Below are 123,703 nucleotides of genomic sequence, written 5' to 3'. Positions count from 1 at the left end.
AGCCCCGGCCAATTGTATGGTTGCCAACTTTCTAATTCCAGAAAACCAAACATCCTTGTCCTGCCCACTGCCCTGCCCCTTCCTGAGGCCTGGCCCCCCTGCTCACTCCATCCCTCTTCCCTCCATTGCTTGCTCTCCCCCGCCCTCGCTCTCATGCTCATTTTCACTGCAAGGCCCTAACAGGCAATATTTATTGTTTTGACAGATGTATTATGCTAATTTCAGGTTTTATTTGTTACAGGATGCTAGAGCTGGCAGTGAAATAGTCAAAAAGGGTAATTTAAAAAAAATGAAATTTCACAAAGGTTTTCATTATTCTTTCCATTAAAGGCCCACCCCTGAAGCCCAAATACAAATCCATAGAGCACAACCACAGAAATGCACACCTGTCCATATCCCTATATAAATAAATCTGTAGAAACTGACGCCCACACCTACATGCAGATACACACATGTATTCATGTACTGACACATATACTTCCATAGAGTAGTACATAACCCAATTATAATTATTGTTTAATGCCTAGAGACCCCACCTAAGATCAGGGCTCCAGGGTGATAGATGCTGGACATACACATAAAAAGAGAGTCTGCGAGGAAGAGTTTATAATGTAGCTAGACAAAGGTGGGGAGAAATGTATGATACATTGGCTCTTCTGCAATTACTAGTCAACAACCATCACCACTTTTTAAGAAATAATACATTTATCTAGAGATCCCCTCTCTTTTAAAAACTTGTTATGAAATGAATACACATATTTTATGTCATTAATTTTTTTGTGTGCGAGCCACGAAAAGGAATTAAAGTCAAAGAGTTAGACTACAAATTGTATTCACACAGGTATATACACATGCGGCAATACACACACACCCCTACACAAAGACATACAGTCTCTTACATACAATGCATGCATGCACACACTTTCCAACACAGACACACCCAGTCGGGAAGGGAGGAGGGGAAAAGATGTGGGGGGGCGTGGAGGAGAGAGGATGAGGAGGGAAAGATGTCAAGGACGAGAGCAGGGTGGGAGTGAGAGGGGGCAGTGAAGGACAGAGGAGGGAGCATGGGGGGTATGTGGGGTGGCTGGGGAGGCAGAAGGCTACAGGTGCATGAGGATGTGGGGGTGTGACACTGTATGGAATCTGGGGGACATGAGGATATTATGAATATTAATATTGTAAAATTGTAATGTGTTATGCCAGATATGCCATGTAAGGTATTTGCAAAAATGTTATAACTTGCCAGATATGATCATCTCATTTATGTGTTTGTATCCCCTTTGTTTGATGAGTTATAGCTGTGTATGTATGTCTGTATTTCAAAATTGTGCTATGCTTCTGGGTGTCATCCCCAGACAGGTCAGCTCTACCTAGCCTACTTGATGGCCCATTAAGGACCATCAGCTATACAACTGACCCATTGAGAGAAGGCAGATACATCTACCTCATGACTCAGCAAGGCATGCAGGGGCATGTCTATGGACAGAACTCTAAGGCCTCCAAGCCATGTGCTGGGCAGCTTTTTGTTTGAAACAAAGGAAGCACAGGCCGCATGGCAAAAGACTATAAAAGGCAGCTGCATCGTCTCCATTTTGTCTTCAATCCTGCTTCTTACCTCTGGAGGAACTTTGCTACAAACTGAAGTTCTGAACAATGTACTGAATGACCCATCCAAGCTGTGGATGTACTCCAGAGACTTGACTTAAGCCAGCAGTTTATTCCATCACTGCTACAAGCCTGAACCATGAACTTTGCCATTACTGTAATTGATTCCTTTAACCAATTTTAACTCTCACCTTTCCTTCTATAAATAAACCTTTAGATTGTAGTTAATAAGAATTGGTGGTAGCGTGTATTTGGGTAAGATCTGAAACATTCGTTAACCTGGGAGGTAACGTGTCCGATCCTTTGGGATTGGTAGGACCTTTTCTTTTATATGATGAAATAAAATTTACAAAAATGTTCATCATATTTGACGTTGTTACCTGGATGGAGCCTGAGGCTGGATCACTTTAAGGGAACTGTGTCGTTTGGACGTCTGAGTAACCAGTAAAGTAATAAAGAAGCTGTTTTATGCTGGCCTGGTGAATCTAGGTATTAGAATATCCACCAGCTTTTGGGGGTTTGGCTGCCCGATCACAGGGGGGCACAGGGGTGTACAGGGACATAATGGGAATGCAGCAGTGTATGGAGATGAATGGGGTGCAGGGCTGTGGGGGGTGAGGGACATGGAGGTGGCAGCTCTGGGAGGCAGAGAGGATGGGTGAGAGCAGTGATGAGCTGCCAAATTTTTAACAACGGGTTCCCTCCTCCCTCCAAAATTTTAACAACGGGTTCCCTCCTTCCTCCCCCCTCCGGGGGGGGGGGTTGTGCCCCATCCAACCCCTCATGTTCCTTGACACACACACTCCGAGACCCCTGACCCATCCCCCCCTTCCCTGTCCCCTGACTGCCCCTTGCCGCTCCACCCAACCCCTCCTCTCATTCTCAATGGCCCCCCAGAACCCATGTGGTCGACACAGTGGAGAATATCTTAATATCTCACCAATGAAAAACTATTTTTGTCTTGAAAAACATTTCAGATGTTTTTAGTATCCAACAACAGATATTATCTGCAGGAAAAATAATGGTATGCACACTAAGTATATATGCCACATTTCTGACAAGTTAGTAGGCCACATCAAAAGAAATAATCAACATAAATAATCAAAAGGGAAAAATCACATTATCAAAAACTAGAAACAGCCATCCAGGGGAAAATTAATTTAGATAACTAAACTCAGTTACTGCCGATATAAATCAGAACAATCATAAAATTGTAGGACCCAGCCCATTGTGCTGTCAGCCAGCTCCCTCGCACTTCATCTATTCTTCTCATCAGGACCATATTAAGAATAAAAAAACTAAATGAAAACCAAATGACCTAAACATAATCTAACTCTTGACCTAGCATTCAGAACTGTATTGTATTTCTTTTACATCCTAGTTTTACACAGCAGAGATTATTAACTACTTCGCCTTGTATCAGAGGGATAGCCGTGTTTGCTGCTTTTACAGATCCAGACTAAGAGTCCTGTGGCACCTTATAGACTAACAGACGTATTGGAGCATGAGCTTTTGTGGGTGACAAAGTGGGTATTCACCCACGAAAGCTCATGCTTCAATACGTCTGTTAGGGCTTGGCTACACTTACAAGTTGCAGCGCTGGGAGTTACAGCGCTGGTCATGCAGCTGTGGAAGGGCCAGCGCTGGAGTGTGGCCACACTGACAGCTACCAGCGCTGCAGTGTGGCCACACTTGCAGCACTTTCCAGCGCTGTATTGAGAGGTGCATTGTGGGCAGCTATCCCACAGAGCACCTCGTCCCGTTTTGGCGCCGTTTTGGCGCTGAGTATTGTGGGAAGGGGAAGGAAGTGTGCGGGTCATTCCGCTTCCTGTTTGCCAGCGCCCCGTGGTGCATCACTTCACATCCCAGCATTCACTCTTTCCAGCAGCGTTTGGCGCCATTGTGAGTGTCTTTCTGTTACTCTCTGTGTGAATCGCGATTTCTGTGGCAAATGGAGCCCGATCTGCTGAGGACTCTGCTGATGAGTGTCACCAGCACAACACGTTTGGCAGTCCAGCTATTCCTTCAGCTCCAAAGTGACAGTGAGGAGTCCGACGATGATATCAATATGGATTTGCCTGCCGCGTGTGACACTAAAGTGCTTGCGGCATTTACGGAAATGCTCAGCACCGTTGAACGCCGCTTTTGGGCTCGGGAAACAAGCACTGAGTGGTGGGATCACATCGTCATGGAAGTCTGGGATGACGAGCAGTGGCTGCAGAACTTTCGTATGAGAAAAGCCACTTTCATGGGACTGTGTGCTGAGCTCGCCCCCACTCTGCGGCGCAAGGACACAAGATTGAGAGCTGCCCTGACGGTGGAAAAGCGAGTGGCTATTGCAATCTGGAAGCTGGCAACTCCAGACAGCTACCGGTCGGTCGGGAACCAGTTTGGTGTGGGAAAGTCGACCGTGGGAATCGTTTTGATGCAAGTTTGCAAGGCAATTAATCGCATCCTGCTAAGAAAGACCGTGACTCTGGGGAGCGTGCAGGACATTGTGGATGGCTTTGCACACATGGGTTTCCCTAACTGTGGAGGGGCGATAGATGGGACGCATATTCCTATTCTGGCCCCCCCCCACCTGGCATCAGAGTACGTTAATCGTAAGGGGTATTTCTCTATGGTTCTCCAGGCGCTTGTGGATCACCGCGGGCGTTTCATTGACATTTACACAGGCTGGCCTGGAAAGGTGCATGATGCACGCATCTTTCGGAACAGTGGCCTGTTCAGGAAGATGCAGGCAGGGACTTTTTTCCCAGACAGGAAGATCACAGTAGGGGATGTCGAAATGCCCACTGTGATCCTTGGAGACCCCGCGTACCCGTTACTGCCTTGGCTCATGAAACCCTATACAGGGAAGCTTGACAGGAGCAAGGACCGGTTCAACTACAGGCTGAGCCGGTGCAGAATGACTGTGGAGTGTGCTTTTGGGCGTTTAAAAGCCCGCTGGCGTTGCTTGTATGGGAAGCTAGACTTGGGGGAAAGCAGCATCCCCGCGGTTATATGCGCTTGCTGTACCCTCCATAATATTTGTGAAGGGAAGGGTGAAACATTCAGTGAGGCATGGACCACCGAGGTTCAAGTCCTGGAGGCTGAATATGCACAGCCAGAGAGCAGGGCTAATAGAGAGGCCCAGCACAGGGCTACAAGGATTAGGGATGCCTTGAGGGAAGAATTTGAGGCTGAAAGCCAACAATAATGTTTGCTGCCTTGCATGGGAGTGAATTGCACTGCTTACACTGTTATTCTATTATCCATAATAATAATATGATTTGTAGTGCCTCTTTCTTTACTGGGCTAAGGTATCTTTCACTATCTGCTATAATAAAGACTGTTTTCAAAGCCAAGAATTGTTTTATTGAAAAGAAAAAAACTTCCTTGACAGACAGACAGACACACAACATTTCATGAACACAAGAGGGCAGGGGTGTGGGTTGGTGAACTGTACAGTCACAAGTTTGCATATGCCCTGTCTGGATTGCTGTTTAATGAATCCTGCACTTCAGGGTTCATATACTGCATGGTGATGGGGGTTGAATGCAGAGGGTAAGGGTGGTGGTAGGTATCAGGGCTGGTTGGGGAACATACAGGTGTTGGAGGCAGCTGGTGGTGGTAAGAACCTGGATGCTGGGGAAAGGTGGTTTGAGCTGACATTGGGGCACAAGGCACAAAGGACGGGGCGGGTGGGGGAGTAGCACGGTAGTGCTCTGCTTGCATGGCAACGAGTGACTCTATAGACTCCGCTTGGCGCTCCAGGATGCTTAGCAGCCGCTCCGTGGTTTTCCTCTTGGCCACTGCATTTCTCTTGCGTGTCCTGCTTTCTTTCTCTCGCCAATCCTTCAAGTCCTTACTCTCTCGAGCAGACTGATTAAGAACAGTTTTCAGCATGTCTTCTTTGCTCTTTCGGGGATTTTTTCTCAAATTTTGAAGCCTCTGTGATGTTGAACATCTGGGCAGTCCAGTAGTCAAGGTCACTGTAGAAACAGAAATGACAACATTTAACACGGGCAGCATTGTATCCACTATCTCCAGACATGAATTGTTACACTGAGGGAGTGAGTTCTTATTTAAGCATTCTTTTACCCACACGCATAACACTACAGAAGCCACGACATGGTGAGTGAGCAGTGCTTATATGGGGAGAAGTGGGGCTTGGGTGTAAGAGGGGAGCTGGTTGCTTCGGGTAATCTGGAGTGCTAGAGGGGTTGAGTGAAATGAAGATGCAGATGCAGGGGTGATCTTATCTCCCTATCTCTTCACTAAAGAGTCTCCCAACATTTTTCACAGGACTTAATCCTGGAAGATGTTTCCCTACTGCGAGTCACTAGGGAACAGCGGGGGGCTCTTTTAGAGCAATGTGGATTCTGCCCGGGACCCTATGCGGCTTGCCTGTGTTCAGAAATGGTCCCCCCACCACTGGCAGAAGAGTGGCGCGGACGCGTCACCGTCACTGGGACAAGGGACACAGTGGCTCTGCCTATAAACCTGCGCAGGCATATTGCCCACGCTCTGGATGAAGCTTTTGCTGAGATAACTGAGGCAGATTACCGCGACGTGATAGACCACATCAACGGGCTATTCCACATCTAGAGGCTGGCATGCATGCATCCATAACCCCCCCTCCTCTCCAGAAACATTTCACCCAGAAAATAAAAGCCGCTTACCGGTAACACGCTCCTCTGCTTGTCCTTCTGCAACTGCTGGCTGCTGCGATTGGGTGCTTTCCTCCTGGCTTGAGAAGAGCTCCTGGCTGCATGCCTCCAGGGAATCTGCGGTTTCTTCCCCCATGCCAGGAGCTTCACTCGCGGTTTCCTCCCCCCCCCACGCCTCCGCCTCCGCCGCCTCCTCCGCCTCCTCCTCCTGTCCCCCAGCCTGCTCAGAAGTGTCCATCGTTATCCTGGGATTGGCAGTGGGGTCACCCCCAAGTATCTCATCCATCTCCCTGTAAAAATGGCAGGTCGTGGGAGCAGCTCCGGATCATCGATTCCCCTCTCGGGCTTTGTAATAGGCACTCCGCAGCTCTTTAATTTTCACCCTGCATTGTACTGCGTCCCGATCATGGCCCCGATCCAGCATGGCCCTTGATATCTGCTCAAAGATATCGTAATTCCTACGGCCGGAGCGCAGCTGTGCCTGAACAGATGCCTCACCCCAAACACTGATGAGGTCCTGCAATTCACCAGTGCTCCATGCTGGGGCTCGTTTGCCGCGTGGAGGCATGGTCACCTGTAACTGATTAAAACTGATTGCACTCCACACCTGGCTGCAGCAAACAGGAAGGAGATTTTTAAATTTCCCGGGGCATTTACAGGGCGGGTCACCTGAGGCAAGAGCAGTAGAGTGCAAACTGATGTGCAGAGTGGCTGAACAGGAATTCTGGGATAACTACTTATTCCCTGGAGGACAGGTAAAGCGCTGGTGAGTGTCCACACCTGCTGGGCAGCGCTGGATCACCAGCGCTGCACTCCTTATACCCCTGCCGGGATGGGTTTTCAGCCAGCGCTGCAACCAGGGAGTTGCAGCGCTGGTTGTGCCCTGCAAGTGTGGACGGGGTGTTGTTGCAGCGCTGGAAAGCCTCCACCAGCGCTGCAACTTGTAAGTGTAGCCAAGCCCTTAGTCTATAAAGTGCCACAGGACTCTTTGCTACTTTGCCTTGTGATTTCCTAGCTGCTTTTAATTTGTCAAGAGACTGAGGGACCTGAAGGATGTTTATTCCAGGCTGTTTTAATCTTCCCTCATTTTTTTAAGCTTCCAGTGCAGTTTGAACATATTTTTAAAAAAGAATTTAACAAAAGATAACTTTGTGAAATATCTCTTGAACCTCTCTAGAATGATGCAGAATGATTCACTTGAATTACAAGGCGAAAACCTGTGCTGCTGTCCAAAAAAATTATGAAAAGAAGGGAAAGTCCATGTTTCATAAGTGCTTTTTTGGGAAATGACAGGCACTGAGCAACAAGTGACGTACTCAAATACGAGAGCTAAAGCAGAAGCATTTCAAACCTACAAAATGACTCAGACTCAAGTCATTTTAGTATGTCCAGGTTTTTCAATCCTTTCCTGTCATGTTTTCTCAGAACACCTTTCCTAACTTAAAAACATACATTCTTAACCTACACTGAAGGGGAGCTTTAACATCATGTTTAAAAAGTTTAAAACATCAAGCAGTTGATAGTATTCTGTCCACATAGTGTCAAAGTTACAGAATATACAGACATAATGCCAAATCCAGACCTAACTAAAAGTGATAGTGGTTTTCTGATCTGTGAAACACACTCACAGGTCTGCAGATCCAAAACTATGCAGAGTAAAGATTAGTCTACCATTCACTGTGTCCCTTTAAACAACACATGTCTTGCGAAGCCACATAGAACAGGGGAGAAGGGAGAATTCATGCGCTTCTCATTCTGGGGACCTTCAATTTCAAATCTGCAGCAGCAGCTACATTGTGACAAGTCAGTTCATATCTAGTCAAGAGTAACTCTGCTCAGCAATGAAGATTTTGTTCCTTCTATATCTAAAATACATTTCTAAAGCATGCATAAAGCTATCAAGCTACAAAACATTTGTTCCTATTCAATCATTTGTTTCATTCCCCCCCCCCAACTTCAATCCACACAGGAGTCCTTCTGACAATTATCAACTGTGATAAGGAACATTCCAAACAGATAGTAACTTTTTGGTGCTAAAGAACAATTGAGACTCGGTCATTCTTGCCTCACTTGTTTCTGGGCCAATGTAGATACATCCCACCAACACAGAAAGAGAGATGTCAATGCTGACAGCTGTTGTATCTTTTACAGACAGAAAACCTCTATAAAGCCCCAATCCTACCAACAGTTACGCACATGCTATATGTTTGCAACAGCATCAGGGCCATGGTTTCCCAGCTGAGAGTTCCCAGTTAGCAAACTAAGGCCCGGTGTGAAGAGAGGCAGAAACCGGGAAGTAAACTCAGGCTTCCTACTTGCAGAACAGGATGTACCACTAATGGGCTTGCTACCAGACTTCTTAAAATATTATTTTATTTACACAGTTACCTTGAGGAGAGCTTTGTAAAAAAACAAAACAAAAAAACTATATATATTATCAGTTGTGTGTTAACAGCCCAATTGACTACTTAACCCAACAGCAGTTTCCCATTTGGTACTTCTGTGATAAGATGCTCTGAAGTTCACAACTACTGTAATTAGAGGTTGCTTTATTCACCATTTCACTATCAACATAGACACAGTTGTTGGGTTGGGGAGGGAGTAATTCTAGAGGTTATTGTTTACAGGTCTCATGAAGTAGCCCCTAATTCCAACAAAAGCAACCCTTAAATAGTACCAAAATAAATCCCTAGCTCACAATAGCCAATCATATGAATATATATTTCAGCACCAAACCCCACCCCTCAATGTACTCTCTATATTGTAACATTTTCTTGGCTCAATCATGTAGCAGCGAAAGTAAGATTTGAGACTACAGCATAATGTTAATCTATAGCACAGAGCTGTCAAGATGTGGATGTATGCATTAAAAATACAAAGAAAAAAATACAGCTCATGTGCAAATTAATTTTTAATACCTGTATTTTCTCTCTTCCCCTAACCAGCTGTTTTTCTAAATATTAACATGTGCATAAACCATCAATTTGCAGCATTCCCTTCCATACACAAGAAAAGTTAGAGAAAAAAAAAGGAGAGATCCATTCCTGGTAAACTCATTTTGGTGCAGTCTGATAACATGGAATCACCCAAGCAAATTTTAATAAAATGCATTTGGAAAACAGATCATCAATGTCAAGTTTCAGCACTTAGCAAATATCAGGTCTGTATTTTCAAACGGGCAGCCTGATTCTCACCATGTACACGCACCCCTCAGTACCCCCACACCGCGCACCCCGGTATGCCAAGTGCGCCCCTACCCCCGCGCACCGGGGCGCTGGGACAATCTGTACAGTGAGAGCCCCGGACCCAAACTCTACCCCCTGTATCTGATGGAAACCGCGCCACGCCCCCACCCCGCGCCCCGCCGCAGGCCGAGTCTCCCCGCTCGGTACCTGGCTGAGGAACTGCGGAGCCGCGGGGCCGAGCAGCGCCAGGACGAGGAGGAGCAGCAGGAGCCCGCCAGGCCCCAGCGCAGCCTCCATCTTGGGTCCCGGGAATTAGATGGCACAAGTGAGACACCCCCGTGGGGGGGGGGGCCCGGGCAGGGTCGCGGCCGGGAACGCGGGGCCGGGAACGCGGGGGGGGGACGCGGCCAGGGAGGGTCGGGCGGGGACCCGGGGAGGGTGCGGCCGGAGCCGGGCGGCCGGGGAGGGGTTCGGGGGGAGTCGGGGACGCGGGGCCGGGGAGGGTCGCGGCCGGGGACGGGGGACGCGGGGCCGTGCCGCAGCCGGTGAGGGTCGGGTGGGGACCCGGGGACGGGGGGGGGCCGGGCAGGGTCGCGGCCGGGAATGCGGGGGGGACGGGACCCGGGGACGGGGGGGGGCCGGGTGGCCAGGCAGGGTCGCGGCCGGGGAGGCGGGGACGGGCCGCGGCCAGGGACCGGCTGGGGCACACGCCCCCCTTAGTTTCCTACCTGAGCTCTGTCTTCCTGGGCCTTCTCAGCCCTCCCAGGCTTCCCGCGGGAACAGCTGATTCGCGGGAAGCCTGGGGGAGGAGAAGCAAGGAGGAGCTTCATGGCAGGAGGTGGAGGCAGAATTCGCAACGGTTCACGCGAACCGTTTGCTAAAATTAGACGCCGGACAGAGAACTTTAGCATCCGGTTCGCTGTCCGGCGTCTAATTTTAGCAAACGGTTCGCGCGAACCATTGCGAACCGTCTGCAGCTCACCCCTGGGTGAGAGAGCGCTGTAAGGGGTGCTAGGATGGGTAGGTGGTGATGGGGGAGGGATGCAGCAAGGGGGATGGGGATGCTGGGGGGTTGGGATGGGGAGGAATGCAGCAAGGGGGATGTGGGGGGGTTGGGATAGGGAGGGATGCAGTGAAGGGGATGGGGATGCAGGGGGGTTGGGATGTGGAGGGATGCAGTGAGGGGGTATGGGGGTGCAGCCCCATTCCCAGCACTCGGAGACAGGGATATATACCTCCAACTTCTGGGTGCCTGCAATGGGGCGACAGAATGCAGTTTGCCACAGGGCATATGCCACAGCTCGAGCCCAGCCACAGGAAGAGCGCAAGGAGAAGAGGGCCAGCAGCAGCAGGAGAGGCATGTGCCATGACCCCTCAACAGCCACCTGCTGTGCGTGCTAGTTAATCCTCTGCCCTGCCCCAGCCAATGGGAGCTGCTCCTGTAGGTGGGGGGTGTTGTCAGACGTCACTGGTGTGGTGCTCTGCTCTATTCACTGTTGATAACAGTCAGCTGCGTGTGTGTGTGTTCCCTCAGTGTGCTGCCCTGGCTCTGCGCAGATAGCTGGCACAGCAGACCCTGAGAGAACCCCCAATGACCACAGACTCCAATAAGGTACGAAGGCACCCGGCCAGGATTATTGTCAAACGAAGCACAGTAATAGTTTTCAGCAGACTCTACAGGACGTACTATGAATATGTGCCCCTGACAATGGACCGGCTGAGTCAGTGGCGGGACTCTCCACTGCCCCCTAGGCTGGACAAAGACAACTCCTCGGGTGAATTCTTATACAAACAAGTTACACATCACTCCTGACGTATTGAGGTGCAAACCCTCTATGTAGCAAGATACAACCCCTCTGCGCTGAAAGGTGCCGTCTCTCACCTTGTACATGTTGGTTCGAACAAAACAACGCTATCCATCATATTACCCTTTTGCCCATCTTTAGGATGGGTCAGCCTGTTCCTTGTTATCTGTGCGGAATGTGCAAGTATCCGAGTGTTCTGGTACCTTTTAGGTATGTGTATTTTTGCAACATCATCTCTTTCCTTGCCAGCTTCTGTGAGCAGGGCCTGCCTCTGGCCCCTTTCCATTGGCTGCCCCAAGCACCTGCTTCCTGCACTGGTGCCTGGAGCCAGCCCTGGCCCCAGCACCCTCTTTACTCTTGCCTCAGCCTGCAAATCCCAGCAGCTAGGCAAGAGTTCTTTCTAGCTCCCCTGGTCCCTGCTAGTAGCACTGTTCTGTCCAGGGAGCTAGCTTTTTTCTTCCTGCCAGGCACCCAGTCCTCCCTTCTTAAGCTCCAGGAGATAACTGACTGGGCTCTCTCTGCAGATCTTCTTTTATGGGCCTGCCATGCCCTGCTTGGCTGCTCGACCCAGACCTTCTTTAATTGGCTGCCTCCTGCACAGCCTCCCTAGGGCTCTAATAACCCCTTAGAGGCCAGTGTGTGGCCAATGCCCCATCACAGTGCACATTTACCAAAGAATATTACAATTAGGGAATGCTCTATACAGCACATACAGTATGGGAATAAACAGGTAAAGAGATGACTAAATACTTAATTCATGCAACTTCTGAAATATCTGTATGAATGTATAAAATTACTTTGCATATCTAAAAATCCGCTACAATGCTGGTCCTGTAGAGCTGCCCAAATTCACAAAACAGGAATATACTAATAACCACTCCAAGATGAGGCATTGAAATAAAATGACAATACTGTACATTCTACACTCTACATTCTACAGCCATACTTAACTCCCTTGTTGGTACATAAATGAGGGATTAAACTGATTTGAAGTAGTTACTCTGTATTTGCATGCATTGCTGGGAGTAACACATATACTTCAGGTTTCCTGACACTTACCATTATAAGATCCTGTTTCTAGTTGCTTATAACTTTGCCAAACTTTAATTATTTGGGCTGAAATTTTCCTTGCTGGGTATCTGCCTCAGGCTGGGGTGGGGACAGTGTTATTTCAGCACAAATCATTTTTTAGATTAGGATAGAAATATGTTACAACCATTCACTTGAGAAGCTTGAATGCCTCCATACTTTGGAGCAGGGGCTTGAATTTTAGCAAAGGGTTGACCTGGTGTTAGGGATGTCTGTCCTCATGAAAATCTGCCCAATGTTAGCCAAGTTACAAGCCTTTTAAAATCTTGGATTGCACAGGCTCCATAAAGCCATCTTAGAATTTGGCAACTAAATTGAAGTTTCCATTTGCACTGAGCATGCTCCAGCCCTGGGTAGCAGGGGCTGAGGCGCACTTTCCTTGCCCTCAGAGGCAGCTTAAGATTTATTGGGGCCCAGGCTACAAATAACATTGCCCCCCTGCACACACACACTGTCAACATGGGGCCCCACCCCCTGCTCCTCCCCTTTCCCCCCATGGCCCTCCCTCCTCCCTGACCAGAAGTTGGGCTGTGGTAAGAGCTACCCAGGGAGCTCAGGCTGCTGTGGGGAGCCCTGGCCCCTCCACCTGTCCTGGATGGCACACTCTGGGGGGCAGGGACATGGTCTGGGGGCTGCTCTCAGGCACCCCAGCTCCTAGCCCAGGGCAGGTGGAGGGTCTGGGGCTCCCCACAGCTGCCCAGGCTCCCAGGGCAGCGCTTACTACAGTCTAGGGTGACAATAGGCCAGGACAGTCCCCTTTTTAAGCCCTGCCCCAGACATCCCGACTTGTTTGGCAAAACTGGGCATTTGTCCATCATCAGTTGGCACGAGCAAATGAACAAATGCCCAGTTTTGCCAAAAAGGGACTCAGGATGGGGACAGCTCCATGCAGGAGGGAGGGGCAGGTAGAGGGGAGAGGGGCTCAGGGGGCCCCTAGAAAGAAAGGTCTGTTTACAAGTACAGGGAGCAAAGGAGCAATGTGTATATATTTAAAAGAGGGGAAAATTTGGCTGTCTACAAGGCCCATTCAAATAGGGACGGAATGAATCTGAGTGAGGGTGAGAGGGGAGAAGAGAAAAGCCTAGATAGCTTATAATGTACTGGGCTGGCTGGAAAAGTCTTTAAAAAAACAGCTCTGGAGGAAAACCAGCAATTTATTGAAGACAACAAAGGAACCGTGTACAGTTGCCAGGGCTGGCCTTACCATGAGGCAAACTGAGGAGGCCATCTCAGGTGCCAGACTGGGTGGGGGGCGCCACTAGGACCCAGAGTGTAGAAAATTGCGTCTGCTGCCGGTGCACATGTATTCTCTCTGCTCTAGATGCACAGAGATGGTGGAGTGCTGTGCTGGAGGAAGGAGGGCACAGGAGACATAGGCAGGCAGGCGAAAAGGTGAGAGGGAAGAACAGAAAGCAGCAGGAGCTGCAGGGAGAGAGAGGAGGAGGAGCCTCTTATGTACCTCTCTAGCACCCCCAGGAGCCTGGACTGATTAATACCAGCTTCTCCAGGAGCTTCCTATTTCCTGCTGCTTCCCTGAACCCACTTGAGGAGAACAGGCAGTCAACTGAAGTAGTAGGAGCCAGTTAGGTCTTCACTCAGGCCCTGCTACCAGCCTGCTTATTTGTCCCTTCAACTGAGTGGTGAGAGCCACTACAGCTGGCACAGAACAGCAGTCATGAGTGAAAGAAGAAAACGCCCTTCTGGGGCAGCATTCAGGAAAAAAAAGCAAGCAAAGGAAGCTTGTCTATCTAAGCAGGAAGGAGCTCTCCTGAGATACATAGACACAAATGTTTATGGTGAGCCTTCCGACCCCAGTGAAGATGTGAGTGGTGAGGAGATGCCTGATCTTCCAGTTAGTCAGACTGAAGGTGACCTGGCAGCTACTGCAGCATCCATATCTCCATCTCAAATGGATGTAACCATGCACATTCCTGAAGAAGTATCAGAGGGGTAGCCGTGTTAGTCTGGTTCTGTAGAAGCAGCAAAGAATCCTGTGGCACCTTATAGACTAACAGACGTTTTGCAGCATGAGCTTTCGTGGGTGAATACCCACTTCTTCGGATGCAAGACTTGCATCCGAAGAAGTGGGTATTCACCCACGAAAGCTCATGCTGCAAAACGTCTGTTAGTCTATAAGGTGCCACAGGATTCTTTGCTGCTATTCCTGAAGAAAAGTGTAGATCAGAGAAGAGTGTGGTGGAGGCGCAAGAAACAGCTGCTGCTGAGTTTAGTTCCTTAAGTCTAGATGATCCAGGACTGTGAACCCACTTGAGCAGTAGCCTGAGGGATTTCCTTGTACTGCATTGGCCACAGCAAGTGAAAAACTTAATGTTCCCCAAAGACAATTAAAACAGAAGTTTCCATCCAACACATTACTGGCGTGAAATCCCCAATGGTGACAAAGTGGAGAGGCTATGGCTTATGGACTCAAAAACCCAGAATGCTGCATACTCTTTTTGTTGCAAACTCTTCCAGTCTAATGTTCCAGCCACATTGGGTTCTATAGGAACAAAGGACTGGAAATACCTGGCTAGAAATCTGGCATGCCATGAGAAAGCAGCAAATAACCAGAGAGCATTCCATAGCTGGAAAGAGCTTGAGATGAGACTAAGGTTAAAGGCCACCATAGATGACCAGCATCAAGAGAAGATTGCATCAGAGTCTCTTTACTGGCAAAATGTTCTGAAAAGGCTCATTGTCATTGTGAGAATGCTTGCTACCCAAAACCTAGCACTGCGTGGCACTTCAGATCAGCTGTATGTGCCATACAATGGAAACTTCCTTAAAATCGTGGAACTGATGGCTGAGTTTGATGCTGTACTCCAGGAGCATCTAAGAGGAGTGACATGGGTCTGGGAGCAGAAGTGATGCAGGGCAAGGCACCACCAGGAGAAGGGATAATGGGACAACTAGAATGAAACAAATGTCAAGTGCAATTTAAAACTATGATGACTTTTAATAACCTGTAACAAGAAGTTTGACCAATTTTCTTCAAACACTGCAGAAAAATTCTTCCTTGCCTTCGTAGAAAATCCAGCAATTTTCAGGACAAATGAATTTTCTAAGACAAACTATAGGTAGATGGCTAAAAAGCATAAAATAGGGTTTTTACAGTGGAACCTGGTGGCAAACTACAGTAAAACAAAGAAGACAGCCAGTTCTTTGAGAGGGAAGAACTTAACAGAAAAACACTGAGTTGCTCATGGACCAAAAGATTTGGCTGTGTGGGTGGGAAGGTGATTGTTCGCAGCTGATTCTTTCAGTAACAAGTGTCAAAGTTAAAATTACAAGCAGTGTGTTCTTGAAAAGCCATCTTCCTCCTGTTTACAGGATCCGAGCAGGGACCATTCCATCACCTAGCATGACATCCTGTATAGCACAGATGATTACATTTTACCATTACTCCAGAATTGAACCCAATAGCCTGTGTTTGGCTAAAGCATAACTTCCAGAAAGACACCCCATCTTGATATGAAGATATCACACTATGGCAGCAGTTCTCAAACTTTAGCAACTCAAGGACCCCCATTTTAATTTTAAAATGTTCATGGACACCCAAGCTGTCTTCTAATTTTCCATGGGGGTGCTCAACCCCTGCTCAGCCCCAGGCTCTGCCCTCACTCCACCCCTTCCCCCAAGGCCCCATCCCCATCCCTGCTCCTCCCTCTCCTTCCCAGTGCCTCCTGCATGCCATGGAACAGTTGTTGAGTGGGGTGCAGAAGGTGCTAGGAGGGAGGGGAAGGAGTTGATCAGTGGAGCTGGTGGCCCTGGACATGACTCACAGACCTCCTGGGGTACCCTCGCAAACCCCTGTTTGAGTACCACTGCGCTATGGAGAACCCATCACTTCCCCTGGTGTTTTGTTCCAATGGTTGATCACCCTCACTGTTAAAACACATGTGCCTTATTTCTAATTTTAATTTGTCTGGCTTCAGCTTCTAGCCCTTGGTTCTTGTTCTGCCTTTCTCTGCTAGATTGATGAGCCCTTTAGTAGTTGGTATGTTCTGAAGATACTTATACACTGATAGTCACCTCTCAGTCTGCCCTTTGATAAGCTAAACAGATCATGCTCTTCAAGTCATTCCCCTTATAAATTTTCTGCATTTCATAGCAATCAATATAAATGTGAAGTTATTTGCTTCCCCCTTTATCACCTGTATATTGCTTTTTTTTAAATTTCTAATTGCTGCCTTCACTTCACCACAGAAGCAGGATGGGTTTTTAACCAAACCTGTCCTCTTCCTTGATTTTGGGATAGTAGCTTTTTGGTCATCACATACTCTCTTCTTCCAGGGTCCCCACTTTCATTCGCATTTCTAAGGTTTCCCTCCTAACCAATTATACTCAATTTTCATCAGTGTTGGGAAATTAACCCTTTTGAAGCACCAAGTACATAACTTGCTAGGAGTGTATTTTATTCGGCCATGATCACTGGTCCCTAAGCACTCATCAGCTTCCAGTCCAGTGATGAATTTATCTTTATCAGTCAGAATGATGTCCAAAACAATTAACAAAATTATTGCTCCTGATGTGAGGTAAATTACCATCTATAATTTTTAGAAACCCTAATGATGATTTACTAGTGGCTGCAAGAGAGCTTTAAGCATTTGTCTCCCAAACTGAAGTCCACACATTATAGACAGGTGCTTATGGAATAACTGATCCTGTTCTCTGGTTTGATTCAGTGATCTGTAACAGACCCCTGCCAGCACCCCCCATCTGGGCTGTGTTAATTAGTACATTGATCCATATGCATTCAAGAGTTCGTGGTTTGGAGTTATCAATAACTTTAAAACAGGTAATGGTGTTTAATGTAGAGTGCCATGCTCCCTACCTTTTCTAAACAGTTTATAACTCGTGATTTTAGCATGCAAATCACCCCCCTAGATTTCAGTAATACCAATTATATCAGATTTCTTCTTGCTTGGCAGCCAGACACCTTAGCACTATAAGCAATTGATAGTTTTCCTTTTTTCACTTCGTCACATTGGTTCAATTTGTTCACAATACACAGAGTTTGAGCGTGTACCTTCTTAGCACCCCACCCCCCCTTGTTAGTTTAATACCTTCCTAGCTACTGCAGCTAGTCTCCAACTAAGCAAGTTAGCTCATCTACCTGTGACATGCAGGCCAGCCCATTCACCTACCCCCCCAATCTTACTGTAGCCCCATGCTCCACAAAACTTTCAGCTTCACCCCAGTTGAGCAGCCAATGGTTCACCTCCACTACTTTGTTTTTTCTTCTTTCACTTGTGTGACTGGAAGGATCACCATAATTTCTTTTTTTTCCCCATCTGGACTCATACATTGTCATTATTTGCAACAAGCTGGGTGATGTATTGTCTTTTAGTGAACCAACTTCAGGACCTGAAGAAGAGCTCTGTGTAAGTTCCAAAGCTTGTCTCTCTCAAACAGAAGTTGGGCCAATAAGAGATAGTACTTTACCAATCTTGTCTCTCTAATATTCTGGGACCAACATGGCTACAACAACACTGCAAACATTATCATTATTTAACACTTTGAAACATACATCCGTGAATGGAGGGTCGCTTTTTGCCCAAACCATTTCCTGCAGTACTAAAGTCTCAGTCTTCTTACTTCAGATGTTACTCACGTTCAAGTCGTCAGGGCTCTTTTCAAATGATCAAGGATCCAAACCATCTGGTATTAAATCAGAGCAGGTATAATAAGTTTGAGGAGTCTGTCTGACATCTAATCAAACTCTAAGACATCTAGAAAGGAGACAGAGCTCACAAAAGACTTTGGCTAAGCTTTGGGAGTTTTATCATTCTAGATCCTTAATGGCAGAGTAGGTGGTGGTTTACTAACCTAAGTGTCTTTAAGTCCTCAACCTGCATAATCTGTTCACAATATTGTATGTGGGCTATTTTATGTATGTAATTTTATTGGGAGTGGTATTGTTTCTGACTGAAAAATCTAAGGGCAAAGTACAGCAGATATCCATTGTCTACACCATATGCAGAGCTGCACCTGTCACTAGAGAATGCCATTCATGGAACAAATGCAGATTATTCAGAGACTTGCAGGGAGTTTCCAAGAGGAGAAATCTGAGCACATCCCCTTCAGAATAGGCTTACTCCGTTTTAAGTTGTTCATCCAAAATCTTGGATCCCAAACACAGGCCTATAGAATAATTAACACCCCATTTTATATTTGTTTTCCTCCAAATGTATAACTGAAAACAATCAAGTTTAAATCATATTTATATTTACAATGCAGGAAGCAGAACAATTTCAGAGAAATGTTTTTATAACATGCTGGGAAGTGTTACTACATGGTTACTCAGACCTATATGCACAAGGTATATATTACAACTCTTTTGAAAGCCGGTTATACATCAAGTCTTTAAAATTTTTTGAAATCATAAGTTCCCATCTCAACAATATTAAAACTGCTAAAGCCACCAACCACTTCAAACAGAGAGTGATCCAAGAATATCTGCACCTATTATGAAAGGGCAAATCTACTCTCCTCGGTGCAACTGATACAACACAAGCCTTCCTGATCAGAGTTTGCAGGGCTCTGCAGGGCACACCACCTTGCAAAGTGAGATTGAGGTTCCAGGAGACAGCTTTCATGTCTGGGTTCATCCTCAAGGTAGTCAGGAGATGTCTCTCTGCTGCCTCCAACAGGAGATATGCATTGTCAGTAGGATGCCTAGGATCGAGTGGCTAGCACAGCATTCATCTGTGAACCAGCTACCTTCTGAGGAGTAGTCTGCATACAAAGCTGGGTAAAAAAAAGGCACTTTATAACGTAGGGTTAAATTTCTAAAAGAAGGCAAGAAACCAAAAACTGACATTTAATTCAATTAGCCCGACCCATTTAATGGACATTTTCCCCAATGCCTGATTGGAATGGATGCTGTTCCCATGACGATCTCTAGAAACAAAAAGGGTGTAAACCTGGAGTGTCAAGAACTCTCCTCAGAGCTCATCTATTCCTACCTCCTACCTACAGAACCGGTTTGGCAGACTAGAATATGGGGAAGACAACAGGCCCCATAAAGAAATTAGGATGCTATTGCCCATGGTCATATTCTTGATGGGTAGTGGAGAAAGGTTCCATCACCAAGAAAAGAGCAAACAGTATGTAAAGCATTTCCATGCATTAGAGCTGGTGTCTTTTCTGTGTCACCACTCCTGCCAAACTAAAAGCTTCCACTTCCACTGAAGCCAATGTATCCTGCTCCCTCCCAGCCCCAGAAATACATTCTATTACATACAACTTTTCTTTCTTTACTTGCAAACAGACGGACTGCATGGAAAGAAACAATTGATGCAGACAGCAAAGTGCATCATCCTATCCTAGATTCTGGAAAGGTGGAAGAATACTTTGGGTTAAAAACACATATTGGCTTGTATGAGGATCAGGAGAGAAACAAATATAAGAAGGTAGAACTGCAAAAATCAAACTAAACCAAACTGGAAGAGGCAAAAATCTTTTGTTCAATTGGGAAAGGGGCTCTTAACTGCAGATATGAATGAGTCTGAAATATATAATTAACACAAGTATACACCATTCTAGAACCATAAACTAAGATTTCTGTTTCCTTTAGAGGTGCCTTATGTAAGTAGAACTATCTGAACACAGAAAGCAGGTTGTTGTTTGAGACTAATATCACTGAATCAAATAAAAATCACTGGAGTAAGTGAAAAAAGGCTCTTGGCAATAAAGCTTTACCACAAACAGAACTGCTGCAGCATGTGTGTGATGCCAAGAAAGGCGAACCTCCTAAAAGAGGGACTCTTCTGCAGCAAGAGAAATCAGGGTTAAAGAGCCCAGTTTCACTCTTGTGACAGAAAATGCAATTCCAAGGAAGCTAGGTCACAGTGCAAGTTATCTTGTGCGTAAATAAGTGTGCGAGATTCAGCTTCACCTCAGTTCTGGTTTCTTAGATTCTGTGTTTAGACCCCTACCACCAGACTGACTATGTAAAAAACCAAATGCCATATGGCTTTCCTCAGGAATGTACAGAAAATTCACTTTAATCCACATCCATCTAGTACAAGGTTACAACTCAACAGCTTTCCTAATGCTGGGTCCATTTAATACTTTTTAGGTCAACTCCATCCTGCACCATTTCCCACAGTGGACTGTAAATAGAAAAAAAAAATTAGATGTCAGCTGGTATGCCAAGGATAATGGTATCACTAACAATCAACCACAAATAAGATGCTTCTGTATCTGTTCAAGGAATCTGACAAGCAATAAAAAAAATTTCCCTCCTGGGGGAGGAAGGGCAGGTCTCCCGCCCTCCTGCTCTTCCTCGGTCTCGATTTCCCCTGCTCTCTCCTGGCTCCAGGCCCTTGTGTCTCACTCAGCAGCAGGAGAGATTGTTATTTTGGCATAGGGGTTCCGTTCAAGTAATATTTCTTCTCTATTTTCTCTAGTATCCTTCAGGTGATAGCAACCCACTTGGGTGCCAGAGGAGGCCCAGTATTAACCCTGGTATTTACCCAGAGAACTGGGAAGGTAACTTTTTGCATGGATTTTCACCCATTTTTGAATTTCTGTAAAACACTCCAATTCCCACAATTTTAAACATAAGGAAAACCAGAAATCAAGGGCCTTACACATTCCACAAAAGCTTAGCGGAAATGTGCAGTAATTCATTGTCTTTTAAGCTCAGTAAGGAAGTGGCTCACCTCATCTCCCTCAGCCTTTTGACATGCTGTATGCACTTCTGCACTGTGTAATCTACTTCTTCTTCTGTAGTGAAACGACCAATGCCAAACCTAAAACAAAGCAAAGTAGTACTGTGTAGGTGCTAACATAGTGCACACATGGGAAGGTAGGACAGGAGAACAGAGTCTGCTCCGAGCGTAGGAGAGGAAACAATTTGGAAAAGACAGCAAGGGTCATATCACTGACCTTATGGATGAGTGAGCCAAGTCTTCATCAGTCCCAATTGCTCGTAACACATAGGATGGCTCCAGAGAGGCAGATGTGCAAGCACTGAGGAAAAGGGCAAGAAAGAATTTTGCCCTTTTTTCACATACAGCTCTTATACTAATGACGTTTAACATTCTGTACTAGCAGTAATTTCTACTGAAGAATATCTGATTTCTAGACTCTAAGCATCACCATAAGTCTCCATGGCTCTCTACAAAACACATAATTACCCCAGGTCCCTGGGGGGGGAGAGTCAGTGAAAACAAGACGGCGCAGGCAAGTAATCAGGAACTGTGGCAAGACCGGGGATTCCAGAAACAGCAGAAGAGAAGGATGGGCAGAGGGGAAGCAGTAGCTGGGAACAAGGTTAGTGAGACAGCAGTTTGAGGAAAGAGAAGAGTGCAAATATGCATGTGGAGACCTCCACTCTGACAAAGAAATCAGCTGGAGAGGATTGCAGTGGCACCACCAGGGCAGGCGGAAATGGCTCCTTCACAGGGAGAAATCTGGCTGCTAGTTAGTTCCAGCAGCAGGCAGTGCTCCACTCTGGCTCCCAGCCATAGAGATGACAAACCAGTATTCTGCCCTGTCAATAAAGGATGAGGAATCCCCCGCAAAAGTGAAGGAGACCAAGGCTGCAAGGATCGCAGCCACCACTCCCAAGAGGCATCGAAGGATGATGATGGTCAGGGGGACAGAGGTATCCATCTGCTGGCCTGACCTGGCATCCTGGGAGGTGTGCTGCCTGCCAGGGGCCTGTACCTGAGACATTACAGAGGGATTGCTGAGGATCATAGATTATTAGGGTTGGAAGGGACCTCAGGAGATCATCTAGTCCAACCCCCTGCTCAAAGCAGGACCAATCCCCAAATTGCCCCCTTGAGGATTGAACTCACAACCCTGGGTTTAGCAGGCCGATGCTCAAACCACTGAGCTATCCCTCCCTGAGAAAACACAAAACTGGAAGGGACCTTGAAAGGTCACTGAGTCCAGCCCCCTGCTTTCACTAGCAGGACCAAGTACTGATTTTGCCCGAGATCCCTAAGTGGCCCTCTCAAGGATTGAACTCATAACCCTGGGTTTAGCAGGCCAATGCTCAAACCACTGAGCTACCCTTCCCCCCCAGCCCTCTGATTACTAACCCCAGCTGCTTGTCCATGTGGGCACTAACAATACTGCCAGGTCTGACCCAGAGCAGATCCAGAGTGATTACAGGGCTCTGGAAGGGAGGGTGAAGGATATTGGGGCACAGGTGTTGTTCTCATCTATCCTTCTGGTCAAGGGCAGAGGCCTGAGCAGAGACAGACACGTTCTGGAGGTAAATACATGGCTGAGCGGATGGTGTCACCAGGAAGGCTTTGGCTTCCTCAAGCATGGGATCCTGATCTGAGAAGGACTGCTGAGCACAGATGGGGTCCACCTATCCAGGAAGGGGAAGGGTATCTTCAGATACAGACCGGCTAGCCTGGTAGATGGGCTTTAAACTAGATTTGACAGGGTCAGGAGACAAAAGCCCATGGGTAAGTCCAGAACATGGAGATGTGGGTGAAGGGCTGGAATCTGGGGGAAACATGGACAATCAGAGGAGCAAAGGACAGATAAAAAGATATATTGAGGAGAAATCTAATGAACATCTGAGATGTCTGTATCCTAATGCAAGAAATATGGAGAATAAACTGGACTATAGAAATACTACTGAATACTCACTATTATGACATAACTGGCATCAGAGACTTGGTGGGATAATTCCCATGACTGGAATGCTGGTATAGAAGGGTTCAGCTTGTTCAGGAAGGACAGGCAGAGAAAAGGGGGAGGTGGTGTTGCCTTGTATATACAAGATGTATATGTTTGCACTGAGGTTGAGATAGAAGTGGGAGGCAGACCTGTTAAATGCCTGGGTAAGGATAAAAGGCATAAAAAAGCCAAGGGTGATGTCATTGTGTCTGTCTACAACAGACCACCAAACCAGGAAGAAGAGGTGGCTGAGGCTTTTTATAAAAAACTAACAAAATCATCCAGAACACAGGACTTGGTGGTGATGGTGGACCAGACATATGTTGGGAAAATAATACAGCAGGGCACAGATTATCCAACAAGTTCATGGAATGCAATGGAGACCACCTTTAATTACAGAAGGTGGAAAAAATGAGAAGGGGAGGGGCTATTCTCGATTTGATTCTGACAAATGAGGAGGAACTAGATGAGAATTTGAAGGTGAAAGGCAAGTTGGGTGAAAGTCATCACAAAATGACAGAGTTCACGATTCTAAGGAATGGTAGGAAAGAAAACAGCACAATAAAAAGACAATGGATTTCTCGAAAGTAGACCAGCAAACTCAGAGAAGTGGTAAATAAGATCCCCTGGGAAGCAAGTCTAAGGGGAAAAGTTCAGGAGAGTTGGCAGTTTTTAAAAAAAGACTTTAATAAGGGCACAAGAGCAAACTATCTCAATGGGTAGGAAAGATGGGAAGTGAGGCAAGAGTCACACAACAAGCAGAAAGGTCAAATTACAAAGGACAAATATAAAAACGCAACACAAGCATGTAGGGACAAAATTAGAAAGACCAAGGCACAAAACTAGCTTATAGAAAGTGTAACAACGCATTTTACAAATAACTGAGAAGCAAGAGGAAGATCAAGGACAGGGTAGGCCTGTTACTCAATGAGGGGGAAAGACAACAACAGAAAATGCAGCAATGGCCAAAGTTAAATGCCTGTTTTTGTTTGTTTTAAAAAAATATAGCAGTGATTGGACCACTAAGCTAGTGAACATCAGTGTAAATGGGGTAGGATTTGAGGCTAAAATAGGAAGAGAACAACTTAAGAATTACTTAGACAAGTTACAGGTCTTCAGGTCAGGAGGGCCTGATGAAATACATACTAGAATACTTAAGGAACTGGCTGAAGAGACCTCCAAGAATTAGTGATTATCTTTGAGAACTTGTGGAGGATGGGAGAGATACCAGAGGACAGGAAGATGGCACTGTATTTGCCTATCTATAAAAAGGGGAATAAGGACAACCCGGGGAATTACAGACCAGTCATCTTAACTTTGGTATCTGAACTGATAATTGATTATTTGCTCCAACAATCACTATGTAAGCACCTAGAAGAAAATAAAGTAACAACAGTCAACATGGATTTTTCAAGAACAAATCATGTCAAACCCACCTAACGTCCTTCTTTGACAGCGTTACAAGCCTTGTGGATAGGGTGGAAGTGTAGACTTTAGTAAGGCTTTTGACCCTGCCTCACATGACCGTCTCAGAAACAAACTAGAGAAATATGGCCTAGATGAACCTATTATAAGGTGGGTGCATAACTGGCTGGAAAACCATACTCAGAGTCGATATCAACTGAGCTGGAAGGATATACTGAGTGGTGTCCTACAGGAAACTGTCCTGAGTCCGGTTCTATTGAATATCTTCAACAGTACACTTGCCTGTGGATGATACCAATCTGGGATGGGTTATGAGTGCTTTAGAGGACAGGATTAGAATTCAGAATCTTGAAAATCTGGAGAAATTGTCTGAATTAAATAGGATGAAATTCAATATGGACAAATGCAAAATACTCCACTTAGGAAGGAATAATCAATCGCACAAATACAAAATGGGAAATGACTGCCTAGGAAGGCGTACTGCAGAAAAGGATCTGGAGTTATAGCGGATCACAAAGTAAATGAGTCAACAATGTAATACTGTTGCAAAGAAAGCAAACATAATTCTGGGATGTATTACTAGGAGTGCTGTAAGCAAGATAGGAGAACTAATTCTTCCACTCTGCTCAGCATTGATAAGGCTTCAACCGGAGTACTGTGTCCAGCTCTGGGGACCAGGAAAGATATAGACAAACTGGAGAAAGTCCAGAGGAGAGCAACAAAAAATAATTAAAGGTCTAGAAAAAATGACATATGAGGAAAGATTGAAAAAACTGGGTTTGTTTAGTCTGGAGAAGAGAAGACTGGGGGAGGGGAGGCATGATAAGTCTTTAAGAACAAGAAAGGGTATTATAAACAGGCAGGGCCAGCTCCAGGGTTTTTGCTGCCCCAAGCAGCCAAAAAAAAAAAAAAAGCCACGGTCGCGATCAGCTCTACCGTCACCGCTCCATCTTTGGTGGCTGGTCCTTCCCTCCGACAGGGAGTGAGGGACCCGCCGCCGAATTGTCGGACGTGCTGCCCCAAAAACCTGCTTGCTGGGCTGATGCCTGGAGCCAGTCCTGTAAACAGGAGGGTGTTAAATTATTCTCCTTAACCACTTTGGAGAGGACAAGTAGTAATAAGCTTAAATTGCAGCAAGGGAGATTTTAGGATAGATATTAGGAAAAACTTCCTGTCAGGTTAGTTAAGCACTGGAAGAAATTAACTAAGGAGGTTGCTGTATTTCTGTCATTGGAGGCTTCTAAGATCAGGTTAGATAAACACCTATCAGGGATGGCCTCGATAATACTTAGTCCTGCCTCAGTGCAGGGCACTGGACTAGAGGACCTCTCGAGGCCCCTTCCACTCCTATGATTCTATAACCCTGCTCTCCTTGTGTTAGGCCAGATGTTGCCAACTGTGAGAGACAGAAAGAGGCAGATGCAAAATGAAGATTTAGGAGAACAGAGTGGGAGTAGAAAAGGAAGAGCAGATCAGGACAGAGGATGGCAATGCACCAAGGGACACATTTCTATAAACCAAAGATCAAACATGGCTTTGAAAACCACCTTTTGACCCCTTAAGTACCAAGAGAATCTGAAAAGTGACAAATGTAAAGGCCTGGAATCCTGAGTGAGACTATAGTCAGCACTGCTGCAGCTTACAACACAAAGGACATCAAAAGCAGGTAAGTATCATTACCCCCATTTTACAGAGGGGAAACCTGAGGCACAGAAAAGGAAGCTATTTCTAAGTACTAACAAAGCAAAATCTAAGTACTGAAAAGGATTCTAATATAGTAAAAATGGTCCATGTTTTTCTTAAAATAAAAAAAAAAGGGAGGGGGGGAAGAAGAGAACCCAAATTCACATGAAGTTAGTGGTCCTTCAAGGGAGGGAAGGACTCCTAGAGTTAGCCACTGCTAGATATTGTACAGGCAGCTCTGTGGCTAACCTGCAGCCCCTGGATACAGCCAACACACCTCTCCCGTAAAGCTACAACACACCCAGTACGGGCAGAGCAGGGGTTCAAGTGAACAAGTTCCCACGCTGATCACCTGCTCAGTAGTTTTGCAACATGCACAAATGGAAAGATGTGGACTAAGATGACAGCTCTAACTGCAGGGCCTCTTGACAGGGCTGTATTTAGTTTCAGCTGGATTCGGAAAGTCTTTTCCTTTCAAACTGCTCTGCTTACTAGAACCAACACATTTCTGGCTGATAAATTTCCAGCTCAGACCATTACTCTGAAAAGTAAAGTAAAAATGGCACCTTTGTATTCTTCAGACTTGCGCTCCATGTGTATCAGTATCAGATCTGCTGATGTTAGTGATAAAAAGATTTTACTACTGTCAGCCCTGCAGAGTCAACAGAGCTCTGAGAAAGTGCACTGGATTCTCTTACTGCTTGTGCATCAAACACAGGAATTGTTAACTACTTTCCTTAGTGGGGTTGCATATGTACCCCTACAATGGTCAAATTATGCTCACCATTATTCCTGTGAAATTCTACTGAAGGCCATGAGGTTACACAGGCGAAACTGAGGACAGCATTTTGCTGGAGAATCATCATTACCAGAGGTGATGCATACGAAGAAAAAGAAAAAAAAAAAAGAGTCCAGCTTGACTCTCAGATTCCAGGTTGAGTCTGCAAGGCTGGCAGTTAGAAAATTCCACTTTTACTTGTAAACAGAACAGATCTGATGTGGTGACCCAAGGAGCCATTTTTAGAGGTCCCATCTCACAGTACAGCTGCTTTTCAGACTGACAGAGTGAATAAAGGGCATAGAGGTGCCTACTCCCAGATGTGTGATTCCATCAGCAGACAGCATTCCCTCTCAAGAGTGCTTTAGCAAAAGCTTCCTCTTCTGCCCCAATTTTCCACACTTTACCTTCCTGAAGACAGAGCCACATCTTTCAGAGCCATCAGCAGACTCTCTCCTTCCACATACGCAAAAGATAAATTGATGCAGCCTGCATAGTTTAAAAAAATAGTATCAGTTGAACTCCAGGGAAAGTCCTAACCCACATCACAGGAGGGCGCCATTCTACTGTACCATGTTGAGCCAAGTTCCACTGGGCTCCCTGCATGCAGACTCAGGTTCAAGGCAGGGCAGGCAGAGGTCAGAGGGCCTGTAGGACTGGCCATCAAGGCTGCGGAGTCCCTCAGGATTTCTCTTCCCTTGCCTCTGGATAGCGACTGTCTAATTCCTATTTCAGTCACTTGGCCTGAGTCCTGGAACAGGCTATAGACCAAAGGGAAGCAGTCCAGGGACTCTGCAGTTCACTGGAACTAAACCCCATCATTCCTGAAGTGCACTGACATTCCTGCGGCAGCTGCTGGGTTTATATTAACTAGGAGTTTTTACTGAATTAATAACTAAATAACAAAGTCTGTGCCCCCGGTTATTCATTCTGGTACTAAATCCAACACAGACTTCAGCTTTGGCATTTAAACTTTTTTTTTAATCCCCAAATTGTCAAACTGTCTCGGTCTTTTATACTGACAGGGTGTAATTGCACAGGGGAAGCTGTTACAAGAGAACAAAATGCTTCCATAAAAGCATCAGGGGCAACAAGATGTCTGGCAAAGCCAGAGGGATCACCAGAGCTAATCTGACCTCTTGTAGATCACAGGCCACCAAAACCACCCCCACACTAAACCAACAACAAAAATGAGACCAAAGTATGCCCACCTATAGAAACCTAGACTACTGTGTGCCACAGGCAGAGAACAGGAGGGACTGAGGTGCCTCAGTGCCTGAGGCCCCTCCAAAGGCAGGCATTAAGTGAGATATACTCAGATAATCCTGACACATGACCCGCACCCACATGTTGCAGAGGAAGGTGAAAAAAATCCAAGCGACAGCCGGTCTGACCAGGGACAAATTCCTTCCTGACCCCACATATGGCAATGAGTTAGACCCTGAGCACGTGAGCAAAAACCAGCCAGCCAAGGACCAGAGAGACAGAACAGGGTCATGGCTTCACTAACCACTCACAAAGCAATCAGTCACCCCATCCCATATCACCACCACTGCATCTAGACAACTAGCCAGATGTGTCTGTTAAAATGAGCAGCAGTGAAAGTTTCAATCTTTCCTTTTAAGGTTCTATTATTAGGGCTGAGCATCAACACATCATTGAGATGAGTGGGGCAGTTCGTAGCTCTCAGACATACAGCATGAGGCTGCCTGCAATCTTAGGAAGTCATCACTGTATTGGTTCACATTAAGGGACCTTCTAGAACGTTTTCATCTCAACCAGATGGGTTAAAAACTTCTATTTACAAAATAACAGAAAAAGCAGAGTTTGCAGGAAGGGGTGGATTCTGTAACCAGAGAAATACGAGATTCTGCTAATACCTGGATAGTGATGCTCTGGGTCTCCATTCATAACCACATCTGGAATTTCAGTCATTATTTTTGTAATGAGTCGGTCCGCCAATACAGAGATTCGCTTATAGTCATACTAACAAAAGAAAGCGAGAGAGAGATCAGTCTAATAAATGGCTGATGGGTTCAACTCTCCCTCCTTTTCCAACCACACACAATTACCAGCCTGGGCATGGACATCAGTACTTGGACTATGGCAAGACAGACAAAGACTTATTTTTTAAAAGCCTCATCTCTGGTACCCCTTTTAAAACAACTCTTTGAGTTAGTAGTTTGGTATTTGCCAGCTCAGCCTGCTGCCCAAAACAAACCAAATAATCAGTTAAGAAAACTTTACCCATAAGAACTATCCAGTGACCTTTCAAATAAACACAAAAGGTTTGAGTTTCAATATTAGAACTCTTTAAATAATGGTTAAAGTGAGAGTAGTTTGCAGTATGACAGAGCGCTCCTGTTTTGCTATGGTCACAAATGCCCATTGCATAATGGAGATGTCCGCTTCACTATGGCAGCTAGGGGGCTATCCACACTGAGTTATGTGCACCCAGTTCTCTTTCTGAAGACATGCCTTCTGGATTCAGTAATAAGAGAATTGCTGATTGTCTAGAAACTACAGTATGACTGGAAGGACCATGGCCCCCCAAGGCATATCCCTTGCAATTTCAGAAAACTGACCATGTGGGATATATGCAAAGATGATTTCCTCTGCCCTTCAACTTCACCATAATTAACTGTGATAGGATGGCAATGGCCCTTTAATAGAAAAGAGATCAGTGCACTTGACTCATCAGCTGCCTCCTAATTGGGTTTATGCACTGGCACCTGGGGCACACCAAGATTCAGTTCAAGCAGGTGAGAGCTGACATAGCTACGAGGCTGTAGGTGGCTCCTGGGAGAAGGCTGAAGAGCAGCAGTGGGGTTTGCCTGCTGATCTTCCCCAAGTCAGAAAGCTGAAGCTGAAGGCCAGAGAGGGCAGAAGGCAGGGGAGCAGTGGGGCTTTACTTGTGAAGTCTCCATACTGGAGAGAACGATAGCTGAGGGCCAGCAGGAGTGAGGGATGACCTCCCAACAGACAGGCTCTTGGGGATCCCCCTGGGAAAATCAGGGCTGCAGTCCATCTGGAAGGGCTGGGGTGGCTGTCCTGGTTAAAGGGCAGGAGAGGCCCAGAGAAGAGCCTGGGTGTGGTAGAAGATGCTGGAGAATGGTATGTGCTATGTTGATGGATTAGAGGATATGAGATACTTAGGACTACATGCATGGAGGTGATAAATGGACTACGTTTGGGGACTTTTTTTCAAGGGCTATTTTGTACTATGCTTATAATAAACTCACCCCAAGCAGGGTATTAGTGAGTCAAGAAAATGTCCTGTGGAGTTCTGGGGACTCTGAAGAAGGGAAACAGGCACATCTATCATGCCGCGCTGCAGGACGGCGCTCTAGGCAGGGCTTTGTTATGATATCAACCCACCCAAAATTTCTTACATGTGTTCCTCTGACAAGCATGTGGGTAATCTAACAAGCTGTTGGTCAGGTAAAACAATCTGAAAACTATTAAGTGTTTAATTTTTGAAAAGTATTCCTAGGTTTTTTTTAGAATGTCTACCACAAAAATGGCTTGGCACAGAAACTCCAAAATTAGTCTACCTTGTTGTCCTCACTGAGGACTGGGCCTTTTGATTATTTCTGGAAAATGTGACTGATTGATTACAGAGTTAGAGAATTTAGATTGCAGTGACAGACAACCCTATTATAGACAGTTGTATACTATGGATTTTCCTTCCAGACCTTGGAGAATTTTACTGACTCTCTCAAGTTCTCTGGCAATGACTCACACAGGGTTTATAAGCTTTGAAGAAGCAGATCCTTCCACCAGATGTGGATAGCATGAGCCGCCTATTGGTTATTTTGAACCAGAGATGTACACTGGGAGGAGGGCGGAGAACTCTGGTTCTGGCAAAGCCTATCTGCACCACAGGCAGACCTCTCAAGCACTCCGCATTAGGTGGATCCCTCTGCATTCAGGGCAGATAGCTTCTGCTGTTCTACTTCAATCACAAACTTTGCACTTTTTGGGCCCCTCTTCCCCTACCACTCGCCAATCCCTCCCGTAAAGGAGCAGAGGGACCTTGGAGGGAGGGACCAGGTGGTGCAGAAGCTAACTGTTTTTGATGGAGCAGAGTGGAGTCTATACGTGTCCCCCAGGAAGAGGAAGGAATGAAGCAGGGCCTGAGCTGCCATGCTCTTCACAGGCAGAACAAAGGATTGGGGGCTACTCCATGCCCACCTCCCCTCTTGCAAAAATATCAGTTCAAGCTGCTCTTGGGTCTCTCCCTCAGAGGCCCCTCTCTGCTCCTTGAAATGGGGTGAACCAAAGCAGCAGCAGCTAGGAGTGTTCTGGATACCAGAAGGGCACCACCAGCAGCAAAGGAGCCAGCAAAGGTAGAGCCCAAGATACATTTCATTTCATTTAGTGGAGGACAGCATTACTTTGTGCCGGGGGGCAGTCTTAGCTTACTGGGGAAAACCCCCTCCAGGGAGAAGGGCAAGCGTTCCCCCGAGGGGCCAGAGCAGGGAGTAATTCCACATTTCAGTCATTTGCCCCACACTTGAGTGGCATGTACTGTACATTGGCAGGCTTGACTATTGAGAGGTTTGACTGCAAGTTCTGGTAGGCACGCCCTGGGCGTGTAGTGATTATACATTCTGCAGAACTAGGAAGAGCAATCAGAGCTGAGACTGCAGAACATACAATTCTGCAGGAGTGTGGCCTCCAACAGAGCTTCCATAGACTATACAGCTCAGATGACTAATCGTTGCCTGGCTGGAATGGGCTTGGGCTCCATGGACAGATTTCCTGCGACTATGTTATATGTTCATATAAATCCACTTGGCCTATATTAAAAAAAAAACCTCTGGGTTATTTTGTCTGCAACACTGCAGACAATAGATTGAAACTAGTCTAAAGCAGAAGTGGTTTCAAGATCACCTTCCAATCCCCCAGAAATGTCTGCAGGGAAGACTTCAAGGGGCTCACTCAAATCTACATCAGGAGAATCACTTTAATCTTCAGTCTCAACAGTGAGAATCGGAATCCAGCCTGCCAATCTTGCAGGTGTATATGCTGGAAAAGGACTTCTTTGGAGTGAAATGTGGTCCCATTAAAGGGGCCAATGGAAAGATTAATTGCAGCCCATGCATGATGGGCAGGAAAGAATCTAAGAACACGTCATGTACTATTATATAGGAACATGAGACAGAATTGATCTCCATATACCTCCATCTCTTGTTGAGACACTTCACACGCTGCCCCAAGGCCAACTGCTAAAGGTGTAGGCACAGTCCCAGATCGCATTCCTCTCTCCTGGCCTCCCCCACTCTGTAAGGGTTCCAACCTCACCCGGGGCCGACGGCGAATATAGATGGCACCAACCCCTTGAAAACAAACAAAGAAGCTGGGCATGTTCAGGACATATATACTTTTGAAATTACCACAAAGGATACCAGCACTGAAAGAGACCACCTCCTTCTCCTTCAAGAACTGCTCATCTGGATCCCTGTCGGGGATGGGGGGGAGGGGAGAGAGAGAGAGAAAGAAGCACCCACAGGTGTATGAACTCAGAATCTTCCAGAAACCAGTGTGCACTGAAGCTATTCCTCCCCCGGACAACTGTCCCCTCCTACATGTTTCTGAGTGTCTGAGAGGGAGAGGTCTCAACCTCTCCCCAGTTTGCTTTGGCAACAAAAGGTTCAGTGTGCTCAGAGCACAACGTCCTCAGTGCTACCCTAATCATTTCCCTACTTTTGGATGTTACTGCCTGTATATAGTTAACCAGAAGTATTTTGTTGCCAATGCTGTTGTGGGTACAGTCTGCTTGGGCTGCTTCCCCAAAAGTGGTCTTGCTAGACTGATTTGTGTGTGTAGGTTTTCTTACTTCCTTAGCTCCATCATCCAATCCTTTCCGTCCCCAGAGGCAGAACTCTCCTTGATTCTGCAGGCCAGGACTCCTTCCAGAGAGTCTCTCACTTTCTGGTTTTGGGGGCAGCTCATCAGATGAACTGCACTGCAAGGAACTAATTTGACAGTTTTGAAAGACACTTTTGCACCTCGAACCATCCTTCCCTCATTGAATAAACTTCTAGCCTCACACAGGGGAGACTGGTGCATTTCCCACCATTGTGTTTCCATGGCACCAAACATTGCCACCAAAAGCATGGCGGTAGTAACAATTTTTCCTCAGACTCAGCGGCATACACATCTGCCATCTGATTGGTTCTATCTGTTTATTGAAAGTACTTGTCCAGCCTCCAATGCTGTAGTGTCTGAACACCTTACAATCTTTAACATATTTATCCTTCAAACACCCTGAGAGGTGGGGCAGTGTTATCTGCATTTTACAGATGAGGAGCTACGCACAGAAAGGTTAAATGCCCTGCCCAAGGTCAACTATTACCTCTCCTACCTTGTGTTTCTATCTTTTATTGCACCAACTTCAAGCTACACAGAGCTGAAGACCTTGGTCCAATAAAAGATATTACCTCATCCCCTTTGTCTCGCTAATATCCTGGGACCAACACAGCTACAACAACTCTGTGTTGCTTGAAGTTACACAGGAAGGCCATTGCTGAGCAAGGAACAGAATCTAAGCCCTGGCCCAATCTTTTTCTGAACAGACCACATTTGCCCCACAATGTTTCTTCAGTCCTCAGGAAATCATGTTCATCAAAAGGCAATGTCTTGGCAGACTTCTTGAGCAGAGTTTACAATCAACAGAATGAGTGGCCACTCAAAGATTCAACTTTGAGGGGCCCAGTATCAGCAGTCACTTTTTCTTCTGGACTGGGGTCAGGAGTCCTATGTACATTTACAGAGTTAGGCAGGATGGGATGGGTCCAGGATGCTGCTGGTAGCCTGGGTAGTTTTCGTTTTCTGACCCTCCTGGGACTGCGGTCAGAATCACAAGTCCTGGACCCCAATCAATCAGGTCTCTTCTTTCAGGATTGGTGATATTCTCCACCCAAATCTAAATGTTCTCTGGCTAACAGCTTGGCTTCTGGACTTCTGGGATCACTATAACAATCTGCTAATGTTTAAAAGATGCTACTGGAAAGCAGGAAGCCTTTAGATCAGACAGACCTACTCACTAATAAAAAGGAAGACATTCTCTACGTGGGCAACTCATGAGGGAGTAGATCTGATATGGTCCTCCATCGCTTTTGTTTTGGAGCGTACCTGAAGAAAATTCAGACTATTTGAAGTGTATGTGGCTACATCTCATCTCTCTTCCCACCCCTACATGCACAAATTGACACAGTCTTCATTCCCCTTACAATACCCAAATTTCTGAAAGACTTCCCCCATATATTTCCTCCAGCACACACACAACCTCTGCTATGGGATCAGCATCTTGTTCTCATAAAGTTTGTGGGACCATTGTACAAATATTTTCAAAACTGTTGTCTGTACTATCTCTCTGAAGACAGCATTCCTCATAACACCAGCCAGAGCTAGCAAGATACAGATTTGATAGCAGATCCTCCCTACACCACGTTCCATAAGGATAAAATAGTCCTGCACTCTAACCCCAAATTCCCATCTAAAATGGTCTCTGGTTTCTGTTCAAACAGGCTATTAGCCCATCTGAATTTTTCCTCAAGCTTTTCATTCATACCCAGGGAGGTCAGGCTCCACCCTGTAGCCATCCAGAGGCTCAAATTATACATTAGAAGCAAGAGGAAGACTAAGGACAAGGTAGGTCCATTGCTCAATGAGGGGTGAAAATGGCAGATGTGCTAAATGCCTTTTTGGTTTCAGTTTTCCCTAAAAAGGTTAGTAGCAATTGGACATCTAACCTAGTGAATGCCTGTGAAAGAGAGGCAGGATCAGAGGCTAAATAGGGAAAGGACAAGTTAAAAATTATTGACAAGTTAGATGTCTTCAAGTCACTAGGACCAGATGAAATCCATCCTAGAATACTCAAGGAGCTGACTGAGGAGATACCGGAGCCATTGGACATTCTATTAAAAAAGTCACGAGAGATGGAAGAGATTTCAGAGGACTAGAAAAGGCCAAATAAAGTGCCCATCTCTAAAAAGGAGAACAAGGACAACCCAGGGAACTACAGACCAGTCAGCTTAACTTCTGTATCTGGCAAGATTATGGAGCAAATAATTAAGCAATCAATTTGCAAACACCTAGAAGATAATAAGGTGATAAGTAACAGTGAGCATGGATTTGTCAAGAACAAACTGTGTTAAAGCAACCTAACAGCTTTCTTTGATGTGTTAACAAGCTTTGTGGATGGGGGACGGGGAGGGTGGAGCAGTAGATGTGGTATATTTTGACTTTAAGGCTTTTGATACAGTCTCACATGACCTTCTCATAAACAAACTAGGGAAATACAACATAGATGGAGCTACTCTAAGGTGGGTGCATAACTGGTTGAAAAACTGTTCACAGTCTAGCTGGAAGGGCATATCAAATGGGGTCCTGCAGGGCTCAGTTCTGGGTCTGATTCTGTTCAATATCTCAATCAATGATTTAGATAATGGCATAGAGAGTATACCTATAAAGTTGGTGGATACCACCAAGCTGGGAAGGGTTGCAAGTGCTTTGGAGGATACGATTAATATTCAAAATGATCTGGAGAAATGGTCTGAAGTAAATAGGATCAAGTTCAATAAGGACAAATGCAAAATACTCCATGTAGGAAGGAACAGTCAGTTGCATACTGTCGCAATGCACCTTCCCAGTCTCCCCAGCCTCTGCTGCTTTTAGCCCTGGTGAGACTGGCTTGGGTAATGCGGTCCCCCCCTTGGGACACAGGGGAAGTCTGCTCCCCGTATCTCCACCAGTCCTGTTTAGAGTATTTTTACTCCCTTGTGGGAGAGAGTACTGCCTCTCCTCCCGGTGAGGCTCGCTGTCTTGCTGCTCCAACACTCCTGGCAGCAGGGCTCCTTCTCTCTCTGTTCTCCCCCCGTCCTTCCTCCCAGGGAAGGGTTTAAAAAGGTCTCAGTCAGCCCTAAGTTGGAATCAGCTGATTCTAATTAACCTCAGCTGATTCTAACTGCTACCTTGGTAACCCTTTCTCAGCTGAACCTGATTGACCTGTAGTTGCCTCCCAGTTGATAAGGAGGAGGACCTTTTAACCCTCTGGGACTGATTCCTACCCCTCCCTTGCAGCTGTCTGTCCTGAGTTTATCACATATCCCACCCACCCCCGCTCAACACTACAGAGTTGGGCTACTTGGGTCGGCAAAAGGCCATCCGCGTTGCCATGCTTGATTCCGGACCTATGTTGTACTCTGAAGTGGAAGGGTTGTAGTGACAGGAACCACCTTGTCACTCTCGCATTTCTCTCTTTGTTTTGGTGCATCCACTTCAGAGGGGCATGGTCCGTGACAAGGGTAAACCTCCGTCCGAGTAGGTAGTAGCGAAGGCTTTCTACGGCCCACTTTACGGCCAGGCATTCCTTCTCTATTACGGCATATTTACGTTCCCTGGGCAGGAGTTTCCTACTGAGGAACAGGACTGGGTGTTCTTCCGCTCCAACCATTTGTGAAAGAACCGCTCCCAACCCAACCTCAGAGGCATCCGTTTGCAAGATAAACTCTTCCTCCCAGTCTGGAGCTACCAGCACTGGGTCGGTGCAGAGGGCGGTCTGCAGATCTGCAAAAGCCTCCTCAGCCATGCTAGACCATCTTACTATGGTCTTTCACATCTTACACGGGCTTTCGTTAGGTCTGTTAGCGGGCATGCCCTGGTGGCGAAGTGGGGGATGAATCGCCTGTAGTACCCCACCATGCCCAGGAATGCTCTGACCTGTTTCTTCCAGACTGGTCGGGGCCAATTCTGTATTGACTCTAACTTGTTGAGTTGGGGCTTCACCACGCCTCTCCCCACTATATACCCAAGATATTTGGCTTCTGCTAGCCCAATTGCGCATTTGGAGGGATTTGCAGTCAGCCCCGCCTTCCTCAAGGTGTCCAGGACTGCTTCCACCTTCCCCAAGTGCGTCTCCCAATCTGGACTACGTATAATGACGTCATCAAGATAGGTGGCTGCATACTTGCCATGTGGACGCAACAGTTTGTCCATGAGCCGTTGGAAAGTTGCAGGAGCCCCATGTAAACCAAAAGGGAGGACAGTGTATTGATACAGTCCCTCTGGTGTTGAAAAGGCCATCTTCTCTTTGTCGGCCTTGGCCAAGGGAATTTGCCAATAACCCTTAGTCAGGTCAAGGGTGGACAAAAATCGTGCTTTCCCCAGTCGGTCAATTAACTCATCTATCCGGGGTATAGGGTACGCATCAAATTGGGACACCTCGTTCAGTTTCCGGAAGTCATTGCAAAACCTCATACTGCCATCCGGTTTAGGTACTAGGACCACGGGGCTTGACCATTGGCTATGAGACTCTTCAATGACCCCTGACTTCAACATTTTCCTGACTTCTGTCTTGATCTCTTCTTTTTTCGCCTCCGGGATCCAGTATGGCTTGACATTCACCTTCACTCCAGGCTCTGTGAGGATGTGATGGTGAACCTCAGTAGTCCTGCCTGGCTTTTCTGAGAACACGTCCTGGTTGCGTTTGATCATGTTGATCACCTCAGTTCGTTGGTCAGGGGTCAATTCTGGGGATATTCCCACTTGGCCAGGCGGGTTGCTCTCGGGAGGAGGTGACCCTAGAGTGACCACATGAGCTTCTCTGTCTTGCCAAGGTTACAACAGGTTTATATGATAGATTTGTTCCAGCTTCCGGCATCCAGGCTGTCGGACCTTGTAATCGACCTCTCCAATGGCTTCTATTATCTCGTATGGCCCCTGCCATCTGGCCAGGAGCTTGCTCTCTGCTGTGGGCACCAGCACCATTACCCGATCTCCCACCTGGAATTTTCGGATCGTCGCTTGGCGATTGTAGTATGTTGTTTGGGCCCCTTGTGCCCTCTCCATGTGTTCCCGCACTATGGGGGTGACTTGGGCTATCCTGTCTTTCATCTGCTACACATGCTCAATGAGGTTTCTCCCTGGGTTCAGCTGTTCTTCCCAACTTTCTTTGGCAATGTCCAGTATGCCGCGGGGGTGGCGACCATATAACAGTTCGAATGAGGAAAACCCAGTTGAAGTCTGAGGCACCTCCCTTATCGCAAACTTTAGGTACGGTAGCAGGGTGTCCCAGTTCTTCCCATCCCGGCTCACCACCTTTCGTATCATGTTCTATTAAAACACTCGACGAGGCCATCGGTCTGCGGATGATAGACTGATGTCCTTAGGGTCCGTATGTGGAGCATGGCACATAGATCCTTCATTAATTTAGGCACAAAAGGGGTTCCTTGATCTGTCAGGATCTCTTTGGGTATTCCCACTCTAGCAAAAATTTGGATTAATTCTTTAGCTATGGTCTTGGACGTAGGGGAATGGCCTCAGGGTATCGGGTGGCATAATCTAGCACCACCAGTATGTGCTGATGGCCTCGGGCTGATTTTTCTAGCGACCCTACTAGGTCCATAGCTATTCGCTCAAAAGGGACTTCAATAATCGGCAGAGGTACCAAAGGTGCCCTTAAGCGTGGTCGGGGCCCATGTAATTGGCATTCCGGACAGGAGGCACAATATCGTCAGACCGCCGCATATATATATAAATGGAAGGATAAACACAATTGCATCTGAGACTAAGGTTTACGATTTCAAAAGGGCTAACTTTACTAAATTAAGGCGACTAGTTAGGGAAGTGGATTGGACTAACATATTTAGGGATCTAAAGGCGGAAGACGCCTGGGATTATTTCAGGTTGAAGTTGCAGGAGCTGTCAGAGGCCTGTATCCCGAGAAAGGGAAAACGGTCCTTAGGTAGTAGTTTTAGACCGAGCTGGATGAGCAAGCGTCTCAGAGGGGTGATTAAGAAAAAACAGAAAGCGTACAAGGAGTGGAAGATGGGAAACCTACCTTATTGAGGTCAGAGGGTGTAGGGATGCAGTGAGAAAGGCCAAAAGCCGGGTAGAGATGGACCTTGCGAAGGGAATTAAAATTAATAGTAAAAGGTTTTTTAGCCATATAAACAGGAAGAAAACCAAGAAAGAAGAAGTGGGACCGCTTAAAACTGTAAATGGAGTGGAGATCAAGGATAAGCTAGGCATGGCACAATATCTAAACGAATATTTTGCCTCGGTCTTTAATGAGGCTAATGAAGGGCTTAGGAATAGTGGCAGAGTGACTGATGGGAATGAAGGTGCGGGGTTGGAAATTACAGTATCCGAGGTAGAAGCCAAACTTGAACAGCTTAACGGTAGTAAATCAGGCGGCCCGGATAATCTTCATCCTAGAATATTAAAGGAATTGGCGAGTGAAATTGCAAGCCCGTCAGCGATAATTTTTAACGAATCTCTAAACTCGGGGGTTGTACCGTTTGACTGGAGATTAGCTAATATAGTTCCTATTTTCAAGAAGGGGAAAAAAAGTGACCCGGGTAACTACAGGCCTGTTAGTTTAACATCTGTAGTATGTAAAGTCATGGAAAAAATATTAAAGGAGAGAGTAGTTACGGACCTTGAGGTCAATGGCAATTGGGACAAATTACAACATGGTTTTACGAAAGGTAGATCGTGCCAAACCAACCTGATCTCCTTCTTTGAGAAAGTAACAGATTTTTTAGACAAGGGAAATGCGGTGGATCTAATATATCTTGATTTCAGTAAGGCGTTTGATACGGTACCACATGAAGAATTACTGGTTAAATTGGAAAAGATGGGGATCGAAATGAAAATCCAGAGGTGGATAAGGAACTGGTTAAAGGGGAGACTGCAGCGGGTCGTATTGAAAGGTGATCTGTCGGGTTGGAGGGAGGTTACCAGTGGAGTTCCTCAAGGTTCGGTTTTGGGTCCAATCTTATTCAATCTATTTATCACTGATCTTGGAACCAAAAGTAGGAGTGGGCTGATAAAGTTTGCGGATGACACGAAGTTGGGAGGTATTGCCAATTCGGAGAAGGATCGGGATATCCTCCAGGGAGATTTGGATGACCTTGTAAACTGGAGTATTAGTAATAGGATGAAATTCAATAGTGAGAAGTGTAAGGTTATGCATTTAGGGATGACTAACAGGAATTTTAGTTATAAGCTGGGGACGCACCAGTTGGAAGTAACGGAAGAGGAGAAGGACCTCGGAGTCCTGGTTGATCGCAGGATGACTATGAATCGGCAATGTGATGTGGCCGTTAAAAAAGCTAATGCGGTTTTGGGATGCATTAGGCGAGGTATTTCTAGTAGAGATAAGGAGGTGCTAGTCCCGTTATACAAGGCGTTGGTGAGACCTCATTTGGAGTACTGTGTGCAGTTTTGGTCTCCCATGTTTAAGAAGGATGAATTCAAACTGGAATGGGTACAAAGAAGGGCCACTAGAATGATCCGAGGAATCATTCTATGCCTGTCGTATGAAAGGAGACTTGAGGAGCTCGGTTTGTTTTCCTTAACCAAAAGAAGGTTGAGAGGAGATATGATCGCTCTCTTTAAATATATCAGAGGGATAAATACCAGGGAGGGAGAGGAATTATTTCAGCTCAGTACTAATGTGGACACGAGAACAAATGGATATAAATTGGCAGTCAGGAAGTTTAGGCTTGAAATTAGACGTAGGTTTCTAACCATCAGGGGAGTGAAATTCTGGAACAGCCTACCGAGGGAAACAGTGGGGGCGAAGGACCTCTCTGGCTTTAAGATTAAGCTTGATAAGTTTATGGAGGGAATGGTTTGACAGGAGAACGTGATTTAGTCAATAGGTCAATAATGTGCGACCACTGGTAATTAGTACTGAGGGTCAATGTTGGGATATTGAAAGTCTTTTTCCTGAGTGTCTGGCTGGAGAGTCTTGCCCGCATGCTCGGGGTTCAGCTGATCGCCATATTTGGGGTCGGGAAGGAATTTTCCTCCAGGGTAGATTGGCGGTGGCCCTGGAGGTTTTTCGCCTTCCTCCGCAGCATGGGGCAGGGGTCGCTTGCTGGAGGATTATCTGCTACTTGAAGTCTTTAAATCAGGATTTGGGGACTTCAACAGCTGAGTCAAGGGAGAGAATTATTTCAGGAGTGGGTGGGTCAGCTTTTGTGGCCTGCATCTTGCGGGAGGTCAGACTAGATGATCATAATGGTCCCTTCTGATCTGAAGTTCTATGATTCTATGATATTCCAGGCCAAAAAAACCTCTGCAGAATTCGATCCAGAGTTTTATCTACCCCTAGATGTCCCCCGAACAGATGGCTGTGGGCTAGCTCCATCACACCCCTCTGATGTTTCTGTGGTACTAGGAGCTGTTCCACGACTTGCTCTTGAATACGGACTACTCTGTATAGATCCTTCTTGATCATATAATATGGCCCTGGGCCCTTGGCTCTTCCTTCCACAGGGACCCCATTCACCTCAAGTACTACTTTGCGAATATTATTATACACTGGATCATTGGCCTGATCCTGTCCAAAATTCTCTAGTGAAGGTCCAATTTGCCCAAACTCAGGGGGTTCTATTTCCCCCTCCCCCTCAAGGGAGGTCCCTGGGGAACTGGGCCCGGCTGCTGGCTCACCGACCTCCTGCCTAGTCCCCTTGTCAGTCGGGCCAACTCTTTCCCCTACGAGTATAGGCTTCTGGTTCTGGGTCAAGATTCTCATTCCCCTCCTCTTATCTGCCCTCCTTTCTCGATGAGTCTTCCTGGTCTTCCCAGGGGCAAGAATAAATCCTGGGCAAATTCATGGAAGGTCGGGAGGTTGCTAACTATCGAGGCCATCCCATTGCTCTCTGGGTTGTTATCTTCTTCTGACTCCCCTCCAGGAAGTAGACTGCCAAAACCCTGGGAAGTCTCGTCCTATGAGGACTGGGTAGGGGAGTTTCGGGACCACCCCCATGGTCACCTTAGTGGGGTTTCCCAGGACCTCTATTTTTACTGGGATGGTTGGGTAGTAATTGACATCCCCATGGACATAGGATATTCCTGTGCGCTTGGCCCAGGATAGTTGATCATACTTTCCCGAGACCAACGTGACTGCACTTCCTGAGTCTACTAACACGGTGGTCTTTATACCATTCATTTTAACTGGCCTAGTATATCTATGAGGGACCATCGCTACCCCTACTAGATTTATCAGGTCACTTGGCTCTTCTAGATTTCCCAGGTCGCATTGCATGGGCTCCTCTAGGTTTTGGCATTGGGCAGCTATATGCCCTATCTCTCCACAGGAATAACATCAGTACCCTGCTCAGGGCTGCCTCCTATTTTTCGGGCTGTGAGGCCTTACCCCCCCGAGTCTTTCTCTCCCAGTCCCCAAGTCCCTCCGAGTACTCTGGCCGCTCTTCGGCCTCCTTCCTCCCCTCCATAGTCGGCCCGGAGCTACGGCAACTCGGACCCTTGGTACATAGACTTGCCTCCTAATCTGGCACCTCCCTTCCCCGGTGGTATGAGAAAGTTCCTGCACTGCTAGATGTCTCCCTATGAGGGAAACTAGCTCATCATAGGAGGAGGGATCATTTTGACTGACCCATCCTCGTATGTCCGGCGGTAGCCCTCTCATGTACCTGTCCACAACTATGGTTTCCACGACTTCCTCCGGCCGGTGGGTCTCGGGGCGCAGCCACTTCCTGGCTAGATGGATCAGGTCAAACAGCTGGGACCTCGGGGCTTTGTTGACTCGGTATTTCCACTCATGGAACCGCTGTGCCCTTATAGCTGTTGTCACGCCAGACCTCGCCAGGATCTCCGCCTTTAGCTGGGAGTAATCGGAAGCTGCTTCTGTTGTCATATCAAAATATCCTTTCTGTGTCTCCCCACATAGAAAAGGAGCCAGGATACTGGCCCACTGGTCTTGGGGCCAGGCCTCCCGCCGGGCCGTTCTCTCAAACGCAAGGAGATATGCCTCCACGTCATCATCCATCGTCATCTTCTGTAAGTAGTGGCTTGCCCGCAGGGGCCGAGTCCCATGGGGGACGTGCGTTAGGGTGGTCAGGGCCTTTAGCTGGTTCACCACCTCATGCAGGGTGGCTTGATCCTGAGCAGCCTGGCTCATCAGTAGTTGATTTGTTGGCTGCTGTATTCGCACTGCCTCCTGCTGGGTAGCTATCTGCACCCTGGTAGCTTCTTGTTGGGCTGCAGTGGCCTGCACCAATGCCTTCACTACATCCTCCATTAAGTCTCATTCAGCATCCCACTCCTAACACCATGTGTGGCAAGGCACCTTCCCAGTCTCCCCAGCCTCTGCTGCTTTTAGCCCTGGTGAGACTGGCTTGGGTAATGCGGTCCCCCCCTTGGGACACAGGGGAAGTCTGCTCCCCGTATCTCCACCAGTCCTGTTTAGAGTATTTTTACTCCCTTGTGGGAGAGAGTACTGCCTCTCCTCCCGGTGAGGCTTGCTGTCTTGCTGCTCCAACACTCCTGGCAGCAGGGCTCCTTCTCTCTCTGTTCTCCCCCCGTCCTTCCTCCCAGGGAAGGGTTTAAAAAGGTCTCAGTCAGCCCTAAGTTGGAATCAGCTGATTCTAATTAACCTCAGGTAGCTCCCCCTCAGCTGATTCTAACTGCTACCTTGGTAACCCTTTCTCAGCTGAACCTGATTGACCTGTAGTTGCCTCCCAGTTGATAAGGAGGAGGGCCTTTTAACCCTCTGGGACTGATTCCTACCCCTCCCTTGCAGCTGTCTGTCCTGAGTTTATCACAATACATACAAAATGGGAAATGACTGCCTAGAAAGGAGTACTGCAGGAAGAGATTGGGGGTCATAGTGGACCACAAACTAAATATGAGGCAACAGTGTAGCAAAAAAAGCAAACATTCTGGAATGTATTAGCAGGAGTCTTGTAAGCAAGACACAAGAAGGAATTCTGCACTACTCTGAGTTAATTAGGTCTCAATGGGAGTATTGTGTCAGTTCTGGGTGCCACATTTCAGGAAAGATGTGGACAAATTGGAGAAAGTCCAGAGAAGAGCAACGAAAATGATTAAAGGTCTAGAAAACATGATCTATGGGGGAAGATTGAAAAAAATTGGGTTTGTTTAATCTGGAGAAGAGAAGACTGGGGGGAACACGATAATAGTCTTCAAGTACATAAAAGATTGTTACAAGGAGGAGTGAGAAAAATTGTTCTTCTTAACCTCTGCTTCTTTCCTATCCTCCATAGGCTTAAATTGCAGCAAGAGCAGCTTAGATGGGACATTAAGAAAAACTTCCTGTCAGGGTGGTTAAGCACTGGAATAAACTGCCTAGGGAAGTTGTGGAATTTCCATCATTGGGGATTTTGAAGAGCAAGTTAGACGAACACCTGTCCAGGATGGTCTAGATAATACTTAGTCCTGCCATGATTGCAGGGGACTGGACTAGGTAACCTCTTGAGGTCCCTTCCCATCCTACAATTGCATGGTCTCTATTCCTGGACTATGCAAGGCCAGTATTTTAGAGTTCTACATGCACTTACACACAGCTTTACTCCTTTAAATTTGCCTTCTAGATTGCTCTCCTGAATTGGGTGTTCCATCCTGTAATCACTTTTCACCAATGCTCCTCAGCTTCACCTTTTGGAGGGTCAATACAGCTTGTTCCACTCCAAAGAGTGGCGATCCATATGGACAATTGCCAAAGGAGAAAAATTAAGACACGGTTCTCAGAGATGATCACCTTCTACAGTCCCTCCCTATCTCAGGGATTTGAGTTAAGGATTTCTAAATCAGTGGAAGGAATGACATACTTGTGTTCTCTTGGATTGCTGACACTGGCCCTATCACACTGTGACTTTACAGCAACACTGTCAACATCAGAGCTACTTCATACCTATCTGAAGTCTCCTTCTAAGCCACTCAAGTGGGGCCACTGGCTGCAAACCTAAATTTGTGTGTCTGACCTTCTCCCGCAAATCCATTCACCCCCTAAAATCCTTCTTCCCCAAATCCATTCACCCCCTGGGGGAGAAGTAGTAAGGTGTTCAGAAATAGAGCATGTATTAGTGGAGGAAGCTGTGGAATAGCAACAAAATATGTCCTGTGAAACAAGTGGAGGGGTAGAACCTGAACTAGACCCCTCCCAGGGCAACAGTGATGAAGCAAAGCATTTTGAGTCTCCAGGGGGCTCCAGTTACCCTAGAGTTCTCAGTCAACACAACACAGCCCTGTCTGGACTTTCACCCCATGTGGAACGTGAGCAGCTAACACTACAGGAGCCTTGCAGCCTGCCCACATGCTTGATGGTGGGCAGGCACGAACCAAATGCTCACTGCAGATTTGGCAGCAAAGCCTGAATGGGCCCTTCATGACATGTCTGTCTGTCAGAGGAATTCACTTTCTACAGCCCAAGTAATGCTAAGATCACTAGAACAGTAGGGTTGGAGAAAACTGTTTCTGCTTTGTTTTTACTTTGGGCACTTTGTGTTTAGTTAGTTCCACTGTTTACCCTGTATACTCAGACAGCCTCCCATTTCCTCGCATTTGTGTGAGGGAAGAGAACCATTTTAATAAATAGGAAAATATGATTGTCAGAGCACAAGAACTGACAATGTGATTATGGGAAAGGTGTAGCACCAGACTTTTAATTCTGCCTAGCTGTTGAGTGAGTCACTACTATCAGTTAAGAGAGCACTCTGAAGCGATGCTGTGCACTGATGGAACCTGTTTGCTTCCCAACAGCAGAAAGAGAGTATGGATTAAGGCTGTGGCAGAAAGGAGACACACAGGCCTTAGCACTCATGTGATCTGTCAGAGACTTCATGCTAGTCACAGGGCCCTTTGGAAAATTTTGCCTCTTTTGCATTAAAAAAAGAGAAAGAGAAAAAAAATACTAGACTATATAATCCAAGTATGCTATGACTGGTTAAATGATTACTGAAAAACTCTATTCATTCAAGAAGAGTATGACGGGTTTATAAATTATCTGAACAATTCACAGAATGCATGCTGAAACAAAGTGACCCCAAGACAAGCTTGGAAACATCAATCCCTTAGAAAAACAATCAATCAATACCTTTTGGACCATAGATTTTATGGCCACTGATGCTCATTAGGTCAATTTTCATATCATTGACATCCATGGGGATTTTACCAACTGCCTGCGCAGCATCGGTGTGGAAGAAAACTTTACGAGAGCTGCAGATCTGACCTGGGATAAGAACACCACAACAGCAAGAAACAAGACAGTTAGTTACTTATCTCATTAAATGCATTAATGTACCTGAAAAGTGTCACCTTGGACAGGAGCAGTTTTGTGAGGAAAAGAGAGAAGAAAGGAGTACTCTTAGATTGTTCTAATTTTTTAGTTAATTGTCTATGGACTGTTTTGAAGCTATTCCAGCTGACACTTACCCAAGCTTAGTTGTACATGGCTCAAGGCTAGAACTAGCTGAAATTTAGAAGCAACAGAAAAGCTACAAGTTGCTTCCTTATCATAGAAGTTAGAGACAAAAATGTCATCTTGTCAAATGCAGGACTTCTCCCCTATGGAACTACAGCGCATGGCTGAGTTTACTCTTTTGTCTTAATGGATGGGGGTGTCTATCACTTCCTTGGGAAAGTCTACTCACAACCTGGTAGATTTGCCTTTGGAAGTTCTCCTGGTAGTCCACCTAGATTTTCCACTTCTTAATTCCCTTTTATCTTAAGAATATCTCATTTATCAGGCTAATATAATTCCTCTCCTTCATCGGTGTTCATACTCACCAAGTATGTGTATGTTTATGATCCATTCCCCACTGTGTTGTCACATAGCCAACTTCTGCAAATTTAGCTTTTAATCTTTACTCAAAAAACAGAAGCAATATTCTCAGTTCCCACCTCACTGTGGTTGCTCCTCTCTGAACTTTCTTCAGACTGACAGTAACTTTCTGGTGCCCAGAAGTGAGCAATATTCCAATTGCAGCTGCACCATATCCGCAGGGAGAGAAACTATTACCACCCTATGACATGATGGGCCTCCGGGCAGAGAGACCAACAGTGACCCTTTTTTCCCTGCCAGATCATTGTAAACTCTCATTTGATCCGCAGCTGATTCATTTCTAGGTCTCATTTTGCACTACTGTTCCCTAGGATTCTCCAAACACACAATGTGTGTATTTCAGATTGTGAACAAGTAGTAATTTTGGCTGCCAATTGCAAAGCTTTGCTTTAAATTGCAAAAGCCAGGTAGGAGCAGAAAACAGTGCACCTCACTCTCATTATAAGGCTACATGACTGTAACAACTCCCCGTTAAAAATATCAGATGCAGTTTTAGTTTACATTTTTAAGCAATTTAAGAACATATTGTTTGAGACAGCAAAACCATCATCAAAACAGTCTCAGACAAGACAGGCCAATGGATTGCTTCTGATCCTTCAAAACAATGTAGCTTCCTTAGGGCCCAGTTTCATTACACCTGATATTACACCAATATGCCTTTTTAGTACTATTAGCCAAGGTATATTTCATATATATATTGCACACATTATTGACATGTATTACACATCAGATCAACCCCCCACCCCAACACCCTGCAAAGCTAAATACAGCATCTGGCATTAGTGAATATAAACCCTATCAAAATCAAGATACATGAGTGTTCTAACCTGGTACTAAGTTGGGAGTGCCTTCATGGCCCAACTGGTTTGAAATACTGTGTTCAAAAGCAAGAGATAAGGGATACACTGTGGTACCAAAAAAATAAGTTAAAAGCTAATTGATTGGTGAATTTTAGCCTTGGGTGACATACAAAGTGGTTTTAACTTGTAAACAAGTAACTATAAATACAGCTAGTTTGTGGGGCATATTTTGGAGAGCATACCTTCTATATAAGGTCATTTGGCATGCTGTGAGAATCAGCTTCCCAGAATGATCAGTAATGTAGTGACTCTTTTTCTTGTAGTGTTAGCCAATTTTATTGCTAAAACTGGATAAGTTTGGTTATTTGGTCTCCTGAACATTTTTCATAATGAACCACATGTGTAGTTGTATATATAAAGCAGCAGATACCGTTTTTCAAGTCAGAGTCATTTATATTAGGTTGCTGGAAGCCAGTGCCTACTTACCAATGTCACTAATTGGCTGCTTTACTCCTATTTCATTATTCACAGTCATTATGGACACCAAGCTTGTGTCTGGTTGGAGTGCATCCTCCAGTTCCTGGTGAAAACATTGAAAAGACACAGATGTAGTGCCCGACGTAACTAAAAGTACAAGCAAAAGCCACCTACAGTTTAGTGTTGGGGTGCTGTTAAAATTGACTAAACCCCAAGGCCTAAAAACCAGAGAACCTAAAATATTTTAACAGGAAAAACACTGATAAGATTTGGCTATCCAAAAGTACAAAGTTTTTGGACTTTGGGTAAAATAAAAACCCTGACAAATCTGTGTTTACAGAGGATAAGAAATGTTGACATTGAACTAAAGTATCACATAGTGTGCTTTCTAAAATTCCCCTTTTAACAGAGAGGATAATATACTATGCTAAACACATACTGATTTAACATTGAAATGAAGGATTGTAAATAAATAAAATAAGATTCACTGTTAGCTATATATTTAATAAACTGTAATTATGTATAGAGAGGAAGTATTAGATAAGGCAATACACAGGCCAAGGCTTTGCCTGGCACGAGGGTATTTTTTATTAATTTCTCTTTTATATAATTTGCTCATTTGTTTAAAATGACACTGTTGGCAAGATAAGTAATGTGTCATGCTGGAAGATGTAAGTAAGAGGTAAGAACATGCACTGATAAACAAAAATTCCCTTTTTCTGGGACCGAGAGCAACACGATCCCAAAACTGCAAATTCATCAAGAAAATTATAGACATTAGGTGATTAATGCTTGCACCTGAATATGTATGGGTTATGTACAATTCAATGGAATGCGGATTGGAGGAAAATTATGTAATGGAGCATGTGAAAACATATCAGAATACATGAAAAAATGGATCTACGGCTGGAGAAACGCCATATCAGAAACTGATGAACGAAACAGAAGGACCAGACCAAGAGATATGGGGAGGTAATGACCACCCCAGAAGGAGGAGGGACTTTTTGGTGCCCCCAAATGTGTAACTTTGGCCCATTTAACTATTCCATGTATGTCCAGACACAATGAGTATTGACAATAATTCTGTCTGAAATTGTATTAAAATAAAGGCAAAACTGATTAAGCCTCAATTGGGAGGATGTGTGACTTCATTTCCAATTGTACAGACCCATCACTCAGCTTCAGTTTTGATAGCAAATTACATTCAGTTAAGAAAAAGTTCCTGTAGTTCTTTGGCACTACAAGTGAAAATGATGGAGGTGTTGGTATAAATCCTGATTCAATTAACTGACAGACGTTCTAAAAGGAGACAGAGAAGGCTCAGGCAGAATAACACCAATCACCAACTAGCAGATCTATCAGTTAAAAAAGAACCCATTTCCACAATTAGTAGTAATACTAGTTATACATAAATAAAAGCAGCATGACTGTTTAATTTCTATATAATTTAATATCCACATGAACAACAATGTATGACTAGGTCACAGCCATTAAATCTTTGCTACGCTTGTCATGGTTACATTCATGCCAGCTTGTTTCTAGTGTCTTTTATTAATTTTAAAAAAAATTATATTATATAACATGTCTAAAGAAATGGCAAGTCCTCCAAATTCAAGAAAATTATTGCAATACACAAGGAAGGAGGAGAAAGGGGGAAAGGAAAATTACTGTTAGAGTCATCTGAGAGCAGGAGTAACAATTATGCATTACATGCAAAAGAACATGAAAGTCATCACTCATTATTATTATATTATTATAATTGGAGATATACCAATCTCCTAGAACTGGAAGGGACCTTGAAAGGTCATTGAGTCCAGCCCCCTGCCTTCACTAGCAGGACCAATTTTTGCCCCAGATCCCTAAGTGGCCCCCTCAAGGATTGAACTCACAACCCTGGGTTTAGCAGGCCAATGCTCAAACCACTGAGCTATCCCTCCCCGCCCCTGCCCCCCAAAAGCTCAAAGCTGGGTATCTGGCCCAGAGGTAAAGCTGCCAGCCGTGTGTAGCAGAATATACCCCAAATAAAAATGGGTATCTGGTGGCCCAAAACCCAAGCATTGCAGCCTGAGGCTGGGAGGGATGAATTCATAGATTAATAAATTTTTAAGGCCAGAAGAAACCATTCATATCATCTAGTCTGATGTCCTGCACTGCACAGGCCACAGAATTTCATCAATAATTCATACATCAAGGCCAACTGCACCCCACTGTATGCCATTTACTTAGGTGTTGTGTAAGATGGGAAACGGCCTGATTGGAGTGTGTACAACTGAATGGGAGGTGGTGGGTGGTGGGACACAAAGCCCAGCATAGATGCTTATCATTCAGGCTCAGAGGGGGAAACCTAGGAGAACCAACACAAAAGCGTTAATTGCCTGTACTGATGCTGTGGAGGGGAACCATCGTTATAAAGCAGCAGCAGCCATACAAGCCAAGAGTCCATTAGAAGAGGATTTTAGGCGGTTCATACAAACAAAAGAACAGCCCTACTGGTCAGACCAATGATCCATCTAGCCCAGTATCATGTCTTCCAACAGTGACTTGTGCCAGATGCTTCAGAAGGAATGAACAGAACAGGGCAATTTATAGAGTGATTCATTCCCTGTCGTCCAGTCCCAGCTTCTGGCACTCAGAGGTTTAGGGACATCCAGAGCATGGGGTTGCATCCATGAACATCCCGGCTAATAACCATTGACGGACCTATCCTCCATGAACTTATCTCATTCTTTTTTTAATCCAGTTGTGCTTTTGGTCTTCACAACATCCCCAGCTATGAGTTCCACAGTTTGACAGTGCGCTGTGTAAAGAGTAATTCCTTTTGTTTGTTTTAAATCTGCTGTCTATTAATTTCATCAGGTGATCGCTGGTTCTGGTGTTATGTGAAGGAGTAAATAATACTTCCTTATTCACTGTTTCCACACCATTCATGATTGTATAGATCTCTATCATATCCCCACTTAGCTGTCTCTTTTCTAAATTGAACAGTCTGTCTTTTTAATCTCTCCTCATATAAAGCTCCTCATACCCCTAAATAACGTTGTTACCTTTCTCTGTATTTTTTCCAATTTTTTTAGCCTCTCTAATCTCCTCAAGCATTTCGCAGCTAGTCACCATCCTGGTCAGGAGTATATTCCTACTGCTATACTCTTAGTATTCAAGCACGGAATGTCTGTCTATAGAGAGTCTATGTTACGGTTTGATTCATTTAATATTTTTACTATATTTGACTCTGTGCTTTCTTTCACCTGTAGTGCCACTCCTCCACCAGCATAACCTACTTGGTCATTCCTGTATATTTTGTACCCTGGTATTTTGTTCAAAAGAGATAAACAAAACAATTTGTGACTAGACTCCCAGATGCTTTGTCAGCTTCAGGATAAAGGCAAGGAAGCAAGACTTTACCGAAAAGAAGTTGGGGGGGGGGAGGGGGAGAGGAGAGGGAGGCATGCATCAACTCCTAGCAGAGTCAAGTGGAATTCTAATACCACATAAGAGATTAGTTTGGACACAGGTTCAAGAAAATCCTTGGTGTGACAACCTCCAAGATGAGGGAACCATATCTGTCTAAACCCAATGGAGAGTATCTGAGGTTTGCTCAAGACCTGGGCAAAAAAGAGAATTAAAACCAAAAGAGAAAAGACCAAAACAAGCACCGAAGGGTGAGCTCTCTCTCTCAAACTCCTGGCAGCTTCCTTGTTACTTGAGCAATAACACAGCAAAAGAACAGAACCTTGAGAGGAAAGAATGATGTATGTGAAAGGTAGAAACTCCTTCATGCTGTTAGAAAAAAAGGAACCAATACTGCGCGCACGCACGCGCACACACACACACACTTTCAATACATGAAGAATATTAGAGGGCAACTGAGCCATATTGTGTTAGCATGGGTTAAAATTGCAACTTCTGAATTCCTCTGGTACCACAAAAGCAGCAAAGAATCCTGTGGCATCTTATAGACTAACAGACATTTTGCAGCATGAGCTTTCATGGGTGAATACATCTGAAGAAGTGAGTATTCACCCATGAAAGCTCATGCTGCAAAACGTCTGTTAGTCTATAAGGTGCCACAGGATTCTTTGCTGCTTTTACAGAACCAGACTAACACGGCTACCCCTCTGATATCTGGTACCACAGTAAGCATTCAGTGTTGTACCCTGCTTCATCCTAAACCCTCTGTTATTGCATCAACATAACTTTTATGCTGCCACCATGGCTTATGTTATCAGTAACATTGTGTCAATTGAACTCTTATGACAATACTCAAACATTACTATTTTAAACCTTAATAACCATTCATACAAAACATGTTGCTATTTTAACATTTTCATAACTACTCAAAGCAAAGAGCCACATGCATTTCATTTCAGACTGCTCACTAGAGCAGTGTTTAACATTTGTTTTGGATTTCTTTTAAACACTGGAAATGTTTTGATCACATGGTCCTTTTCTGAAAGTTATAGCTAACATTAGGGGTTTTTTTCCCCTTCAAAATTCCCTAAAAATTTCAAGCAATTCATAAACTACAATAAGCATCTCAAATTCATCCTTTAAATCAAAGAAAAAGATTTATAGAATGTTTCCTTTCCAATTAAAACGAAAATCTATTGTGGGACTACCATTCCACCACAATGTCACTCTATCATCTGTCTTTTAATGACAGTCATTCTCTTACTCCAGAAGTCCATAATTAAAGAAATAAATCAAAAAGGCAGAGAAACAGTTTTCTCCAAAGTGCACCCTGCTCTTAAAAACTTGGCTGGTATGATTTCCATTCTTTTGCCTTTTCATAATTAGGAACAGATCATCAATAAAATTGTTTTTAGGGTAACAGCAATGCTTCAGCAAAAGTGATGCTGAGGCCTCTAAAGTGATAGTGCTATGTGGAGAATTTGTACATGTTTGCTAACAAGCAACTTACCTTTAAATCTACGAGCCCATTTCTTTTAACAGGCAAGTATGTGACACGAAAGCCTTCAGCCTCCAGATAACGGCAAGAGTCCAGCACACACTTGTGTTCTGTCTGAGTTGTAATTATATGCTTCTTTCTGGATTTATAGAATCTTGCAACACCCTGGTGTTCACATTAAATGAAAAATAAAACTACTGTGAAATTGCTTAAAAGATAGCGATTTATATAAATTCAAAGGGGCAGGACATCAAGCAAAAGGAAGTTTCTCCCAGGGTCACTCAGCGTGGCAGTGACTAAAAGAGCTATTGGGAGAAAGTCTCTTATGAACAGGGCCCTACCAAATTCGCAGTCCATTCTGGTCAATTTCACAGTCATAGGATTTTAAAAATAATACATTTCATGATTTCAGATATTTAAATCTGAAATTTCAGCGTTGTAATTGTAGGGGTCCTGACCATAAAAGGAGTTGGGGGGAGGGGAGGGCGGTGTCACAAGGTTATTGTAGGAGCAGTTGCAGTATTGCTATCCTTACTTCTGTGCTGCTGGTAGCAGCGGCTCTGCCTTCAGAGCTGGGTGGCCGGAGAGCTGTGGCTGCTGGCCAGGAGTCCAGCTCCGAAGGCAGAGCTGCTGCCAGCAGCAACGTAGAAGTAAGGATGGCATGGTATGGTATTGCCACCTTTACTTCTGTGCTGCTGCCTGCATTGCTGGGCCCTCAGTCAGCGGCCACCACCCTCCGGCCACCCAGCTCTGAAGGCAGAGCCGCTGCCAGCAGCAGCACAGAAGTAAGGAGGACATGGTATGATATTGCCACCCTTACTTCTGCGCACACCCCCTTTTCGGTCAGGACCACCAGTTTGAAAAACACTGGTCTCCCCCATTAAATCTGTATTGTGTGCTTTTACCCCATACTAAAGACCAGATTTCACGGCCCATGAAAAATGCATCATGACCATGAATTTGGTAGGGCTCTACTCATGAAGAGAATTATCCACAACACTCCAGTAAATTTTACTTATTGGTTTATTATATGCAAATCAACATTCAATCTGAAGAGGGAGTGAGGAGATAACCCAACATCCCAGGCCCTTCTGAGACAATCACTATCCTTTCCTAATTATTTACTCAATTATAATCTACAAAGATTACTTGCATTAAATTAGACTATTTGGTTATTTACAACTGCTTCCAAAAATATATAGCTTTGAATTCTGAAAGTATTTATTAAGAGAGGATTCATAATTTTCTGCTTCTTTGGAGGGAGATAACATAGAATGAAAAATCTTCCAAATATTAACAAGGAAAAGGATCAAAAACTTTGGAAAATGATTGATGATCAAGATTTCAGTTACATGAGCACAAAACTTCATCTGGGACAAATGGATTTTTAATCCCTATGTGCATATATCAAAAACAGTTTAAACTAATTTTCCTCAAGCTTGAAGGGAAAAAAAGGTCACCTTTGCTTTAACACCAAGGATGGAAAATTTCAGGCCCAAAGGAATTTGCTGGAACAGCTAGGTTAATTGTGGGGGATTTCAATACAATTCAAAGATGTCTTCATTTTAAGGAATAGGCGAAGTATTGCACCTGCTCCAAACCATGGGTCATGGCCAGCCTGCTCCCGCCCACCAAGCCAGCACTAGCCCACCACTCCCTCCAGGTATACTGTGGCATGGCAGTCCATTCCTTCATGGAACAAGTTGGTCAAACTAGGACTGTAACAAAACAAAAATTCCAAGCCTTCCACTAAAATCACTGTCAATTTATTAACCGTTCACAGAGTCACAGATGGATCATTGGCAGCCTGACAACAGGACTTAAACCCCAAACCATTACAGATTTCAAAGTAATTTAGTATATATCAGCCATTTACCTTAATTGCTAAATTATTTGATTCTGTCGCACCACTGGTAAAAATAATCTCTCTAGGATCTGCTCCAATTAATGATGCAACTTGCTGTTTAAAAAGAAATAAAAATGATTTGCTATTTTAAAACATGAAAATTGAGTTCATCACACACTGAGAATATGTACAGCATCTCCCAGACCATCTCCTATACCCAAATACTAGCCCAACCTGGACAGGATTACAGATACTGTCTTTAGAAATGGCATTACACACATGTACTTCCTCTTTTAACGTGGAGGAGGATTTGCATAGGTCATTTGCATGCAATACTACTACTTGTTGTGAACATAAACCCTTCTGAAGGGATGGGAAAACAAAATATGCAACTAATATTCAGTGTATTCAATATATCCCATATGCTAATTTCAGGGCATCCCTCTCCCCCCTGCTTACCCTATGTCCACAGAGCAGGGGGACACACAACAGGGCTCAGGACAGTGGAGCATGCTGGCAGCAGCTGCTGTCTTAACTTGCTGATCTACTTAAAAAGGCAATGTACTTAGAATGGGGTCAGCGTACTTAAAGGGGCAACGCGAAACACACACACACACACACACACACACCTCTCTCTCTCCCTCTGTGTGTGTGTCTGCCTTTCTGTCTCCCCTCCCTCCATTTGTGCTGCCTTGTAGAGTGTGTGGCTATATTAACAACGTGTTAACCCTTGAGGGCTCAGTCCATTTAGCAGTAAGGCATTCCCTGGGAAATATCCCACCCTCTGACTTCACCATCTCAACCAAGCTTCACAATCATTGCTGTGTACAGTATTAAATTGTTTGTTTAAAACTTATACTGTGTGTGTATATCTATATATATATCTATATCTAGTCTTTTGTCTGGGGGAAAAAAATTTCTCTGGAACTTAACCCCTCCATTTACATTAATTCTTATGGGGAAATTGGATTCGCTTAACATCATTTCGCTTAAAGTCGCATTTTTCAGGTACATAACTACAACTTTAAGTGAGGAGTTACTGTATGTATTTTGTTTTGAGTTTGCCAAAATACATAACATAGTAAACTCCTAAGTTGCTAGAGATCAAGTTGCCAAGTCTCACCTCCTAGGAACTAAACCAGAATTATGGGGGTTGAGAGGTTATTTTTATGTTTTAAGCAACCAGTTTATGAACAGGAAAAGTTATTTAAGTTCTGTGGTGGGGCTGAAAAGCCTCACCTGCCTGGCTCGCTCCATAGCAGACTCACTCTCCCAGCCATAGGCATGAGTCCTGGAATGTGGGTTGCCATAGTAGTGCATTAGATAAGGGAGCATGCTGTCCAAAACTCTGGGGTCCTAGAAGACAAGAGACACTTTTTTAAAAGCAGAGAAAAACATTTTGTTTTTCCTTCCTTTTTTCCCCCTGCAATACTTATGCTCTGCTTTATCCCAGACCAGCAGCCAGCTTATTCCAAACTACTGTGGATGCAAAAATATTTTACATACACTCTGTATTAACCTATCTGGTGACTGGCAAACATTTGCTAATAACATCTTGCAACAACGTCCAATGCAATCTTACAAGTCAAACCTTGAACTAAATCAGAAATCTGTCTCATAAGAACCAGGGACGGCTCTAGACATTTCACCGCCCCAAGCACGGCGGCATGCCGCGGGGGGCGCTCTGCCGGTCGCCGGTCCCGCGGACCTCCCGCAGGTGTGCCTGCGGACAGTCTGCTGGTCCCGCGGCTCCACCGAAGCTGCGGGACCAGCGGACCCTCCACAGGCACGCCTGCGGGAGGTCCACCGGAGCCGCGGGACCAGCGGACCCTCCGCAGGCATGCCGCCGAAGGCGGCCTGCCTGCCGCCTTCCCGGCGACCGGCAGAGCGCCCCCCGCGGCATGCCGCCCCAACCACGCGCTTGGCGTGCTGGGGCCTGGAGCCGCCCCTGATAAGAACAAGGACTTTCTACGCAAAAGAAACACAAAACCCCTTCACGGTCACAGGAAATGATGTAAAACAGAATTTTGAAGTTTTACATTTTATCCAAGACGACCCTTCATCATTTCAGAATCTATTTAATTCAAATGACATGTCAAGACCGTACTTGATAATAGTCACCACCTCAAGGTACATTTATTGTACATTTCCCCCAGGAATATAAAGAGATTTCTAATTATTAAACCTCACAATATATAAGTGTTGATGAAAGGCATTCTGGTCGTAATAAAATGAGTGGAGTGGAGAAGATGAGACTTCTGGAGAAAGACCTGCTTCTCAACTGTTACTAAAGTACAAGGTCAGAATTTTAGTTGCAGACCATCGTTAAAGTTAGTTTGGTGAACCACTGAATGGAGCTGCTTATCAGCACAGTGACCACAACAAAGATGGTGAGTGCCTTACACTGGGTAAACAACTAGACTTTCTTTTAAGCACAAATAAGGCAGTCTCTTCTCAATCCCTCCATGTTTTCAATGTTCTTTGGGAAGACTGCAGTGAGAAGGAGTGGGTGCTGGGGAAAGCCAAGATGTAATTGGGCATGAGATTATGTACACTATGAGAACAAGAAGCTTGAGTTTGATGTGGTAAGAGAAGGAAGCTAATAGATAGATTTAATATGGGAAGGAACGACACATCTAGAACAAATAAGGAAGAGTAGATATTGGGCTTCATTACAAGCTGATCATTCTTCTGGCAAATACAGCTCTTCTCATAGTTACCCATGAGCACTCTGATTTGCTAATTGAAGTCTGCATTCCCCATCATTAAGGTTAAGATTTTGTCACAGTTATTTTTAGTAAAAGTCATAGACAGGTTGCTAGCAATAAACAAAAAAATTCACGGAAGCCCATAACCTGTCAGTCACTTTTCCTAAAAATAATAGGGGTGAGGAGCTGATGGGGGATGACTGAAGCTTGATGGGTGGGAGATGAGAGGCCAAGCCCTGCTGTGGTGGGAGGGGTCTGCATCTGCCCCCGGCCCCGAGCTTCGGCCCAGGGATGAGGCGGACAATGTCACGGAGATCTTTGGAAGTCATAGAATCCATGATATCTTATCCTTACTCATTATGCACATACCCCATCTGGTTACAACTACAGGGTTCATTCTAGGGCACTAGTGTATGTTCACATCATTTTACCAACCAGAGGAGTAGTTGCCTGGACATCCATATACAACGGCCGGAGCATGGATTCTTCACCAAGGCCTTTTTCTAGAGGGGGAAAAAAATACACTACAGTGATAGCTGCCCAGCAAGCACAAGGGACAAGTAAGGACACAATGCGAAGGAGAGGAGAAAGGCAAAACTTTCCAACAACAAGAGCTGACAGTGGTGCAGGAGAAGAAATCAGGGAACCCACAGTGAGCATGGAACCTTTCTAATGAGAACATGCACCACACTGGACACTCCAAAGGAGAACCAGTCACGACCTGCACTGCAAGGATAGGGGGAAAAGGCACCCCTGCATTCTGGCAAGTGGCCTTTCCAGCCAGCCGAGAGGAGCAGGCCGCATGTCGAACAAGAAAAGAAACATCAGGAGGACTGAATCTTTAACACCCTTTTCTATCTAGGGCCGCTATCACTGCTGTGTCTGACAATCCAGTCACAACACTCGGGGGGGGGGGGGGGCAGAATCATAGAATCTCAGGGTTGGAAGGGACCTCAGGAGATCATCTAGTCCAACCCCCAAATAATCCCCGTGTTACAGGTGACAATTGAGGCACAGAGAGACTTGCCCAGGGGCGCTCCAGGTGTCTGGGGGGGGAGCGGGGAACTGAGGCCAGGTTAGCACTATACCCAATGGGCTCCCCTCTCATCCCCGCCCCTCTCCCGTGCCCACCAGCCACAGCAGTCCGGGCAACCCCCCGCTCCCCGCGACGGCTCGGCGCCTTTACCGCCGCCCCTGAGCCCCTCGGGCTCCCCCACGCGCGGACACTCCCCACTCACTCTCCTGGCGCCGGGCCGCCTCCGAAAGCCGCCGGGCCGGCGGCCCCCCGAGCCCACGGGCCCCCCGCAGCGCCGCCGCCCTCCTCAGCAGCAGCAACATCCCCGCGAGAGCCAGGCCCGGAAACAGCCCCTCTCCTGTCACGCCGACCCGCGTGGCGTCATCTCAGCGCGCCGGAAGTGACGGAGGACTGGAGCGTGCTGGCCGGAGGTGAGGAGCGAGGTGAGGGCTCCCCCAGCGCCCCCAAGAGCGGGCTGGGCTGGGCTGGGCTGGGCTGGGGCGCGCCACAGAGCGCCTGGGATCAGCCGGGCCCGTGGAGCCTCCCGCGGCCGTGGGGTCCCGGCTCCGCGCGGTGCAGGCGCTAGGGCTTGCCCCAGCCCTGCCAAGCTGGGGCCTCACAATGTCCCGTGGCTGTGAGTTCCGCCGGCTGCCCGCCGCAGCCTCTCTAAAGCCTCCGAGTCCTGTGCTGTGCGACAGGGCGAGCAGGGGCCTGGCTCCCTCCGGGGCGGGGACATCGCTGTGCGCCTTCATGTTCTGTTCCGATTGTTTCCTCGCTGAGCTACACGGTCCCGGCTCCTTTCCCTACAGAAGCGTTATTCCTTGCTCCTGTAGCTCGTGACATTTCTCCCTAGTCTGGATTATTGACCCTGCGCCTCTTGGGACAACGTAGGGAAATGGAAGCAGCCTCTTCGCTGCTCTGGCCTAAGCTAGTCACAGCGTAACTGCTCAGAAATGTCCAGTCTCTGACCGTTTTCTGTATATGCTTCTTTATGTGAGTGAAACTTGTTGGAGAAGGACACTCTGTGTTCTGGGCATCGCACAAAACGTCTGGCTGCAAAATGCTTTCTGGCCACGGAGATTGTGCTTGTCCTGGTTAGAATAATACCAGTTTAAAAAGCAACAGGTAGTTCAAGGAGTTTTTTTGCAGCTTTCAGATGAACAGTTTTGGTTGCTGCATAATCTGGAAGGAGGCAGTTTTACCTAGCATGGGGTTTTTTTGGGAGGAGGAACAAAATAAAACTAGTAACCTCTGTCTGTTGGCCAAATGTATCTGCCAGCTGTGAATGCAGAATGTACAGAGTTTGACTTTTTGTAGGAACTGAGAAAGAAGTATAAAACCTAGACTGATGTTTGTGAGGATGATCTTCTGTCACAATCTGAGCCCAGTTTGTAACAGATTATGAATATATAATATTTCTGATTTTCACTGACAAAGTGTGAGTGTTTGAGTCCTAGGAGCAGGGGGAGTTTCTTAGTGTCCATTTGGGTGATGAAAATGCTTTTCCAAATCTGGTTAGCTAACATAATTTGAAATCTCCTTTTACATCTAGTACAGGCTCCCCCCAGGTTATAACATGACCAATCAAATTAAAGGTGCTAATTTGTATCTTTACTAAATGTAAAAGGGGGGTTGAAATTCTGCTTGCTAACGCAGTTTTAAAGCACTATAATTTGTTGTCTGGACGGGTCTTTAATGCCAGACATCTGTTATGCTGTTCACCATCCTGTTAAATATATGAGCTAAGTAATACTATTATTTATCATTAATAGTCCAAAATTATGCAATAGGTGTTTGTTTTTGCATCTATCATGTTGGACCACTCTAGTGCATTGGCACATCCTAACCCATTGTAAAGTCTGCCTTTTATCTAATCCTTCCTATCTCTCCTTTTCAAAATGCCATTTGTCTGCACTGTATTGGGCAAGGGAAGTCCAAGCTATTAGAAATTCTCTCTAATCTAATAAACGCATGTCTAATTGAGTACCTATTAAATGTAGGTATTAGAGAGACTGGATGGCTCATTGGCAGATTAGAAAAGGGATACAGAGCCTTTCAATCACAAGTCATCATTCAGTTTCACCTCAGGTTGGTAGTAACTGAAAGTTATTACCATCAGATGACTGACCAGTGCCATATGTGAAATGAGTTATTAATCTTAGTCCAGTTTGTACTGGACATGAACTACCACCACAGATTGAACAGGCATGGCAACTGAACTCAGCTCTAATTCTGAAAAGTGGTCTCTCCAGCAGGCAGCGGCATATCAGTGGAGAAGTGTGGAGAATGTTGCACTACAATCAGGGTGGATTTGATTTAAATCATTAGTCAGGAAGACTCAATATAATCATGGATTTCTACATAAAAGTGCGTTCTTGTTGGTTGTTATAACCTTAATACTTATTCTTCACAACTCAGAAATTGATGCAGGTTTCATTTTAGAAGGTACACACTGTACATTTTTAAAGTGATTCATTTTGAAAACTTTTCAGATGAGTTTTACAGCTATATCAGAAAATGAATGATTGGTTATTTCACTTACCAAAGGTAATTGAAGCAGATATTTATGAAGTCATTGGGAGGTGAACGATCTCCAGTACAACAGGTGAATCATTAATATTTGGAGGAATTTCTTGCCATGCTGTATTAGGAGGAGAACATCACCAGACAGACATTTAAATTATTTTATTTAACTAAAACAACAACACTATGTATTTGGGATTTTTTTTCTTCAGCAGCAAACATGCTTGTTTTGTTAAAATATATTAATTTTTGAATTTAGTTAAACATTCAAGTAGTTTTAAAATCAGGTTTGTTTTTGTTAAAATTGTTTTTAACTAAAATAGTTAAATGAAATATTAAAAAAAAAAATTAAATTGACTTTGTCAGCCATGTCAACATGAGAAACTTAAAATATTGGTTTCTGCAGCTAACTCTGTCATCTTCACCTTCATTTTCCTGTTTGTTCATAATCTGGAAAAGAAAAACAAGCTTTCCTGCTTTTTCAGGTCTCAAACGATTTCTCAATTTGGAATGAATTAGTCGAAAGGAAGAAAATATTCTTTCTACACCGGCAGAAGAAGCTACTGCTGTTAAAAGTGAGATTATCACTTCAACAGTCTTTGAATCCAAGTGCTTAAGTGACTTCCACCAGTTCACTGGGGTGACTTTCTTTAAAACATCATCAGCAAATATATATTTCTTGAATGGTTCATCCTTAGCTCTGAAGTTTATTATAGCTGGCATTATGGAGGGAATTATTACTGGATGTCCGTGTCATAACCTATTCCTCTTCTTCAGCAGTTAACGTTTGACCCTGGTACCGAGTATTGAGAATATTTGCAAGAAAATGAGCTGCAGATAGTGCTTCTCCAGTTCGTTTTTTTTAATGCTTGTAATTTAACTCTGTCATTGCATATTTCTCTTTTTAAGATCTCACTCAGTTTCTTCAAAATTTCAGCAGAGAATAAAACGGCTATTGCCCTGCATTTTGTTCAAGGCTACAGAAATAGGCTTCAAGGTACTCAGCATGTGTTCAGCATTTCTCTTAAGCCCAGTGTTGAGAACTTTGTCTGTGATAGTGCCATCTATTTTTTGACAATTTTGTTCACAAACTGTCATCAGATTAGGCCAGTTCTTGATATAGTGCTCAAAACAGTTCACTACTGAGTTCCATCGCACATCTTGTGGGAGAGTTAGCTTGGTTCCTCCCACTTTTTTCAGAGCAGCTGCTGCAAAGTGGTTGTTACGCAAGTATTTTGCAATTTCAACACTAGCCTTTATTTGTGGTGCATTGAAGTATTTGCCTAGGAGATGCATCAAATGAGCACTGCAATTGCATGTTATTAGCTCGGGACTCTTCTAAATATTTTCTTCTCATCTTGGATACATTTGCAGCATTGTCTGTGACCAGGCTGCGTACTAGACATTTGAATTTTTTTTCACAGTTTGTTATAGCTTTTACTGCTGCTACTTGTAAGTATTCTGCTGTGTGTGCATTTCCTGGTGTATCAATTGTTTCTGTAAGGAAGACATTCCCTTCTTCTGTTGTCACACAAGCACATTGTGGACATTGCTGTACCCATCAAGACTCAGGTTAACAATTTCACCCTCTAGACCTTTTGCACACTGCTCAGTTTCTCTTTCATACGTTTTATGCAGCAATTTGCCTGCGACATCTACTCTGTTGGGTGGACTGTATCCTGATCTTAATGACTGAACCATGTTAATGAAGTGTGGGTTCTCAGTCATAAGGAAAGGAGAGTTTGTTGCATAAACAAACTGGGCAATGTTTTCATCAGTTACCTCTTTTTGTAATCTGCTGGTTCTTATCACAAATTTATCTGTGGTTGTTTCTGGATGATGGAGTTTTTTTTCTTTTTGCTACAGGTAATATACTGTGGCTATGTGACATACATGATGTGACTGAAACACTATAATTGGCAGAGAACTCTGAAACTATAGAAAATGATGGTGATCTTGAAGGTGGATACTCTTCAGAATCCTGTATGTTGAGGATGGATTCTCCTAAACAAAATAAGTCAATGCAGTTATTTAATTATAATTACCATACTGCTCATTTAGTATTACTCATTGCATTCATTGACACTCAGTGCTACTTTAAAGGTGAAATTGTAAAAGGAAGATCTGCCTATTTCAGCTATTTATTTTTTATCACAACTGCATCTAAAATGATAGTACCATAGAGTAACAACTATATTTTTTGCTCAAATATGAGAATTCAAGAATAGTGCAGAAGGAAGACAGGCAATCCTTAAGAAAGAAGTATGAAATAAAAAAGTTTACCAACCTGAAGATCCTGCATGTTCAAACATGTTCCTTTCATCATCGTCAAGGCAGCTTCCTCCTGAGAAGGAACACTTCTCATGATGTTGTTTCATTTGGCCTTGCATTTCTGTGTTGCAGTTTGCATTTTGCACGCATGCCTGTCTTAGACCTGGTCTACACTAAGGGGGGGGAGGGTCGAACTAAGGTACGCAAGTTCAGCTACGCGAATAGCATAGCTGAACTCGAACTACCTTAGTTTGAACTATTCACCCGTCCAGACATCGCGGGATCGAAGTTCGCGGCTCCCCCATCAACTCCGCCACCGCCGTTTGCGGTGGTGGAGTTCCGGAGTCGATGGGAGCGCGTCCGGAGTTCAAACTATCGCGTCTAGATTAGACGCGATAGTTCGAACTCCGAGAAGTCGAACTCTACGCGTCGACCCGGCGGGTAAGTATAGACCTACCCTTACCCACAGGTAGAGGAACTTCATTAAAATATTCCCAAGCTGGCTCTCTTTTACAGCCTGCTGCCATTATAGATTTTTCCCTTCTAGTGAAAGAATGGTATGGTAGATCTCAAATCAATGAAGGCTACGCTCAGAAAGTCCTCAAGACTTCTGGAATATGCTGCTCAAACAGTTTCACTTTTGTTTCTACTGCCTGTCCCTCCCTTCTCACATTGATCTCCAGACTTCTCCTTGTCTATATCTATTCCGCCCCAACAATCTTCTATTCATTGAACTTTTTGAAACTTTGCACTTTTAGAGAGAGGTAAGGGATTGACTCTGTGTACACAAATTTGCAGAGGGACAATAGGGTTGAAGTCTGTTATTTCTCACCTCTATATATTATTTATCTAAAAACATTTTTGCTGGTAGAAGCATGTTACCTTCTGGAGACACAAATCCAGTTTGAGAACTGCAAAACTAAGCATCTTTGATGGTTTCTTCTAGACTGAACACGGAGTCCCATTGAGTAGATAGAAAGATTAACCTAAATAATCTATTCAGAAGCCCCTGGAACCCCATAAGATTGGGTCCCTAATCCATGAACTATTGGAACTCATTTACAAAACTTTTCTTAAACATTGCATGAATATATTCTCATACTATAAAATTAGAATTTATAATCCCTATTCCATGATGAGATATCTTTGAGCTATAATGTATCTTTATCTTTAGATAGAATGCTTTTTGAGGAAAAAGCCTATAAAAAAATCCAATTTAAATTAAAAAAAAAAATGTATCCACCCTGACTGCACTTGCCCAAACTGTGTTCTGGGGATAAAAAGAACCACAATCTTCAGAGCTGTCAACAGCACCTTTTGCAAGTACTGAAATTCGCATACAGCATTGAGCACAGGGGGATTTTAATGTGAATCTTTGTTACAGAAAGTGAAGTCCTGTCAGATTTTTCCCCCCCTCCTCTGAATGGGTGACCATCTTTTCATGGGGGAAAAAAATCGACAATACAAATAGCCTAGGGGCTAGGAATTTGGGAGTCGGCTGTTTCATGCATCAGCCAGTAGGGTGTATGGGAGTGCCTTGGATGCAGTGTGTTTAGGGAAGAAGGATTTTTGCTTTCAACAACCCCTCCAGGCAATGCTTATCAAGGAGAGGCTCTCTCTCAGACTGAATGGAGTCCCTTCAAGTCCTTTGTCAGAAATATAGGGCTTGTCTACACTTACATTTTATAGCACTGTAACTTGCTGGCTCAGGGGGGTGAAAAATCACCCCCCTGAGCGCAGCAAGTCTGAGTGCTTTAAAGCACTAGTGTAGACAGGCTCCCAGCACTCGGCGCTAATCCCCTCGTGGAGGTGGATTACCAGGAGCGCTGAGAGAGCACACGACCACACTCGCACTTCAAAGCGCTGCCACGGGAGCATTCCCGCAGCAGCGCTTTGAAGTTTCCAGTGCAGACATACCCATAGTGACTGTTAATGGGGGTGTGAAGGTTTGAGTGGGAGCAGAACAAGTCTATCATCAGGACAGTCCTCCTTTCGCTCCTGTCTGTTCCCAGTATTGAGCCAAGATGCAAGGGTGTGCAAACCTTCTCTGTTCCCTGACAGTGTGTCCTCTGTTTTGGAATGGGAACTGTAAGGTGGAGCGACAAGTAAAGCTGAGGCTCTGGAATCAGGTTGCTCAGTGTTTTGCTAGCAAATTCCTATAGAAAAGTATTTTTAGGTGCTAATAAGTGGTAGCTGAATGAGCAGTTACTGTGGCTGCACAGAGAACTAGCTAGTCACATTTGCATGCAAATACTCAATTTGCACATGCCCTCTCCTAAATTGTATGAGACTCAGGCCATGGCTATGTCTACATTGCATAGCTGCCCTTTGTTGCCAGGAGAGCGCTCTCCTGATGACAAAATAAAAGCACACCCAACAAGGGGCAATAGCTTCTCCACTGACGAAGCACTGTCCACGCCGGCGCTTTTCATCATTAAAACGTTTGTCATTTAGGGATGTGGTTTTTTCACACCCCTGTTAAAACCTTTGTCACTCAATGAAAGTGCAGTGTAGACATAGCCTAAGTCTACCCTACCACTTTAGTCGGTGTAACTTCTGTCGCTCAGGGATGTGGAAAAGCCACACCTCTGAGCGACACAGGTTACACCGACAGAAGCGCCGCTGTGGACAGCGCTATGCCAACGGGAGCGCTCTCTTCTGTTGGCATAGGGCAGCTACACAAGTAGTCTTACAGCAGCTCAGCTGTACTGGTACTGCTGTGCCACTGTAAACTCTCCAGTGTAGACATGGCCTCAGGCACGTAGTGTCTTCACAGCTTCTGCTGTCCAATCCAGTTGGGCAGCAGGAAGCTTGTCATCCGCAGGAGGAGGTGGTAGGTCGGTGGGGGGGGGGGGGGGGGGGTTGTTTTTTGTTTTAAGTGTCTTGCTTCTTTTCCAGATGCCTGTAACTGTGGGGCCATATGGACAGTCCCAGCCCAACTGCTTTGACAGAGTGAAAATGGGCTTCATGATGGGCTTTGCTGTTGGCATGGCGGCAGGGGCACTGTTTGGCACATTTTCCTGCCTCAGGTATGTTGGACTCATTTAAAAGTCCAAATGCACACAAGTGGTTATAAACAATTAAACTTTCCATGCAGCGTTTCCATGCAGATATTGCAGCAGGAGGAACCTGAGAGAGAAAATCACTTCGCTTATTTTTATTGTCCAGCCTCCTGCAAACAGGAAAAAAAAAATGCAGCTATAGCAAAGATTCAGTTGGGCTTTAAAAGTTCCCACTTCATTTTCAGTTGATAGTGTCCCTTTAAATGTAGTAAATCTCACTATCTCAAGCACATGCAGCTAGACAGGGTCCAGAGTCTCTCCACCTCTGGCACTCCATACATAGAGTGGTGAATTCTCCTCCTGAGCCTGTATAACTGACATGTCACAGACACAAAGGAGCAAGCTGCCCCTCCCCGTCCTTCCAATGGATCACAAACACAAGGGAGTGCATCCATTCTCCCCTTCCACTCATCCAATGCACCCTGAAGTCACTTGCTCCAAAACCTAAAAAGCACGTTGTCTGTATCTAGAAGTGAATTAAGCCAACTCTCCTGCCAATCACCTGATACAGAATGTCCAATGATAAAATCCAATATGCTTTCCAATCTGTCAGGGATGGATTGTCACATCAGCAGTAGAATGGCCTTGGTCAGCCTGTGTGGAATCTTGCATTGTTTTCTCTCTTTCAGGATTGGCATGAGAGGACGAGAACTGATGGGTGGAGTTGGCAAAACCATGATGCAAAGTGGTGGCACGTTTGGGACATTCATGGCCATTGGCATGGGAATCCGCTGCTAACCTGGAGCATGGGATTTTTTTAACCTGAAGACTAATGCCCCTGTTCAATCATTCCACCTATGTAATATAATAAAATCTTTGGGTATCTAAAATGTTGAATGCTCAATCCTACTGAGATCATAAAGTGCAATATAAGACTGCTAGTGCGCTCTCAACAAATTGTAACTGCACTGTTTTATACTGAACTCCACACTGCCTGTGTTTAAGACACAACAGCCCACAGCAGAGACAAAACTCAATGCCCCTTTCTTTCCACATGTGGAGAAGAGAGAATTCTATAGGAATAAGACAAACCTGATCAAAGAGAGAGCCACCCTGTTACTTTCCCAAAGTCAGCTGGCTCTCAACCTGGGCTTGGCTGTTGTACCTTTAGGTCTCTTGCCTCTGGGTCCCCTCTGGAACCCCCACTCCTGGGCAAGCTCATTGTTCCCAGCAGGAGTAGGGCTTATTTTCAAGATCCTTCCTGCTCCTCAGGTTCAACTCTGAGGCACTGATGGGAGAGCAGGTGTCCAGAGCTTCTCTCAGGGCTGCAGGGTGTCTGCCCTAAACGTGGGGGTGGGAAAGCTAGTCACTGCCTTGGGCTGGGTTCCCTGGCTACTGGGCTCCCTAGCAGTCTCTAGTAGCCTCTCTTCTTGGGCAAGCTTCCCCGCCCTGCTCTGTGGCCAGCTTCACCTTTGTAAGCTTCCCTTCTCCAGGAAGAGCATGCTCTGCACATATGCCTAATGGCATGGCTGGAGTGTGGGATGCTGCTTAGGCTTGCTGTCAGTGGAATGGGGGGGTGTCCCATCACACACTTGCCCCCTCAAGTCCAGAAAGCTTTCTTGTTCAAGCAGCGCCCAGTCTTCTAGTGAAAAGAATCTGTATTTGTATGTTCTTTCCCAGCACAGTGCTGCACCTGGAAGCTGTAGGGCTGGAGTGCCAGATACCAGCACATAACCTGGAGGTGTGAGTCCTTCGGAGAGTGTAGCCACCGTACGATACATGGTTTGTGACTAGGGAGAAGGGACTACCCAACAGGTAATACCTGAGGGCTTCCATAGTACATTTTGTTGCCTGAGCTGCCTCCTCAGTCATAGAATATGATTTCTCCCTGGGGTACAACTAACTTTTTGCTTAAATGTAGGATGGGGTACTCTTTGCCTTCAAAGGCCTGGGAGAGCACCTCTGCCTGGGCCAACGTTGGCTGCAGCTGTATAGAGAATGAACGTCTGGCAAAGTCTGGGTTGGCAAGGACAGGCTCCCAGCTCAACTGCACCTCCAGGGTGTTAAAGCTCCATTGCAATAGTCATCCCAGCCAATCTTTTTGGTGACTTTGCCCTTTAGCAGCAGTTCAGTCGATGCAATGTAGGGAATGAACCAGTGATAGTGTCCCTCCAGGCCAAGGAAGTAGCATCTCTCACTTCTGGTCTGTGGTGTAGAACATGAGTTTCCAAAATGGACTTTATCAGTGGTTTCATAAGGCTTCCTGCTTTATTTTACTTTCTATCCTAAATAAGTCATTTCTATCATGGTCTACTTACACTTGGCAGGGAAGTGAATACTACTCTTAGGTGACTGAGGTGATCTTTCCACATGTGAACATAAGAAGGGTCATACTAGGTCAGACCAAAGGTCCATCTAGCCAAGTATCCTGTCTTCCAACAGTGGCCTATGCCAGGTGCACCAGAGAGAATGAACAGGGCAGGTAATCATCAAGTGATCCATCTCTTGTTGCCCATTTCCCAGGTTCTGGCAAACAGAGGCTAGGGACACCATCCCTGCCCATCCTAGCTAAGAGCCATTGATGAACTTATCTAGTTCTTTTGTGAACCCATTAGTCTTGACTTTCACAACATCCTCTGACAAGGAGTTCCACAGGTTGACTGTGTTGTGTGGGAAAAAAAAACTTCCTTTTGTTTTAAACTTGTTTATTAATTTCATTTGGTGACCCCTAGTTCATGTGTTATGAGTAAATAAAACTTCCTTATTTCCTTTCTCCACACCAGTCATGATTTTATAGACCTCTATCATATCCCCTTAGTCATCTCCTTTCCAAGATGAAAAGTCCCAGTCTTATTAATCTCCCCTCATATGGAAGCTGTTCCATACCCCTAATCATTTTTGTTGACCTTTTCTGAACCTTTTCTAATTCCAATATATATTTTTGAGATGGGGTGACCACATCTGCACACAGTATTCAAGATGTTGGCATACCATTAATTTATATAGAGACAATATATTTTCTCTGATTATCTCTTTCTTAATGATTCCCAATATTCTGTTGTGTGGTTATAAATTACAATGTAATCAAGGTAAGCTGCAGTGTATTGCTGTTAGGGTTGAAGGATTCAATTAATCAGGTGCTGGAAAGTTGCTGCAACCCCTTGCAAGCCAAATGATTTTGAAGTTTGAAATGGCTAAAGGAGGTAGAGGGGGATGAAGACAGGGATCTGCCACTAGCCTTTTGTAAATCTATCAAGCCAGGCCCAGCTGCTCTTAACAGTTCATCCACTTGTGGCATTACGTAAGCATCAAGCTCTGTGGTGAACTGATCTTAAGAAAGTTGATAGAGAATTGGAATGTGCCATCTGCTTTGGGGACCTGGACTATAGGGCTCCTCCGGTCACTCTTGGACTCCTCGATGACCTTCATTCTCAGTATTGCCTGCACCTCTGCTTAGACCATGTCCCACATCCTTTTGGGCAAGGGCTGAGAATTTTCCCTAATCAGTTGTCCTAGTGCACTCTCCAGCTGATGATGTATGACATATGTTCTCCCCACGCTCATGGAGAACATACTATCAAAGTCTTACATAAGAACAGCCATATTGGGTCAGATCAATGGTCCATCCAGCCCAGTATCCTGACTTTTGACAGTGGCCAATGACAGATGCTTCAGAAGGAATGAACAGCACAGTCAGTTATCAAACGATCCATCATCTGGTCCCAGCTTCTGTCAAAGAGTCTAGGGATACTCAGATCATGGTATTGCATCCCTACCCATCCCAGCTAATAGCCATTGATGGACCTATCCTCCAGGAAGTTGTGTGAAGTAGTACTTCCTTTTGTTTTAAACTTTCTGCCTGTTAATTTCATTGGGTGACCCCTAGTTCTTGTGTTACACAAAGGAGTAAATAACATTTCCTTATTCACTTTCTCCACACCTGTCAAGATTTTAATAGACCTCTATCAAATCCACACCCCACCCTGTCATCTCTTTTCCAAGCTGAATAGTCCCAGTCCTTTTAATCTCTCCTCTGACAAAAGCTGTTCCATACCCTCATTTTTGTCGCTCTTCATATACCTTTCCCAATTCCAATATATATCTTTTTTCAGATGTTGCAACTAGATCAGCAAACAGTATACAAGATGTGAGTGTATCATGGATTTATACAGAATAGGGCTGTCAATTAATTGCAGTTCTCACTAACATTTTTTTTTTAATAATGATTAATTGCAGTTAAGCATTAAATATTTTTGGATGTTTTTCTACATTTTCAAATATATTGATTTCAATTACAGAGTACAGTGCTCACTTTACTTTTTTTGATTACTAATATTTACACTCAAAATGATGAAAGATGGTCTTTCAATTCACCTCATACAAGTACTGTAGCGCAATCTTAATCATGAAAGTGCAACTTTAAAATGTAGATTTTTTTTAAATTATGTACCTGCACTCAAAACAATGTAAAACTTTAGAGCCTACCAAGTCCACTCAGTTCTACTTCTTGTTCAGCCAATTGCTAAAACAAGTTTGTTGACATTTATGGGACTGTGAAAAGATGGCCAATGTTAGTATGGCAGGTCCTGCGCTTTTCTTGGTGGGGGCTAAAATGCCACTCCTTGCCCCTGCTCTTTGGGAACTGAGGGCCCCGCTAGTGGCCCAGGAAGGTGGTAAAGGAGGGAAGCAGGGGAGGGGTCTGCTCCTCACTCTGAGCCCCAGCCCCTCTCAACCCCTGCGGTTTCTTACCTTCTTCCCCCTTGGGTGGCATATCTTCAGTTCTTAGACACTGGGGGAGGGGGTCTCTTACTTCAGTTCTCTGGTTTTTCAAATCTCACAGCACAGCTCCAAGCTCCAATCCTCTATCCTTCCTCCTCCTCCCTGACTGCCTGAAGCAGGGTTTTTTATTAGATTCCTGACAGAGCCTTAATTGACTGCAGGGGCTCCAATTAGTAGCCACCCTTCCTAGTCTACAGGAACCAAGGCTTATATATTTCCCCTCTACTACTCTCCCACTGCTCCCTGGCCCTCCTGTATCACAAGGACATAATGCTGCTTGATTATTTACATCACCTGAAAGTGAGAACAGGTATCTGCACTTTTGTAGCCAGCACTGCATGCCAGATGAAGGAGTATATGAATGTTTGGCATATCTGGCATGTAAATATCTTGTAAGGCCAGTTCTGAAAGTGAGAACAGGTGTTTGCACTTGTGTGACACTGTAAACAAGAATCAGAGGGGTAGCCATGTTAGTCTGTATCCACAAAAACAATGGGAGTCCGGTGGCACCTTAAAGACTAACATTAATTTGGGCATAAGCTTTCATGGGTAGAAACCCCACGAAAGCTTATGCCCAAATAAATCTGTTAGTCTTTAAGGTGCCATCGGACTCCTCATTGTCCAAAACAAAAAGCAAGCAGCATTATCTCCTACAAATGTAAGCGAACTTGTTTGTCTGAGCGATTGGCTGAAGGACTGAGTGAACTTGTAGGCTCTGAAGTTTTACATTTGAATGCAGGGTTGTTGTTTTTTGTTTGTTTACATAATTCTACATTTGTAAATTCAACTTTCATGATAAAGCGGTTGTACTGCAGTATTTGCAATGGGGGAATTGAAAAATACCATTTTTATTTTTTTTATAGTGCAAATATTTGTAATAAAAAAAATCCACTGAGCACTGTACACTTTGTATTGTTGTAACTGAAATCAGTATTTGAAAATGTAGAAAACATCCAAAAATAAGTAATAAACAGTATTCTATTAACAGCACTATTGACAACCCAAATAGAGGCATTATGATATTTTCTTATTATCTACCCCTTTCCTAATCGTTCTGAACATTGTTACCTTTTTTGACTGCCGTTGCACATTGAATGGATGTTTTCAGAGAATTATCCAGTGACTCCAAGATCTCTTTCTTGAGTGGTAACAACTAATTTAGACCCCATTATTTTGTATGTATAGCTGGGACTATATTTTCCAATGTGCATTACTTTGCATTTATCACCATTGAATTTCATCTGCCATTTTGTTTCCGTCACCCAGTTTTGTGAGATCCCTTTGCAACTCTTCGCTGTCAGCTTTAGACTTAACTATCTTGAGTAATTTTATATTGTCTGCAAACTTTACCACCTCACTGTTTACCCTTTTTTCCAGATCCTTTAACAGCACTGGTCCCAGCCTCCCATCTGTTTGCTCCATTGCCACTAGCAGTTTTTCCAGCAGGATCTGGATATTACTTCCATGGGACAGGGCTCCACTGAGGATCCGACCTGTGGCAAATTGCCAGCACTATTATGATGGGTCCCACACTTTCTCCTCTTGTTGGGAGGCTCAAGGTGCCGTTTCTCACCCCTGAACCTGGCTATCAACTGTCCTACTAGTGTCCCAGAAAAGGGGAGTCGAGAGGGAGGGACCCGGGCCCGCCTTCTACTCTGGGTCCCAGCCCAGGGATAGCGGTAAACCACTTGAACTAGCGATTCCTTCCCGTGAGCTACTTCCCTCTCCGGCCCTTCAGCTTGTGGGGCTTCCTGCCCTCTCTCCGCTTGGGCCAAGTTTCTCCCAACCCCTTGTGTCTGTAGAGTCCCTCTGCTCTGCACAAGCCAGGTTTCCCTTTACCTAGGGTCTTGGTCTTCTGGCCCCGCCACAGCACTTCTCCAAACTGCTCTCTGCTCCAACACCAAACTACTCTGCTTCAACTCCTTCAAACTGCTTTCTTCAAATGGGCCATCCTGATTATCACTACAAACGTTTTTTTTTCTCCTGCTGATAACAGCCCACCTTAACTGATTAGTCTCATTAGAGTTTGTATGGCAACACTCATTTTTTCATGTTCTTTGTGTATATATTTCTTCCTACTGTATTTCCACTGCATGCAACCAATGAAGTGGGTTTTAGCCCACGAAAGCTTATGCCCAAATACATTTGTTAGTTTTTAATGTGCCACAAGGACTCCTCGTTCTTTTTGCTAATACAGACTAACACGGCTACCACTCTGAAACCTGTTAAAAACTAGTAACTCCTAAAACAAGGGGGAAAAAATAATGCTACTAAAGCTACAGTTAAAACCATTTATAACTGTAATCAGAAATAAGGACACTGAAGGTTCTGACCCAGACCTGTGGTGGTGAGAAGGGACTGGAGATGGGGTCCCCGTCCCCCCCAATCGCCTTGATTGAAGCACAAGGCAAGTCAGGGTGCATGCGTAAACCAAATTCTATAATCCCGGGTGCACGGTGCGCATGCGTAAACCACAAGGGAATACAATAGGGACCATCACTCAAAAAAACCCCAAAACGGTCCTCCTCTGCTCTTCCTCATCTTTCTCTCCCATCAGTTCAGTTTCTCTTTCGTTTCATCCAAATGAGTTTGCATCCATTTAACTTAAGGCTGTGGTTTCTTTTAAAACTGATTTGGTTAAATCAGTCCTAAACTAAAATGACTGTCCACACAGGTTAACAGTGGCTTACTGTGGTACAGCTTAAACAGATTCCTAATCAAGCAAGCCTGCTAAAAACTAAAAATAGCATCCACACAGCCTTTTGCACCTCTTTGATGTCACTTCAGTTAAACTGACACAATCTTCCTTGCATAGACGAGCCCTTAGCTGGAAACGAGGAGCACCTCTACTACATAACAAGCCAACTCTCCACATGCTCCAGCAGACCAGAGCCCAAATTTACTTTTATTGCGTGTAATAGGTACCTAAGTTACAAAAAAAGTCCAGTGACACTGCTACTTTTGGAAATTTGAAATGCTACTCCATTTCCCTATGCAGTACTGCAGCATATTAATAAAATTATTAAAGTACGGATCAGTCAAAACCAAGAAAAACTACCATGTTAGACACTCATGGTGCCTTCAACTCAGCACATGAAAAGTGTGTTTGGTTACCAAGGTCGACTGTATTCATCCCTACACTTATAGCATGCTCTTCACTGTACTTTATAAACAATCCTCAACACTCTGACAACTAGTTACTCCGGGAGAAGAGAAATGTTAGCGACTTGCCTAAATCCGCACACTGTGTCAGTGGCAGAGCTGAGATAGGAGTGCAAGAGATCTTGACTCCCAGACCTTGCCCCAGTCTACCAAACATTGAAGCCTCCTCGACTATTGGGTGGTTGCGTAATTAACACACACTAGTTGTTGACATACCAACTTACACCCAGAGAGAAAATACTTTTAGAGTAATGCTAATTTCCTAGCATTTTGAAAGAGAATGTCACCATCCTCACTCCAGTTTTTCAATTTATGCTGCTTGTAGCTCTAAATAAGATTGAGCTGAAAAATAAAGCTTCTGGAGGCCTTTTTAAGAGAATTTTATTTTTGAGTGGTTCTTACAAAGATTGTTGCAATATGAAAGTCATTTGTTTGATAGAAATATCAAGCTGTCTTGTCAAACACACTGAAGTAACCCAAAAATATATTTCAGAGCTCACAGAGCTTAAAAAGAGCAAAGATTATATGCAACCAGACAAAACATATTTCTGCATTTTCTACTTATTCTTAGGCTTTGCTGAGTATCATTAAACTGTGCACACTACCTGTATTCAATTCAACTTTTCTCTGGAAATGCAGAGAGTGTTTTGTTTGGAACCCTAGACACACCTCACACAGTATTTACAAAGAAACTTTTACAGATACATCAATCAAAAGTTGCCATCAAGAAATAAAACGCTTGAATCCTCCCATTCTCACCAACTGTTCGGCATAAAACAAGCTGTGTAGCTGACCAAAACCAGCTCCTTCAGAGGCCTTTTGAATTCTCCATTTATACAAAACACTAAATATGTCCCTTCATAAATTCTATCAGATATTGACCTTTAACAGAGCACCTATATTTAGTGAAATGTAAAATGTAATTACTGAATTAAAAGAAAGGCTTGTGAAACATTAAAAATGTCATTATGTCCCATCTGCCTTTTACAGAAAATTCGTTTCTATGAGCTACTTCTCAGTTCCTACAGAACACCTTAGTAAATGTACAAGAATTACAAGGCAGAACAAGAAGTCAACAGCTTTGTACACAGTGGGAATGCTAGTTAGGGAGAATGAGCACACTGCATTCCTGCTTACTCAGTTTTTATTTTTTAAAGGTAACGGGAAGTGTACACAAAATGACATTAAACCCTTTTCCTTTAGTTTTATCTAAATAAAAGATAACTCAATCTTCCTCCAAAAAATAGTTATATACAAAACTGACGAAATCCATCTTCATCGTCGAACAGGAACCAGTAGCTGGGTTGCAGTCATGGAATCAGGGAAAAGATTGTGGTATGTTGGAAGAGGAACATATGCTGCTGTAATCATTTTACCTAATCAAAAGATAAAAAGATGTTTTTAATGTCTTGAGTCTATAATGAGAAGTCAGGTCTTTTAGCAGCCTTTACTCACCTGCGAACCACCTTCCATGCAATGCATTGACAGCTGCAATGGCAGCAGCGATTGAAGGGCATTTGACATACACATTGCCCTAAAATAAAATAAATAAATAAATAAAGCAGTGTTAGTCTCTGAGGTGCATGACAACTCCCCCTCCACCCCCCAATTACATTGGTTTTTCACCATGTATGTTTAAAGGAACCTCCCACACACCTATTGGAGAATTAGCAACATCAGTGTCAGCAAGGATATTCTTAATTCTTGGGAAAAACGGTTACCCACCTTTTTTGTAACTGTTCTTTGAGATGAATTGCTCATATGTGCATTCCATTCTAGGTGGGTGCGTGCCCACGTACACAGTTGTTGGACACTTTTGCCTTACCAGTATCCTCAGTGTCAGCTGTGCTGCGTTCACGCGTTGGTATATCAGGCGCCAGCAGCCGTATGCCCTCTCAATTCCTTCTTGCAGGCAACTCCAACAGAGGGGCAGGGCAGGAGGGCGGGGAATAGAATGGACATGAGCAACATCTCGAAGAACAACAGTTACGAAAAAGGTGGGTAGCCGTTTTTTCTTCTTCAAGTGCTTGCTCATGTCGATTCCATTCTAGGTGACTCAAGCAGTATACATGGAAGTGGGCTTGGAGTTCACAGTCTTGTGGCTTTCAGTACTGCTCTAGTGAAGCCAGCATCATCTCGAGCTTGTTGGGTAAGCGTGTAGTGAGATGTGAACATGTGAATGGACGACCAGGTAGCAGCTCTGCAGATATCTTGCATGGGCACTTGGGCCAGGAAGGCCGCTGACGAGGCTTGCGCTCTAGTTGAGTGAACAGTGAATCGCCGGCAGAGGCGCCTTCGCCTGATCATAGCAGAAATGGATGCAGGCGGTGATCCAAGATGAAATTCTCTGGGTGGACACCGGACGACCTCTCATCCTATCTGCCACCACGACAAACTGCGTCGACTTGCAAAACGGAAACAAAAGGAAGTATTTCTTCACACAACGCACAGTCAACCTATGGAACTCCTTGCCAGAGGATGTTGTGAAGGCCAAAACTATAACAGGGTTAAAAATAACTAGATGAATTAATAGAGGATAGGTCCATTGATGGCTATTAGCCAGGATGGGCAGGGATGGTGTCCCTAGCCTCTGTTTGCCAGAAGCTGGGAATGAGCAACAGGGAATGGTTCACTTGATGATTACTTGTTCATTCCCTCTGGGGCACCTGGCATTGGCCACTGACAGAAGACAGGATACTGGGCTAGATGGACCTTTGGTCTGACCTAGTATGGCCATTCTTATGTTCTACACTGAAAGGACCAAACTGTAAGAAGGCTAGCGTAGTCCTGACATCCAGGGAGTGCAACCTATGCTCCTCCTCAGACTTATAAAATCCGGACAGCGCCATTGGAGACTACACCAACACGTCCATAAGTGTGCTGAACCAGTACTGGTGACGCCAAGCCGGGGCAATCAGGATGACCTTGGTCTTGTCCTGCTTGACCTTAATGAGGACCTTGTGGAACACCGGCACCAGTGGGAAAGCCTACATCAGAGCTCCAGACCACAACAGTAGAAAGGCATCTGACAGGGAGTCCCTGTTGATCCCCCGGAACAAGCAGAACAGGTGGCACTTCCTGTTCTGGCAAGTCGCAAACAGGAAACCTCCACTTCTGGAAGATCTGATTGATCACACTGGGGTGGAGAGAGAACTTGTGGCGAGATGAGAAGATTCTGCAGAGGCAATCTGCCAAAAAGTTCCTGGTTCAGGTGCACTTCACAAGATGAATGGCATGCTGCACACAGAAGTCCCAGAGCCGGAGGGCTTCCTGGCAAAGGGCTGACGACCTGGCTCTGCCTTGTTTGTTGATATAAAACATTGTGGAGATGTTGTCAGTCAGGACTTGAACCACCTTGCCTTGCAACTGGGACCGAAAAGCCTGACGAACCACCCTGAGCTCCCTGACATTTGTGGAATGAACGGTAGGCCTCCCCAACCAGTAGCCTTGTGTACTGAGCCCTCCCAGGTGGGCTCCCCATCCTAGGTCCGAGGCATCGGACACCAGAGTCAATGATGGGTGTGGGGCCACGAAGGGAACTCCCTACAAGACTGATGCGGGGTCCAGCCTCCACGCCAGAGATGCCCGAATGTGGTCCAGCACCTTGATTACCAGGTCCAGGTCGTGCCTGCTGGGGATGTAGACCGATGCCAACCACGCCTGCAGCAGGCGCAGATAGAGCCAGGCAGGACACCACATAAGTACAGGCTTCCATATGACCTAACAACCTTAGGCTGGTGCGGGCAGTGGTGAACATATTATCCCCTCACATGGGAGATTACATCTGACATGGCTCAGAAGTGGGACTCTGGAAGGAATGCCCTTGCCCACGTGGAGTCAAGAACCACCCCGATGAACTCTATCCGTTGCACTGGTACAAGGGTTGACTTCTTTAATTCACTAACAGGCTCAAGTTGCAACATGTGGCTCGCACCAGACCAAGGCTGCTCTGCATGTGATCCCGTGATTTGCCCTTAATGAGCCAATCATCAAGATAAGGATAGACCTGGACCTCCTGGCACCTTAGGTAAGCAGCTACACGGACCATGCATTTTGTAAAGACCCGCAGGGCCAAGGATAGGCCAAAGGGGAGCACCGCAATTGGAAATGGTGCTGGCCCACCATGAAGGGAAGGAACTGCCTGCATCCTGGGAAGATAAGAGATATGGAAATAAGCGTCCCTGTCTCCCAAATCTAGGGAAGGAATGATGGAGGCCAGGGATACCATGTGAAATTTTAACTTTTTGAGGTATTAAGCTATCGCAGATCCAGAATGAGACTCTCCCCCCCTTTGCCTTCTGGATCAGGAAATAGTGGGAGTAGATCCCCTTCCCCCTCAGTTCCTGAGGGACCTCCTATACCACCCCCAATTGCAGTAGGTTGTTTACCTCCTGAATGAGGAGTTGCTCATGAGAAGTGTTGCTGAAGAGAGACAGGGAAGGGAGGAGTGGCCAAAAATTGAAGGGTGTAGACTGATGACATGAAGTCTAACACCCAACAGTCCAAGGTGACCCTTGACTAGGCTGAACAGAAGGGCTGGAGATAGTTGAGATAAAGGCGGGAGATCTGGGGAGCTGACTGAGCTCTTGAGCGCTCCCTCAAAACAACCGCTTCTGGCCCCTGTGGTGTCTTGCTGGGCCAGGCTGCGCCGGTGAGTGGGAGGATGAAGGGTGGCAGCAACTAAAACCAGTGTCCCTTCTCCTTGCAGGTCCCTGCTGAGGCTACCACTGCCCTAGCAACGGGAGTGGCCCAAATGTCCTTTAGACTGCGCAGCCTTGTGTCTGTTTGGTCAGAGAACAGCCCAAGTCCATGAAACTGGAGGTCCTGAATAGAGGCTTGCATCTCCTGGGACAGTCCACCAGAACCTCTAACTCTTGGGCTGCCTCCTGGGACATGAAGTCCTTAAACTTGAAAAGGGAGTTCCACAAGTTAAAATTATAATGCCTCAAAAGGGCCTGGTAGTTTTCCACCCGGAACTGGAGACTGGCCATGGAATAAATTTTGCATCCAAAAAGGTCTAGTTTCTTGGCCTCCTTATTTTTGGGGGTGGAACTGGCCAGTCCCTGGTTGTCCTTTTTGTTGGCTGCTGACACGACCACAGGTGGGTGATTAAGTATTCAAAATCGTTTTGTGGGGCAAAATACTTCTTTTCCGCCCTCTTGGAAGTGGGTGGGATGGAGAACAGGGTTTGCCAGATGGTCTTGGCAATATTCAGGACCCCTTCGTGCACCAGGGGTGGACGCAAAGAGCACACTGAATAACGCGTACAACTGCTCCACCATTTCCTTCGCCTTAAGGCCCAAGTTGGCAGAGCAGCGCTTGATGCTCTCTGAAGTCATCCAGAGGGCTAGCCCAGGAAGGCCCGGCCATGTCTGGAGAGGAGGATGACTGGACTACCGGGGGAGGACCTGAGGAGTCTTTACTCGCTGGGAAAAGAGGTCTCAGGTTGGGCATCCGTTCCTCCACCGCAACGCCCACTGGTGCATCCTGCACCAAGCCTGGTGCTGACTGTGGTTTGTCAGATGCAGCGACTGAGGACTGGTGGGACTGGGACATCGGTATAATGGATATGCCGAAGGGGTTCCAATAGGGCCATTGTGTCGGCCACTGGCCCTGCTGCCAGGTCTGCATCACCACAGCAGATGCACCTTCCAGAGCCCAGTCACAATGCTGTGTAGGTGAGGGGCTGAACTCTCTCTCTGTGCCAGAGAAGTCCTCTTCCTCCAGAGACCATGGTGGGATCGTCAAGGCCAGGGTCTGGCGGTTAACTACCACCACGGGTGACCAGTGCCTGGAATGGTCTGACCAGTGTCAGGAGTAAGGGGAGCAGCGCCAAGTTGGGGAGCATCCCCGAGGTCTTGGTGAGGGTCGACACTAAGATGATCAGTCTCTCTCTCTAGGTGAGTTCCAGTGTGAGGGCGGAGACCAGGAACGTGATGCCAGAGACCTGTAGAAGCGAACTGATGACTTGGGTCGACGTGGAGATCAATGGTATTGCGACACAGGGCTCTGCAGCGCTCGCTTGCCTTCTGGGAGGCCCTCACAATAAGCCTGCCCTTGTGGGGAGCCTTAGCCAGGTCCATCGCTGCATGTGGCAACAGCGAGAACACTTGTTGCTCTCCAGGCACCAGGAGCTGAGCGGGCACTGACTGTGCCATCAGCCTGGGTCCCCTACCACTCCCTGGAGTTGGTGGCAGGTCCCTTACGGGGATAGTACTCACCAGGGCAAAGCCCCCTTGTGGCTCCAGTGTGGGTGGGCAGGCGGCCCAAGCAGGTTTCTTTGCCCAATGCCCCTTAATCCGGCTTGTTCGGTGTCAAGTCCCTCTTCTTTGCCTTCTTCTTGGGCACTGGCAAAGGGGAAGAGTGCCAGGAAGAGCCTGGTGATGCAGGTGCGCTACATGCCATAGCCAAAGTAATGGGTGCTGCATCCGGCCGTGCCAGCTTCAAGGCTGTGCAAAGATCAGCCTCCATGAAGAGGACCCTCAAGTGAATGTTGAGGACCCTCAAGCGTTCTGTGTCTTGGGACAAAAGTTCTTACAGATGCGACACTTTTCTTTTAAGTGAGATTCCCCATGGCACTTCAAACAGCTGCCATGCAGGTCAGAGCAGGGCTTAAAACCCAGACACCTGGGCATGTCCCCGCCAGGCTCCTAACTAACTAAAACACTTAACTACTTACTAAACTAAACTATTTACAGCTATAGTGCAGAGATCAAGTAGGAGAAAACCCAATGACCTCTTGCAAAGCAAGGGAAAGAGGCACTCCTTGGGCGGTAAGAAGGAACGGAGAGGGCATAGGGCCAGCGGTGCCTGATATACCAATGCATAAGTGTGGCACTCCAGAGGGTGCCACAGCCGACAACTGTCTCTGACAACTGTGCACGTGGGCGCGCATACACCTAAAATGGAACTGACATGAGTAAACACTTCAAGAAGAATGTTAACTGCTAATTTAGAACTAGCACAAAATAAAAGCTAAAATAATTGATACAGTTCATTGTAGACATGCACTACCAGATTATAACACCTCTTCAGCATGAAGATACAGTAACTCCCAAAGAAGGATCGAGACCAGGCAGTACTCAAAGCAACAGGAAGTAGCATATAACAATACACTAGCTGTGGCCTTTGCATAAAGCTTTTTACTTCAAATTTTTAAGAAGTTGCCTAACCCTTTTCAGTTACTTCTCAGAGTACACAGTTTAAGAGCCAGACAACCCCTGCTTCAGGATAATCACTAAGTTCTACAAATTACGGCCAACATTTCAAGGATAATGCTTTAAGTTAACCTGTGGGGATGTAGTGTTGGTTTAAAAAAAATAGTAAGTTCATGGAGGATTGGCTAATAGCTACTGATGGACCTAAGGTTGTCAGGGACACAATCCTACGCTCTGGGTGTCCCTAAACCTCTGAAGCTGGGCATGGACAAAAGGGGATGGATCTTTCAATTGCCCTGTTCTATTCATTCCCTCTGAAAAATCTGGCACCAGCTGCTGTCAGAAGACAGAATACTGGGCTAGATAGACCATTAGTCTGACCCAGTATGGCCACTGTGTTCTTATATAAGTACATGGTTGGATTTTCACCCACAGCTCCTAATCACATCAGAGCTTCATGGGAGCTCAGTGCTTCGAAAAGTGAGGCTGCTAATATAAGCACTTCTTCACAGATGTAGGTGCCTAATTTTAGACTAGCAAAAAATGGGGATGAAAGACTAGGAAGAAGTGCAAGGGTCCCAGGAAGGCTTTGGAGGTGGGGTGAATAGGGTAGACTAGAGTCTTATTTGCATTAACCATGGATGAAGTTTTCTACTTATAAAATTACACACTAGTCCAGCCAATATAAAAAAAAGTACAATACTTTAAAAAAATACAACTTCAAAAAACCCAGTGCTGGAAAGTCTGGAAACAGATAAGGGATTCCAGCCAGTTCTCTGCTGCCATATAATCTATTCTACATAGCTGAGATCATCAATGTGGCCTGGGGGCCACAACCAGCTTGCCAGAATATTTTATTTGGCCTGTCCATAGGCAGGGTCACAGTCCCAGAATTATTATTTTGTTTTAAGAGCTGGTTACTGAGGACACAGTTTTAGTGAAGCTGCTAACGCCTCAGACTGTTCTACTTGGTTCCACTTTCCTAACACAGACTCCAACTCCACCTCACCCCACCTAGCTCCAGTTACTGCATTCCCATCAGCTGATTATTTGAGAGCTGACAGCCAATCAGCTTCTGGCCAAACCTCCACACCAGCAGTGGCAGGGCACACCTCCGCCAATGGGAGGAAGAAACTAGAGCTGGGTGGCATGGGACAAAACCAGAGCCTACATCAATGGGGAACAGACCAGGAGCCCATAAGCTCAGTCGCAATGACACTCATTGGCCTAACCACCACCTCTGCCATTCACATAGGGGAAGGGCACCACCCTACCTCACCCAGCTCTGGTTACTGCCTTGCCATTGGCTCCCAGCTCCCACAGCCAAATTGTGAACAATCCCCCTCCACCCCAGCCTTGGGCAGGCACAGCTCTGCCAGTAGAGAGTTAATAACCAGAGCTGGGTGGCTTGATGGCAGAGTGCCTTCACTGCTGGCATGATGGACGGGCCAAATTTGAGTAGCACAGAATCATAGAATATCAGGGTTGAAAGTGACCTCAGGAGGTCATCTAGTCCAACCCTCTGCTCAAAGCAGGACAAATCCCCAGACAGATTTTTGCCCCAGATCTCTAAATGGCCCCCTCAAGGATTGAACTCACAACCCTGGGTTTAGCAGGCCAATGCTCAAACCACTGAGCTATCCCTCCCCACGTGACACAGCATGTGGGCTCTGCCTCACATAGTGGAGCCCGTGACTACTACAGAGTGGAGGCAAAGTCTGGGAGCAGCAGAGAAAAAAAATGTTAAGAATTTATTTCCCATTATTTTCATTTATTAAACCCCAACTTTTCTGCACACTGGAAGAAATGTTAGTGAAATATTTATGTTTAAACTTTTGGATTGAAGAGTGCTGTAAGGGGCTGTTATATTTAAGAACACTTCAGTTTTACACTCTTAATATATGGTTTACTGTAGGTTAACATGCTGTATTGTACCAAATGCAATATTTGTTATGCAATATTAGCCTCTTAAAACGACGTATGGCCTGCCAAAGGGTTTTAGTGGATTTAAAGCTGCCCATTCCTGCTACATATGTTTATAACATGCTCCTCACCATAGTATCTGAGTGAGGAATCAAGGCCGTGTTTATTCCTTGACTGCATAATGCATATATTAAACACCAGAAGAGATTATTATGATAATCTGATCACCTGCATAACACAAGCCAGAGAATCTCATCTAGTAATTTAAGTCTAACCACCACATGTGGAACTACAGCATATTCCATAGGGAAATTTCAAAGGACAGAGAATCCACCATCTTCCTGGGCAGTTTGTTTCAATGGTTAATGATCTGCCTATAGCGGCTTCTTGCTTTCAAGCTTTCTCCACAAGAGGGATGCACTGGAGCCAAGCCGCAGGAATCAGAGAGAGTCTGGTAAACTAGGCTGCCTGGAGAACAATGCAGCAGTCCAAGGCCAGAAGCCAGGAAAGAATATTCTGAGTGGGGCTAGACAATGACAGGAGCCAAAACCCGGGAAGAAGAGCTGGGCCATCTTGAGAACTTAGGGAAAACTCATCCTCAGAAATAAGCAATGGATTTTACATTGGAGTATTTTCATCTATGTGCCATAGCTGAGCAAGGATGGTTATGAAGGGTATTTCACAGTGACAGAATAAATTAGCACTGTATGGAATTTGGTTCTGTTCTGCTGCAGAGCACAAGAAAAGGAACGTGATGGACACAGAAATGCCATGTAATAATCCGAGAATAGAGAGATGTAATAATTTCATGAACACTGTGAGACCTGGTCAGTGAGGTGAAATTACTGCATGGCTGGTAGTGTAGCCTGTCTCTGTATTTGCACTACTTTTCCTAGCACACGTAGGAAGGCATTTTAGACTTTCCAAGGAAGTTGCCAGGCCATGTGAAACTTCACAGAGATTCTGACTTGATTGTCAGGTTTGGATTATAACTAAGTCTACATTTTAGTCCGAGGTATTTTTAGTAAAAGATGTGGACAGGTCACGGGCCATAAACAAAAATTCATGGCCCTTGACCTGTCCATGACTTGTACTATATACCCCTTACTAAAACTTTAGGGGGGGGGGGAGAGAAGGGGGGAAGGGCGCTCTGGGGGGCACCATGGGTGAGAGCAGCGTGTGGCCCAGCACCCCCGCTGCTTCTGGGTGGCAGGCAGGGCTTGCAGGCTCCCTACCTGGCTCTCGGAAGCAGCCAATATGTCCCTGCGGGCCCTAGGTGGAGGCTCAGGCAGAGGAGCTCTGCGCACTGCCCCCGCCCCACGCGCCTGCTCCATAGCTCCCACTGGTCGGGAACAACAGCCAATGGGAGTTGTGGAGGTGGTGCCTGCATGCAAAAGGAACATGCAGAGCCACCTGACCAGGCCTCCACCTAGGTAAGCTCCATCCAGAGTCCTCACTCCTCCCACACCCCAACCCGCTGCCTCAGCACTGAGCCCCCTCCCACACCCAAACTCCTGCTGCTGGTGGTGGGAGAGGGGCATGGTAGCCCAAGACTGCCCCAGCAGCCGTCGGCGCGGCTGGCCTGAGGGCTGCCCAAGCTGTTCTGGCAGCCCCCAGGCCAGCCGCAACGGCCGCTGCAGAAGTCACGGAGGTCCCAGAAAATCACAAAATCCATGACTTCCGTGACAGACTTGCAGCCTTAATTATAGTAGGTGGGGTCCCAAGCACTTCAGAATGAGTCAGCACAAAGAATGCCAAATGTTAACCTGTGGTACCAGCGGAACCACATGTTTTAGTTCTGTTACTGACAGACAGGAAGGGCTATGACTTTGGGCATATGCAGATTACCCGTGGCAAGACACAGGACTCATCTGCAACACTGCCACCAAAGACCAGTAGTTTGGGAATGGGACTAGACTTAGTGCCTGCTGTGGAGCACGAGGGGATTGGATTGAGTCTTGACCCTGGGGCGTTGCACATAGGCTGGCACAAAGACAGAACAGCCTCAATTCAATACCCTCATGTGCCAGAACCAAGAACCCGTGTGCTGGGGAGTGTGAGCTACATATCAACTTGGGCTTCAGCATGTGGGATTTCCCTCAGTGCTGGTCACAATGCTTTCTTCTTGGCATCATGGAGTTTGTGATCTTGAAACCTGAGGATGTAATGTTGCTATCTCTGGTCTGGGAGGCAGAGGTCCTGGGGAACAATGGTGCTATTTTCTTTTCCTCTATACTGAGAGGGGGAAAGAGTGCCTCAGAATCAAATCCGAGACTGTATTTGGCCCAAGCTATCAAGGCCTTCTCAACACTGTAGTCCATCTTCCTTGCATTTGAAAGTGAGGCTATGGAATTGGGCCAGACTCCAGACCCATTCTGGAAGATTTCAGGGCTTCCGCCATCAGGACGGAATGGAATTTAAACTCATGCTTTTTTCTCAGAGCCTGAATCCCAAATGGGGAGAGAAAAGAAGCCCAGATGACGACCTTCACCCAGACAATTCAAGCATGGGCCACGGAGGATCTGAAACAGAACAATCTTTGAATCCCACACCATTAAGTAAGCTAAATTAGTGACTAAACTAAATGGTAAAAGCCTTCCTGTTTCTGCAACTGGAAGTAAAATGCAGGTGTCCACACCCCTTTACATAGTCTCACATAGCATGCTGAGTAGCTTGAGGCAATGGGGGACGGAGGTCCTCCTAAGGTTGGCCTTCCTCAGAGGGTTCTAGCTTGTGATCTGTGCAGTAATATCTGCAAGAACAGGAACCTGTGATGAATACTCAGTTCACATTTCCCTAAAAGTCTTTGTTTTAAGCTGTTTGCAAAGTCAGGCAGACCCCACTGCATCAGTTCACGTTCTGTTCACTTTAGAATATTCTCTTCACAATGGTATGGGCAAGTTTTTTTTTTGAAGGTGATAGTTTGAATTCTGGAATGTAATTCCACGAAAAGGCTGTCTTATCTTTTTTTTTTTTTTTTTTTTTGGTGAGGCTGCAGAATTTTGTTTCCCCGTACCTCCCAAGAGGTTTCCCTCAACTCTACTGAAACAATCATCAATGACAAAGTTGTTGTGTTTGGGGATAAAGTGCACACTACTGCCTTTTAATCCCCCCTCCTCCAAAGTTATTCAGTAACATCTGAGTAGACTTCCCCTCACCCTACCGGACAGCAGCTTCACTGGCATATACGGGTACAAAAATTGTGGAGTGTCCTGCACTAATATCAGCTACATTAACCCAGGCTGTTTCACTGACATAATTCAGTTCATCTTTAAATTATGTTGTTAGAATCCAACTAGATTAAGTTATGCTTGGAGCTGTCCAGTCACTATCTTCAATAACGTTTCTCCTCCTCCTAAAAGGAGCAGAGATTGGTTGAATAGTCAGCCAACATCCCCATATCAAGGGAAGGGTTTTTCAAGCAACAAATGAACCCCTGAGCACTTATGTAGAGAGAACATCCTTCCTCAAGGAGAAGGCATTAGCCCACTGTTTCCATACAGAAGGCACATCATCCCCACTGATTTTCACCAGCCAGGGACACTCCACAGTCCACAAAGGAGACAACAGTTTCTGTATTGCTAAAGAATTTTACCCCATGGTGTTAGTGTATTTTTCAGGTAGATTACAGACTGGAGTATGCTATTCAATGAACTCACAATAAATATTACCAGTCTGAAACAAACTAAAACTACGTGGTAGAGGGGTTCTCATTACAGCCCAAATATGCATTTCTGCAATATTTTGACTGTTTTGTAGATCCACAAGAACATGGTAAACTCTGAGTGAGAAGTCTTGTAGCTACAGAAAATTGCCCATCAATTTACACAAGTAGATAATTAAAATAATTGCTGGAGTGACTCTTGCTCAGCTGCATTCAGCAACTCAGAAGATTTTTTTAAATTAAGACATTTCTATTCATGTCAACACAAGTCTAACACTTGCAAAACAGCTCTGACAGTGACAACTTGAAAAGAGGTTCTAAAATTTGTTTAATACCTCTCACAAAACGTACCTGAGCTGAATTTTTGTCTACATAAATGTGGATAACTCCTCCATGTTTGTTACATTCCTCAATAACATCATCCTTAATTTCTGTATCCCAGCCAGCTTCTTCTTCACTGCAAAAGGAAAAATTCAAAAGTGAGAACTTCTGAACAAAAACAAGACGACACCTATAAAAAAAAACTAATTTTCACACTAATCCCACTAAAGTCAGAAACAAATGTGTTATAAATGGAAATAAGACAGCAGGTAACTTACGTTTGAGGGTTAAACATATTGGAAAGCTGGAAGCATTGTGTTGCAAGTGGTTGTACAGAAGCAGCTGCAGCCAGAACTATTTAGAGAGAAAGCGACAAGTTTTTCTGTCATGGAAGAAAAAAGTCTTTTACATGTAATTAAATTTATAAGTAAGGCTTTTTCTGTCTGTACTTCAAAATCATAGAACCACAGGACTGGAAGCGACCTCCAAAAGTCTCCAAGTCCAGTCCAGTCCCCTGCGCTTTGGCAGGACCAACTAAACATAGAACATCCCTGACAGATGTTTGTCCAACCTGTTTTTATCATATTCAGTTACAACATTAATATTTTTAATCAGGTGCAGAAATCAAAGGCATAGAGAAGTGAAGTTACATGCCTAAGATTAGCCAAGAAATCTATGGCAGAAATGGAAATAGAATTCACTGTGTTCAGAACCACAGTTCTTGATAAACTCCTCCCACAAAATCAAAACCAACTTACTCTTACCTGATGGTAAGAGATTTGTTAAAATAATTCTTGGGAGCCACTCTGACTAACGTACCCAGACAAACTTGGAACCCAGACATATCTACTCCTAGCCTTGTGCTCTAACTAAAAAACCAACACTTCTGAATATAATTGTAATTACTACACCAACTCACAAGAAATCAAAACAAAGCGTCTGAAGGAGATGCAGTTAACTTGAAACCAATCAATTTCAAAACCTGAGTTAAAAGTAGGTTCTTGTACTATACTTTCAAGCCTTCCCAGATAATTTCTTGTTTCACAATCAAGCATTTTCCTGTATTTAATGAATCTACCCCTCTGAGGTATTATAGGAAACAGCAAGTAAAAAGCTTAGACAGCAATAACATTTTTTTTTTAAACCTGATTATGTCTCTCTAAAAACAAACTGGAATTCACTGACATTTGATGTATGTTAGAACACAGAAAATGCAGCATGCCACTGAAATGCATGCAGAAGACAGAATCTCAGAAATGTCCCATTTAAAAACCAGTGCAGTTTAGAACTATTAAATCTATGCCTAAATTCAGTTATTCATGATTATATTAACCAATTTAAACAAAAAGCACAAGTAACCTTATATCTCTGAAAAGCTTTGCCTGTCCCAAGCATTCCAACAGGGAACTGCACATCCTGCAGCTCAATTTTAAGTAGAAGAGACAGTCTAATGTCTAAACCAAAAGGCAACTCCATATAGAGACAACAGCACCATTCACACTTATGGTGATAATGGAACCATGGACAGGCAATAAAATACTCTGAAAATTCATTAATATATTTAACTAGTTATAACTGTAGCAAAAATACAAAATTTGCAGTATGATAGACAGGGTTAAATAGCAGTTTAGAAAGCTTTTCTGAATAGTGAAAAGGGATGATATTAACATTTAACCTGTAAGTTAATGAATGTTACAGTACTGCGCTAGGAATGGTTACGTCACAGCTTGAATAAAACCCAGCGATCAGTAGACTTTTAGTGTGGCTGACTTATAACAACCAATTAAATAATTGCCCCATTACAAGTTGCTATTTTAAGTTAACTGAAATTTACATTTTATTCAACATAAAAAAGAATAAAAAGTTCAGGTTATCATTCTGAGGCACAACTCCCTTTCTAGGTCTGTGGAAGTTTTCAGATGAATAGTGGGGTTTTGTGACTTGCCCAAAATCATAATACATTCATGACTAATCTGGGAATAGAACCCAGGAATCCTAACTCCCAGTTCCCTTTTTTAAACCACTTCCTATAAGATATATAGCTAGAAAAAAAAAAGTAATTAAATACAGTTTAACAAGAGTTGTCTTTCTTAATAGTGCAAGATTTAGGGGGTGTCAGGAATACTAGGGTTAAGTTTTAGCTTTCTAAAGGCCCTATAGATACCAATAAAACAGCATTTCTGGGGTGCTGGAAGAACTTTATACACAGATGTAAAGTGCTTCTGGTGCAAAGAACCCACACTTTCAAACCCATTTGCCAACAGTTCATGTTAAATCCAACTGTACCTTCATTCTGCTGGGTAAGTCTGGTTTGCAAATCTAAAGAAAAGAATGTACAGAAAATTAAATAAAAGAACACTAAATACTAGATCTTAACTGCCCACCTAAATCTAGGTTGGGCAAGATCTTCATGCAGATACACAACACACCCACTCTACTTCTTTATACTTCTTCAGATAGAAGAAAGATAGCTTTGTTCCTTCTAATTTATCACATGGGAGGTGCTCAGATACTAATGACTGGGAGGGCCTATAACTACCTAGATAAATATTCTCCAAAGAAGTAATATTCAATTAATGGAGAGGAAGACGAACATGAAACTTCTTTGGTCCACACTCTTGTTTTACCATAATCTGTTCTACTTATCCTCTTGATAAAGTACAATTTGGACACCAAAATAGTAGAGAGAGCAGTTTTAACAAGCATTACATACAAACTATTTCTGTACTAATAGTTTTATCTTCATTAGCTGAAATCTTCAATGTAATTTAACAATAGAGGTTATCAATTTTCATTTTAAAAAATACAAACAGAAGTTTCAGCTAGCAACCTTTTCCTGTAACAGAAGTCTATGCTGAAATATTACTTTAGTGTTTTCCAAGTTCAAAATAGTTTGCAAATATCTAAGTAAGCGTCAAGGCATTTACAAATGGGGGAAATGATAACATGACTTTAAGCATCACTAAGGAGCACAATGCCATTGCCAGGATTAAATTTGATGTTCAATGTACACCTCTTTAAATCAGCAGGAATGGTAAACTGTGGGCTGCAAGTGATGTAAATATAACTTCCAGCTTTCTTCCTCGTGCCCAGATCTACCATTAATTCACACAAAACACACACAGGGAATTGTCATACTTTAAATGCGTGAGAATGAACATTTCAGAGAAGGGTACATGAAATCTCAGATTTTGTTTTATTTTGTTGACTAGTCAGACACTTCATTATCTCCTCATGGGACAGTTTTTGTACACCTCTAATTATTTTTGTCCAGTATATGAAACTGGTCAATTGCGATAGGTGTCTGGGAATAGGTGACCAGAACTCAACACAGGGGTCTAGGAGAGGGATTTATATGACTAGCATTTTCTGGATTAATTTGCTCTTCCAACATATAACCAGACAGTGCACTCATTTCCTCTATAGTCTGCCCTCATCGATACAGATATTCACTATAGGCTGTGACAGACCCAAACCAGTGGGGTACAGGAGTCTGGTAGAGGGCAAATATACTGGTCACTGGGTGAGTAGTTTTCTGTTCCCTGAGTGACCAGAGCAGGGGCTGCACTAGAGTAATCAAGAACTTGCTAGAACCAATTAAGGCAGACAGGCTGATTAGAACACCTGCAGCCAATCAAGGCAGGCTAATCAGGGCACCTGGGTTTAAAAAGGAGCTCATTCCAGGCAGATGGGGGGAAGCCAGAGGAGAGGAAGTGCATGTGAGGAGCTGGGAGCAAGAGGTGCAAGGAGCTGAGTGAGAGAGGGTGTGCTGCTGGAGGACTAAGGAGTACAAGCGTTATCAGACACCAGGAGGAAGGTCCTGTGGTGAGGATAAAGAAGGTGTTTGCAGGAGGCCATGGGGAAGTAGCCCAGGGAGTTGTAGCTGTCATGCAGCTGTTACAGGAGGTACTATAGACAGCTGCAATCCACAGGGCCCTGGGCTGGAACCCGGAGTAGAGAGTGAGCCCGGGTTCCCCCCAAACCTCCCAACTCCTGATCAGACACAGGAAGAGTTGACCCACACTGTGGGGAAGATCACTGAGGCGAGCAAATCTGCCAATAAGCGCAGGACCCACCAAGGTAGAAGAGGAACTTTGTCACAAGGCCCATGTACCGATTAGTCTCATTTTTATGTACAAAAATGTATTAGAGTTAGACTGTAAGTAGATTTGAGGATGTGTGTGTATTGTAGCTGGCTTTGTTATGACACTTGTGTGAACGAAGGCTGCTTTGCCTGAGTTTTAGCAATTTCATTCATCGTAAACGCAATGGAACCACTTTTTTTTTTTTAAAGAAAGAAAAGAAACCAAGAAATTCCCAGATTTCTAAATAAATACAGATCAGCAAAGATACTCACATGACAACTATCAGGATTGATCTGTACTATTCCTCCCCATGTCCTAGTGTCCACTGCAAAGTCCCAATCCCTTTGTGATCCCTCACACAGCTTCTCACTGCACTGGCATCCCTTCACAATGTCCCCTGATTCACAAACCAGTTAATTGCCCGAAGCCCAGTGAAGATTAGGTCCTCGTTGCTGCTGGAAGCTGTACACACCCCACTTAGGAGACCATCCAAAGGACACAAACAGACAAAGGATTGAGGGATAGAGTATTATGCAAGTAAGAGAAGATGGCAATTGGCAGTTTTGTTATTTTTTTGCTTTTTTAATATAACTATTTTAATGGTGACAGATTGGGTGGGGGGGAAACTAGAATGGAGATAAGAGATGGGGAATAGAAAAAGTAACGGGGGAAATGGACAGTCACAGTTCCTCAACTGCTTAGCCACGATCAGCAGCCAGGGTTTTCTTGGTATCACAGCCAAAGTGCATCTTGAGGAGGAGAGAGTTGAAAGGTGATACAGTAGTAGCTCTTATCTGGGAGTCTTCCCCATGAACAAGGAGCTATTTGGGAAAAAGCACGGAGATGTTTGATGGAGAAACTCACTGGATGGTAAAAGGCAGGAATGTAGATGAAATAAAGGCAGATGTCACCACTGCAGTAAGTTGCTAGATCAGTTAGGTAGGGCAAAACTAAGTTGTGAAGAATCTTAAAGATAAAGAAAAGTGTGTGTATAATGTGGAGTTGAAAGGGGAAGATAGTGGAGGGCCCTGAAGAGGGCTGATGTGGCCAGAGCAATGAGTCAGAAAGATGACCTTGGAAACGTTTTGCATGGATTTTTCAAGGGTAAGGTTGTAGTAGTCAATGCTAGACAAGAGGAGGTTGCAAAAGTCAAGACATAAGAAAGAAGCATGTGGTTGAGAGATTTACATGCACAAATGGAGAGGAAAGGTTGGATCTCTGAAGCGTAACACACAAGACTTGCATGTGCAAACCTAGAGGTCAGTCGAAGACATCCAGGTTACAGACTTGAGAAGGTGGCACGATGGTATGATTGTACACCATGAGAGAGATCGATAGCTCAGTTTGGGACTTGTTGACTTTAAACCCTGCAACTGACATCCATGAACAGGAAATGTCAAAGCATGACTATGGTAATTCCACATTAACAAGATACTACTGATCAGTGCCTAACAGCACAAAAAAAGTTGTTTCTCCACTCCTCTCAGGAATTTTGTATCTGAGAGAAGCAGTGATTGCTAAGAATTATCTAATCCAGTGGTTCTCAAACTAGGGCCGCCGCTTGTTCAGGGAAAGCCCCTGGCGGGCCGGGCCGGTTTGTTTACCTACTGCGTCCACAGGTTCGGCCGATCGTGGCTCCCACTGGCCGCAGTTTGCCACTCCAGGCCAATGGGGACTGCAGGAAGCGGCGCAGGCCAAGGGATGTGCTGGCCACACTTCCCGCAGCCCCCATTGGCCTGGAGCGGCGAACCGTGGCCAGTGGGAGCCGCAATTGGCCTAACCTGTGAATGCGGCAGGTAAACTAACTGGCCTGGCCCGCCAGGGGCTTTCCCTGAACAAGCGGCGGACCGGCTTTGAGAACCGCTGATCTAATCTGTACAATGCACTAGTAAACGTGCTACAGTATATTTGCAAAACACAGCGCAAATTGAACATGTCAAAATAAATTAAGAATACTTTGTGATACGTCTCTTTGCTTGTAGATTTGCAGAGTTCAATCATTCACCATGACTGGGAGCCCTACTGTGAACTACTACAGTTTTCATGTTAAGTCACAAGATAAAATATTTTCACCTCCCTGAAGCTATAAACATGCTAAAAATAACATGCCAAAATAGATTATCAAATTCTTACCTGCCACAGCACCAAATGCTAAAGATCCACTCATCTGCAAAGCCTGTTGTGCAGCTGGGGGAATCTGCAAACCAGTACCTATGACAGAAAGTACTAGTCTGAGTTCTTCACTTGGTAAGTGGTCTAGGAATAGAAAGCTTAAGAAATCTTAGCGTTCTCAAACATTAAAGGAAGTGAAATACTTCCTACTAAGTTAACGCCAATATTTTCACATGTAATCTATATTACTACACTTACCCTCTGCAAGTCTTGCCATCAGCTGTAGACGACCAGTTGTTCCCAAGTCAATTCCAGTCCTTTCCAGTTCATCACTGTCCAAAAATGAACTAGCACTGGAAGCATCAGTGCGTTCTGTTACATGACCTACTTTCATTGGCCTGCCAGCTAGCTCAAATCCATTTAGTTGTTCCAATGCTTTTTTGGCACACTCTGAATCTGAGAACTGTAGAATTATACATGGTCAGTGTCTAGCAAGTTCACAAGGTACTTTCTATCAAACATATTATCTGTAAAAATATATATCTGAGATGCCTTTAACTTTAAAGAAGCAACTTATGGGTTTTTTGTTGGACAGAGGTCAGGAAGCACAGCAAACCCTGTTAATTACTAAACAGTATAATATTACTAAACAGTATAATATTCAGCTCTGGATATTTACTTCTGCATATCTATTCAATTTTTTAATGCTCATCTTGTGTTCTAGGCATCTATTCCACAAATTAAAAATTCCAGCATAAATCAAGGCCATAGCTTCAGCTTTCCTCCAGTGAGCTGTCAAGACTACGATGAAGTCATTTTTCTTGGGTCTTGCCCTTGTCTTGAGATCTCAATTACTGTACCATGCTTTACATGTAGTTATGGGCCAAACAAAGCTTCAGGCAGTGCAGCATGCATGTCTACTTAGTCAGGTGTTAGCCACAGCATGCACATATAACAGTGACAGGGTTGTGGTGATTCCTCCCATTTGTTTCCATGAACAATAATCCATAAACTCGACTAACAGCTGAAAGCTCTTCCTTCCACCATATACTGCTGTGTCATTTTAAATGCCTGATCTTAGTTTCCAGGTTTGAACATCTGGGCCTGGCTAGAAGCTGCTCTCCTCAAAAAGTCCTAATCCCTGCCATTTGATTCTTCTGACAAAACCCAAGTCTGATGACCTTCGGGACTTTGTGCATGGCCTATTTCCACTCAAGCTTTTCCTTGAAGGGGTGGTGATATAGCTTACTGGGGTATTTGGTAATACTGGTCATATGTGAGGGTTTTTTGTTTTTAAATAGGGTACTTAATCTCCAATTTGTTAATTATCCATCTGTGATCGCCACAAAGACCACCAATCCAGGATTGACAAACAGACTAAAGAGACATAGCTGCATGCCCCAAGTGTTAGAAATACTTTATTCACTTTAGACAATCTTAACAGTCACCTGTGTTGCTGTAAGAGTGCTTTAAGGAGCTGCAACACAAAGAGCTAGCTTATCCTTGGAGAAAAGCAATCAAACAAAAAAGAGCTTTGTGTAACCAATCACATAGAAGCCATCTGAAGAAGTCTTCTCATCTCAGTTTAAACCCCTGACTCTGAGCGGTTTGTTTCTGCCAGGGCTCTGAATGCCCATGTTCAATTAGTTGGATTTTGGGTCATCGACCTAACCCACAACTCTGCTAACTATTACAAGTTAAAATCTTACCGTAATAAATCCATATCCTTTGGAGCGTCCAGTTTCACTATCCATCATCAGCTGAATGCTTTCAATCTAAAAAATGGAAAAAAAAAAAAAAAAAGACTATCACACATTACATCCCATAAAGTCAAATGAGCAGTCCAAATTAGCCTATTCCCACACAAGTTTTTCCAAATACATCGCAAGATATCAAACAATACAAGAACATAAAACAGCTGGAATAAACACATGGTCCATAATGGAGCTTAAAAAACTGTTGCTGGAAGTTTTACCAGCTCTGCGTTTAAGTAAAAAAAAGTGTCTGCATTAGCATAAAGGTAACTTGCAATTTACTAAAAGTGAGACATGCAGGGTCCTCTGTTGAGTGCACCAAACAGCCTCAGGTATGTTCAATTTATTCTTTATGGATTATTTTAGGCTCCTCAGACAGCCAATGACTTCCACTCAGATGTGACCTCTTAAGCACAGGGGTTCTCAAACTGGGGGTCATGACCGCTCAGGGGTTCGCAAGCTGTCAGCCTCCATCCAAAACCCCGCTTCACCTCCAGTGTTAAATATTTTAAAAAGTGTTTTTAATTTATAAGTGGGGGGGTCGCCCTCTGGAGTTTGCTGTGTGAAAGGGGTCATCACTACAAAAGTTTGAGAACCACTGTCTTAGCACATACTATGATAGCACAGCCATCATCAATTGCTGATTGTTACATCAACTCAGATACTAGCAATTGCAATATTGTATAATATATCAAATTATAAAAATCATGTGAGAGTCTAGTCCGAGCCAACTAAAAAAAGAAGTATAAACATTGGAAGTCATATATTTGCCTGCTGCTATTTTGGAGAGTGAACAGAATTTCACAAGTTACTGAATTTCTGGAGGAAAAAAATCTGTAACCATAAAGTATTAGATAGTTATGCATACATAAGGGGTGGGGGAGGGGAGGAGAGTATAAAGGAGGATGATTTTAAAAACCATATCTAAATCTACATTCCATTTTCTTAAGTCTTTCTTGAAGACTTCATCCCTATCCCCTCCTGGCCTATACTATTCCTCTTACCAAATCTTGATCGGGATAAAACAGCATGGTTTCAAACACAATTAACAATTTCTTGCAATTCTCTGAAGGATATTCTTTTAGCATGGCTGTAACTTAAAGGAATATATGTACTCAGATTTTATTTAATAGGCATTTGACAAGTTATGACAGAAGTTAAGGGGTAAAGTGTCCCACCAAGTAGTAAATACAGGCAGTACACAAAAATGATTTTTGAGAAGCCAGATAAGCAGAGATGGAAGTGGATTGCAAATTACATTCATTTGGTCTTTTTAAAAAAAATATAGCACTCAGTCTATACTACATTATTGCAGACCACTCTAAGAATCATTATACACATGCCCATCTGTAACTTTAATTTGTGTGCGCAAAGGGACACATTTTAACAGTTTCATTATATAATCCATGAAATACACTAGTTAGCTTAGTGTTATCCAAAGATTTAGTCCATGTGTGTACATTACAAGGAGTTTAACTGTAAGGGTATGGTTATGAACTAGTATGCAATGAAAATAAGACTTTTTTTTGCCCAGAGTACCCATAATTTCAAGTTCTGTATTTCAAATTCTACATTTTACTTGTTAATTTCAATAATTTGTTTAAATTTCATTTACTCAGCATTAGCAAGAACCTTTCCTATAAAGGGTTATTTTGTTATAAGGGTTGCTATTACAAAAACTACTCTGAAGAGATGTTCAATTTGAAACAGTTAATTCAAAAGTGTGTGAAATCTCATTTATTACACCTCCCTTGGGATTTCTGCCATGGTCAGTTTTAGGATTACATAAAAGGAAGATTGGTTGATAGCTGGCGAGACACGTGATCAAAGGTGAGTTTATGGTGGGAGAGACTAAAGCATGTTTGTACTACAAGAGGAAGGATCAGAGAAGAAAGGTGAGAGTAGGGATGAAAATGGTGGCAAGGAAGATCAGGAGACAGGATGAGAGCTGTAAGCGGTAATGGGAGGAGATCTCAGAAAAGGTAGGAGAAGTAAATGGAAGTGACAGGAGGTCCCATCAAATTTCTAAAATTTTCTTTTGGAAGAAGTCAGCAAGATCCAGAGCAGAGAGGTAGAAAGGAGCAGGAAGTGGAGGAGAAGAGGGTTTAAGGAGGGAGAGGAAAGTGGCAAAAAGCCATCCAGGGTTACCCGGACAGATGCCTGATCGGGGTGTGGAGGTCACAGATTGTTAGTCACAAATAAGATTCTCTGGTTGAGATAAAGCTTGGTCTTAGTATGACTTCTGCTGGTATTTGATTTTGTTGGACATGTATCTTACTGGAGGTTTACATAGTGAAAAGTTGTATCTTTTCCTTTTAGGGGAGAACACACAACTCTTGGGGCCAGGATGAAGGATACAAATGGAGCCCAAGACTACATCATTTAAGCTGTTAGCTGCAACACAGAAAGCATCAGAAGAAATTTATGTATACAGCTTTTAGAAACTCTGGAGTAGGTGGCTGACTGGATATTCGTGAGCTATTGAATGGCTTGTTTGGTATGTACAGGAGGTAGATTGTTGCAACAATTTGAGATTCCACAGCTCAAAAGATCTTTCTGACTACCTCTTCAACCTCATGATCCAAAAGGTCACAAAGGGAAACATTTGCCTCAAAAGGGGAGGCAACCATAAGATCTGATAAACCATAGCTAGTTTTTAAGTACACAGAATTCCTTAAACATTAAAATGTGTCACCTAATCTTAGCTTGACAGGTTAGTCCCTGAATTCTCAGCTCTCCACATCACACCTACCTGTTCAATAAAAATGGTTGAGTATTATTGAAAATATCTTAATTTTAATACAAAATCCCTTATTTGTTTTCAGATGTAATCAGAATATTTAACCCCTAACTGGATTCATAAACACCCACATACATATGAGAACAGGAAGAGAAAACAATTTTTGTAGATGTGGAATTTATATTCAATCAGGATGCCCTTTCAGTCCTTTGCATTTATTATAGGAAACAGGATCTAAAATAAGAGTAATCGCAACATGCACTTCATAACACCTCTACCATCAATAAGAACTCACCCGACCAAATGGTTCAAAGATTCCACGAAGCATATCTTCAGTTATGTTGAAGTGTAATGATCCTACATACAGTCTCATGGGCCCAGCACTGCCTTTTTGTAGGTTATTGGCCATTGCTGCTGCTCTGTTTTTCTCTGCCTAGGGAAAACAAAATTTCCATTGTCTGTAAGAGCTTAAGTTTAAAAAAAAAAAATTAAAAAAAAAATCTACTAAACCTAGTAAACTCACTAAAAAGTAGAAGCTCTATAACCCTCAGTAAAAATGGCTTGAATGCAGCATTTAATTACTTAAATGCTATGAAAAGTCCATGCTCTTGATTAGAATTATGCAACTAGAAATATGATTCAAATGGAATGAATGAATTCATGTAGATTACTGGTTTCTCTAGTGAATAGAATGCAATTTGCTTGTTAAATATGCATGACTTCTACATATAGGGTATGTACTACTGTATAAATCAGTTAACATTCCCCTTCTTAGCCTTAATTCCCTCAGCTACCCTCTACATTTCATTCTGTATTGATTTGTCTAGTTTTATTTAGACTCAGTTTTCTGTGCCTGGCAATATTTATTAAAACTGAAGCAACCACTTCAGTTAAGGTTACAGAAATGTTTCAGTTGTAACACAATTTTCAGCTACACAATCATAAAACAGGTGAAACAAGAATGGCATTCAGCCATCCCTTTGAATTCTCTGGCCTTTTGCGTGATTTGTGCTATCCCTTAACATAATTAACGGTAACAATATTAGTACATCTGCATAAATACGGAGAAATCAATTATGAAATGGAATATGTTATCTCTGCAAATTAAGTAAGTCTCACTGAAATCAATGGTGCTTGAAGAATTTGTATATTACCTTGGTCAAGCATCATATGCTGCAGTATAAATGTTACATAATTCTATGTACTAGTATACAACCAACCACAACTTACTTGCGATGCTTGTACTATGATTGGTACTCCCAGAACACGCTGTCCAGTTAGTCCTATTGCCAGAGGCACTGAACTAACATCAACAAATTCTACATAAGCAATTCCCTTGGAACGTCTTGAATTTCTATCAGAGATCATCCGCACATCACGAACCTACAAGAATGAAAATCTCAGGTTTATCATTAATTTCTATTTAGTGCAATTAACTTTTATATAGTTACTAAGGGACTTCATGAATATGTACAGGAAGTTAGCTATTGTTTGACTCAATACAAGATGCTTAATGATTTCTTAACTGTGTAATAACTCTATAGACTAGATACACAGTCACACTACCTTCTAAACCAACACATCCCGAAAAGTTAGCTTTATGAAAGTCATTTTTTGACTGACAATTTTGACATCAAACTGAAGGTAGTAAGGAAAAAGGGCTGTAGATTCCAGTTTGTCAAAATTGTTGCATCGCTACAAATTTAACAGCTCACCAGAACAGCTACCATATTAAAAAGGGACCTAAACTTAGAATTCCATCTTATGCTGCAGACCCACATGCAAGGATAACATCTTACTTTTTATTGCAACAATACACGGAGGACCTAATCAGAATTACTTCCATTGCATTGGTCACTGGACAAATGTATGACAATTGCAAGTCCCATGAGTTGAAGCTTTGATTTTGCAAACCAGTCCGGACATAAACACTCCTGACTAAATAGGAATTCCATGTGCAGAGGGCCTGCAATAGGAGGCTGCAAGGAGCTATCTACTTACAATTTTGCAGAGGGCTTCGATATTGGAAAAGCCACTGATACTGCACACAAACAATATTTATATGTTCATGTAACCCACCCTCAATTACCTTTCCTACAGTAGAGAAAAATTCTTCCAAGTCTCTTGGCCGAATTCTTGCAGCCAACTGCATACAAAACACTGTTCGAGCATCTCTCTCTTCAGGGGTCAAATTATCAATTGGCTCTCTGCAAAACAAGAAGCAACTCGGTTCTGATTTAAGGCAACTGACAGTTTGAGCAAATGCAGAATTTTGTCATTTAAGCCTGACAAGAAGTCAAAACATCTACATAACTTTTAAAAAAGATATATGCAAAATTTAAAAAGAGAACCTAAAGGTAGTCCTTTAAATGGATATTCACAAGTAGTAGCACACAAATATCCCCGCTAACTTTAAAGGAAGGTGCTTAGCACTTCGTTAATAAAAAAAAAAAAGGCCACTTGTTTAAGTTTATATTGCAGAACTGCCTAGAAAACTCAACCACATCAAGGCCCCATTGTGATAGGTACTGCATAAACACTATAAACTCTTTGGGGCAGGGTCTGTCATTTTACTATATAAAAGACAATATGCAGAAGACAGAAGATAACTGTGAGGAGTGAAAAAACAGGTAACAAAATAGGATATTTTAATCACAGACTGTTCATTTCTTAAGACAGCAGAAGCAATAATCACAGCATCATATAGAGACCTAATTTTAGGCAATTATTTTTAAAGCCAAGCAAGTGACTACAGCCAAGATTCCAGAGAATAAGAGTCCTAGCTGGCTGAGTGGCCATTTTACACAAGTACACTGACTATCACTGTTGTATCAGTCAGTATTGCCAACATGTCCATATGCAGAAAGTCCCCAATGCTTAAACTTGGTCATTTGATATTTTAGTTTCAGTATTTGTTACCAACAAAAATTTAAAAAAATCCAAAAGATACAAAGAGTAGAAGTTCTAACAAAACAATCAAGTAAACTGCTAACTGAATAATTACGATAGAATTGAATAATTACTGTAGTTTCTTGCCCTAGCAGGGCTGTTTTAGTAGCAGGGAATGTGTCAAAGTGTAGTGTGAGTTAGGGCTGCACCACTTTTTTTTATTTAAAAATAAAAACTTGGATTTTGAAGAATATGACTATGCCACATAGGCCTCATATAGATTATTTGGGGCAGATTCTGCCCAGATCATGGGTGTTTAACACCCATGTATTAATCTGACTTTCCACTCTGGAGCTGAACTATCAGTAACACATCCAGTGAAACTAAGGGTGTGGAATTTAGGATTTGACACCACAGGGTATAAGAAAAGAAATATTTAGGCTAAGTATGAGGAAAACCTTTCTGACAGTGAGATGTTAGACTGGGAAACAGTCACTCAGTTTCATTGTGTTACATGCAATGTAACATACTGTAGAGAAAAATCACACTCGCAAGTAATGGACTGGATGACCAAAGTAGTATTTTTCCATCTCAGCTTTCATGATTCTATAAATGAGACTCATGAGAAAAAATGAGCCAATTTCAACTGAGTAAACTATAACCTAATTCAAATAGTCTTAAAAATGAAAAGCAAGGCAGGATTGATGCATAACAATTTTGCAACAGTGAACAAGGTGTTTACAGTAATTGTGAATTTATTAAGTGTCATGGATATTCCTTCACCAGAAAAACAATATAGATTTACCCCCCTTCCATCCGAAGCAGCATGGATACCTATATTGATCAGACAGATTTGGAAACTGGCAATCCTAAAACTAGCTTGCACAGAAAGTAATTGTGCAATTCAAGATGCAGCAGCATCTCACATGACATTCAGCATAACAAGACTAATTACAAGTTAAGAAATAGTAATGTGGAAAATAGCTACCTAACAGGGCTCTTGTCTTTTCTGAATGGACTTTTGCTTCTGGAGCGCCGTCTGCTGTAAACATTAAAAAATATTTACTAGATTATCAAAAAAAGTACAAAGTAGCTTAATTTTTAGTACTGACACTTAAGTAGCCACCAAAAATAGAAAACTCAGAAACCTTAATTTGATGCTGTGAGGCAGACCAATCTTCCCTCTGATAGCACTGTTGAATTTTGGACCAGAACTAAAGTAAAAACAAAGAAGAGCTTGTTATAAATCCAGTACGAGGAAGAAAAATATAGTATCCTCCCAGCCTAATGCTTACTGACGTCCCTGATTTTTTAACTGTTATATGGGCAAAAATACAGTCCAAGACAAGTAGTGCTACCTGAAGAATATTAGTTTGACACAAATTATAAGAAAAGGTTATTTGTTCATTCCAGGGATCCTCTATTTTCCTATACTTATTTTAATACTATTCCTGCATATACAGGCGAGTCTCATCTTACGCGGGGGTTCCGTTCCGCAGTTAGCGCGTAAAGCAAAAAACGCGTATAGTCAAAATTACATTGAGTTGAATGGCAGGCGGAATTCACCCACACTACAGTTACAGTATGAAAATTTTTCCCCCCCCTCTTCTTTGGGGTTTTTTTTTGCCGACTGCGTAAAGCTGAAATTGCACGTTAAATGCGTGTAAGATGCGACAGACCTGTACATATATGTAATCAGAGGCTTTAACACACATTAAGCACAACTGTGAGCCAACCTCTTAAACATCTCTTGTTAACTAAAGATTGTTTCATCTACCATTAGCTACACCTTGCCACCAAGTGGCAATGATGCAGCTCAGGCAGAATGCCATCATTCACAAAGATCATAGCTAAACTCAAAAACTGATTAGAAACAAACTTTGAAAAAAATATGCTCCATTGCTTGCAAACAGCTTTTTCATGTAACAAGTAGTCCTTAGCTACCAACTAGGTATCTTCCTTCTGGAACAGTTTTGTCCATTTTTTTCTACATACCTCTGTTTACTTCCTGCTTTGTGCACCAGCATCAGCGATGTCAGCAAAGCTCTGGGAATACAGTTTGTTAGTTAACGCCTGATGCAAGTTTGTTAGTTAACGCCTGATGCAAGCCCAGCAGGAAGAGGGTAGTTCATATTTTTTTATGGGTCCCATAAAAGTTTCTTTTTAGAAGCAATAGCAATAGACTTAAGAACCTGCACCCTACTGGAAACTATCATCCAGTCTTTTAAGTGTTAAACCTTCAACTTGACCAGGTTTAACTACTACTAAGCGTCTTAATAGATAATTTCCTTTCATCCTAATCCTAACTAAAGTTATATTCTGACTTTATGCTATTTGTTTTTCCATCAATTTTTAGTTCAATTTAATCCAAGTATAGGTTATTGGCTTGTAGTTAAGGATAAAAACAAAATTACTAAAGTAGTAGCTGAAACATATTACATTATTTCCATTGTTCTCCTTACTGCCTTGTAAATTGCAACATTACTTTGAACAAGTGTTCAAAGTAAAAAGACTTGTTTAGAAAGTACATAGTTCAGTTTAAATCTCTACCATATTGATGTGAAACCATGCTCAATTGTACATTAAAATAACCTACTATGGACTTCTATAGCGGCCTCTGAATCTACGTTCTCTACTTCTAGAGCGGCTACGTCTGCGTTCTTTGCTTCTGCTGCGTTTCCTTTCCCGACTTTTGCTCTTTTTCCTCTCACGATCACGGCTTCGTTTGCGCTCTTTACTTTTGCTCCTCTTCCTCTCATGACTGCGACTTCTGCTCTTGCTCTTTTTTCTCCTAAGAAAATACAACTTATGTTACAGATGTAAAAAAACTTCAATGTTGGCTTCTGTCATCATGCATTAACTTTCCTCATCTAATTAGTCAGTCTTCTCCCTAACAATGTACTAATTTTATTTCCATGATCTGTAATGCCAGACACTAACATAGGAACAATAACATTATCAGTTTTTATATGCTTGATCAGCCATTAGCAAAAAAGATCAATTTAGAACTCTTAAAATTTGAGCATGAATGCTCCCTGGTTTCAAGCGCTCTCATCTTTTGGCTTTGTAAATATTAAAAAATACTAAGCCTCCAAGCATGGTAGTGGGGCTGAATGAAAAACAGTACATATCAAATTCAACACGTCAATTACTATGTTGTAAAAGTATTTTCAATGAGCATCCAAGCTTTCAAAATCTGCTAAGATGAAGAGAGTCAATTGGGGCTGACTTTTCACAGTAAAAGTAAGACAAAGGACAATTACCTATTTTTTTTTATCCTGACAGACATCTTGGAATTTTGCAGCATTACTGTAACAGCAATAACATGCAAACTGTCTTCAGTTCCTATTAACTACAGAATTCCAGAAGAGCTGTTTAAATTTCACAAGGATGAAACTATTCATTGCTTATACACTAAAATAGTAGTTACTTTTCTAAAAGACAATCACTGTACACAGAGCCCCAAACAAATACTGCTGGACCAAAAGGAGCAGAACAATAAGTCAATAAGTCCGCCACACAATTTGACACCCCCCCTTTCCCCCCAAAAGGCAAAAACTTAAGAGGCATCAGGAGCTGAAGACTGTCCTACTGTCTCCACAACAAACAGAACACTTCACAAAGTGATCACTCTATATATCTGACCTATCAGTCCTCATCTTCAGAGGAAACCTGCAGAGATGAGCATGAGAAGTTAAATTCATAACTTTGCTAGACAATAAAAATCAGACTGAATAGACACACTGGATTTATGGCTTATTACAACAATCTATAACCCACTAACAACCTCCCCTTAAGACTGAAGGGGGATTAATGGGCCGCTTCACAGTGAATGGTCCCTTGAAATGTGTTAACTACTGATGCTAAACCAATCTGTCCCACCTTGTGTTTAGCTATGACATTATGATTATGGTTCCCTGGCATGAAAAAGAGATCTATGTAAACTTCTCTCACTCACCAACAGAAGTTGATCCAATAAAATATATTACCTCACCTACCCTGTCTCTCTAATAACCTGGGATTGACACAGCTACAACACTGTACATTTTTAAGGGACATCAATCAACTTTAAAAAAAAAAACCAACCCTCAAACATTGGCTTGATTTTTTTTTTAAATTTGAAAAAGTAAAAGTAACATCAGACTTCCGTAACAAAGACTATTTTTGAAGAGCTTTCTGTTAGGGCTGTTAATTAATCGCAGTTAACTCAAAAAAGTTAATCGTGATTAATCACAGTTTTAATCACACAGTTTAACAAGAGAATACCAATTGAAATTTATTACCGTATATATTTGATCATAAACCAGTTTGTTTATAAGCCTAATCCCCCAAGATGGATAAGTAAAAATGGAAATTTTTTATGACCCATTCATAAGCCGACCCTATAATTTAGGGGTCAGCAAACTTTGGCTCCAGGGCCATCAGGATAAGCTGCTAGTGTCCCGAGATGGTTTAAGTGTCCCATCCCGCCAGATGTTTACCCTGATGGGCCAGGACAGCAAACAGTAGGGAAATTTGGGGGGGGGGGAGAAGCTGGAGGTCAGGAGAGTAACCCCTATGACCCCACCCCTAGCCCGGGACCCCCACACTCTCCCCATCCCGTCCCACCTTATCTGGGGAGGGCCAGGGGAGGATGTCTCTGGCCTGGCCGCAGCCTGTTCCAGCAGGCCAGACCGAGCAGCACGGTCGCAGTCTGCTCCGGTGGGCCAGATCGGGCAGCACGGCCACAGCCTGCCAGCCCCTGGGAACGGGGACTTTGGTCCTACCTCTTCCCTTCTGGCCCTGTTGGAGGGAGGGGCTGTGTCCCACTCTCCCTCTCTATACCCCTTCATAAGATGACCCCCTTCTCTGGTGCTTATGAACGAATATATATTGTAAATATTTTGGATGTTTTTCTTCCTTTTCATATATATTGTATTGTGTTGTAACTGAAATCAAAATCAAACTGTCATTTTTTTATTACAAATACTTGCACTGTAAAAAACAAAATAGTATTTTTCAATTCACCTCATACAAGTACTGTAGTGCAATCTGTTGTGAAAGTAAAATTTACAAATGTAGATTTTTTTGTTACATAACTGCACTCAAGTAAAACAATGTAAAACTTCAGAGTCTACAAGTCCACTCAGTCCTACTTCTTGTTCAGCCAAACAAGTTTGTTTACATTTACAGAAAGTGAGAACAGGCATTTGAATGGCACTTTTATAGCCGGCATTGCAAGGTATTTACGTGCCAGATATGCTGATCATTCGTACGTTCCTTCATGCTTTGGCCATCATTCCAGAGGACATGCTTCCATGCAGATTACATTTGTTAAAAAAATGTGTTAATTTTGTGACTGAACTCCTTGGGGGAGAATTGTATGTCCCTGATGTTTACCCACATTCTGCCATATATTTCATGTTATAGCAGTCTTGGTTGATGACCCAGTATATGTTGTTCATTTTAAGAACACTTTCACTGCAGATTTCACAAAACGCAAAGAAGGTACAGATGTGAGATTTCTAAAAATAGCTACAGCACTCAATTCAAGGCTTAAGAATCTGAAGTGCTATCCAAAATCTGAGCAGGACAGGGTGTGGCGCATGCTTTCAGAAGTCTTAAAAGAGCAACACTCTGATGTGGAAACTACAAAACCCGAACCACCAAAAAAGAAAGTCAACCCTCTGCTCATATAATAAAAATGAACATGTGTCAGTCCACACTGCTTTGGATTGTTATCGAGCAGAACCCATCATCAGCCTGGACACACGTCCCCTGGAATGGTGGTTGAAGCATGAAGGGACGTATGAATCTTTAGAGCATCTGGCACGTAAATATCTTGCAACGCCGGCTACAAAAGTGCCATGAGAACGCCTGTTCTCACTTTCTGGTAACATTGTAAACAAGAAACGGGCAGCATTATATCCTGCAAACTTGTTTGTCTGAATGATTGGCTGAACAAGAAGTAGGAGTGAGTGGACTTGTAGGCTCTAAAGTTTTACATTGTTTTATTTTTGAATGAAGTTTTTTTTGTATATAATTCTACATTTGTAAGTTCAACTTTCATGATGAAGAGATTGCACTACAGTACCTGTATTAGGTGAATTAAAATACTATTTTTTTATTTTTTACAGAGCAAATACTTGTAATAAAAATAAATATAAAGTGAGCACGGTACACTTTGTATTCTGTGTTGTAACTGAAATCCATATATTTGAAAATGTAGAAAACAACTAAAAATATTTAAATAAATGGTATTCTATTAACAGTGCAATTAATCATGATTAATTGTTTATCACTTGACAGCCCTACTTTCTGTTTGAGCATTTCAAAACACCCTCGTCTGTTTCAATCTTTCTTCTTTTGTAGACCTTTCATGCAACAACAAAGAAGAGAAAAGCCATTGGGAGACAGGACAATAATAAAACCAAGAAGAGCGATTTCACAGGAATATCCAAAACGAACATTTTTTTGAACTGTCTAGATTTTTTAAGTTCATTGTGTCCTTTTAAAACTACTCTTAAGTTATACCTCAGTCATTACACTCTCCTGCAATCCACACTCTCCAATATCTTCATGAAACCACTGACAGCTAGTGAGAAAACACAGCTGAAGTGACAACGGCCAGCTCTAAATCAGACAAAAAGTAGTCTCCCATCTTTTTCCACACTTTGCCAAAATCAGCAACTGGATGAAGACCAATTGGCGAAAGCTGAACCCAGGCAACATTGAGGTGAGGATGGTAGTCAGAGGGAAGCACTTTGAAGAACTCCACCCTTATAACATCCCCCTCTATCATGGTCACACATCCTCAGATACTTACCTGAGCTTGGGTGTCTTACTTCCAGTTCTAATGAATGGCTAAGTAGTCATCATCCTGAAAACAGTCCCTTCTATGTATTTACAGCCAGAAAATTAACCTCATTCGCACAAAGACTCAACTACTGTGACCACAGTCATGACTGCTGCAGCAAACACCATCCTGGTCAGGTGGTCGGTAATATCTCCCTACTGCTATATTCTTATTATTAGAGCATGGAAATACTACCCATTGAGAGTCTGGGCTACAGTTTGGTTCATTTAAGATTTTATGCTACACTTTCTTTAACATATAGTGCCACTCCCCCAATGAGCATGACCTGTTCTGTCCTTCTGAACTATTTTGTACTCTGGTATTACTGTCCCATTGATTGTCCTCATTCCAAAACAGAAGGAATCTCTCAATAATGCCAACCAGACATATCTAATTATCTATAAAATGATTCTGCATAGAAAGAGACGAAGGTGGATTAGAATAATAATACCCAGCTCTCAATTAGCACTTTTCATCAGTAGATCTCAAAATACTTTACCAACAAGGTCAGTGAATTAACTTCTATCTTAACTATGGAGCAACAGAGCAACTAACCCCTCCCCCCAAAAACCAAACACAAACTAACCCACGCACTCCCACACCCCCAGCTAACAGTGATGCTAGCTATATGCAAAACACTGCCAAATGCACAAAGAAAAATGAAAGAAGAGAAGCTTTAATCTTTAATTTACAGTAATCTCAGGTGTTATAAATAAAATCAGAGGGAAGTGTGATTATTTTAAAGCTGATAGTTATTTGTACTAAAAGGACACTATCTTGGATTTAATCAAGAAACTTGACTACTCATTCCATTCTTTCATGTAATTAGGTGAAACTAGTTGTTTCTTTTTATTTTAACAGAAATGCTATCGGCTCAACAGAAGAGTACATCAACCATAATGGTCTATTTTAAATTAATCAAATCAAGTGAAAAATTGTTGTAAAAACTTTACTCAAAAGTGCTTTGTTAAAGGGACCAAGAAGAAAACCTCAGAGGAGCAAAACTCACAGGAGTTGTTGGAGGCAAAAGAGGAATTTTCTCAACTAGTATATAGCAGCAAGATCAAAAGTGCAAACATGAAGCAGGAAGAAGAAATGAGAGGTTGCAAAGTATGGACAGCTCGTCTGCTGCCGTCAGAAGCGGTGACCAACCACTGCAACAGAACTGCTGACCACTAGCAACATATCCTAATGTATGAAATGACAAACTGTGTCAACTGTTTCATCCTCTCCTCTATCAACATCTTTACCTACATTTTCCGGCTCCTCAACATATTACTCTGACTCAGACAGAATCCCTATGAAACAGTAATAAATTTCCCTGTTTAATTTTCAAGCTAAGAATAAACCAATAAGGAAGCTATGTAACACACCTCCCCCCTTCCTCCCTCTTCCCCCAAATGAAAATGCTACTATTTAAGGAATAGTACCGAACACTGAGTGGCCATGCATCCATCACTTCTACCCTCTCTTTCCCTCCCTCTCAAATACACTGCCTCACATTAGGCATTGTTTTCAGCACATATGATCAAGCAGCATCTTCATCTTTCTGCAACTAACAAAATATGGCTATCATTCCTAGTAGCTACTGCAGTGTTTCACTCTCAACAGCAGCTTTTGACAGTTAAATAGTACAAGAGCTTATTTCCAAAGCTCTCAGCAGGGAAACTCCCCACTGTCCTTCACAAGTGTGTAGAACATGGAACACAGCAAGAACATTGCGAGAAGGGATAGCTCAGTGGTTTGAGCATTGGCCTGCTAAACCCAGGGTTGTGAGTTCAATCCTTGCAGGGGCCACTTAGGAATCTGGGGCAAAATCAGTACTTGGTCCTGCTAGTGAAGGAAGGGGGCTGGACTTGATGACCTTTTAGGGTCCCTTCCAGTTCTATGAGATATATAATACATGGAGTATACCTGTTACTGCACTTCAGAAAATCCCATCCATTTAGCATTAGTCACTTTATTTCTCTGTAGTGATGTTTCTCATCCCATCTTTTGATAGTCTTGTCTATTTAGAATGACTGTAAGCTCTTATTGGGCAGGGATGTCTTACTATGAATTTGGCTACGATACAATGCAATGAGGCCCCGCTTTAAGTACGGGCCTCTTGGCACTACCATAATACAAAGAAGCAGCACATTCCATCACCACCCAGCTACTGTCGAGGCAATAATTAAAGCAATACCTCTGTTAAAAAAGGAGGATTTTTTTTTTTTTGGATTAATGAAAAGAGACCACAGGCTTGCTCATTCAGAATCTCATCAGGAGCAGAAAAACTTGACACTAATACCCAAAATTGTTACATCCAAGAACAGACTAAAAAAATGTTTCCATGTACTTTGTGCATTTAACAATACTGTGGTATAAACACCGTTGTGGAGTGACAGCTGGTAGAACCATGTGCAGATACAAAATTCGTATCCGCACCAGATCCGTGATCGGCAAACATAGCCCATGGATGCGGATATCAAGCGGATATCTGCAGATCTGCCAGGCTCTAATAGTTGGGTTTGTTTTTTGCAGTAGTGCCTACATCCATATGGCACTTTCCAGATAGAGAAGGCATGATTTCAGTTCTGAGAAAATTAGTCTATCCCATCAGTGATTTTATTCTTTTGTCCAGGTGAGTCTTTCACACTGCAACAAGAAACAGAAACATTCTAAGACAGAAAAACCTGACAGTAATACTCACAAAATAGACAGAGTGCCTCAGGGACAAGTTTTGTACCTGAAGTTGTTTAAAAATTGATTAGATTGAGTTGAGTGTCCCTTTATTTCTCTATTGAGAAAGATGGACAAATTGCTGCTGTGCTATCTTATGTACAAAATGAACGTTGAGAAGTCTCTTACTCTGTCCAATGAGGCAACATTGATCAACACACACATTGTGGCCTCAGATCACAGAAGTTCACTCACACCTGTGATTTTAACAATTAGTGGCAGCAGATTGTGGGTAGATCAGACAAACATGTTCCACCTACGGCTCCATCAGTTGGCAAAGCTCCATTCATGTCAAATCCTTAGCTCCATGGTATATTAATACTGTTATGCTTCCAAAGGACTGTTACACTTGTCCACACCAAACATGTGAACCATTGAGCAATATTTGCAGCTAGCCTTCAATAAGTATAACAAGTATTTTGTCCACAGACTGGCACCTAGCTTACAAGGAAATCATTACTGTAGTTTTGGCCCAAGCTCCAGATAGAGATAGCGAAGGCTTGTTCATCTGGAAGTTGGACATTTAATCACCGTAAAGGACTATTGGCCTAAACTTGCTCTAGCCTTGTCACAAGTCAGAATAATAAGACTCCTCAGTTATCAGCATCCTGCTGATTGCACGTGTTGTACTGGGGCAGGTTGAGTCCCCTCTTATTTCTCTACCTTATCTCAGTCTTCAGCACCAAGGGACCTGGACTCAAACCAGAAATATCTAGTTGAGAAATTCACATACCACTTGGGGATTCAGGTCTGGCTGTACAAAGCCCCAAAATACTATTCACTGTCAATTTGGGCTATACTGGAACCCCTTAAAGTGTGGCTTAGTCAGAAGAGCATCTATGTAAAAATGGCACTTTGACTCAGCCACAGCAGTTATGGGACAGCAAGCTGGAGACTGTTCTAGCTCACACAATTAAATTTCTAATGCAAGGCCAATTTCTGCTGTTACACAGGTAGCTGGATTTAAACCAATGTATATTTTAGCAATAAAGATGTGCAATACAAAAAAAAAATGTAGCTTAACTTGCAGATCCCAGGCTCAGCTGGAAGTTAGAAAATCCATCTTTTTACTTGTGACCTATGCACATTTGACCTTAGAGTCTGACACAAAGCTGGAACCTAATGAAGCCTTTAAAAGAAATATTTAAATGTGTATCCAAATTTCTCTTCAGAATAGAGCCAAACTTCAGTTTTCTCCTACAGCAAATATCAAATATTTTAATGAAAATATGTGTAATTTAAGTAATCTTATTTTACATATTTGAATTTTTAAGTATTTTCTGTTCAACTCCAAATGCTTGACTGTTTTGTAGGAGAAGCTTTCTTTGGGTTTCTCTCATTGCAGAGTGCATGGTCCTTGCCTATACAGGTCAACAGTAACTGGTTCAAAAAAAGGAAAAAAAATCACAGTATCAATCAGGATACTGACCAGGCAGACATTATAAAACAAAACACATTGCTAAGTCTCTCCTGGAGGAGATAAATACAATTAATTCTCTCCAGATTTGTTATACTTTAAACAAGTTTGTTAGTTATTTTGGATTAGGGAGAAGAGAGAAAATTCATTCAAACAATAGCTTTTTTACATACAATACTAATTCAAGGAATAAAGTGTTGAAAGGAGTTAAAACTGTATTAGCCTGATACTGGCCAACACACACAACCACACTTCTATGAGCTTTCCCAGTTAGAACTTGAGGCCACTGAATTTCTCTGAACCAGAAGTCCTTCAAATTCATATAATTAGTGCACAAATGTAATTACAATTATTTAAAAATTAACCCAAAATATATAAAACTCACTGAGATAGCATCGTATCTTATAGGGACAGTGTCATTATCTTTAAGCCCTCAAAACTGTTCTAGTTTACTTTTTTTTTTTTTTAAAAGGACACTATTAATTGAAAATTTATACCACAGATATCAACTGCGTAAGAGGTAGTCATATTTGTTTGGAATGCCATAAACAGCAAAAGACAAACACAGAAGGATTTCCATTTTATTTTCTTGGACAGTACTACATACACTAAAAAGTAAAGTTAAAGAATACTTGACAAGAGTTCCCTAGAAGCGTCAAAATACAGATATACACTTACTTCTTGCTGCGCTCTTCATGGCCATTGGCACTGCTCAATTTGTTCTCATCCTAAGCAGGGTTGATAGAAGAACATCGTGAGGACGAAGTGGTAACATTTCAAGTGGTCAAAGGGTAATGGGAATAGGAATAAGAAAATACAAAACAAAAATTTTAATACTAAATTACGTGTTTATAGTTTAATATGGAAAGCTATAAAAATTTAAGTAGGCATGTTTAACCAGTTTGCTGTTTACATTTAAGACATACAATTATAAAATACAAGAATTACAGTTTTTAAAAATATATTAAATTGTAGATACTTCCTTACATGATTTAGATAGTAAATTATCCTGTAGATTTCAGCACTCAAGTGGTTAAATGTTATTTCTATAAAATGTAAGAGGAAGTTTCAGGTTTAAGCATTTTTCATGTGCTATGATCCCTTTGATCAGTACCAAGGCTATATCTCTGCCTAAGCCCCAAGTGGCCATGCTAGCAGCCAGCCACTATCGATTTCTTGTGACCGATGCCATTCCTGAGATCTTCGCTCATTTTCGTTGGAGGGTTGTAAGAGCTTGATGCCACCTCTGTCACACATCTCGCCCTGAAGCAAACAGGGATTCACACTGCTTTAGTAACGTCGACTCCCAAGAAAGTCATCAAAAATCCACCAGTCCAGCCTAAACATTCCCTATTTCCATACCTGTTTACATGGAAAATATCCATGTTAAACTAGGACACAAGAATCTTAACATTATAAATTATGACTATCTCTTCAAGATTTTACGTAACTGCTAAATATTACATAAAACTAAATATACAGTGTTTAAAGCTTACAAATGCTCATCCAAAACTGATACCACATGGTTGTGCTAAACACTCCAAAATAAACTAACAGTAGCTGTTATATTTATTCTATAGTTTAATCACTCCAGCTACACCATGAGTACAACTGCTAAATTATTTCAAGTTTATACACATTTCTTGTGAAACCAGTGCTAATGCATGCAAAATGTTAACACTTTCACCACCAATTGGTGAAAAAACGAAAAAAAAAAAAAAAAAGACAGTATACATTTGCTGCCTGTTAAGGAGACTAAGTACATCACTATTCTAGTCATTCAGAAGTTAACAGAATTTTGTGTCAAAATTGGTAGTTCCTAATTGAACAACTAAAACAGAAGAGTACAACGGCTATTTTTAGAATGACACTGCAGACTGTGATACTGTCTTTTACTTGCTAAGAATGTATCTATTCAGGGATCCAAGAATTTTGGAAAGTTCTTTCACTCAGCAATTCATTTCCATCTGCCCTGTTAAAAGATTAACCATCACCAGTCTTCTATGTTAAAAATAATGGTCATACGCCTCTTGCACTGAGCAGACTATTTAAAGATTTACTTGCCACGGACTGGTGAAAAGGTTATTCTTGGAACCCTGCTATTTTCCCAAACACTGCATTCACCTTGTTGCTATACCAAACTGGAGCTGGTAATTTTAGGCGAGTAATTGTTTTTTTGTTTGTTTGTTTTTTTTACCTAGGGGACCACGGTACAGCGATACGTCACTCAATTACTACCTTATGATTGACAGTTCACACTGGAATCAAAGGTGAATTCATGGGAGTAGAGGTGAGATATCGTTAGGCAAGTCTACAAAGAGAGATAGATGGGCATTTATTCATCACGCTGAAGTGAAACTACTGCACAATATAATTACATTAACAGTATATATTTATTTGCAAGTTACATGTAATGCATCTCCAATAAGATAAATCATGAGGGCTCCAGGGATGTTAGTTTACAGTTCAGCAGTAGTTTCATGAATAAGGCTAAATTAAGGTAAGTACAACACCTCACTGGCACATTTTTCTCACCTTCTTGTAAGGAGCCTCAAGCATTGCTTCAATATCAATATCGTCAGCCATTTTTCAGGACACCTGAAAGGAAGAGCAAAATCCATCAGACAGGAAAAGAGCCCATAAACTATATCAATCTCTAATAGCTCCCAAGGCACTTGTACTGTTGGTGACAAGGCCAATGTTGGGAAGACGCCAAATTCACAAAATGATTTTTAGTTACAATACATACTAATAGGCTTGGCAAGCTGGTCAACTGACTGCTGTCAAATACTGCTAAATATTCCATCAAGAATGCCCTGAGGACTCTCTTTTTGATTACATCATGATGTCTTATCTGTTAGCAAGCCTATATCAATGTCTTTGATCACTTTACTACATGCTAATGCCACATATTGGGGAAAAAGGCGAACTAACTGAAAGCTGAATATCTTGATTGGCTGGAATCTTCTACAACAAACATTGTGCATATATGTACGAATGAATATCTTTATTTGTCTGCAAGGCCATCACTGCATATGGCAAATTACAAAGCACATTAAACAAGTTAAAAGATACCATTCCTGCCCTGAAGGGCATACAAGCTAAACTGACTAGACAAATACAGAAATTAACCAAAAGGAAAAAAGGGGGAGAAGGGCTCACAATAATTAAACTTCCTCTCCAAATGCAAAGAGAAAAGGCATACTGCCATTGAGCTGCCTACCTAACATAAGTGCATTTAAAATTTCTCTTTTATTATTGCTATACTGGGTGGATGAAAACCAATGATTTTTTTTTAAATAAAAAAATCAGTTTTTGATTTAAATTGGATTTTTCTGATAAAATACTTTGATGCTCTAAAGATGGTTTTAATTAAGATACATTAGAGCTCAAAGATATCTCATCGTGGAATAGGGATTATAAATTCTATAGTATGAGAACATATTCATGTAATGTTTAAGAAAAATTTTGTAAATGAGTTCCAACAGCTCATGGATTAGGGACCCAACCGTATGCAGTTCCAGGGGCTTCTGTATAAATTATTTAGGTCAGTGGTTCCCAAACGGGTTTGCGAAATGTTACAGGGGGGTTGTCAGGGAAAAATTCCCTAATGGTGGACAGAGCTGTCCCTAGAGACCCTGGGCAGCACAGGGCCAGCAACCCGCAGTCCTTGGACTTCCAAGAGTTAAGCAGATCAAAGCAAGCATATCTATCACACTGAGGAGATTTAAACTTCAAGACTTCTTATAAGAAACGGGAAGGGAGATGGATATTTTTTGCTGTTTTTAAAATTAAATAGGCAGCTAGTATTGTTTGTAAAATTATTATAAAGAACAAGTTTAAGCTTTGTTGTAACGTGCACTGTTTGCCTGGACTGCTCAAGACCGTAAAGGCTTGTGTAGAAGGAACTCTGAGTTGGCTTCTTAAATACCTTCATGCTGTTTCACATCCGATATGTGATGAAATATAGGTCCCTTGTCTTATAAACAGGCTTATTCAAAGTGATACAAGCTATGAAAGTGAGATCTTGGAAGAGTGTTGCCATTTTCATAATATAATAAAAATACTGTAATGATAAATAATAGTGTGTAATAAGCATGTCATAAAAACAAATTTTATATTTCCAAGATCATTGCTTTTATAATTTATACTCAGGTAAATGAGGAAATCCCCAGAAATATTCATTTTTAGGAGGGGATTTGCAAGACTTGACATTTTAGCGAAAGGGGTTCACAGGTTGTTAAAGTTTAGGAACCGCTGATTTAGGTTAATCTTTCCATCTACCCAATGGGACTCAGTGCTCAGTCTAGAAGTTGCCATCAGAGATGCTTAGGTTTGCAGTTCTCAAACTGGATTTGCGTCTCCAGAGATAAAATGCTTGTTAACAGCAAAAATGTTTTAAATAAAGAAATAATATATAGAGGTGAGAAATAACAGATCTCAACCCTATTGTCCCTCTGCAGATTTGTGTACCCAATCAATCCCTTACCTCTCTCTAAAAGTGCAAAGTTTCAAAAAGTTCAATTAATAGAAGATTGTTGGGGCAGAATAGATCTGGACAAGGAGAGGTCATCTGGAGATAAATGTGAGAAGGCAGGGACAGGGAGCAGAAACAAATGTGAAACTTTTTTAGCAGAATATTCCAGAAGTCTGGAGGTCTTTCTGCATGTAGCTTTCATAGATTTGAGATTATATCATTCTCTCATTAGAAGGGAAAATCTATAATGGCAGCAGGCCATAAGAGACACTCAGTTTGAGAATATTTTAAATGAAGTTCCTCTACTTGTGAATAAGACAGGCATGCATGCAAAATGTAAACAGTGCAACAAAGAAATGCAAGGCCTGGTTAGCCTGAATGAAACGTCACGAGAAGTGTCCCTTCTCAGGAGGAAGCTGCCTTGAAGATGATGAAAGGAACATGTCTGACCATGCAGGATCTTCAGGGTGGTTAACATTTTTATTTCTTACTTCTTTCTTAAGGACTGCCTGTCTTCCTTCTGCACTATTCTTGAATTCTCATGTTTGAGCAAAAAGTATAGTTGTTACTCTATGGTACTTTCATTTTAGATGCAGTTGTGATAAAAAATAAATAGCTGAAATAGGTAGATCTTCCTTTGACAATTTCATCTTTAATGTAGCACTGAGTGTCAGTGAATTCAATGAGTAATACTAAATGAGCAGTATGGTAATAATTAAATAACAGCATTGACTTATTTTGTTTGGGAGAATCCATCCTCAACATACAGGATTCTGAAGAGTATCCACCTTCAAGATCACCATCATTTTCTATAGTTTCAGAGTTCTCTGCCAATTATAGTGTTTCAGTCACATCATGTATGTCACATAGCCACAGTATATTACCTGTAGCAAAAAGAAAAAAAACTCCATCATCCAGAAACAACCACAGATAAATTTGTGATAAGAACCAGCAGATTACAAAAAGAGGTAACTGATGAAAACATTGCCCAGTTTGTTTATGCAACAAACTCCTTTCCTTATGACTGAGAACCCACACTTATTAACATGGTTCAGTCATTAAGATCAGGATACAGTCCACCCAACAGAGTAGATGTCGCAGGCAAACTGCTGCATAAAGTGTATGAAAGAGAAACTGAGCAGTGTGCAAAAGGTCTAGAGGGTGAAATTGTTAACCTGAGTCTTGATGGGTACAGCAATGTCCACAATGTGCTTGTGTGACAACAGAAGAAGGGAATGTCTTCCTTACAGAAACAATTGATACACCAGGAAATGCACACACAGCAGAATACTTACAAGCAGCAGCAGTAAAAGCTATAACAAACTGTGAAAAAAAATTCAAATGTCTAGCACGCAGCCTGGTCACAGACAATGCTGCAAATGTATCCAAGATGAGAAGAAAGTATTTAGAAGAGTCCCAAGCTAATAACATGCAGTTGCAGTGCTCATTTGATGCATCTCCTAGGCAAATACTTCAGTGTACCGGAAATAAAGGCCAATATTGTTGAAATTGCAAAATACTTGCGTAATAACCACTTTGCAGCAGCTGCTCTGAAAAAAGTGGGAGGAATCAAGCTAACTCTCCCACAAGACGTGCGATGGAACTCAGTAGTGAACTGTTTTGAGCACTATATCAAGAACTGGCCTAATCTGATGACAGTTTTTGAACAAAATTGTCAAAAAATAGATGGCACTATCACAAAGTTCTCAACACTGGGCTTAAGAGAAATGTTGAACACATGCTGAGTACCCTGAAGCCTATTTCTGTAGCCTTGAACAAAATGCAGGGAAATAGCTGTTTTATTGCTGAACCTGTTGAAATCTGGAAGGAACTGAGTGAGATCTTAAAAAGAGAAATATGCAACGACAGAGTTAAATTACAAACATTAAGAAAACTAATTGGAGAAGCACTATCTGCAGCTCATTTTCTTGCAAATATTCTCAATACTCGGTACCAGGGTCAAACCTTAACTGCTGAAGAAGAGGAGTTGGCTAAGACATGGACATCCAGCAATCACCCCGCCATAATGCCAACTATAAACAAACTTCAGAGCTCAGGGTGAACCATTCAAGAAATATGTTTGCTGATGATGTTTTAAAGAAAGTCACACCAGTGAACTGATGGAAGTCACTTAAGAACTTGGATTCAAAGACTGTTGAACTGATAATCTCACTTTTAACAGCAGTATCTTCTTCTGCTGGTGTAGAAAGAATATTTTCTTCTTTTGGACCAATTCATTAGAAATTGAGAAACTGTTTGGAACCTGAAAAAGCAGGAAAGCTTGTTTTTCTTTTCCAGATTATGAACAAACAGGAAAATGACGGTGAAGATGACCAAGTTTCTCATGTTGACCTGGCTGGCATGGTCGATTTAATTTTTGAGTTTTTTTAAAATATATATTTCATTTAACTATTTTAGTTCAAAACAATTTTAACAAAAACAAACCTGATTTAAAAAAAACTTGAATGTTTAACTAAATTCAAAAATTCATACGCTTTTAATTTATATGTTTGCTGTTGAAGAAAAAAACCCAGAATATATAACGTCATTGTTTTAATTAAATAAAAATTTAAATGTCTGTCTGGTGATGTTCTCCTCCTAATACAGCATGGCAAGAAAATCCTCCAAATATTGAATTGGAGATATTTATGAAGTCATTGGGAGGTGAACTATCCGCTTCAAATAGTTATTCATTTTCTGATATAGCTGTAAAACTAATCTGAAATGTTTTCCAAAAAATCAATTTAAAAATGTATAGTGTGTACCTTCTAAAAATGAAACCTACATCCATCTCTGAGTTGTGAAGAATATGTATTAAGGTTATAACAGTCAACAAGAATGCACTTTTATGTAGAAATCCATGATTAAAACATGTCTTCCTAACTAGTGATTGAAATCATGATTTAAATCAATTTGATTTAAATCCAATCCACCCTGTTGCTATATGTGTGTTTCCTGTTTAATTCCATTTTCTTTTGTAATTGTTCAGTCTTGTTCACATTTAAATATGAAGCTAACATTGCTTTAAAAAGTAGCAATGATTATTTCATTTTTTAAGAACTTAATTTCATTGTTTCACATTTTCCAAGTTAGATAATTATTAAATAACCTGTTTCTTGTAATTAGGCATATGAATCAAAGGCTAAGCCTACTAGAAACCATAGTCTTACTCACTACTGTTCTAATAAGTTAGCACTTTAAAATATTTGACCAATTATTTTTGGACCAGTCAATTGACCAACTCTACATACTAATAAGGACCTTGTTAAAATGATTCTGAGTGAGAAACATCACATGGAGAAGAATCAGGAAGGTGCTTGCAGTGGGAATGCAACCTGCATGCTGACCGTACAGAATGCAATATAAGCACCAGCTAAGTCATGGCTATGAATGGAAGAGAAAGTTCAAAGAAAAGAACTGTGTGCCATCTACTTCTTTATGACAACGAATGTCAGAAAGATTCTCCCTACACCCAAATATGCTTATTTATTAGAAATTCAGGTCTTACACCAAACTGAAGAAAGGTTTGACACCAGTTACCAAAAGAAGCAAGACCTAAGCAACAGAGAAGGGACATGTATGCAAACTACTTAAAACTTGGATTTTTGCAAATGTTCAAGTTTCATAGATTCCAAGGCCAGAAAGTGCCATTATGCATAGCATAGCCAGAGAATGTGTCCATGTGTTTCCTGAATCAAGCCCAGTAATTTGCAGATGAACTAGTTTCTCTCTTTGAAAGACATCCAATCTTGATTTAAAGATTTCAAGTGATGAAGAATTCACTTCATCCCTTCGGAAGCTGTTCAATGATAATTACCCTCACTGTTAACAAACGTGCCTTATTTCCAGTTTGAATGTCATCTAGATTTTCAATTTCGAGCCCTTGGGACTTGTTATGCTTTTGTTAGATTGAAGAGCCCTTAGCACCCGATACTTTTAAACTGATCAAGTTGTCTCTTAAAACTTGCTCTTCTGCAAGCTAAAATAAATTGAATTCCTTAAATTACTCACTGCAAGGCAAGTGTTCCAGTCCTCATACTTCCTGTCTTCCCTGAAGCCTCCTCAATTTTTCCAATATCCTTTTTGAAGAGAGGATATCAGAACTGGACATAGTATACCAATCGCAGTCTCATCATATACAGAAGTAAAGTTACCTCCCCATTCCTATGCCATATTCTCCTGTTTGTACATCCAAGGATAGCATTAGTTCCTATCCACAGTATTTCATCAACCGCTCATGTTCAGTTGGTTATCCACCATGATTCCTTCTATCTTTTTCAGTCCCCCCTCCTGTAAATATGGCCTTTGTGTTTTTTCTAAACATATATGCTTTATTTTTTTATTTACCAGTATTAAGAGAAATGTGTTTAAATCCAACTTCCCAACAGATTCAAATCTGTCAGTGCGACCTATCCTTATTTCCACTTCATCTGCAAAGTTTATCAGCAATGATTTCATATTTTCAACCAGATCATTGACAAAGAAATTGACTAGCACTGAGCCAAGAACAGATTCTCGTGGGACCCCATTAGAAACACTTCCTTTCAATGATGATTCCCACTGAAATGTGGAAAAGGGTGATCCAATGGATAGTGTATTTAGATTTTCAGAAAGAGAAGGTCCTTCCATGGTTGGCTGAAATGGTTAAAAGATAGAAAGCAAAGGGTAGGAATAAATGGTCATCTTTCAGAATGTAGAGAGGTAAATAGTGGTGTCCTCCAGGAGACCAGTGCTGTTCAACATAAATGATCTAGAAAAACAGTAGGTGACAAAATTTGCAATTACTCAAGATAGGTAAGTCCAAAGCAGACTGCGAAGAGTTACAAAGGGGGCTCACCAAACTGGATGACTGGGCAACAAAATAACGGATGAAATTTAGTGGTGATAAATGCAAAGTAATGCACATTGGAAAACATAATCCCAGCTACACATACAAAGTGATGGGATCTAAATTAGCAGTTACCACTCAAGAAAGATCTTGGAGTCATTGTGAATAGTTCTCTGAGAAGGTCTGCTCAATGTGCAGCAGCAGTCAAAAAAGTAACAGAAAAGGAAAGGGATAGAACAGAAAATATCATAATGCCTGTATATAAAACCATGGTTCGCCCACACCTTGAATGCTGCATGCAGATCTGGTCGCCCCATCTCAAAGAAGATATACTGGAATTAGAAAAGGTACAGAAAAGGGCAACAACAAATGATGAAGGGTATGGAATAGCTTCCATATGAGGAGAGATTAAGAGACTGGGACTGTTCCTCTTGGAAAAGAGACAATTAAGGGAGGATATGATAGAGGTCTATAAAATCTGGACTGGTGTGAAGAAAGTGAGTAAGGAAATGTTATTTACTCCCTCTCATAACACAAGAACTAGGGCATCACCTAATGAAATTAATAGACAGCAGGTTTAAAACAAATAAAAAGAAGTACTTCACACAACGCATGGTCAACCTGTGGAACTCTTTGCCAATCACAATGCTGCAATGGGTGCAAACCCTGCCTATACTGTTAGTATAATCTTTAATTATAAACTGCAAAGTAATTTTTGTATTGTCGTCCTACCCTTTTTTTGCTTCTTCATGATGTACAAAGGAGACCTAGATGATGTTCCCTACCTTCACTTTTCACCTTAGCAATTTCAGAAATATTAACTCTAGTCCTTCCCAGTTTTGCTGGAAGTCCTCTGGGAGGTCTCTGGGATGTCTACTGTGAGCTGTAATATCTTCACCAAATTCCCCAAGAAATAAATGTATTTTCTTACAATGTGTTTAGTTAATATGGTAAGACACTAGTCAAAGCAAAACAGTTTTTAGTTTTCACACGTGTTACTATGTCAAGAAAGGCACTAGGGTTGAGTGCAGGGTTTACCTCAAGGAATCAAAGCTCCACTTGCCTTACCTACCTTGTGTTAGCAATATTAGTTAACAATGGATACAAACACACTTTGTGTTCGTGTTCCTGGCCAAGGCCAGGCCAAACCTGCCTTTCCCCAACATGTTGATACTTAAGTTCAATAGGTGGTAACAAAACATGATTTAATTTTAGACTGTCCAGCATCTAACTTAGCCCAGGTTTGGCGCCCATGGCACTCGCCCTCCCGCCGCCAGCCCACAGACTCGGATTTAAAATCCCAATCGGACAGAAACAACTTTCCGGAAGGTCCTTCGCGCAGCTTCTCCCCACAGGGAGGCGCGGAGCGCTCAGGCGGGGGAGCCCCGTGCGCTCCCGGCCTTGGCGGCAGCAGCTACGCCAGGGACAGTCTGGGCCGAGGCCCAGCTCGCCAACTACGTGGCCATGGGAACAGCCAGGGTCCCAGCCAGGCCAACAGCTGCGGCCTCCCCAGCATCACCTCCAATGCGGGGGGTAACAACCGTTGAGGCCCCACCGCCCCCGGGATTTCGGGCCAGGGGCCTCCCCGGGAAGGCGGGCCCGGCTGGGAAGATGGCCCAGAAGCCTCCCGGAGAACACTGGGTAAAAGGGCCCGGTCAGGAGAGGAGGCTCTGCCCCCGGCCCCCCTCATGCGGCGGCGGGAAAGGCTCCTGGGCCGAACACGGCCGCGGAACGGGACGGCCATGAGCGGGCGGGGGCCGCGCGGTTACCTGCGCTGCTGTGGGTTGCGCTTCTGGCTCAGGTGCCCGGGATCCGGTGGCGCTAGGGACGGGGATAGGCCCAGCGGCGGCGAGTCCCTCAGAAAAGGGGGCGGCTCGGATACTAAAGGCCGCTTCGGCCCAGCTCTGGTGGCGGCGGCGGCGGCGACTGCTCCCTGAAATGGCGCCCGCCGCGTCCGGCTGCTCGGGAGCTCCGCGCACTCACGCACGGGGTCGCCCAGAGCCCGTTGCACGGGCTCTCGCGACACTGAGACAAAACAAACAAGGCTGAGCACGTCCTTGACACACGAATCTCGCGAGACACCACACCCGGAAGCAGACTAGAACAATCGCGAGAATAAGGAATAGGCCCCGCCAAAGTACGCTCCCTTCCCGTAGGCACAAAGTCTCGCGAAATTCGGGTCAGCAGCACCCGCAATAGAGAGGTCAAAGGTTAAATTTGGATATTTAAACTAGAAGTAAAATGTCTTACCCTTCTCTTCTCCCCAGTAGCCCTAGGATGAGGAGGAAGAGGGGTTTTCAGTGCTGGGGCAGAGGGGTCCCTACACCCCTGAGAGTGCTGGGCAAGGGGGGGATCAGCACTGGCTAGAGGGGTCCCCATTCCCTCCTGGAGCGCAGGGCTGGGGGGGTCCCCACTCCAGTGCCATGACTGTTGCTCAGTCATGGCCACCTGTCTCTGCCCAGCTCTAATAAAGGCCTTGTTTACACTGGAACGTTTTCTGCCATGGCACTGGCGTATAGGGTTGCCACCTTTCTTAATAGCACAAAACCCAAACACCCCTGTTCTCTAAGGCCCGCCCGCCACTTGCTCCATTACCTGCTCTCCCCCACTGTCACTCACTTTCACCAGGCTGGGGTAGGGGTTAGGGTGTGGGGGAGAGGGCAATGCGCTCTGGGCTGGGGGTGTGGGCTCTAGGTGGGGCCAGAAATGAAGGGTTTAGGGTGCAGGAGAGGGCTTGGGGTTGGATTAGGACAGGGGTCTCAAACTCAAATGACCCCGAGGGCCGCATG

The 123,703-nt window shown here is 43.5% G+C and overlaps 3 protein-coding genes across 5 annotated transcripts; 1 reads left to right on the top strand and 2 right to left on the bottom strand.

The window, feature by feature from the left end:
• Window positions 1–18,545: 18,545 nt before the first annotated feature.
• NFS1 (NFS1 cysteine desulfurase) lies at window positions 18,546–58,622 on the bottom strand. The gene is made up of 13 exons (XM_044985189.1): window positions 58,478–58,622; window positions 57,675–57,742; window positions 55,771–55,887; window positions 54,562–54,645; window positions 52,698–52,850; window positions 47,789–47,882; window positions 45,756–45,890; window positions 32,063–32,220; window positions 28,759–28,864; window positions 27,286–27,367; window positions 21,235–21,318; window positions 21,009–21,098; window positions 18,546–20,456 (listed from the first exon to the last, which is right to left on the bottom strand). The coding sequence occupies exons 1-13, from the start codon at window positions 58,575–58,577 to the stop codon at window positions 20,393–20,395; spliced, it is 1,335 nt and encodes a 444-aa protein (XP_044841124.1). The 5' UTR covers window positions 58,578–58,622; the 3' UTR covers window positions 18,546–20,392.
• ROMO1 (reactive oxygen species modulator 1) lies at window positions 58,554–66,940 on the top strand. 2 transcript variants are annotated; one of them, XM_044985190.1, is made up of 3 exons: window positions 58,554–58,697; window positions 65,947–66,077; window positions 66,740–66,940. In XM_044985190.1, exons 2-3 carry the CDS (start codon window positions 65,947–65,949, stop codon window positions 66,846–66,848), a joined length of 240 nt encoding a protein of 79 aa, XP_044841125.1. In that variant the 5' UTR covers window positions 58,554–58,697; the 3' UTR covers window positions 66,849–66,940. The 2 variants fall into 2 exon arrangements, with proteins under 2 accessions (XP_044841125.1, XP_044841126.1); XM_044985191.1 differs by having other exon boundaries at window positions 58,571–58,685.
• A 7,415-nt stretch (window positions 66,941–74,355) lies between these two features.
• Window positions 74,356–122,966, bottom strand: RBM39 (RNA binding motif protein 39). 2 transcript variants are annotated; one of them, XM_044985114.1, is made up of 17 exons: window positions 122,684–122,966; window positions 114,145–114,207; window positions 112,288–112,337; window positions 103,233–103,427; window positions 101,785–101,850; window positions 101,625–101,675; window positions 99,837–99,954; window positions 98,978–99,130; window positions 98,043–98,180; window positions 94,963–95,028; window positions 93,512–93,716; window positions 93,275–93,352; window positions 89,343–89,375; window positions 87,335–87,410; window positions 87,087–87,192; window positions 75,447–75,525; window positions 74,356–75,367 (listed from the first exon to the last, which is right to left on the bottom strand). In XM_044985114.1, the coding sequence occupies exons 2-17, from the start codon at window positions 114,193–114,195 to the stop codon at window positions 75,267–75,269; spliced, it is 1,566 nt and encodes a 521-aa protein (XP_044841049.1). In that variant the 5' UTR covers window positions 114,196–114,207; window positions 122,684–122,966; the 3' UTR covers window positions 74,356–75,266. The 2 variants fall into 2 exon arrangements, with proteins under 2 accessions (XP_044841049.1, XP_044841048.1); XM_044985113.1 differs by having other exon boundaries at window positions 101,625–101,678; window positions 122,684–122,964.
• Between the last annotated feature and the right edge of the window lie 737 nt (window positions 122,967–123,703).

Source organism: Mauremys mutica, chromosome 13 (genome assembly GCF_020497125.1).
Source record: "Mauremys mutica isolate MM-2020 ecotype Southern chromosome 13, ASM2049712v1, whole genome shotgun sequence".
In the NCBI taxonomy this organism is placed as follows: domain Eukaryota; kingdom Metazoa; phylum Chordata; order Testudines; family Geoemydidae; genus Mauremys; species Mauremys mutica.
This window is presented reverse-complemented; position numbering and strand designations above follow the sequence as displayed.

Bases quoted from the DNA above. Each gene is read 5' to 3' on its own strand.
- ROMO1 (XM_044985190.1), top strand. From the start codon at position 65,947: ATGCCTGTAACTGTGGGGCCATATGGACAGTCCCAGCCCAACTGCTTT. The intron at 66,078-66,739 runs GTATGTTGGACT...TCTCTCTTTCAG, and splicing joins GGCACATTTTCCTGCCTCAG to GATTGGCATGAGAGGACGAG.
- NFS1 (XM_044985189.1), bottom strand. From the start codon at position 58,577: ATGTTGCTGCTGCTGAGGAGGGCGGCGGCGCTGCGGGGGGCCCGTGGG. The intron at 52,851-54,561 runs GTAAATGGCTGA...TGTGAACACCAG, and splicing joins CAAATAATTTAGCAATTAAG to GGTGTTGCAAGATTCTATAA. The intron at 20,457-21,008 runs GTGAGCCACTTC...TTCTATTTACAG, and splicing joins AAAAGGCTGAGGGAGATGAG to TCCACTGTGGGAAATGGTGC.
- RBM39 (XM_044985113.1), bottom strand. From the start codon at position 114,195: ATGGCTGACGATATTGATATTGAAGCAATGCTTGAGGCTCCTTACAAG. The intron at 95,029-98,042 runs GTGAGTTCTTAT...TCCATTTTTTAG, and splicing joins TCTTTGAACCATTTGGTCGG to ATTGAAAGCATTCAGCTGAT. The intron at 93,353-93,511 runs GTAAGTGTAGTA...TTTCTGTCATAG, and splicing joins GATGGCAAGACTTGCAGAGG to GTACTGGTTTGCAGATTCCC.